Below are 144,179 nucleotides of genomic sequence, written 5' to 3'. Positions count from 1 at the left end.
AAGGGCATTTACAAACAACCTACAGCTAACTTAATGGTAAAGATTGAATGCTTTTCCTTTCAGGTGGGGAATAGGAGAGGATATCACTCATCAGTTCTTTTCAGCTGTTGTACTAGAGGTCCTACCCAGTGCAATAAAGCAAACAAAAATAAATAAATAAATAAATAAATAAATAAATGCATACATATTAGAAAAGAAAAAATAAAACTGTCTTTATTTACAGATGATATCATTGTCTATATACAGATACTAAGAAATTCACATAAAAAATCTCCTACAAGTAATAAATGAATTTAGCAAGGTCTCAGGGAATAATATTAATACACAAAATCAATTGTGTTTCTTTATTCTAGCAATAAACAATTAGGATGTGAAATTCTAAAAAAATTAAACATTTAAAATAACATCTACAACATTTAGGAGTAAATTTTTCAAGAGATATGTGAGATATCTACACTAAAAACTAAATCGTTACTAAGAAAAATTAATAAGGTATAAATAAATGAAGAGATACATCATGCTCAGATAGGAAGACAATATTTTTAAGATGTCAGTTTTCCTCAGATAGATTCAATAAAATCCCAATGAAAATCAGAGCAGGCATTTTGTAGAAATTAACAAACAGATTCTAAAACTCATGAGGTAAGGCAAAGGACCTAAAATAGCCAAAAGCTTATATTGGAAAAGGAAAACAAAGTTTGAAGGTGTACACACATCTTATTTTAAGACTTATTAAAAAGCTACAATAATCGGACTTCCTAGGTGGCGCAGTGGTTGGGAATCTGCCTGCCAATGCAGGGGACATGGGTTTGAGCCCTGCTCTGGGAAGATTCCACATGCCACGGAGCAACTAAGCCCGTGTGCCACAACTATTGAGCCTGTGCTCTAGAGTCCATGAGCCATAACTATTAAACCCATGTGCTGCGACTATTGAAGCCCATGCGCCTAGGTCCCGTGCTCCACAACAAGAGAAGCCACTACAATGAGGAGCCTGTGCACCGCAATGAAGAGTAGCCCCCGCTCGCAGCAACTAGAGAAAGCCTGTGTGCAGCAGCGAAGATCCAACGCAGCCAATAAATAAATAATTAATTTTAAAAAATTAAAAAAAATAAGCTGGTTCTCTTTTAAAAAAAGAAGCTATAATAATCAAGAGAGTTTGTTGTTGGACATACAGATAATGGAAGAGAAGTGACTATGTAAGTATAGTCATACAATTTTGGACAAAGATGCCAAGTAATTCAATGAAGGAAAAGAAGACTTTTCAACAGATGGTACTAGAACTGGGTATCTATATGGGAAAAAATGAGACTTGTACCTTATATCGTGTAAAAAAAAAAGTAACTTGCAATGGACTTTTGGCCTGAATGTGAAATCTAAAAAATGTAAAACCTATACCACTTCTAGGGGAAAATATATGAGAAAGTCTTTGCAACCTCGAAGTAGACAAAGATTTTATAAATGGGACACAAAGAGCATGATAAAAGCAAAATAATAAATTGGCGTTCTTCAAATTTAAAACTTCTCTTTGAAAAAAATGATCGAAAGAAAAGTGATAAGACACGTAAAAACTGGGAGAAAATATTCACAATACATATACCTAAGAAATAATTTACATTGAAAATACATGCCAAAATTATACAATTCAGTAATAAGAAAAAAACCAACTAAAAACTGGTAAGATATTTTAACAAAACCATCACAAAAAAGCATACACATAAGGCCATTAAAGCATAAAACATTATTAGTCACCAGGGAAATGCAAACTGAATCCCGATGAGATACTTTCACTTCACACCTACTCGGATAGTTAAATTAAAAAAAGACCAAGAATGCCAAGTGCTGGAGAAAATGTGGTGCAACTGAAACTTACATACTTTTTTAGGTGGAATGCAACATGACATTGGCATTTTTTTATAAAGTTAAATACACGCTTAACATGTGATTCAGCAATTCTACTGCAGAAGAAATGATGACATATATCCTCACACAGACTTGTACATTAAGTGTTCATGGCAGGTTTATTCGTAGCAGGTAAAATTTGGAAACAGCCAAATGCACAACATCTGGTGAAGGAAAAAAGAAATTGTAATACATTCACACACAGACTACTGCAGAGCAATGAAAAGGAATAAAGTATGGTGTGCACACAACATGGATAATCTCAGAAACATTATGCTGAGAGAAAAAAAGCCAGACAGGAAAGAGTGCATGCGGTAGGATGACATTCATATGAAACTCTAGAAAAGACAAATCCAATCTGTGGTAATAGAAAATAGATCAGTTCACGTGTGCTGGGATTGTGAGGTGAGGGTTGACTGCGAAGAGGCGTAAGGCTACCTTTTGTGATGATAGAAATATTCTTTTCATGTATTCTACACATTTTATATCTTGATTGTAATGGTGGATCCATATATGTATACACTTTTCAAAATGTATCACCTGCACGGTTAAAAAGTGTGCATTTTATTGTATGTAAAATGGACCTCAACGGCATTGATTAAAAGACTAAATTAAAATTAAAAGGGGGAGACAAGCGGAGAGACAGACAACGAAGAGGAAAAAGGAACACGTGAAATAAGAGGAAAAAATATGACTGGCTTAGGAAAAGGAAGAGGAAAAAGTAAACTGAAGAAAACAAAAAAGTAAAATGGAAAGGGTCTCAAATTAACTCTTACAGTGTTCACTACAATGGGCTTGGCCCTTGTCTCTTTTCCCTAATCCTCACAAGACCCTCATTTTATTAATATGGGAACTGAGACTCTGAGAGTTCAAATGTTTTTCCATCTTTTCTCATTGGCTCCCAAACTCTTGCTGCTATACGTTACTAACATCCTTTGGAAGTCAGTTTTCATTAGGTGGGTTCTCCAGATGCCGAGATGGAGTTTGCGTACAGAGTATTTACCAGGGATCAACCTCTGTGGAAGGCAGGAGGAAGAAGTAGGACTGGGCAGAGGGAGAAGTCAAACTTCAGGCCCTGCCAACACCGGGGGAGCCCTGACGAGTATGTGGACCCTCAGAGTGTCCCATGTGGCATTTGCTGTCCTGCAGGTGTGTGGGCGGAGTCTTTTCCTAGAGATCACCCACCCTTCACTGAAGTGATTTCAAGAGAAGAAAGGCAGGTAAAAGGAATTGTATCAATAACTATAATAATAAAAACAGGAGTGAATGTTTTATGTGCCAGGCAGGCATGGTCCAAAGCATGTCTTAACTCATTTAAAACTCACAACCACCTTCCCACGTACACACTGTTTTTAATCACCACTTGATATCTAAAAACTGAGGCCAAGGGAGATTTAGCGTCTAGCCTAAGGCTACGTAGAAGAAAGTGGAGATGCTAGGACAGGGTTCCAGAGTCTGTCTTCAGGCTGTGCATCCAAAAGACACCCAGCCCTTTTCAGCGACATGCTCTAGATATACTTGATCAAGCGCTACCTGAAGTCTCATAGCTCCTCAAAGAAAAGCCACTTATCAATAGCCTCAGGTTGTTCTTTCATTTGAAACAAGAACCTTCTAATTAAATACATCTTTCTCTTCAATCAGTTGGTTCTGACCCACTTGGCCTTGAAGCCAACATCTTTGCACATAGGAGCCTCTACAGAAAGGTTTTCAAAAGTAAGGGGAAAGTTCTAGCTAAAGCAAAGAGCCACCTTGAGGAAAATTGGAGTGAATTTCCTTTTAATTTGAAATGAAGGGGTTTTGGGTGCTGATACCCTGCCTCCACCAGGCCCAGATTGGTCTGTAACACAATCTGACTCTTACATAGTTAAAAATAGAGATAATTGAACACCCCACGCTGTGATGTGGGGCCTTGAAATTCAGCGCTGAATTCAGTGGTGGGAGTGCTGATTTGCATTAACTTAGTCATGCCCACCTCATCAACTTAGGTAACAGATGTTAGGGCCCTAGAGTTCCCAGGAGCACACTAGACCAGAAATCAGACTTAGATTTTATTCCTAGTTTTGCATTTAAGTAGTTCTGTGACCTTAGACAACTCACTCAGTTGTTTGGGTTTCCGTTCCTTCATCCACGGACTTTGGGGCTTGGATTGAACAAGGTCCTTTACTGTTAATTCTGCAGTTCTCAGAGATCAAACGGGGAACTTAAAGAAGGCTTGAGTATAGGAGCTAAAATGCTTTAATTGGAAAACTGTCCTTTTGTAAAATTTTTATCTGGGGCTTGCTTCATAACTACAGGGACACAGTCCCTTCTTTTAGCCCCACAATAAGCCTCTTAAAGAAAAGTGTCCTCAGCATTCTTATGTTGAGATAAAATGAGGTAACAGACAAGCCCTGTAAAGAAGTCAACACATTGTCAAGAAGCAGCATGATTTGTGGAGTCAGCGCTGGTAGAGAATTCCAGCAGAGCTCTGCCATAACTCTGCTTACCTTCGTCATTGTTAGACAGGTGTCCTGAGAACTGTGTCCTCCCAGTAGAAAGGACCAGAGAACAGAAAGAAGAAAAAAAAAAAAACTATTAGGGAATGAATTTTGCCTATGAAATGATTTAAGCTCAAGAACAAAGAAAACAGAGTTTGCTTCAATGAGTGTGTGGGACGTATTTTGAATTCACTAGATTTCATTCACCAGTACAGAAGGCAAGTGTTGAGTATGGCTACCTTCAACCCCAAAGCAAATTAAAGGGATAGAAGGGAAAACTGGATTGGGCCTCCTATAGATCAGTTTCCCTATTTTACTGTTAGGGAAATTGATGGCCAGAGAGAGAAAGTGGTTTGTCCTGACTTACACAGAAAATTAGCTACAGGTCTATTACTAGGACCTAAATTTGTATTCATTTATTTATTCAACAAATATTTATTGGTTCCTGTATGGGAAAGGCTCTATTCCTTCTCTTGTGGGGAAGCAATCAAATAATCTCATAAATAAATGTAGGACTAGTAAGGTGACAAATGACCCAAAATAAGGCACACAATGCTATGAGAACATATAGTAGAATCTGATCTGCCCATAGATCCAAGGGATTCTTCTCTGAGGTTTAAGCAGGCAAAGAGAGAGGAAGGGAAAGTGTATTCCTAATAGGCATAATAGCATGAATAAAAGGTCCTTGGTGCAGAAGGAAACATGGCACGTTTTAGAAGTTTAGAAAAAACAAAGTGCTGAAGCACAGAGAAGGAGGAGAAAAGATGGCCAGAGAGAAGACTGGACGGGGACTTTGAAGGCAGACCGTGAAGCTATGAAGGTCATGTTCATTTATTCATTCATTTACTTTTTCATTCTTACATCACTGATTTATTCATTCAACAATTTTTTGAGCAGCCATCAAGAAACAACTATTGTCCTGAGCACCGAAGTTTGAACAATGAACATACTAAAGTCCTTGCCATTATGGGGATTACACGGGGAGGGAGACAAAGATAATAAATAAATAAATAAATAAATAAATAAATAAATAAATAAATAAATAATGTGTCAGGTGGTGACAGGCCTCATGAGAATTAATGAAGCAGGGAAAGCAGAACAAATGATGGTGATGTGAAGTGCTATTTTACAAAGGGTGGCAAGGAAAGATTTCACTGTTGTTGTTAAGATAAATTTTTAGCAAAAGATAGAAGTAAAGGAGACAACCATTTAGCTAGGAGAAGAGTGTTGTTCCAAGCAGAGGAAACAGCTCAGGAAAAGGTCCTGAGATGAGAATGTACTTAGAATATCTGAAACAGTAAAGTAGCCAGTGTTCTTGGAACATAGACAGCAAAGGGAAGAAAGGCCGAGAGGAGATCTTGGAGCAGGTTATAGGGTCTTGGAGCTGAAGTAAACTCCTTGACTTGGACTCTAACTGGAATGGGAAGTCCTTGGAACATTTTGAGCATAAGAATCATATGACTTATGTTTTAGAAGGATCACCCTGGCAGCTCCGTGGACATAGACCGTAAGAGGGTAAGGGGAAAAAGAGAGAGAACACTTGGGAATCTCGATTGATAATCCAGGTGACAAATGATGGTGGCTTTGTTGGGGGTGGTAGTAGGCGTGGTGAAGAGAGGCCAGATTCTGGAGGAGTTTCAAAGACAGAGACTACATGATATACAAGTAAATTAGATGAAGGGTGTTAGAGAAAGAAAATGAGGCAAGGATAGCTCCAAGGGCTTGGCCTGAACCGCGAGTTGAATGGAGTTGCCATTCACTGAAGAAGGGGAGGCCACCAGGCATTTTAGGTTGGGGAGGGGGACAGCGTGATCACACCTGTGGGTCCAAAAGATCACTCAGGCTGCAATACGGAAAATGGGTTGGAGATGGACAAGGGTGGATCTGACGTGCCTAGTTAGGAGGTTAAATAGGTAGTCCAGAAAAGAAAGTCATTAGTGGACCATCCATGAAATTCTTTTTCCTATTTTAACAGCTTAATTTAGTAGTTATCGATGTATATGAGTGAATACTAGAAAAAATAAAACAAACCAACCCTGTGACTTCAGAAAATTGCTTAGGAACAGGGAAATATGGTACCTTACATTTCATCTAAGAAATAGATTTAGTAAATAATGGCATAGTTAGTACTTGGAAATGGAAAAAAAAAATTGTAAGAGTGGTATTCAGACACTAAAGTTTGAGGCAAATAAAGTATATTACACTGCCTGTTTGATAAGCCTCATTGGTTAAGTGAGGTTTGTTTGGAGTGAGTCATACTTCGGGGTGTACACCCAGCACAGAAGCTAAATTATCCAACACTGTCTTGGGAAATTTCCTTTATTTGAACTGCAGCCATGCTTATTCAGTGTGACTCAGCCACCTGGGTATGGCAAATGGGACCAGGCAAGACCCAATGAGGAACTCTGTTCTGGAATTCAGATTTATGATAATGACAGCAAGCTAGTTCCTGCGGATAGATTGAATAAGAATCTGTAAACCCAGGATGCGGGTTGTCTGTTCTGTGGTCTGGAGAGGCAAAGGAAGCTGGCTGCAAAGAGAAATAGGAAGGAAGCTGATACATAGAAAGATGCTGAGAAGAGGGAGAGAGAGGATTGAAAGATTTTCAGTATCTCCTTCTTGTCCTCTCCTGAGGCTCAGTAGTCTTTCTGCACTGGATGCCTGAGACACTATTCTATAGTGCTGGTAAATACAACTTTTAAATTTAGCTCTTTCAGTAATTTTTCATACTTGCTGCCAAAGGGTTATACCTAATGGCTATTTCCGCAACTAAGAAACAGGATAGCAGCGTTTTCTTTAGAATAAAGAACCACCTAAGGAACTCCTGGAGTTCCTTATCCAAACTCATCACTCCAATAAAAAGAAAGTTCTAAGTTGTCCAATGTGGGGATAGAGGGTTCACATGGCTTTAAACTAGCTTACAGAGGCAGTAAAAAGAATGAGGCTAACAGATGGAAGTAAGCCAACACTGATTAAGAGAAAAATGTAGAGAAGATGCCACAGTAATTTTATTTAGGAAGAAGAAAGAATGAGAGAACCTTAGAGAGAAATCACTGATGAGGGTTCAGAGAAATTATTTTCAATGAGAAATTTTATAAAAATTAGTTTAAAAATTATTTGCAAACATTGGAAAATATCAGAAGACCACATAAAATTACTAGTTGAATTCTTACATTGTATGAGAGCAATGGAAATCATATCAAATTGAGAAGTCTATTCCCAGATGAAGCAACCTTTTGATGTTTTTGCTTAAAAAATGTTATAAAGCATTGGATACGAGATTCCCTCACCTCGCCCCTAATGCCACCTCATCCTCCTCTGCTATGATCACTTTCTCTCTTCTCCCCAAAAATCTCAAAGAAAAAAAATGTGTGGCTGACAGGAATATTATACAGCCCACCAGAACATATGAAACTGCATACAGAGAGGAGATCAATATGACAGAGCAGGAAGATGTGGATCTCACCTCCCTCCTTGTCAAGCACATAAAAATTACATCTGCATATGGAACAATTCTCACCGAAAACTAACTGGAAATTGGCAGAAAGACTCCTGTACAACCTAAGCTGTAAGAAAGATCCACCAGGGATCTGGGAGGAAGGGAAAGGAAGTGATCAGGTCAGGACCTGTGCCGATGGAGATCCTCCCGAGGAGTGAGTGTTTCAAGCTACATATTGGGCACCCGAGTCCTGGGGTCTGGCGCAGGGAAGACAATCCCGCTTGGGTGCTGGGACTAACAGGAGGGCTCTGGGAAGCCTGGGCTAGACCTGAGGAGCACCCTTGCTTGCTCACAAAGCAGGGCAGAGAGGGTGGATTGAAAACTGCCCTGGAGGCTGGCCAGTTTCCCGGGACTGCCCTGGTGTGTGCCCCAGCCTGAGCCGAGCGAATGCTCCAGCCTCACTTGCTTCACCGTGCAGCTCAACACGGGTGTGAAGGCTCAGCTGTGAAGCTCAGACCCAGCTCGGACCCAAAGCAGGGTCTGAGTAGGGCAGAGGCAGCCTATAACTGATGCTTACACAGGCAGCGTGTCAGAAGCAGCCCTGACCTCTGTCTGTGGCCAGACCACTACAGCTTGCACGCCAACTCGCACTGCGAGCCCACACAGGCCTCGCCTGCCCTGTAGTGCAGCTCCAAACCAGGGCAAGGGTGGCAGAGGCTGGAGGGAGGGCTCAGCTGTGAGGGACAAAGGAGGCTTAGAGCCAAAGCAATGTCTGATCAAGGCAGGGGCAGCCTTTACCGGTGCTTACACGGGCAGCACATTAGACCCCGTCCGAGTCTCTGACCCCTGCTGGACCACCCCAGTCTGCACCCCAACCCATGCTGAGTGCCCACACTGGCCCCTCTTGCTCTGGGGTGATGGTGTCAGTGCTGGGAGTGGGGAAAGCACACTACGTAGAGGGAGCTGAGCCAGCTCAGACTTGACGCTCAGGGCTTCTGCCCCAGCAACCTGGGACCCAATCCCACCCTCAATAGGGCAGTGATGGCCACTGAACAAAGGGGAAGCCTCACCTCACACTTGGTTCTGGCCTTAGCCACTCCATTACCAGCCCTACTTCCTACCAAGGTGAGAGCTGCCAGCACACCTTGAGGAAAGATGTGACTTGTGTCTGTGTCAAATCGAGCTCTCCTACCAAAGCTGTTGGGCACACACAGACTGAATAGGGACACACTCACATAAGGACACACGTTCAACACTGCGAATGTACCTGTTTCACCTGATTTCATACAGACAGGGAAATGTAAGCAAAAGGAAAAGAATGAGGAGTTTGTCTCAATTGAAAGAGCAAGAGAAAAATCCTGAAAAAACAAATAATGAAACAGAAATAAACAATTTACCAAATAAAGAATTCAAAGCATTTGTAATAAGAATGCTAACTTAATTAGGGAAAATAATAGATTAATACAGTGAGAATTGTAACTAGAAAATATGAAACTAGAAAATAAGGTACTAGAAAATATGAAAAAGAACCGGTTAGAACTGAAAACACAATAACTGAAATGAAAAACACACTGGAAGGAATTAACAGCAGACTAAGTGATACAGAAAAACGCATAAGTGATCTGGATGATAGATTAATGGAAGTCACCCAATCAGAACAGCTGAAAGAAAAACAAATTTAAAAAACGAAAATAGTTTAAGGGATGTTTGGGACAGCAGCAAGCATACCAATATTCACCCTGAAGCGGTCCCAGAAAGAAGAGAGAGAGAGAAGGCAACTGAAAATGTATTTGATAAAATTATGGCTGAAAACTTCCCAAACCTAAAAAAGGAAAGAGATATCCAGGTACAGGAAGCACAGAGGGCCCCAAACAAGATGAATCCAAACGGACTCACACCAAGACATATTATAATTAAAATGACAAAACTTAGTTAAAGGTAAAGAGAGACGTCTAAAGGCAGCAAGAGAAGAGCAAAGAGGCACATACAAGGAAATCCCCGTAAGGCTATTAGCTGATTTCTCTGCAGAAACTATAGGCCAAAAGAGAGTGACATGATATATCCAAAGTGCTGAAAAGAAAAAACTTGCAACCTAGGATATTCTACCCAGCAAGATTATCATTTAGAATTGAAAGAGAAGAGCTACCACATGACCCACCAATCCCACTCCTGAGAAATGACGAAAACTCTTAATTTGAAAAGATACATGCACCTCAGTGTTCATAGCAGCACTATTTATAGTAGCCAAGACAAGGAAACAACCCGTGCCCATCAACAGACAACTGATTTAAGAAGATGTGATATATATACACAATGGAATATTACTTCAGCCATAAAAAAGAATGAAATATTGCCATTTGCAGCAACATGGATGGACTAGAGAATATCCTACTAAGTTAAGTCAGTCAGACAAACACAAATGTGATATCACTTATATGTGGAATCTAAAAATGATTCAAATGAATCTATATACAAAACAGAAACAGATTCTCAGACATAGAAAACAAACTTATGGTTACCAAAGGGGAAAGTGGGGAAGGAATAATTAGGAATATGGGATTAACAGATACAAAGAACTACACATAAAATAAATAAGCAACAAGGATTTACTGTGTAGCACAGGGAATTATATTCAATATCTTCTAATAACCTATAATGGAAAAGAATCTGAAAAATATATGTATAAAACTGAATCGCTTTGCTGTACACCTAAAACTAACACAATGTTATAAATCAACTATACTTCAATAAAAAAATAAAAAATAGAATTGAAGGAGAGAGAACTTCTCAGATAAGCAAAAACTAAAAAAGAGTTCATCAATACTAAACCTACCCTAAAGGAAATGTTAAACGGTCTTCTCTAAGTGGAAAAGGAAAGACTATGACAAGGAGTAAGAATTTACAAGAAAGGAAAAATCCCACTAATAACAGCAAATACATAGTAAAGGCTGAGAATCAACCCCTTAAATAAGCTAGTATGAAGATTAAAAGAAAACTATAAAATCAGCTATAACTACAATAATTAGTAAAGGGATAAACATGGATATATAAAATATGACATTAAAAACAAAATGTGGGGGAGGGGAGAAAAATGTAGAAATTTTAGAATGTCTTTGAATTTAAAGGACTACCTGTTTAAAACAAATAGATATAGTTATGGTCAACATATATAAACTGGTAACCAGAAATGAAAAACCTACAATAGGTACACAAAAACTAGAGAGAAAGGAATACATGCATACCACTAAAGAAAATCATCAGACCACAAGGGAAGAAACAAAAAGAAGAAAAGAACAGAGAAGAACCAACCCCCCCCCAGAAACCAAATAATAAAGTGACAATAAGTACATCGCTATCAACAATTATTTTAAATGCCAATGGATATATACATATATACACACATACATACATACCATGGAATATTACTCAGCCATAAAAAGAATGAAATTTTGCCTTTTGCAACAATGTAGAAGGACCTAGGGAGTATTATGCTTAGTAAAATAAGTCAGACAGAGAAAGGCAGGTACTGTATATTACCACTTATAGGTAGAATCGAAAAAATAAAACAAAAATGTATATAACAAAACAAAAAGACTCACAGCTATAGAGAAAAAACTAGTAGTTTACTAGTGTGAAGAGGCAAGGGGGGAGGGGCAACATAGTGGTATGGGATTAAGAGAAACAAACTACGTACAAAATAAATAAGCAACGGGATATAGTGTATATAGCACAGGGAAATATAGCCATTATTTTGTAGTAACTTTAAATGGAGTATAATCTATAAAAATATTGAATCACCATGCTGTGAACCTAAAATTAATATAATATTGTAAATCAACTGTACTTCAATTAAAAAAATTGCAGACAGGTTATAAAATGTAAGCCAATGATCTATTTCTCCACTACAGGTAAAACTCACATACTTTTTATTTGTTCATCAAGATGAAAAATAGAAATGAAAGAAAAACAATGAGCTATGCTGCTTAATTGACATAAAGAGACAACAGGTGATGCAGAATTTTGAAAATTTTCTATTAAAAAAATAACCCATTTGAGAAATACCAACCAAAACAATTTTTTAAAAAATATTTGTTTGTGGCGAGATCTATCATGACTGCATCCAGTTCTTGTGCATTGCCTGTGATGGGCCTCAAGGATGGGATGGAAGAAATGGTGGGGTTAAAGCAGTCCAGGGTGGGTTGGGCCTAGGATGGTGAAAGACTGAGGGATGGGGCAGGATGGGCTGTGGAGTACATTACTTGATCATTGTTTAAAAGGTGAAAATTCAATGTTTTGTTTGAAGGACTATAAAATAGGTAGATGTGAACATCCAAATGGCCACATTGTTAAAATGGTTGCATCAAAATGTCTCCAGCTTATTCCACTAGGCAGTAATTAGCAGTAGGACCATGCGGAAGGAGGGTGCAGTCTGGTCCTCAATAAAATATAACTGACTCTCACATATGTTTTATTTTGCCTGCACGGCATTTTTCAAAAAATAGGAACACCATGTTTTAAAAATGGTGGCCATGGAAGTCGGAGTCCACAAAGGAATGTGTAGCAACTCACCTGTCGAATCAACGAGCCTTGAAAATGGATGGCGCCGGAGTCTGGGGCCCACACCTGCTATCGCTGGCAGTCGGAGAGCTCGGGGGAGACTGTCGGGAGCCGCTACGCAGCGTGAGGTATGTGAGTGGAGGGCGTCCTCGTGGGTGCCCATCCCTGCGTGCCCCCCCACCGCTGCCACTGCGCAGCCACAGGAACCCCCCACCCCGCAGACGGTAGGCTGCGACTCGCAGGAGGGCCGCTGCGGTGAGCCTTGAAGCCTAGGGAGTGGGCCCCTGGGTGGAGCCGTTGCGGGTGCAGATCTTGGTGGTAGTAGCAGATAAAAACCAATAAAAATAAAAATGAATAAAATAAAATAAAATAAAAAACGTGAAGATTTCAATATAAAAGTTGGAAATTAAACTTCGCTTGGAAAACAGAGTACTGAAATTCTAGGCCCTCATTCTCAGATTAATTGACTGGCTCTGAATATAGGCTTCCAGGTTCGGGTGGGGCAGTCTCCCTTCAGTCCACTAGGCACCAGGGCTCCATGCTGGCTCACTTCACTCATTTCTGTACCTGCCTGCTTCCTCGAGGAACCCCCGGCCCTGAGCCTAGAGCCCTGTGGTGAAGAGTGTAAATACACCATGAAGTGAGGCAGCGGTTACTTTTCCCCAAACCATGTAACCATGTGATGGTTCAGTGATGCCACGTCTTCTAACTTTTCAGGCAAAGATGGAAATTTGCATTTTTATGTAAAATCTTTCAATTTTTAAATACTAGCTATGAATTCATTTCTAAAATGCTGACAATCAAATAAAACACATCTGTGAACCACCAGCCTACTGTACCTGCTGGGTTGCCATTCTTCCCTGAACTGTAGGACACAAGTCTGCATCACAAAGCCTGTGATATTCTAGCGGCCCTACCTTCACTCCATTTGCAGAAATGCTGGTGTACAAGTCAAACTGTGGTTTTCCAAGGGCAAATCTAGTTCAATTGAATTCAGTAGTCGCTTTTACAAGCATTCGCCGTATACAAAGCTCTAAGCTAAGCACCATGAAAAAGGTAGATGGGACAAGACCACACATCACCTTTAAGGAGCTGTCAGTTGACCACATCTTTGACACCACTGGCAAATAAGTAGAGTTTGTGCTTAGCTACCTTGCTCTCTCATCCCAGTATTGCTTTTCCCTCATGGAGACCCCCAGATCCCAATGTTCTCTGTTACTCGAGTGCTCCTTTCTGACGCTTCACTACTATTTATGTCTCTTCTACTGTTGTTACTACTTCTACTATTACTACCACCACCACTACTACTACTAGTGGCAGTAAGTACTCTAGAGTACACTTCAAGTACCTCTACAACAAGTATTACTACTCCTACAATAGTTATAATCATATATTGTCTTTGTGTTAAACACTTTATATGAACAATTTCTAATGTTCACAAAATCCTAGAAGATAGGTGCTATTATACCCATTTTACAAGCGGCCCAATGAAGTTAATCAACTTTCTCAAGGTCACACACAGTGGTATGCTGTGATTTATAATAAGAAATATATATTTGGTCTTCATCCCCATTCCTGATACAGAGCTCCTAAAATCTTTGGAATTCCCTGTGATGACAGCAATAAAAGTGGCTTTTATTATGTGAATGAGGTGACTTTTGGAAAGTACCTGAGGATGGGGCAGGTTGCCCGCAGAGTTAACCATGTATTTAGAAGTTTGGAAATTTCAGTTCACTTCCCCTCCCCACTCCTGGAAGGAAAGAGGGGCTGGAGATTGAGTTCAATTGCCAATGTACACTGATTTAATCAATCATGCCTATGTAATGAAGCTTCCATAAAAGCCCAAAAGTACAGGTTAGGAGAGCTTCTGAGTTGGGAAAGACGTGGAGATGCAGGCCCAGAAAGAACATGGAATCTCTACACCCTTTCTATGTACCTTGTCTTCCATATGACTGTCCTAATGTATATTATACCCTTTTATAATATGCCAGTAATCTGGTGAGTAAAATGTTTTTCTGAGTTCTGTGAGCCACTCTAGCAAATTAATCAAACCCAAGGAAGGGATCATTGGAATCACCAGTCAACAGCCAGTGGGTCAGAAGCACAGGTGAAAACGTGGATTTAGGATTGGCATTTGAAAGGGGGTGGCAGTTTTGTAGGACTGCACCCTTAACCTGTGGGATCTGATGCTATCTCCAGTAGACAGTGTCAGAATTGAGTTGAATTGTAGGACACCCAGCTGGTGTCTGAGAATTGTTTGGTGATAGGGAAAAAACCCACACATCTGAATGTAATTGGTGAATGCATACCATAGTTAGTAATTAGCAAAAATGGGACTAAAATACAAGTCTGTTGGCAACTGCTGCATCTGAGTGTCAGGACTGATCTTTACAAAGTGATAGCTCTCTCTTAGTCAGGACTGAGATGCTGGAATCTTAGAATATTTTCCTAACCCATGGGTGCATTAAAATTAATCCGATCACTTTCAAAGCCAGGCTCCACTCTCCTTGCTATAATGCAGCCAGAACGATTGTTTTGAGACACAAATCTGGTCATGTCACCGCTTGCCCTAAATATTTAACAGCTTCTCATTACCTTCTGTATACACACCTATCTCCTTCGTATGGGTTATAAGTAGAATGACCATATGGCTCACTTTCCTGGAACAGTCTCAGTTTTTGCTTACTATTTCAGCATAATTATTAACAGTCTCTTTCACTCACAAATGTGTCTTGGTTGGTTGACTGTAAATGCATCCTATTTATAAGACTTTATTTGGGTTTTGCATACATCCTTAGTCTTATCTCTCACCATTTCCTACTTAAATTCTCTGTCTCAGTCTCACTAAATGCCTTTCCATTCTCCTGACACATACACTTTCTTTTGCTTCCAGACTATTGCCCATACTTATCTTCCCCTGGGCCTCTTTTCATCCTCTTTAAACCCTGCTCATTCTTCAGATCTCAGCTTAATTCAGTTACATGTCTGTCTGGCCATCACTCGGAGCGCCAGTATTCTTGCTCTCATGGTTCTTAGCACACTGAAGCCCAATTATGTATATATTTGTCTGAAGCCACCACTATATCTTAAATTCTATGGTGGGGATCATGTCTGTTTTGTTCATGTTTTCCCTAGGAATTACAGCTATCCCAGGTACAAAATAGATCCTCAGTAAACGTTTGATGAGTAAATGAATGAATCTGGGTATATGAGAATGCCCAGCAGAGTATCAACACACCTAGGCTTTCAAGTATGGCATGGAGATGTACAAGAGGTTTAATAGGCAGCAAAACAAAGGGTAGGACCATCTGGGTCACTGTGAGATGAGGTCCAGTGGACCTCACAGGACTCTTCAGGAATATCTTTTCTCTTTCTGGATGCCAAAAAGTTTTTTTTTTTTAATATTTATTTATTTATTTGGCCGCACTGAGTCTTAGTTGCGGCACGTAGGATCTTTGTTACTGCACGTGGGATCCTCATTGCAGCACGTGGGATCTAGTTCCCTGACCAGGGATCAAACCCAGGCCCCCTGCATTGGGAGCTTGGAGTCTTAACCACTGGACCACCAGGGAAGTCCCCCCGACCCCGACATTTTTTTAAGTGTGATTTCACCTGTATCAACAAAAGACTGGTGGTTGAAGCATGAGCTTACAGGATATAGACTTACCTTGTTCCTATCCCACACCTAGGTCCCTTACTCTGCTAGGGAAAACTCCAAATGTGCGCAAGGCAAGTTTTATGTACAATTGTAAAGTGGTAGGTGGCTTGGTGTTCTTGCACATCTGCTTCTCAGCTCCTGTCTGTCTAGGGCACCAGACTAGGCTTCTGAAAGGGACTCTAAATTTTCCATGAGGATATTCCAACCCAGAGATTTGCTACCTGGTTGCTCCCTTCGTTGCATTCTGTACACATTTTTCTTTTCCTTAATGAGGCATGATTAGAGCAGGGGTCTGGAAACCATGGCCAGTAGGCCAAATCTGGCCTGCTGCCTGTTTTTGTAAATAGAGTTTTATTGGAACACAGTCATGCCTGTTCACTTACATTCTGTCCGTGGATACCTTCCTGCTATGATGGCAGACTTGAGTGGTTCCAATGAAGACCCTGTAGCCCACAAAACTTGAAATATTTACAACTTTGCCCTTTACGATAAGAGCTCACTGACCCTTGGTCTTGTGCTCCAGTCGAGGAGACCTTGGGAAGAGTTTGCTACTCCAAGTGTGGTCTGTGAATAAGAGATAATTCCATCAAAAAATGTAACTATGAATGTAGAACTCTTGGGCCCAATCCCAGGCCTATTGAATCAGAAACTGTATTGAATAAGATTTCCAGGAGATTCATGTGTACCTCAAGGTTGGGGAGCACTGATCTAGGTGCCTCTGGAGACTGAGAACCCTCAAAGAACTCACTCTTGAGAAGATGTTGCCTCTAAGATAGGAAGAAAGTTCAGATGGTGGCCTAACGTTTATGGGTTTTAGGAATAGTTTTATGCAAAGGTGCCATACTTCAGAACCTCAAAGAGCAAAACCTCAACAATGGGATCTTAAAGCCATGGAAACAGACAAGGTGAATATTTTGGGGCCAGAGAAACTCCAAGTACTCCTCAAATCACAGTTAGGCAGCCACATACTTTGACTTTGAAGGAGGCCAACCCTGAGCATGTTTTGAATCCAAGAGCAGCTCTGGGGGATTAGTGGTGCTGGTCAAAAGCCGTTGCTGTTTTATTACACTCCTTAGAGCTCCATCTTATTATGACAAAAAGACCCACCTCTCTATGTCCATCTCACTGTTTCTGATTTCTTTTCCCCTGTGTCTGTAGTTGGTACTAATAGCTTTGAGGGTGAGAGGCAGGGTAAAGTTTTTAAAAGGTTATTTGCTATCCATAATGTGTTTTGGTGGCTCTAAAATGGAAAAAAAAGGGTCACATCAAAAAAGGCTATTTCTCTATTGTGCTTGAGACATTGCACTGGGGACGATTCCTGGAACTCTGCAAGAATCATATTGAGTCATAAGACAGTGCAGTAGTGCCTGTTCCAACAAAAGAAATAGGTTGATTGCCATCAAACAATGCTTCTATGTGAATATAGTGAGAGCTGTAGAATATTCTCTAAGTTACTTCGTGGCAAGGCAGTGAATGTCTCCAATAGCACATGGTGTTCCTTTTTAGAGCAGAAGATGTGTTTTCCCTTCTCAAACAATACAAAATAAAATCTGGAGTCACGGACACAGAGTGCTCTTTTGTTGTGGTAAATGAGCGGTTCTAGTGTGTCAGCCTGGGAAATTTAATAAATCTCCTCATCAACTTCATCACTGTAACATTTTGTCACAGTGAGGAACACGCAAGAAGTTGGTTTGGTTTGCCTGTTTTTGTTGCTGTTGCTTTGCCCAAGATTTTTATTTCACTAACCTTGGATTCAGATCCTTTTGTAGAAGAAGAAAGAACACTCTAAATTTATTAGCTTATTAATTTGGATAAAGTACACTTTGTATATTTTGGAATCTGAGAAGAATAGTCCTAATCACTCTCACTTCAGTACTGTAGCAGGGGACAGGGTTGGTTTAGAAACCATGGTTTTGATGTCATCTATTTCTGACCTTACTGCACTCATTTCAATAGCTAGTCATTAATAAATTCAATCGATTTTGATATTGTTTTCTCTATCTCACAGTACCATTTCCCTGATGCAGATTCAAATGAGTCCATTACAATAAAAATTGTGTTTAAAAGAAAAAAAGAGAAATAGAAGAGATTTGGATACTCCGAAATGGCTCTTCAGGCCCTCAAAATAGGAAGCTGATTGTATAGATTCATTGAAGCAGGCTCTCAGCTGGGCAGGGTTGGGGTTGCTTGTCTGTGTGGGTTTATAGACCTAAATGTCAGTTGTGTTCCCAGTACCCTTGAATGACTCCATGCCCCGGAGCCCAGAGAGTATATAAATGGATTCAAGATTCTGAACTATGGCAAGTTTTTCTCTTCAAATCCTCTGCTGTTATAAACACAGTCTCCACATCTAGAGAATGAGGACTACCTATAAATACTCTCCACGGCAGGCGAACGTCCACCGCCTCTTCTTGAGGCAGGCTGTTCTGATCCAAATAAACTCTTTGAATAGTGGAATTCATGTCTTTCCTTGCTTATTCATTGATTTAAAAAGTTTCTAAGATTCTAGGTCAGCAAATGATACCTGCTCTGGACCAGGTCCTTACAATTACCTTGTAGCAGGGGTCCCCAAGCCCTGGGCGGTGGACTGGTACTGGTTGCAGCCTGTTAGGAAACGGGCCACACAGCCAGGGGTAAGCGGTGGATGAGTGAGCGACGCTTCATCTGCCATTCCCCATGCTCTCCATCACTGGCATTGCTGCCTGAATCATCCCGTTACCCCGATCCGTGGAAAAATTGTCTTCCATGAAACCGGTCCCTGGTGCCAAAAGGGTTGGGGACTGCTGCCTTGTAGGATTAAATATATGTACTCCATTTACTGATAAGGAAACAGATTCTCAAAGGGCGAGTATGTATCCTAGCCACTACACCATGCTGCACTGGCTTCTGAGTGGGTAAAATGTCCTCCTTTATTAGTTCATTGTCAACGAGTAATGAGTAAAGTAACTAATAATACAATGTGCTTTAAACTCTTCCTTTATTAATTCATTGCCAATGAGTAATGATTAAGGTAACTGATATACAATGTGCTAGGCACTGCATTTAGTGTCAGCGATACAAAGGTAAATGAGTCACTGTTTTTGCCCTCAAGGGGACTCGTACCAAATGGGAAGATATGGATTTCATTTTTCAACATATTTGAGTTGCTGTTTTTGTTGTTTTGAATCTCTTTTCTTGCTTCTACTTGGCTTTAAGAGTGTACTTGCTATATGGCCTGTGCTGAGTAAGACCTGTGTGAATTGGCTTAGGCAGAGCCTTTGCCCTGAACGTTAACATTTCATGACAGTTACAATAGACATGGAGGTGACTGCACAACTGGAAGGCAATGACAACTTCAATTAGCCACAACAGCTAATTGAAGAATCTCAAATTTAGAAAAAAAAATTTATCCAGTAAGTAAAAATAAAACCTTTGAGTACCCAAAATAGAAGCCACTGAGTCCATTTACTAACACTCACATACTTTATTTGCAGGAAATCAATTCAGGCCCTTTCAACCAATTTATTCTTATCTCACACAGAATTTTAACACAGTTGAATATCTGCTTGCAGCTTACAGTAAATTAAAAAAGAAACTTGTCTTTCCTTGGGCATTGGATGAACAAAAGAAGAGATTAGATTACCCCCCCAAAACTTATTGATAATTTTGTTGAAGACTGACTTTATCCACCGGAACTGGGAGATATTGCAGAAAATGTGTTTAAAAGAGTTTAAAGCAAACACATTTGATGTGGCTTTTCCGTGAAGAGGATGATTGAGTTTGTCTGTTTTCAAAACGACCATGCCTTTTACTGAAAGTAACTGCAGCCTTTACCCTTTTGCCCCACCCCCTCTCATTTCTCATTGGTTGGTGTGCATGGCTCTTGTGTGTTGATAATAGCCCCAGTCAATCATTAACTACAGAGTTTCTGCAAACCCAGTTAGAGTGGCTTTTAATCTTACACCCCCACAGTTTCCCAGGGACATGGACTTGAGGTGGAAAACATCAAGCTAGAGCTTTACCATCTTTTGGCAAAACAGTGCTTCCTGGAGGCTTGGCCAAGTTTTTTCATATTGTCTGTCACTAGACTAGGCTTCTCTAGGGAACAGCTACTCTAATAAGAAAGGAGGCCCTACAAGGCAAAAGGAAATCAATGGGCACGCTACATTCAGGGGCAAAATTGCTAGCCATCTTGGCAATGGGATTATGGATCTTGGCTTAAGAACTTCCATTTCCAGGTGGTACATGGGTTATTTTGTTGACTTGTGAAGAGCCTTTTTTTTTTTTTTTTTGAGTATGTGACTAAATATTTCTGAAAATAGATTTATAAAATAGTATCCAATGGTGGCTCTGTTCTTGAGAGGGAAAAAGAAGTGAAAAAGGGTACCAGGAGGACTTCATTTTGTTACTTTGAAGATTTATAAAATGTTAATTACCGAAGGAAAAGTGGATATCTGAATCCGAAAGTGAGATATCAACTATAAATTCTTGTTTTTCTTTGAATAATGTAATAATGAGATATCAACTATAAATTCTTATTTTTCTTTGAATAATGTAGGATGTGTAGTGTTCTTGTCACTTTTAAGAATTACATAGGTGGACCCAGAGTAATGCAAAATCTTGACCAAGGGTAGCAGGGTAAGACAGAAATGGGGAGAGCTAGAAATACAATGCAGATCTCTTGACTCATGCCAACATGTTCTACAGGCTAGTCTCATGTTTTTATAACTCATGCTGACAAGTTGCCCACTCTTTAAAGGTTAACATTTTATGACCAAATGACTGAGAAACATTTGTCTCTGAGTCAGCATGGTGAGAAAAGCACAGTATGAGGGATACCACTAGATAAGAACAAGACAAGGAATAGTAGACTTGGTATCACTCTCAAAGAATCTCTATATCTTGTGAAAAAACTTATATTTGACTCTTTTTCAGTGCTTCTTCTTGAAATCAGATGTTTAAGTTTAATGTAATTTTGTACTTAAAACAATTAATAGAATTGGGGATTTATTTATCCAATGATTGTGTCTAAGGCACAAGTGGCCTTAAAAATGATAAGCATAGATGAGACTTGCGTTACAAGTTTTCTCAACTAAATCTCTTTGACCACTGTATATAATCACATTTTCTATTTTCTAGAATTTTATACAGTTTGTAGGTGATCCAAATATTTTTACCTTACCTTTTTCTTTCATAATGTTCACTTCATAAAATCCTCCTCCTCACTACCACCACCACCACCACCACCACCATCAGCATCTTCATCACTGCTATCATTATTATTGAGAATATGTTAAGCTCTTAACACATATGAACTCATTGATAACTCCCAGTAATCTATGAAGTAGATATTATTACTGATTTTCCTGATGAGGAAACTAAGGCACTAAAAGTAATTGGCCCGAATGTATACAACTAGTATATATCATTGAGGACAGTCTTTTAAACATTATTCTATATTACTTTAGGCCTGGTGAGACCATGGGGAAATTTTAACTTTAGCCTCTTATTTTGAAAAATGAGAAGCTAAGGACCACTGTGAACTGATTTTCCTTTGGCCAGTTCTTGGAAGAGCTTTGATTAGAACTCATATTTCCTGATTTCTAGTACGGTGATCTTTCTAATATCGTACTTTGCTCTTATCTTCTAGGTAATACAGTCTTTACCAGAATGTTTACTTCATAGGGGGAAAAGTGTAGAAACCTAAGCACTTTGCTCTTCCGTACGTAAAATGTTTGGTAGGGATGGGGACTTAGCTTATTGATTAAAATAGGGTTCTTGGAACATTTTTATATCCATTGCTACCTGTGAGGCCCTGTTAACCTGGGTATTTCATGGAAGGCATAGAATATCAACCATCTTTAGCCTTTTGGGAATCCATTTTATCACCAATGTCCTTAATTATGAAGGGTGGTAAAGCCCAATATTCTTATACTCATTCTCTGAAATATCATTCACAAATGAGTCACATTGAGTTATATTGTAAAAACACATAGTACACATTTCTCGTATCTAAAACAGTGAAGTTAAGTAACCACATCTCTAGAACAAAGTTGAACAGTACTTGAGTAAGTTCGCGTACTTGAGTAAGTTTGAACAGGACTTGATTTGCTTTCTTCAATCCTTGGAGGATTTCATAACTATCCAGGACTAGTTCTTTAAGCATATGAAAGATAAGTGACTTCTTTTGAAAATGCAAAACTCATTTGTTAATATCTGTTAAATACAACTAAAGTTTCAAGTACACTAAAGACCATGTGAAAAACATGCTTCTGCCCATTAATGGCTGGCATTCTAAAAGATCTGAAAGTGGTCTTCTAGTATTTTGAGGTTCTCAGTTGTATTTAATTGTGAAAACTATAGAACATGATTCTTCTTATAAACTCTGTTAATTAAAAACAGAATTTCTGTATGAGATTGAATTAATTTTAATCTTTCTTTGTGATGAGGAGTTTAGATTATGAAGTACCCAAAGGACTTAATTATGAGACAGCTTCACTTATAAGCAGGGCATCCATCAATCTACCTATTTTGCTTTCAAACAAGATTCAAACCTATGGGTAAAATATTCCCTTGGGGTAAAGCAGATGCCTTGAGAAGCTGTATTAATAACTATTTGCAGTAACTGTTTATGATTCATGAGCTAAGTGGGGTTATTTTCCTGTGGCTCACCAGACCATCTGTAAATTGGCCTGACACAGAGCTTCGAAAGAGTAAATACATGGTAAAAAATTCAGAGTTAGAATTGAGGCTGTTTTCTTAACTTAATTTGAAAGCCCAGTTTTTGTTTTTAACCTAATCAAGTACTTTTTCTTTTCACTGAGGTCTAAATGTTAACTGTAGGTTAATTTCAGCATATAAACCTTAACATATGGTAAAGAAGTAAATACTTATTTATTTTACACACATTTCTTGAAGTTTGAGTATATTGTGTATATGGAGTAAAAAATATGCATATATGCATATAGTAAAAAATATCCAATGTAGTTTCTCTCTCTCTCATCACGGCCAAACTAGTAGTTGAGCATGTAACCTCATTATGATTTTGTTTACCTTTTTGTGTTTTTGGTTTTTTGGCCATGCCACGTGGTTTGTGGGATTTTAGTTCCCCGACCAAGCATCAAACTTGGGCCCTTGGCAGTGAAAGCATAGGGTTTTAACCACTGGACTACCGGGGAATTCACTGTTTACTATTTTTGAAAAGTATCATTGAAGCTGAACAATAATTCATATATTCAACAACCATTTGTATTATGTCTTCTATTAATATTTGTCTTCCATATCCCCCAATTTGATTCTTAGATTTTTCTTATTGAGTTATGTGAATTCTTTACATTTAAGGCTGTTGGTCATCTATCAGTGGTATTGGTTGCAAATTCCCAACACCTCTCCCCAAAGTTGTCATTTGAATTTTGGTCATTTTTGCAATGCGGAAAGTTTTTATTTTTAAGAGTAGAATTTATCATCTATTTTTAGTGCTTTCTGAGTTTTGTTTGATAATTAGAAAGTTCATGTCCTCTTCCAAGTTGTTTAAAAAAAATCACTTGATCGTTTTAGCACTTGTATGGATTAATATTTTTTCACATTTAGAGCTTATGTCTATCCAGAAATCCATATCAAGTTTTCAATTTACTCATACTGATTTAATGCCTGACTTACACGACACAAACCCCTACTTGAGTAGATTTGAGGACCTCAGCCACTTTGTTAGTGCCCTTCAATTATTTTTTGGATATTCTCAAAGGGGTTATTTCATGAACCATCTGATATGAAGCACGATAATTTCTTGGCTATAATTACAGCTCTGGAGTCAGACAGATTTTGATTTCAAATCTGGTTCTGCTGTTTACCAGCTGTGGTGTCTTCAGAACATGTGAGTAGCTGCTGAAGGTCACAGCAGTAATAAGGTTACTGGCAATATTAAGTGAGATGAAACATGTCATCCTGATACAGCTAATTGGCAATATCTGGCATGATTATTATTATCATCATTATTAATGTGGTTATTAATAATTAATAATAATGTTATTATTGCTATTATCATTAAAGTCAATTTTTTGGGTAGAGTCCCAATTGAGATAGCTGTTTCTGGTGATCTAGAGAGATTCTAGAGAGAGCCTGAGTGATGCCAAAGGTAAACACAGTGGGAATGTCATCGTTTAAGGTACTGTCTCTAGACATGCCACACTCCCAGAGCCGCATGATTTTAGAGCTGGATTATATGGAAAAGCAGGTCCCTTAATTGTTGAGTGCACATTGCCATGTGGGGCCTAAAGAACCTGGCTTGCCTACCAAGCTTTTCAAGAAGACTCACATTCATCTAATTATGAGATTCAAATCCAGCCCGGTAGGCCTGGTACAGAAAATAGAGAAGAATAGTATGTTTATCACCTTGAAAGAGAGAAAATTTTCCTGGGGATTCATAAAATTCAGAAGTTAAAAGGGAAAGCATTAACTGATTTAAATATTTAAAAGTTCAGAATTTCTGTGCAATGGATGTCAAAAGCAAAGTCAGAAGACAATTGTTAACCTGACAAAAAATTTTTGCAACATATGTGCATAAAATATCAGCCTTAATATCTAAAGATACCATGACAGTTAAGAAGGAAAAAAAAACCTAATAGAAATTCAAGAAATTAAAAATGATTAATAAACTTGTGAAAACTGTTCAAATGCAAATTCAAACAGAGATATATTTTTGCCCTTAGATAGACAAACACTTAAAATATTTATAATAGCCAAGAGCATAGGTACATCGCAGGTAGAATACAGTTTGGGAGTACCTAAAAAATTACGTATTCACTTTGAACTGCCAGATGCCACTTCTAGACATCTTTTGTACATACGTGTGTGCGCTAAGATATATGATTAAGAGAATTAATTGCCACATCATGAAGAAAATATAGAAACAATCTAAATATCCATCAATAGAAGAATGGTTGATATGGAATGCTATATAATGGTTAAAAATCATGTGGTAAATTCTGACAAGGAAAGGTTTCCCAAACACACCGTTATGTGAAAAAATGCAAGCTGCAGAACAAAATGTATAGTGTGATTCCAGAAGTGATAAGAAATCCTCCAGACAAAAGTATATATAGTGTATATAACTATGTAGGAGAATGTCTGGAAAAGTCATACCTAAATGTTACAGTGCTTCTGATGAGGAAAGTGGGATCCTTTGGAGGGACGAAGGTGGGGAGGTCAGAAACAGAGTATGGGAGATTTTTCACTTTTTATTCCCTATATCTCTTTGTTGTTTAAAGGTTTATGACTGGAATGTATTCAAGTACTTGTGTATCTAAAACTTAACAAAAATGACATCATGGGTATCCTTGCACAGTACTGCTTGCCGCAAAGTTTAATGGAATAGTTACTTCAAAATCTCGCCTAAGATAATTTATATTTTCAGCATACTGTTGGAAGAGTAATTATGAGATCACAAATAATCAGGGCATATAACAGGACTGCTCACAAACCACTAAATTTAGGATGGCTTCACCAGCAGCACATGCTTTGAGATAATGCCGGGGTCCTCGTTAGAGCTGGTGCGGGTTATAATGAGGTGATTTTGCTGACAAACTGCACCCGGCCCTGTCATACTAAATTCTGCACTGCAGCAAGTAGTGTCACATTCTGGGATGGGCTTTCTTTCTCTGCTGCAATCCTACTGAACTTGTGCTCTTTAACGTATAAGAAAAACAGTGGCATAATGAAACTTCATTAAAATTGTGAAATGGACTTAGAGTTGTTTGGCAAAGCCATTGCACAAGAACATCATTAATCTTTCTTGAAATTTCATGACAAAGGGCTTGATGCCCTAGTATGCATGAATTTTTTGCCTCTAAGAATGGCCTTTTTGGTCTGTCATTCGTTTTCCCGCTTTTGACAAAGGCAAAGGTACAAAAAATATTTCACTTTCCTCTTGTCTGTACACACTATCTACATAAGCAAAGCAAGAGGGAAAACACAATGGTAAACAGCAGTGATATTTATCTGTGTAGTAGCAGGGAGATATCATGGAATGAAGAGGACTGTGACAAAATAGTAAGTGCACACCCTATCCAAAGAGGTATCCTTGTTCAGTTCCAGCTGGTTGTTACCATGGTAGAATGAAGCTCCAGTGTTGCAGATTTTCTTTTCTTTTCTTTTTTTTAAGCAATATTTTTATTTTTTTATTTTTATTTTATCTTTTAAAATAAATTTACTTATTTATTTATTTTTATTTTTGGCTAGTTTTGGTCTTCATTGCTGTGCGCGAGCTTTCTCTAGTAGCAGAGAGCAGGGGCTACTCTGTTGTGGTGTGCAGGCTTCTCATTGTGGTGGCTTCTCGTTGCAGAGCATGGGCTCTAGGCGCACAGGCTTCAGTAGTTGTGGTACATGGGCTCAGTAGTTGTGGCTCGTGGGCTCTAGAGCACAGGCTCAGTAGTTGTAGCGCATGGGCTTAGTTGCTCGGCAGCATGTGGAATCTTCCTGGGCCAGGGATTGAACCCATGTCCCTTGCATTGGCAGGTGGATTCTTAACCACTGTGCCACCTGGGAAGTCCCAGATTTTCTAATTTTTATGGAGAAGCAAAAACAATAACAACAAAAAAACCCTAACTTTATGTAATTATTAAATATTGGGAAATACAAACACTAAGTACAAAATATAACATGTAAAAATCACTTAGTCGTGTAAAACACATTAAAAAGCCAAATTTAGCTTGGGGGCCACCACTTTGCAACCCTGGATTCAGGTCATCCCTTTTGTCCTGAATGCTCCGCATCGTAGGTTCCCAAACAAGGCTGTGCAAAAGGATTATCTGTGGAAATTATTAAAAATCCAGACCATCAGGCCCCACTCAGTGTACTAACTTTGCAACTATATTTTTAACAAGTTCCTCTATCGACTGTATATAGCTAGCCCAACAAGAGCTTCTGGATAGCTGCCTATCAACTACAATTAGAATGGCAGATGAAATCCATTTTGAATGCAAATTGCAATCTATTAATGGTATTTGCCTGGAGCACTGATTTGAGGAGGACTGTCTGACTGCGACCAGGTTCAGTGGGGAGATTTATGATTTGTTAGTGATATCTACCTTGGGCATAGACAGGGAGGAAGGTGGTACATGTGCAGTTTCTTTGCTGACTGTGACCAATTGGTTAGGATCTATGCTTTTAAAAATAATATTTGAATCGCTCCAAGATGTGGCCCCACCTTCTTCTCTAGTCTCCGCATCCACCATATCCTGCCTCATGTGTGAATCTCTAGTAACAATAAAGTATTTGTTGCTCCCCACGCGTGTCATTCTGTTTCACTGCTCTGTGGGTTTGCTCCTGCACTTTCCATCCCTTACCCCCTTTCTGGCCGACTCTACTCCCTGGTTGGGGCTCAGCTTGGACATCTTCTTCCAGAGGAGGATTTTTCTGACTTCTTTTCCCGCCTGCTTTATTTCACGATGGATTAAGTGCCTTGTGCTTCCTCATATGAGTGTCCTAGGAATATCTCCATCATGGCATTTGTTTCATATTATTAAAATAATCAGCTTACACTTGACATTTCCTCCCCAAACTTGAAGCTTTCTCATCTTGAATATTTTATTCATATATGTATAAACACACAATGTATTATAAATTACATAACTAAATTACATCTGGTACATCTGCAGTGCTGAATTAATTAACATTTATTAAAGTGAACTTTGTCATTTTTACTATGGATAGCCTTGTATTATATATATTTGTATTGGAGATTTATCTTTCTTGCCGAATAACATCTTGCTTAAGGGCAAGGTACCCGAAAACATAGATGTTAAAAAATTGTTGAAGCAGAGAAGCTCCTTTGAAATTATCTTATTAATTTATTTCTCTTGTAATTATATACAAGAGGAAAATGAGATTAGGAGAAGAGAGATGATTGTGATTAAACTTAGTTTCTGCAATCATACTGTCAGGGTTCAAATCCTGGCTTCGCCACTTCCTAGTTATGGGAACTTAGCTGTAAATTCTGAGCTTCAATTTTTTGATGTGAGGATGATGCCAATAACATGAAGTCCCTAAGAGGGATAATAAGTTGCTTCAACAAGAAAACCCCTTTTTTATGCTTGATAAAGTTCCTATACCGTTGCGTGGACTAAACTACATGTTAGTTGTTGCAAGTTAAATATTCAATAGTTTGCTCCTAAAATACATAGTAGTTAGTGGAAGAACCAGAGGAGAACCCAAGTTTTCTGACTTTCATTCCAGTTACTTCAACAGTTTAATTGATCCTCTTCTATGGCAGACTAGATGTTTCCTAGTTTTGGCACTGGCCTTGCTCCTCAAACACCTAATACTTAGGAAGAGGGCTAAGCAATGAGGTCTTTTTGCTGGAGCCTTTAAAAGTAAGTTCAGGGTAAAGGTAAAGTATTCTTAAGCAAAAACAAAACGAAATGAGAACAAAGACAACAATTTGGACTACATGAATAGACAAATTCTTTTTCTCACATGTAATATATTATGTAAAGCATTTCCATAAGCCACTGAATACATTTCAAGTCAAGTTTGCTTCCAGTGGTTTAAAAAACAAATCACCCAAGGTGAATTGAAAAGAAACATGTCTAGCCACGTCCTCTCAATGACAGCATGCTTGTAAAATGGCGAGCATTTGGGAGTCCTTGCTAAAATCATGACAATTATTTGAGCCATAATTATTGTGAAGTGTGAATAAATTATTCTTTTAAACATTGTCTGTAGCATTTCATAATGTTGAAGTTCTTGTTTTTAAATCAATTTTCAGGATTCTCACTAATCTGAAGAAACCAAAGAATATTTTACCATTGCAGTAGGGCAACCAATTGCTCATCAGTTCAACTTTGTATAGAATGTTCTGTTCAATGGATTGTCTGGCACCCATCTCGTTGCCTTGCCTACAATACCCGCTATCAAGCCTTCAAGACATTATTCTATGTTAGCCATGCTCACTGGAAACGAGTTTGATCATATACGTAATCAAATTCATCAGTTTTTAATAGATATTTTTAATAGATATCAGTTTTTAATAGATATTTTTAAAATTAATCTGTTATAATAGATATCAGCAAATATTTTTGGATAATTTAAACTTTGAAGTTGACAGAAATCATTCTGTTTTTATTGAAAACAATAATGCTTAATTATAGACAGAGCAATATATGGCAGGAACCTAAATCCTTTAAAAAAACAAGGTATATGTTACCTGTTCAGAGTCGAGGCTGGTACAGAACCTTGGTTGTTTATGACCATGTGATCTGCCAAACAAATGCCGAGACTGCCCACCTCCAATTTTTTTGTTAATGAGTAAGAACTGTGTCATACACCTACCACTCGACAAAGGGGAGTGACTTAGGCCAATGATAATTTACTCCACAGGGCTGGACACATTGCAACCAACAAATCAGAAGGAAGGGGATAGTGAGCAATAGGGCAGTGAACAATGGTGTGTGCTACATCACCTCTAGACGTCAATCTGAAGAATAAATCATAGTGCTGGGATGATGAGTGCTATCTCACACCAAGATGGCATTCTTAATGATCAGACATTCATGTTCATAAACAGCTTGGAGGATAAAGGTGTGCAAATGAATTTAAATATCATGAATTTTGCTGTGGTAGTAAGATATATACTATTTAAAAACTGCTCTAGTATCCACACAAATATGATGTGTATTTAGGGAAACTTTTATTATTTCAGGCCACCAACTGGTGCTAGTTAATAAAGAGGTTTTAGTTAATAAGTAAGATTAGTGTTATACCAAAAGGGTCAGTAAATAGTAGTTGTTCCCAAAGCTTCATGTGAATCTGAATCACATGGACTTTAAAAATTCCAAAGGGCTCAGGGATAGATGAAGAGGTGTTAGTATCAAAAGGGGAATGGTCCAAGGTACTTGTAATTTGAACAGTGAAAATGCTTTGAGATATTTTGTGACCTACAGAGTTTAGATTAACAATATATAAAATAAACACTCCTTCCCTGAGCACATTGGTATTCTTAAAGAGTGAATAAAGTGTACTCAGGTGTGAATAGAAACCTTCATTAAAAAAATGGAACAAACTCGCTTGTGTTTGTCTCTATCCAGTGGTTCTTAACTTTCTTGGTTCAAGGGCCTCATTGAGAATCTGAACCAGGTTATGGAACACCTCCCAGAGAGATGCACATTTGCATATTCACACAATGCTTTGAATATTAATACCCCCTTCTCTAATGTCCTTGGTCTTATTAGCAAAACCGAAGCAGCATAACTAATAACTAACAATAGATACAATTGATCAAGTCCTTACCAGTTTTCCAAGTTTTACCTAGATCTACTGAATTAGAAGCTTCAGGGGCTCAAAAATATATAATTTCATAAAGTTCTTTTGTTGTTTTTGATGAAATTAATTGGATCCCTCCTGATTAGTCAGAGAAACAAGGGCTTTAGAGTCAGATAAACTTGAGTTAAAAATCAAAACTTTACACTCAATGAGCAAGGGTAAGTCATTAAACTCTGTGAGCCTTAGCCCCTCTCATCTGTAAAATGGGAGGGGTAGCTGGTCTTGCAAGAATGTCGTAAAAATAATATAGGATAATATATGAAAGCATCAGAGCATGCCCTTAGCATATAGTAAGCACTATATACATCTTTTCTTTATTGTAGGTACTCATAAGTGGCCTGATTTCTTTGCAGTGAGGATACTGTCCTCATATTAAATAATTATTGGAGCTAAGAAATTCATAACAATTTAATATTTAAATTAAATTGTTAAAAACAAAAATTGTGATACCAAAACAAAGATAAAATAGCAAAGGCAAGAGCTGGAGATGGCTTTAATTTGAGTCACATAATGTATAAACACATTAGCAAGGCAGAGCTTCAGAAAACAAAGCTCATTGGCCCCCAGATCCACAGGTCTCATCTTTAACCTTAATTTTGCAAGGCTTTTGGAAGGTTTCCAGTTCCTAAAGCTTTTAAATTTTCATGTCAATATAGTGAGTTCGTGGTTGTGTGAAAGGAGCCTCAAATGTTCAGAATTATTCTGAACTGGGAAAAGGATAAAACAAATCATGTTCTATGTCTAGCAACAAACAAATCTTTGCGCATGATGCAATAAACACTGTGGAGAAGGGTTGAGATTGAGAGATGTACCCTGATTGTTTGGTAAACAAAAGAGAATATTCTTATGGCAAATGCTAGCTTTAAAAAGGATAAAAATGGGGGGTCCGGGTTAGGGGAAAAAAAAAAAAAAGAACAGTAGAGGCAGTAGGTGAAATAACTGAGGAAACAGAAAAGGAGGGAGCAGCCCCAAACAGGGAAGCAGTGATAACTGGTGGCATTTTGGGAGATATTTTAAAGGAATTTTGCATAGCTCAGTAACATACTTGGGAGGTTTTCTATCACTTTTATGTTAATGTATCTTTGACCCATCCAAGGATCTAAGAGATGGGTCAGGTGAGTTAAGGTCAGCGATGGAGTGTCCAGAAATAGAATCAGATCACTAAAAGAGCTTAGTGACATTTAGTGAACCAGGAGGCCACTACTGTCTCTTAGAGAATCGACATATAAGATAAACATTTACCCTGAGCTGGTGAGCGTCCTCTCAAAATGCTGAGTGCGGAACCATGACTGTGAGTCAGTACTTGCATAGGGAACAGAGCCAACTCGTGTTTGCCTTTTTGCCGTAGTCTTTCCATTTTTCACCCATGGACCTCACTGAAAATCTGACAAGAGATTATATACACACTTCCTAGAGAAATAGTTTACATTTACATATAAGCATAGTGTTTTGTGGATTGATCACCACTTCTCTAATGTTCTTGGTCATCTAGGGAAATATAAACACAGTAACTAGTAATAATACCTTCAATTATTAATTAAGCTAATAATAACTATTAGCTTAATACTATTAATGAAGTCCTTACTATGGTAAAGACATTGTGCTAAGCCCTTTATATGCATTACCTCATTTAATCCTCACCTTGCCCCTATGAATTAAACAATATTATGGACCCCATTTTACAGATGAGAAAACTGAGGCTTAGAGAACTGAAATAGCTTGCTTAAAGCTCTATGGCTAGCAAGTGGCAGAGCCTAAAATCAAACAGATCTGTTTGATTAGGCCATCACATTAGGCATCAGGTCTGTGATTAGGCCATCACAGAGCCACATATTTGGGCCACACCGACCACCTTCCCTCCATTTCTGTCACCTCACAGAATTGCTGTTATTGAGTTGTTTTTGGAATAATGCCCTAGTCTTGATAGAATACTGCCAAAAATAGGTGTGTAAAATCTACTACTGAATTTATTTTAGGAATATTTTTGAGTATATTTTAAAATATATCTTTCAGTGTCTTCAAAATGAAACCCCAAGCAATAAATTACTTTTAGAAGAGAGAATATACCTTCCTTATGTATGATAAAGAAAGTAATGATGTGTCCCTTTATGCAAAAGCCAAAATTTCAGACTCAAATCTGCAATCCAGTTTTAGTACCTCTGGAGGGGTCTATGGCCTGCATACTTGCATTTTACCTCACCCTTAGTTATAGTCATCTACCTTGATTTGTATTTTCTCTTGGGGGGTGTGTGTGTGTGTAAATAAATAAATGTAAATATACATATATATATATATTTCATTCCATGAATTGTTTTGATGGGAGAAGGAAGGAAGGATTTATTACCTGCAGCAAGTAAGGAGAACATAAAGGATCTTTCCCAAAGCAGTGTCACCATTCCATAAATTCTTGTAAAGTATCTGAAATTCTTTGCAGAACACAAAGGAATAAAAATTAAAAATTTAACTTTTCCTCCTTCTTCCTTTTCTATCCCTTCATGCCTAAAAAGAAGCAGAGCTTTAAGACCTTGCAAATGTTTATTCTTTAATGCCTTAACCGTCAAAGATCATTTCAGGGAAATGATCCCTAGTTAGGGCAATATAGCAGATTAAAATAATACAAATGCCTTCAACTTTTCTTACTGATTAACTTAGCAGAGGACTGTATCTTGCTTCCCTCCTCCCCACAAATATTTTCTCAGGCAAAAATGGATTTCTTTCACTCATAATTGGATTTTCTGAGTAGCAGCTGTATAGTAGCTATTTTGTGTAGTCAATCTAACGAAAGCCATATGGTTTAAACCCAGATTTGAAGGGGCAAAGTTCTCTTCTAGTTGTGTACACTTGAGTACCTGAATGTGAAGTCTAGCCCAGTCAAAAGATCAACACACCAGCTCAGGAGTTAGCTAATATGCTGGTATTTATGCACAGAGTGAACATTTTGCTCAGGAAAGAACTTTGCATTTTCTTAATCAGTTACAACAAGTAATTGGCTAAGAGTCTAAACCTTGGTGTCATAGAGCATGATTCTTGAAAACATTTTAAGTCAGGTTGAACCAGTTATGAGCTCTCCTGGGAGACTGTAAAAAATCAGGAAAAATCTATCTATCTATTCTTTTTCAGATTCTTTTCCCTTTTAGGTTATTACAAATTTTTTTCAGATCTTTATTGGAGTATAATTGCTTTACACTGTTGTGCCAGTTTCCGCTGTACAACAAAGTGAATCAGCTATATTTATACATACATGGCCATATACCCTCCCTCTTGAGTCTTCTTCCCACCCTCCCTATCCCACCCCTCAAGGTCATCACTAATCATCGAGTTGATCTCCCCGTGTTATGCAGCAGCTTCCCACTAGCTATTTTACATATGTCAGTGCTACTCTCTCACTTCTTACCAGCTTCCCCTTCCCCCAAACCCCATGTCCTCAAGTTTGTTCTCTACATCTGTGTTTTTATTCTTGCCCTGCCACTAAGTTCATCAGTACCATTTTTTTAGATTCCATATATATGCGTTAGCATAAGGTATTTGTTTTTCTCTTTCTGACACTTCACTCTGTATGACAGACCTTAGGTCCATCCACCTCACTTCAAATAACTCAATTTTGTTCCTGTTTATGGCTGAGTAATATTCCACTGTATACATCTGCCACATCTTCTTTATCCATTCATCTATTGATGGGCATTTAGATTGCTTCCATGTCCTGGCTATTGTAAATAGTGCTGCAATGAACATTGGGGTACATGTGTCTTTTTGAATTATGGTTTTCTCAGGGTATATGCCCAGGAGTGGGATTGCTGGGTCATAAGGTCATTCTGTTTTTAGTTTTTTAAGGAATATCCACACTGTTTTCCATAGTGGCTGTATCAGTTTGCATTCCAACAAGAGGGCTCCCTTTTCTCCACACCCTCTCCAGCATTTATTGTTCTTAAATTTTTGATGATGGCCATTCTGACTGGTGTGTGGAGATACCTCACTGTGGATTTGATTTGCATTTCTCTAATGATTAGTGATGTTGAGCATCTTTTCATGTCTTTGTTGGCCATCTTATTACAAAGTCTTGAGTATAGTCCCTGTGCTATACAGTTAGTCCTTGTTGGTTATCTGTTTTATTCATAGCAGTGTGTATATGTTACTCTCCACCTGACTCTTCTCAGTGTTCCCTCTCTCAGTGAATAGCCCTCCCAGGGCAGGCATCAGAACCCTGAGGGATACCTTGAGTCATTCCTCTCCTTTCCTGTCTCCCCCTTCTCTTTCAACAAATTGCTCTTTTTACTATTTCCTCTGCCAAAATTGGTTCCTGCCAAGAGTCTTTCTTCAGCCAGATGACTGAATAATCCTTTCGGCTAGTGACCTAGATTTCACTCTTACCTAGGCACAGCCCATTCTCCACATTAGAAGCTGGAGTGATATTTTAACATTTCAATCTTACCATGTCATTCCCTTTATTGAAAAATTCCAGTGACTTCACATTACTTTAAAAAAGAGGATCCAAATCCTTAACGTGGCATAAAAGGCACCCACCTGATCTCAATACTTCTTCAGACTCATCTCTAGCACTCAGATTTCTCTAAAACCAAGTGACTACTTGCCTTGAGTCTTTCACACACACACACACACACACACACACACACACACACACATGCACGCACTCAGCCCCTAACTAATTTCTATTCCACTTTCAAGCTCTGCTCAACACACTTCCTAACAGAAACTTTTCTTGCTACTTCTGACAGATTCAACCCATTGTAATTTTTAGAGTACCCTATATTTGCCCTTTCTAATACTTATCACAATTTAATTAATTCTGTAACTAGTTTTTAAGATCTTTTTCTTTTGTTTGATATAAATTTCAAAAAAGTAGATGACATTTCTTTTTTTTTTTTTTTTTTGCACTATATACCCAGTGTCTGAAATACTGCTTTGCACGAAGTAGGTATTAGGTGAATTGAGTAACAATTGATGAACCACCTGTGTGAGTTAGGTACAAAATGCCACTCCAGTTATATGATTTTTACCTTGTGGCAATTCTTTAACATTAATTTAAGAATATATTAATAGCTACTATTTAACTATTAATTTAATAGCTACTAACTATTCCTATTTCCTTTGGGGAGAAGTCAATTTTAAACACAATTTTTAGTAAGACTAGGATAGAAGAGGATGTGCATTTACACTGACTGAGTGCTTACCATGTAGAAGGGCTTTAGATCATCAAGTGATAACTAATTCTAGTGTAATTCTCACAATTGCCCAGTAAGAATTCATGAGAAAGGAATGGAAACCCAAGGGAAAACTTGACTATGGTCACACAGTTATCAAATGGCAGAGATGGCAATAATTCAAAGGTGTCAACAAAATAAGTCCACTTTTTGGAAATAACAGGACCAAAGTTACCTTCCAGCATATGATAGGACTACAGAATAATACCTTCTCTGCTGTAGGCATTCCATAAATATTTCTGAACAATTATGTCAACTTATTTAGATTTCTGTTAACAAAGGAGATGCTGGGATCTAGGTCTATTTGACTCAGGTGTCAAGAACCCATTTCCATCACATAATGGTCACTTCATTTATGGAATGAACGAAGGAAAGGCTCTTAGCAGTAGTACTTTGATATACGCACTGAAGATGAATTAATTGCCCAGAAAACTTAAAACGAAAGTGAAACTTGGGGCTTTGTGGGAGCCATCTTAATTAAATCAAGATAGAACACAGCAAGTTTTCCATCTGCTTCTATGCCACAAACTATCAGATACCTTGACCTTTGAGATTTATGAAAGAGTATGAAAACATCCTGTTCTCCATTTTGTTTGTCCTAAGGACACCATAGCTTGCTCATATGTCTTCCATATAGAAGAAACAGATGACAACTGGTTGTCCACTTCTCCTCACTCATATAGTCTGGGCTTGGTCTCTTAAGAGACAGCTGTAGCAGGGTAATGGGACAGACCACCCTCTTCAGCAAAACTCATATTTGGTGTTTTTGATTGTAGACTTGATGGTCAGTCATCCACAAAGAGATATGTCTGGTGCTGCAGTGAGTTGGCTCCCTTGCTACTCTGTGTGTGCACGTGTGTGCACCTGAGTGTGTGTCTCTTTTGGTGCTTTGGATCCTGATGTGGTTCTCCTGTGAAGCTGTAAGGCCACACCTTTGTGGATGGGAGGAGAGTAAAGGGTCTCACTTTAAAGAGGTGGATATTCCTGTAGTCAATGATGTGGTGAAGAGGAGGGTTCTCAGAGAAGAATGAACGTTTAGAAGGTGGGCTTTAGAAAGGCAAGAGGGAATGTCTGTTGCTCTCTGGGGTCAGCCTTCTCCTAAATAAGATGGCCTCTGCCAAATAGGCCACAGAGAAATGAGTCTGAAGCTGGGAGGGAATACATCTCTAGGAGACCACAAGGTAAACATGAACAAATGATATTTTATTAACTATGTTGCCTAGTTGTATGTTCCTATCTGGTTTGATTTCCCTTTTTATTATATCTGAGCTTTAAATGGAGTCTGTTTCACTCTAGCCTTGCATCAACTCCAGTACTAGGAATTTAGTGAACAGTTGTGTTCCACATTAAGCTGGAGTATTACAGGTGAACATTTTCTTCTATTTATGTCCCCATGTCCCCACTCTCTGCAGCCATGTGGTGGTGGCAGAGTTGATTATTGAGTTGTTTATCCATCCACCTCTTCCCCACAGGACAGTATTCTCTCCATTGAAACCTTGGAAGGTATTAGACTTGAGTTATTGAGCAAGATTCTGGGCTTTTTAGAGAAATATCTTCAGAGTTTTCTTTCTAGTAAGTTTCTCCACAGCCCTCAGATTTTCCCTTCATCATTGCTGTTTTCTGAAAGTCACGTAAGAAAAAGATTTCTTTCTCCAAAAAAAAAAAAAACCACACAAAAAAAACAAAAAACCTTTACAGGTACAGTATACAAATATCCAGCTATAGTACTAGCCTGATAGAATTTTGTTCATTCTGAGATATAATTTATCAACCAATAATCATACATTTTCAGAATCTTTCTTGTTTGAATGGGAGGAATGGGAGGAATTGTGTAGGAGAGAGGGGGCAAAAAGGCAGGAAATAAGAGAGGTTAGAAATATCAAAGCTGGGCTTACTTTGTCTCTTTTCTTGGAGTGAGGCTAATTTACTTTCAACCGGATGTGAGTCCTTTTGCCCAGAGTAGGAAGTGATAAGCTATGAGTCAACTTGGTTTTCAGTGATGGATCAAGGATTGGGTGACGTTTTCCCTCAACCACAGCAGTTTCTTAAGAATCTGATTCCCAGAGAATTCATAAATAGAAGTATCAATGTATTTTACATCTCTATACAGTAGATAAGGAGAAGGGGCACATCAGGAAAACAATGTACTCCATCTTCCAAAATGTCATGGTTTGCTGTATAGTTGATAATCCTAATGTAGGAGTCACCTTAAAGGAAGTGAGTGGGTTGATAATGACTTACTATGAGCCTCTAAGAGCAGGACACATGCGGGGGCCCTATCACAAGTACCCTATTTGGCATCATGATAGTAAAAGCTATTGGATTACATAGACAACTGAACAGGAAGTAATTGAGTTTGGAATTTTTGAGATCTTTCGCATCACTCTCAAATTTCTCCTCCGGAGCTTTGGGCAGTACTGCTTTCTATCATTGTTATTTTTGGTTTCTTGTCCTGTTAGGTTGTAGAAGAAGCTCTGACTTCTGAGTTTAGGAACAAGAGTCTTACTTTTAGGGGACAGAAAGTGAGTACTTTTGATAACTCTTTTCAGGGCTTTTGTCATTTGCAAACAGGCAAATAGAAAGGAACAAACACAACCACATGGTCCCTTTCATTTGGAAACAGGCCACTCATGGCAACCAATATTTGTACATAAACCATATATATTATCATAACAGAAAAAGGAAAACAAACATCGAGTATCTTCCAAAGAATTTCACCAACAATACTAAATCCTTGTAAATTTTAATTATATTTAAATATTCTTTTCCTTCTCACACATATGATTAAAATTCTATTCCTTGTATTTGTCCAACTTTTTTTAAAACTCAAAAAGACTTCCGCATAATTTTTATCTCATTATCAAAGGTTTTGTGCATGGGAAAATATTATTATTCCCAATCTGTGATAATAACAGTATCAAATAAAAGAAACCTACCTTAATAAGTTTAAGTAGGAATTACATTTATTAGAGAATATTAAGTAGCTCGTAGCTTCTCCAGAAAACCCCATGAACTAGGCTTGAAAGTTCACAGGCAGGGACAATATGCCAATCCTGCTACACTACTGGCCTTTGAGGTGCTCTGCCCTGTCCCCCACTGGGCACAGACAGTGCATCTGGCACCATCAACACCCTGAGGCTGGACAGTAAATGATTCTGCTAGGACCTCTCCTGCTGCTGCATCTGGACATATCTGCATAATAATCTAAAAGTGTGCTATTCATAAAATAAACCTTGCCGGTATATTTCTCCATTTTATATATGAAGAAAATAAAATGTGGTAAAGTTGTGGCCAAATAAGGCTTACAGAAAGTCTGAAACCTTAATTTCTGATTCTAACTTTGTAAAGATTAACTAACTTGCCTAAATTCTGGAAAAGTGAGATCAGAATCCTGGGCTCCTGGATCCCAGCTTGCCATTTCTTTTGGACCACCAGCACTTTTGAATATTCATCCTTTTTGGGAGGGGATTCCCTACGTTATGCATCCTTATCTCTCTCTATAAAAAACGGATGCTCAGTTCCCAAGCCTTTCTTGAAGCTACGGTTAGGGTGAAGAAAGCCACAGCTAGTGTCCAGATGCAGCAGCAGGAGTGGTCCTAGCAGAATCATTTACTGTCCAGCCTCAGGGTGTTGATGGTGCCAGATGCACTGTCTATGCCCATTGGGGGACAGGGCAGAGCACCTCAAAGGCCAGTAGTGTAGCAGGATTCGCGTATTGTCCCTGCCTGTGAACTTTCAAGCCTAGTTCATGGGGTTTTCTGGAGAAGCTATGAGCTACTTAATATTCTCTAATAAATGTAATTCCTACTTAAACTTATTAAGGTAGGTTTCTTTTATTTGCAACCCAAAACCTTGACTGATATAGAGTTCAAATTTCTTTTACTGGGATGACTTAGCCTCCAAGCCAGAGAATTCCTTAATGAATATTCTTTGGTCCCCTTTAAGGTTTACTCACTCAGTTTTAGCATTCACTCTCATTATTGGTACTTACCCAAACTACAGTCTCTGGTTTTGCAATGTGAATACAAAGGGGGACAAATCTTTAGATATAAAAATGTTGCTGTAGTTGAGCTAACTCATTTATTCAACAAATATAGTACTAATGTGTGGAGGAGCTGAGGGAAAGGTGAACATACACTTGGAAAAGTAGGTTTGGGGCAGTATGGTTGAGAGTCTTAAATGTTATTTACTTATTCATTCACTAAGTATTTACTGAGTGCTTATTATGTGCCAAGCTAATTCCAGTTGCCAATGTCAGAACTGTCAGTGGTAGAACTAGCAATATGTCTTAGGTAGCATTCAGTTACATGATCACATTTGTGCTATAAAAAGATCCCTCTGACTGAAGAGTCCGTGAGAATAGACTGGAGAGGAGTGAACCTCAAGGAAGGGAGACCAGTTAGGAGGCATTTTTGACATTTCAAGTAAAAGATGATGATTTGAGGTAGGATAGTTGCAGTGAGCTAGATAGAAGTGAAAAAATTTGAGAGATTTTTTAAAAATAAAAGAATCTATAGAAACTGCTGATTAATTGAATGTAAAAGATGAGACAGAGGGAAGTGATAACAGGGAAAAACCCAATGTATTTATCTGGGGTTAAAAATAACTGTCCTTTTTGAGTGATTTACTCAGGAAGATATGGATTTGTACTGAGTCATCTAACTCTCTTACCTCCTAGTGACCTCACTCCAGTAGAGTATAATTATAGGCCCATTCTAAGGAAATGGTCCAAGTGGTGGTGGCTTGCTTACTTGAAACTGAATCTCTGACCTACCTTTTACAGATAGAATAGAGCCTGTACTGAATGCAGCTAATCAGCTCAGCACACTGACATTAGTCAGCGGAAGAGAAAAGAGACAAAGTTTGAGTTTGTGGGAAGACCATGTTAATAGTATTAAAAGCATATGAAAATCAGTGAAGGGGGGCAGCCATTTTGGAAGGAGGTGAAAACACATAATGTGAATACTTTACAGAGACTTTAAGCTTTTAGCAGTGACAGTTGAGCCAAGAAACTGTTTGATATCCGCCCCGCCCCCATTATCCATGTCCGCAGAGGGGGGGCATTATTTTTCATTTTTATGAGACCTAAGTTGTCTCATGAGGTAGACACTTTGAAGCTACATATTGCAGAATCTCAACAAAGGTCCTAAAACACGTGACTATTTTCATGGCATAGAACAAATAACAGACAAAAGAGAAGAAGAACCGAAGTGAAACCAAAATTCCCCAACGCAAAGCTTTCTGGGATTAAGAGATGAGATGAGTGGAGATGAGTGTGTCATGCACTTCTTTAGAGAGAATGTGAGTTTAGGGAAGGAAAAATGCAGTAAAATGAGAAAAGATTAGACCCTGACAGTATATAGCAAATTATCATAGTATGCCTCCTCACCATATGCTTGTTCCATGACAAGTTCATGTTCCAAGATGAAACGAGAAATTAAGATGCATGGCATTCATGATTCTGGAAAGGATAATAATAAAAGAAACCTGTATGATAAAAAAAATCCTAAACAACCACTCTCAACCAATGGTCATTTTCAAGTTCAGTTATTACACATTTATTTGCCTTATTAATTTGGAATGTTATTCTGCAAATATATCAAATCTTTACAATTTATACCTGTTTCCCTTGGTTACGTAAGATTTACTCACCCAAAGTCTGTTTTGCTGATGGGTTATAAACTCCTCAATTATTTGTTGATTTTGTTTTCCTTTAATGATGAGAATCCAGGAGTCAGGATGTAATGTTGCTATGGTAATGAATATGTACAAATAGATGATTAAGGGTGGGGGAAAGTCTTGAGAAACATATCTGCATGTAAATTTCTTTCCAGTGAAATTAAAAAAAAATTTACACGTAGATTTTTTTCTGTTATGTACAAAAACATGAAAGATATATTATATCACATCTTGAACAACGGATTTGTGCTTTTTATATTAAATAACAAGAGTCACTCAATATGATCCAAAGAGTATTTTCTTAATAATATTTGATTTTAAAAGATATTGGATTAAAACTGGATTCACTTCCATAGGTGTGTTTATGTGTGTGTGTACAAATAAAGTATACACTTTTAAGTAAAAATTGGGACACGTTATAAGGATGAAGTTCTTTTCTTCAAGCCTATCAGAAATATTTATACTTGCCTAAGAATATACTTTGCTGGCCATTGGAATTCAATACATGGAGAGTGGTTAACTCCTTACTTCAAAGCTGCCATAGAACTGATGTTGGAAGAACATGCACTTAGGACAGAGGGAAGTGGTATTTGAAGATGCAGTTTAAAATAATCCTACAAGTTAAATATTTAGATTTTGACATATTAACCTTTTTTTGTTGTATCATAGAACTTTGCACCAAGAATTCAAGAGTTCCTGCTCCCTTCATTGGCTGGCCACATGTTGACTGGCAAGGTACCTAACATCTCTTGGCTTTTTTATACTGTACTTAAGACAAAGTTAATGATCTTTTGCCATTTGAGGAGGATTCATTAGACCGGCACTGTCCAACAGAACTAGAATGTGCGCCACATATGCAATTTAAAATTTTCTAACAGCTATATTAAAAAGTAAAAAGAAATAGGTGAAATTAATTTTAGTAATATATTTTATTTAACCCAGTGTATCCAAAATGTAATCATTTCAACATGTAAGCAATATAAAATTATTAATGATATATTTTACATTCTTATTTTGTAGTAAGTCTTTGAAATCCAGCATGCATTTTATACTTACAGCTCATGTCAATTTGGACTAGACACAAAGGTTCACTATTCACATGGGGCTGGTGGTTACTATAGTGGACGATATACCATTAGACTAAGAGGAAAGTGTTGAATTTGTTTAGAACATTGAAGTTATTCAATATCACACTTCTTGGGATAATAGCCTTGCTTTCTTAGAAGATCAGAGCTTTCCAACTTGCAGAGAAATTGCTTACTGTATTCAAGAGACAAAACACATATGTGGAGGGAAAATACCTGACATTAGCATAATGCCTTATAGTTTGATAGTATGTTCATATTCACTACCCTTTTTAATCCTGTCATGGTCCTGAGAAACAGGGAGGAATGAAGTTCCACTTACTTTTGAGGGAACAGGTCCCGATCTTTAGACTCCAAGTCTCATGATCCAATGGTAGATCACAATCTAGGGTATAGTTACCAAATAATCTGCAAGCCAAGTCAGCCAAAATATAATGTCCTAGCATTTTCTGTTTTTTTTTTTTTTTTTTTTTAAGGAAAGCATCTGTTTTGTGGGTGTCTGTAAGAGCTCAGGCTTGTCCCACATTTCCATTTTTTTTTTTTTTTTGTTTTTGGTTTATTTGTTTGCTAGGGTCCAGAATGAAATGAGAACAAAGTCTTTTTATGCTTAGGAATGTTCTGATTCATACAAGGTGGTGGGGTTAGGGGGGTGGGGGTGAGATCCTCAAGACTGTCACTATCAGGCATCAAAGTCCAACAAACATCCCACCCCAATAGTGTGAATCTTCGATTAGGTCAATTGTATACATCATTTCACCATAGATCTTCTATAGATGGGTTATTTAGAGCTAAACTAGGTGAGGAAGCAAGTAATATCTTTTACTCTAAAGCAATTAATTTATATGACAATCAATTTTCAAAGAGCCTCCTAACAATAGCTATAACACCAGTACTGGATTCTTGGCTTTTTATGTTGCTCAGTTTAAAATAATCCCATTCAGATTAACATACACACACTACTATAAGGACCTACTGTATAGCACAGGGAAATCTATTCAGTACTCTGTAATGGCTTATATGGGAAAAGAATCTGATAAAGATTGGATATATGTATATGTATAACTGATTCATTTTGCTGTAAATCTGAAACTAACACAACATTGTAAATCAACTACAGTCCAGGCTACACACCTGGATTGAATTCAGACTAATTTTTATTAATTGGTAACGCTGACCTTATATTTTCAAACACAATCCACAGTGGGAAGGACACTCATTTGATAATAAGCCCCAGGAATTTAAACAATACTCAAGCAAGTGTCTAATATATTACTTTAAATCATTCTTCACCTCCCATTAAAGCTTGTATATGATTCCCACACGCCCCTCACTTTTTCAATTGCTGAAATTGTAGTTGCTAAGGTATCTTCCATAGGACGGGTCTTCTACTGCTTCCTTCTATACCTGGATTACACATTGCAGACGGCCCCATCACCTGGCACAGGGAGTCCAGCTTCCGTCGCCATTCACAGAGGGCAGGGTCGCTTGAAGGCATCAGTTTTGTTAAGCCAAAACTGTAGGTAGCCTAGGCAGTGGGGCAATTGGTCATTTCCAGGTCTGGACGGAGAGGGCGCGCTTCCACAGACGCGCGCACAGCCAGGACGTGGCGGGGCGAGGAGCGGGCTAGGAATACCCAGGGTGTTTCAGGGCTCAGTCTATTTAAAGAACCTTTAGAGCGCTGGACGACAGACGAGTGTCACGAGACCTGGACGCGTGGATCTTCTGTGGGAGACTATAGAGCGGACCCCCAGGAAGCAATTCCTGCAGGGTTTAAGTTGTCCTAAAGTCCCCGTAGGGCTTCCCCTCCCGCCCCGTCCCCAGGATCAGCGTATCCAGGCCTGGGGGACTCCGCACCACCGCACCTGCTTTCTTAGCCTCCCCAGCCCCGCGCCCCGCGCCCCGCGCCCCGCGCCCCGCGCCCCTGCCGCGTCTCTCGGCCATCGCACCGCCGTTCCAGCCGGCCGCCTCTGCGCGCCGGCCCGACAGCGCCAGGCCCGGGGCGGCTACCGGAGAGCCCAAGGGGCGGAGGCGCGGCGGGGGCGGGCTCTTTCGCCGCCCCCCCGCCCCCGCCCGCCCGGCAGCCCGGGGCCCGTGGCAGGAGCGCCGCGCGCCGCCAGCCGCGGGGGGCGGGGGATGGGGGAGGCGGGGGCGGGGGGCGCCCGCGCGGATTAGCGCCAGCCGCGCGCCTCACGAGGGTGTCGGGCTGTGCTGCCCCGCCGCGCCCAGGGAACTTCAAAGCGGCCCGCGCCGCCCCGGCCGCCCCGCTCCGCTCGGCTCCGGGGCCTCGCAGCCCGGGCGCGGCGCCTGGTTGGCCATGACCCGAGCGCTCCGCGCCGCGCTCCGCCGGGCGCTCCTGCTGCTCGCCGCGGCCGCCTCGCTCTCGGCAGGTAACGACAGGCGGCCCTCTTTCCGCGCCCGCGAGGGTGGGAGTCGGGGGCGGTCTGCGGGTGTGGGCGGGGGGTGGGGGAAGAAGCGGCCTCGATGGGACTGACCTTCCTCCGGGCGGAGTGCGGAGCGCCAGTTAGACCGAGGGGGCGCGGGATAGGGCGCAGCGTGGGCACCTGACGGCTGTCCGCGGGGTGGACAGGTGTGTTGGGGATGAAGCCATCAGGAGGAGGGAAGAAAGCTGCAGGGACGCTGGGGTGTGGAATGAGGGGTGAGGCGGGTGACACATCTGGGGACAGTTTGTAGCGGAGGGAGTAGGAGAGCGTTTGTGGGTGTGTGCAGGGCTGGGAGTTGGGTGGCACCTTGAGTTCACTCCGCAGGGGCTTGGGGGACGCTCGGGACTGAGCTCCGGAGAGCTGAGCATGGAGGATGACACGGTGGTGGTGGGAGGGTGGGGAGTGGTAGCGGCGATTCAGTCTGCGTTTTAGGCGATGAGGGATACCTCAAAAGCCGCGGGTGCCAAGCTCTGTAGGCGGGAGTGGGAGCTTCAATCTGCGTGGTTTGCAAGGCACAGTGCTTTCGAGGTATGATCTTTACTAAGAGTTGCAGGAAAAAATTTTTCTGGCAAGAGTCCCAGCGTTTATAACAGGTCTGTGCTTTGGTAGGCTAAATAGAGCCCTCGGCCCAAGCTAGAAATTAAACATTTCTTTATAATGGTTACTAGAAACTGGGGCAAATGCATCTTTAGTAAAATTATAGTGCGCTATGATGAAAAACCCTTTAAAACTCTTTTCATTATAACATTATTCTGGGTTATGGAGAGAGACCCGGAGCAGATTCCTTGCTAACTCATACTTTAAACATTTCAATCAGACATTTAAGACATTTGCACATAAAAACCTGGTATTTTCCCATCGGGCTGTACTTTGTCCGATGCATTTTTGTTTTCTCAGATGACAGTCTGTTCGACATTAATAGCTGTACTCCAGGGTGGGTAGTTTTCCTTTTAGTGACATGTGCGGGAGAATGTTTTGAATAGTACGATTGCTGTCACGTGCAGATTCAGTGATTCAGATGGTCTGAGAGACTCACCAAATACAATTTTCAGATGAAAATTTGATTGTTGGAAATGATCAGTTGATACAATAGGAGGATTAAAACATTTCAGTTATCTTTAAAAGGCATAGCCTTTCAGGAAGGAATTACCCAGAGACTTGTCAGAAAGATGAGGGGATAAAGGGAAATATTTGCGTTCAGAGTTAGTAAATTCATCAATGGGAAAAAAAAATGACTATAGGAAAGTCTTGAGAAATGGGCAGAAACTCCACTAAATTGGCATACTCAAAGTGCTCTTGATGACAATAGAATTTATACACACAAAGTCTTCTGGAGATCAGTTTCGACTGGACACTTGTGAAGTTGCCTCTGAAGGCTATCTGTACAACCCTTCTTATTTCAGGGAGCTAATAGCTTTGTTGCAGACATTTTAAAAAATAGATTCAATTATTTTTTATCTAGCTTGAAAGGTATATTTTGTTATATGACAGAACCTTTAGACAATTTCAGAGACCCAGGGCACAGCAACATAGGAAACACATGCCCTGCTATGTTCAAAAGGCATGGAATCTTTTGGCATTGAAATGTGTAAAAAGGTAAAAAAAAATAGATCATCCATTCAAATTTGATTGTTTCCTTAAAATTTGAAGAATAAGAAAAATGCCTGATATGGAGATAATGTGGCAGTATAGTAGAGAATTACTTATCAAAATTGAATTTTAACAATGAGCTTTTCTGTGTAGAATGCAATCATTTTGAAATATCTTAAGAAATTTTACTCATCTTTGTGTTCCACAGGAAATAAAAAGTATATGGCAATCTACATTTTTGATTCTTATTTTTTATACAGATCTTTGATTATTTGATAGAGGGATTCAAGGTCATTTATTTATTTATTTCATCTTTTAAATTGTTTTTCTCATGTGGTTACCTTCATTATTTTTGACCTGGTCACTTTAACAAATTGCACTGTTAATCATATTTACCATTTTTTGGGAAATGTACATGCCATTGTTGACATGCTATATGAGAAGTTGCTGTTGACACAGTGACATAGCAAAACCGCATGACAGAAAACACTACTTTCCAGTTTGGCTTTGCTGAGCACCAGGCCTAGGACCCTAAATATCGGAAGATATTGATGAACCAATGAACCCTTTTTGCTTTGGCTGTTTTCCCTCAGCATCTGTAGTACCTTAGGTGTGTCAAGCCTTGACAGCAGAGTAGAAATCATTTCTCCTTGGTGAGAATCTCAGAGGGTAATTGCTGGTCTGGTGGAAACTTAGAGAAAATATTTATTGGTCTGGACTGGCTAAAAAAATTAGGCTGCTCTGTGTTGCTCTGATTATCTAGTTCTTGGATACCTTGATGTTTTGTAAGAAAGACCTGACATGACCTCACATTTATCATGTGTACTAAACAAAGTATTGCCAGAAAATGTCTTGGAGTTCTCAACTGTCCTGGACTTAGGCATTATAGAGCTTTACATACCGTATACTCTCTACGAATTTCATGAAACTCCTTTGTCTTCTGGTTGGAAAGGATTATTAAGAGTCTAGAAAGCTAGAGGCTGTTACTCTAAAAGTGAAAAGGTAACTGTTTCATTTAATAACCAGAGTGGGGGTGAGGGTTTCAGGTAATGAGTTGTTTGTTTGTTTGTTCTTTTGTTTTCCCCAATTTAACGGCAGCTAGCAGTTCCTACTATACATTTTAAGCTGTGCTGGAAGTAAAAGTGAAAGCTTTGGACTGACTGAGTTTATAATGCAAAAGATTGTGCCTTTGCCCTTCTTTAAGCATAGTCATTTATTGGTTTATTGACACAAATGTAGTAAGAGGCTCCCTGGTTCCAAAAAAGAGACTTCTTTGGACTAGGAGAAACTCTGTGCAGAAGTCCTTGGGAGCATATTTCTTCGTTGACTGTACCGCCTGAACCTGCTTTAGCCTCAAACTTAAAGAAGTATAAAATATAGTTCCTCCGATTTTCTACAATGATGCAAAAATAAAGGATTTGAGGTGTGAGAGTAAGAGAGGAGCAAATGATAACACCAAATTTTGACCCAAGCAGTAGAAGAACAGACCATTGAGTGGGGTGAGGCTGACTGCAGGAGGAGCAGGTCTGGGGAGAGGTGGGGCACAGTGACAGAGAGCTGGAGCTTAGTTTTAGGTATGTTGAGAGTTAAATGTCTACTAGGTACTGGAGTGGAGATGTCAAGTAAGCAATTGGTTTTATGAGTCTGGAGTTCAAGGAATAAGTCTGACCTAAAGATTAAAAATCTAGAGCCAAGGGCATTTACAGACAATTTTAAAAGACACATTAAATAGAGTCACAGGTTTAGTGAATCACAGCATGCCCAGTTAAACTGAATTTCAGATAAACAACAGATAATTTTTAGTCTCAGTATGTGACAAATATGACATGGGACATACATATATTAAAAATTAATTGCTGTTTAATTCTAGTTTAACTGAGCATTCTGTACTTTTATCTGGCAACCCAACATTACATAAATATTGTGGTGAGGTGAACTGCTTCTGATATATGTATTCCCAGCTCTTGCATTAGAAAATACACCTATTTTCTAGTCCTGGTCTCTCAAAACTTCTGTTCTAGCTCTGCTGCCACCTCCATGTGTATCTCTGAATTGGTCACTTCCAAGTCTTTGCAATGAATGTCTCCACTGCTTCTGAGTCAACAGGGAGGGATACCCAGCCTTTCCTAACCTTACATGAGTACCTTACCTTGAAGGATGTGTGCAAAAAGAAGGAATACTCTCTAGATTCCCTGCAAATGATTTATTGTTATGTGAAAGCAGTTGATTTTGCCCAAAGTTATGGTCTTTTGAATGTGATTGTTACTTCCAAATGCATTTTTAGAGTACAGGAGGACTGGTTCCAGGACTGAAATTTGAGGATGCTCAAGTCCCTTATGTAAAACGGTGTAGTATTTGTATATAATCCTTGTATATCCTCCCATACGTGGTACTTTAAATCATCTCTAGATTAATTATAATACCTAACACAATGTAAACAGTATATAAATAGTTGTTAATACAATGTAAAAATCTATGTAAAGAGTTGCCAGTGCATGGCAGATTCAACTTTTGCCTTTTTGGAACTTTCTGGAGTTAGTTGGTTGTATCTGCAGATGCGGAACCTGTGGCTACAGAAGGCCAACTGTATTTTCCTTTTGAATGAATGTTCATGTGTTTCTCTTTAAAAAACCTTCTGGGCAGCAGCTGAGATTCAGTTTGTTGTATTTTTCTTGGGAGAACTTGCATCTCTTATTGTAAATAAGAAAAGGTTAAAAAGAGAGGAGAATGAGTGGAGTCACACAGGACCTGGTAATGTGACACAGTTTGCAGTTCCATAGCGGGTTCCTAAGAGAATGATCTTGAGTCCTGCAGGAGAGAGGCAGGGATACACAATGTCAGCAGAGGCTGTTTAGGTCCTGCTCTAGTCAAGTCTTGACCTGCCACCAAATAATTAGCATTAGCTCCATTTTGAGATTTGTAGGGGAAAATTGTCGTATAAATGAACAACTGCAGGCATGGATCATTAAATAAAGCTCAAACAGATGTGTTCACGTGTATATAAAGAGTTTATTTTAATAAACAGTCAAACAATAGGATTAATTTTCAAGTATAAATAGAAAACAGAACTAAACAGGAAAAAAAGGAAAAGTTCTAAGTACAGAGTGTGTATGAACTATCGCTCCTTATCATTTATATCTGTGAGGTATCTGGGAGGCTTGTTCTGGATTTTTCATTGATTAGGATTTCATGTTTAAAATTTTTCACAGCTAACAGTAAAAATCTCAAGGTTTATCTGTACGTTAAGAAATTAGGATGATATTGGGATATGTTCATAAATGATGTAGAAATTCCAGGTGGATGCACAACTATATGAATGTACCAAAGCCACCAAATTATATACTTTAAATTCGCAAATTGTATGGTATATTATTTTATCTCAATAAAGCTGCTAAAAAGTAAATATAATAATAATAATAATAATAATAAAGAAATTACACTTTTGCTAAGGGACCTAGGAATAACTAAATACTGTCTTGGTTCAGCTGTGCATCTCCTCCAGTCTAAGAGGGGTTGCTAAGGGGGCATCTAGAAAAGGGAGGGAAAATAAGGCAAAGTTATCTTTTTTGTTGCCTGGTACTTTGGCCACAAATTGCATGGCAGAACTCCAATATACTCCCTTTTTCTAAACTTTTAACAATTAAACAGCCTAGGATAAAGAAAGGGGGGTTGTGATAAGTCAGAATCCTGGATCCTGACACTGTGATCCCATCAAGAGGTCTTGTAATGCCTGGACGAAGCCAGAGTGGCGGAGCAGGGGACCTCCATCTCCAGTAGCTCATGGTAGCTCAGCCTTCATGGCAGCTGTGACAGGAGTTACAGGCCGTAATCTCAGGGGTGACTGCTAAGTTGAGAAAGGCAGAGAGTCTGTGGAGAAAGGTGGCTGGTTCTTTTCTGTGAGGAAGCAGGTCCTGCCCTTCCCACGCTTGCTATAAAACGAAGCAGGAGACAGGGCCGTGACCATGAACATGAAAGCCCTGTGCCTTTCTTGTTCTTTGAAAGCTGGATCCGTGAAGCATGTGGGCCTCTTGGTTCCCTGGAACCTGGACAATACAAATCATACTCCTCTCACTTAAGGATCCAGTGAAAAGTAAAAGAGAGGGAGGAGGTGAGTAGGAGTGTGAAAGAGACAAGGTAGACTTTATTTCCAAAGGAGCCAGTACTCCATCATTTTTCACTCTTTTGCTGGATCACGTGACTCTTGAATTCATCTGCTCTGATTGGCCAACCAGGCTAACAGGATTCTGTTCAGTCCTGGTGCTTCCCTTTTGCTCCTCTAGAATAACTTCCCTCTTCTGTTGTTCTCATCTGTTTTTTTAGAGTAGGTATGTGAAGATGGTGTTTCTTTGGAACTGTTTTAAATTAATCCCCTCAAGAATTCATGGGTGAATCATTCAGTATGACTCAAGAGCTTGGCTTATTATTTTTTTTAAAACAATTTAAATTTGCCGGTGACTTAAGCATCCCAAATTAGATCAATCTACTTTTTCATTAAACTTTTCACATCAAGAAAATGCTTAGGATGCTCTGATTTTGAAAGTGAAACATTTATTTTCTTCTAATCTGTTTCATCATTCCTGTCTCATGCTAAGGTAAAATGACAGAGATAGATGCCACATCTCTGTATGTTGATTAAGTTCCTTATAAATTTTTCATTCACTGCCATGACTGAATTAATGCTCTGGTCAAAAACCAGATTAGAAAAAAAATCTAATCCATCAGGATCTGAACAATGATGATTTTGATGCAGAATGTTTAGTTTCATAAATGCTTGCTTATCTTAGAGAGGTCAGCATCAGAGGGTGGTAGTCCAGATTAACACAGCTCTCAGGAACCAGATTGTTTCAAAACAGAGCCAAAGTATATTAAAGAATATTAACTCATCACATCTCATAACTTTATATGATGACATTTCCCTGGCCTTATCCCCTAGTAATGTGTTTTTTTCTTCTTTCTATTCCCTTTATTGCTCTTCAAGAGTAAAGATCTACACTGTGAACCTTTGCCTCTCTAAAATCATAGTAAGAGGGCATTCTCACTCACATTCCACTTGGAATCAAGTGTGTGTTTCCAGGAAATAGCACACTAAATTCGAAACACTGAATAAAGGATAATTATATGATTAGCAGACGATTCCTTACAGAATCATAAATGCATAGTTCAATGAATCTCTCTCCCTTCTAAAATCTTTCTCTCCTATAGCTGTGCTCTAGATATATTAGCTGCATTATATTAAAAGGCATTGCTTTTTGGCACATAGGAGAAAGTTGACTTTGTTAAAACAGCTGGACCTCTTTAAAAGGATTGACACTTACTGTGACAAATCAAGATAAGATGCTCCTTTAGAATTACTTCTACTGAACTCTCCTTTGGATATTGTCATTATCATAAAAATTTTCATAATTGTTCCTTATTATCTTTTTAATACCTATAGTATTTATAGTGCTGTCTCCTCTTATATTCTTGACATTGAGAATTTGAATTTTCTTTCATTTCTTTCCTCTACTTACTTTGAATTCAATTTATCCTTTTTTATTCTATCATCTTAAGTTAGTACCTTAGATCAAAAGAGTTGTCAAACTTTTTCTTAAAGGGTCAGATAGTACGTGTTTTAGTCTTATGGGCCCTACTGTCTCTGCTGCAGCTACTTAATTCTGGCACTGTAGCATAAAAGCAGGCATAGACAATACATAAATAGGTGTTGCTGTGTTTCAATAAACTTCACTTACAAGTGGGACAGCCAGTGGACCATAGTTTGCTGACTCTTTCTTAAGTCATTCACTTAAGACCTTCCTTCTTTTCTGCTATAAGCATTTAATGCTCTAAGTTTCCTTCTCAGCAACTGCTTCAGCTCATCCATAAATTGTGCTACATTGTGTTTTTGTTTTCATTGAGTTCAAAATATTTTCTAATTTTTATGATTTTTCTGCGACCTGTGGGTTACTTAGATATCTGATGGTTAATTTCCAAATATTTTGGTAATTTCCAGATTGTTTTGTTATTGACTTATAATTTAATTCCTTTGGGGATGAAAAGACATCATCTGAATGATTTCAGTTTTTTAAATTTCATTTTTATTTGTTTCAGAGCCTAGCATGTGTCTGACATGGTCAGTGTACCATGTGCACTTGAAAATAATGTGTATTCTGTTTCTGTAGGGTGGAGTGTTCTATAAATGTTATTCAGGTTAAGTTGCTTAACAGTATTATTCAAGTCGTCTATATCTTTTTTTAAATTAATTAATTAATTTTATTTATTTATTGGCTGCATTGGATCTTCGTTGCTGCACACGGGCTTTCTCTAGTTGCTGCGAGTGGGGGCTACTCTTCATTGTGGTGTACAGGCTCCTCATTGTAGTGGCGTCTCATGTTGTGGAGCACGGGCCCTAGGCACATGGACTTTAATAGTTGCGGCACGTGGGCTCAATAGTTGTAGCACACGGGCTTAGTTGCTCCGTGGCATGTGGAATCTTCCCAGGGCAGGGCTCAAACCTGTGTCCCCTGCATTGGCAGGCAGATTCTTTACCACTGCACCACCTAGGAAGTCCCAAGTCATCTATATCTTTACTGATTTTCTGTCTTCTGGTTTTATCAATCACTGAGAGAAGATTGTTGACATCTTCAACTTACATATGAATTTGGCTATTTTTAGTTTTTCCAATTTTTGCTTCATGTTTATCGGAAAAGTTTGTTAATGGGTATGTATGCATTAAGATTATTATTATCTTTTAATGTATATATATCATTAGGGAACCTCCTGCTTTATCCCTGGTAATATTTATTATTATGACATGTCTTTCTTTATCACTGGCAATATTCTTTGCTTTAAAGTCTACTTTGTCAAAATTAATATACACATCCCAGCTATGCTTAATATTTGTATATCTCTCTTATTTTTACTATTAATATAGCTACTCCAGCTTTCTTGTGCTGCAAATGTCTGCATATTATAAATTTCCCATCCTCATATTCTTAACTTTATGTGTACATATGTACACATGCATACATACATACACATACATATGTATATATGTATGTGTGTGTGTGTGTGTGTGTATAAATGGTTTCTTGAAGAGACCATATGGTTGGGTATTGTTTTTCATTCAGTCTTCCATACTTGTCTTTTAACTGGAGTGTTTAGACCATATACATTTAATGTATTTATCAATTTGGTATGTTTAAATCTGTCATCTTGATATTTTTATATCTCTCCTTCTATTTCTTCCTCTTTTTTTGCCTTGATTTTGTTTAATTGACTAAATGTTAGTATTCTATATTGTTTCTAATATTATTTTATAAGCTACATCTCTTTCTTTTTAGTGGTTACTGCAAGATTTATAATATCTATCTTTAAATTATCACCGTTTAATCTAAGAAGCTTATTATCATATTCTTCCATTCCTCTCTTCTTGTCCTTTGTGCTATTAATCTCATATGTTTTATTTCTAAATATTTTATAAACCTTGGGACAAGTTATTATTTTGGCTTTATATATTTAATTAAATTAATTAATTAATTAATTTATTGTTTCATTGTTTTTTATTGACATGTAGTTGATGTAATTACCTTTAAGTGAATTATAAAATGAATGTAGTGTTTTGCATTTACCCACCTATTTATCATTTCCATTCATTGCCCTTCATTATTTGGTGTGGATCTGATTTACATCTGGTGTCACGTTATTTCAGCCTGAAAAACTTCTTTTAACATTTCTTATTGTTCAGTTTTGATGACAGTAATTTTTAAAAATTTTTATTGGAGCATAGTTGATAACAATGTTGTGTTAGTTTCTGCTGTATAGCAAAGTGAATCAGTTACACATAGCGTATCCATTCTTTTTAGATTCTTTTCCCATATAAGTCATTACACAGTATTGACTAGAGTTCCCTGTGCTATACAGTAGGTCCTTATTAGTTATCTATTTATATATAGTAGTGTGTATATGTCAATCCCAATCCACAGGTTTATTCCTCCCTCCCCTTTCCCTCCTAGTAACCATAACATTGTTTTCTACATCTATGACTGTATTTCTGTTTTGTAAATAAGTTCATTTGTACCATTTTTTTAGATTCTGCATATGTGATATCATATGATATTTGTCTTCCTTTGTCTGACTTACTTCGCTTAGTATGACAAGCTCTAGGTCCATCCATGTTGCTGCAAATGGCATTATTTTGGTTCTTTTTTATGGCAGAGTAATATTCCATCATATATATATATATACACACCACATCTTCTTTATCCATTTGGAATCTATTTTTGTTTTCTGGAAAAGTTTTTATTTTCATTTTTTTCTCAAAATTTTCTTCTTAAGCTTTTGATACACGGGAATCAAAAGAATTTTATAGTTACAACTGATACATTCACCAAGTAGATTATACTTGCTTTGTCCACAAATATCCATTTATCGCTCTCTCTATTCATTAATACATATTATTTTTGATGCATTTTAAATAAATTGCAAATAGCAGTACACTATTCTCTAAATACTTTAGCATGCATATTATTACACAAATTCAACATTTGCAAACACTTGCAAGCACAACACTTTTCTCTTTTGATGAAACATTTACATATAATGACATTCACAAGACTTATGTGTACATTCTTGGTATTGAGAAATGCAGTCACTTAATCCTCTTCAAGATGTTAATGTTAAACATCACCACAATGAGTTTCCTCATGTCCTTACCCAGTCATTTCTCAATGCCATACTTCCAAAGGATCTGCCATTCTTATTTTTTTTCACTGTAGCTTAGTTTGGGCTATTGACTGTGTTGCTTTGTAAATGCCAATTAGGTAAAATTTGTTGGTAGTGTTGTTCATATCATCTATATTTTTACTGAGAGGGGTGTGTTAAAAATCTCCAGCTGTACTTGTGGATTTGTCTACCTCTCTCCCTTTAATTCTGTGAGTTTTTATTTCATGTATTTTGAAACTCTCTTATTAGGCACATACACATTTAGAGTTGTTATGTCTTCCTGATGCAATGACTATTTAATTATTATAAAATCTCTCACTTCATCTCAGTAATACCCTTTGTCTTGAAGTCTATTCTGTCTGATATTAATATAACCATGCTTCATATTTGCACATATTTTCTCCATCCTTTTACTAATAACCTATCTGTATCTTTAGATTGGAAGTGTACCCTTTGTATATAATGTATGTTGGCTTTGGGTTTTTATCCTTTAACTATATGAGAATAGCTGCCTGTAATTTGAGTGGTTAGCCCATTAACATTTAGTGTAATTATTGATGTGGACTTAAGTCTACCATCTTGCTATTTGTCTCTCTCTTGTTATTCTGTTTCTAAATCTTTTCCTTTTTTTTGTTTGATCATTTCTTGGGGATATTCCATTTATTTCCTTTATGGATAGATTGTAAGAAAATGTCAAATGGAATGCTAGGTATGAAAACATGAGATGAAGAATGCACTTGATGTGCTAATAAGTAGACTTTACACAGCCAAAGAAAGAATCATGAGCTTGATGATGGAACAATAGAAATTGCCTTATAATTATGTAATTACACTATTACAAAGTCATTACACAAGAGTGGAAGCTGTCAGGAGGTAAAAGAGAAGAATGAAAAGAACGAAAACAGCATCTAAGAGGTGTAATACAATATCAGGTGGCATGATGTGTAAGTGGAATCCTAGATGGAAAAGAGAATGGGGTAGAAGAAATATTTGAAGAGATTGATTAATAATTTTCCAAATATAATTAAAGACATCAAGTCACCAATCACAGAGGCTCAAAGAAGTCCAAGCAGAATAAATAGCCCTCCTCCCACACCTCACACTGTTAGACATATGATATACAAATTGCTGAGATTCAAAGAGAGTAAATCTTGAAGGCAGCCCATATAAAATAGACCTATAACATACAAAGGAACAAATTTAAGAATTGAAGCAAACTTCTCATTAGAAACTATGTAAACCAGAAAACAAGAAAGTGACAACATTAAAGTGCAGTGAATATAAAACTGTCAACTCTGTATTCCATATCATATAAAGTTATCTTTTTAAATGAAGGAGAAACAAAGATATTTTCAAACCAAGTAAAACTGAGAGAATTTATTACCACTAGACCTGCACTGTAAGAAATGTTAAAGCAACTTTTTCAGACAGAATGAATATGATATCACAGATCTGGATCTACACAGAGAAGTAAAGATCTCTGAAAATAGCTAAAATGAAGATAAATGTAAAATATATTTTTCCTTAACTTTAATCACTCTAAAAGATGATTGACTCTCTAAAACAAAAATAGTAACAATTCTCTGTGAGTTTATCTGACAAATGGATAAAATGTATGACAGCCTTAGCACAAAGGATGGGAAGGAGGAAATGGGAATATATATTTGTTAAGTTTTTTATATGTCAAGGGATTATAGTATTATTTAAAGTTATACTGTGATTAATTAAAGATGTATATTTTACAACTGAGGGCAATGCCTAAAATATTAAAGTTAAATTAAAATGTTAAGGTTAAATAAGAAGCCAATAATGTACATAAAATAAAATAAAAATATTTAAATCCCAAAACATGATGACAAAATGGCAAAGATACTGAACATAGATGCAACAAATAGAAGGAAACTAGCAAGATGGTAGATTTTAATTCAGTGATTTCAGTAATTACATTAACTATAAGTGGTTTAAATACAGCAATTAAAAAACTGAGATTATCAAATTGAAAAAAATAAACAAGAACCAACTATATGCTGGCTATAAAAAACTCACTTTCCATATAAGAAATGCACTTTAACTATAAAGACACAACTAGGTTAAACATAAAAGAATGAGGAAACTTATACCATGCAAGCAATAATCATAAGAAAACTGGAGTGGCTATTTTAATAACAAAGTTGACTTCAGAAAATGGAATGTTGAAAGGGATATTCCATAATAATAAAGGAGATAAATGATCAAGAAGATATGGTAATCCTAAATGCATATGCACCTAAATACAGAACTTCAAAATTTATGTAATGATAATTGATAGAACTGAAAGGAGAAAAAGACAAATCCGTAATTATATTTTGAGTCTTCAGCACTCCTCTCTCATAATTGGTAAAATAAGCAGACCAAAAATTAGTAAGGTATATAAGATCTGAAAAATACTTTTAATCAACTTGACTTAATTGACATTTGTGTAACATTCCTATCAACAACAGAATATACATCATTTTAAAGTGCACATAGAATGTTAATCCACATCAATCATATAGTGGACCACAGAACAAATCTAATAAATTAAATAATTTAAAATATACAAAGTATTTTCTTTGAATATAATGGAAATAAACTAGAAATCAACAGCAGGAACTTATCTGGAAAATCTCCAAATATTTGGAAATTAAGCAATAAACTTCTAAATATTCATGAATTGAAGTAGAAGTCAAAGGAAAAATTAGATACTATTTTTAATGGAAGGGATTAAAAATACAACATATCAAAAATTGTGGGCTATACTTACCTGGCAGGGGAGATACCATGATCACGAAGGTGGTTTTCCCAGGGCGAGGCTTATCCATTGCACTCCGGATGTGCTGACCCCTGCGATTTCCCCAAATGTGGGAAACTCGACTGCATAATTTGTGGTAGTGGGGGACTGCGTTCGCGCTCTCCCCTGAAAAAAAAAAAAAAAAAAAAAATTGTGGGCTATACCTAAAGTAATGATTAGTGTGAAATTTATAGGAACAGCAAATAAAGCAAACAGAAGGAAGGAAATAAAGGCAAGTAGAGAAATCAAGGAAGTTGAAAATAGAAAAAAACATTAAGGAAAATCAAGGAAAGCAAAAACTGGTTTTTTTTTTTAGATCAATAAAATTGGTTTACCTCTATCTAGATTTACCAAGGAAAAGGGAATACACAAATTACCAATGTCAGAAGTGAAAGAGGACATCATTACAGACTCTACATACATAAAAATACGGGAATATTTCAAACATCTTTTTAGGACATTTAGATAAAATGAACAGATTTCTTAAAAAGTACAAACTACCAAGGTTAATCAATAAGTAACTGAATAGTCAAAGAAATTTATTTCATAGCTCAAAGCTTAAAAACTTTTAACAAAGAAGATTCCAGTCCCAGATGGCTTTACTGGTGAATTCTATAAAACATTTTAAGAAGAAGAATGTCTATTTCCACACAAATTCTTTCAGAATATGGAAGTAAAGTGACCACTTTTGAGCTCATTTTATAAGACCAGCATTACACTGAGACCAAAACTAGGTTTAAAGACTTCTCAGTGATAAATGCCTACAGATCAATATGTCTCATAGAGATGTAAAAATCTTCAACAAAATATCAAATTGAATCCAACAATATAATAACAGGATAATACATCATGATCAAGTGGGGTTTATCCTGGGTATGCAAGACTTTACAACATTCAGAAATCTAATATTACAATTCACTGTTTCAGTAGACTAAAGAAGAAAAAACATATGACAATATCAATAGATACACAAAAACCAAATGACAACACTCAACATCTATAATAAAAACGCTCACCAAACTAAGAATAGACGTGAACTTCCTTAACATAAGAAAGAGCTTTTTCAGAAAACTTGCAGCTAACATTGTACATATCTGTGAAAAACTAGATGCTTCTCACTAAGAGTGGCAACATGACAAAGATGTTTGTTCTTACTACTTCTAATCAATACCAAATCAGTGCATTAAGATAAGAAAAATGTGTAAAAGGCATATGGATTAGACAGGAATAAACAAAAATTTCTCTATTCACAGATGATTTGATTTTACATATAGAAAATACTAAAGAATCTCCAAAAAAAAAAGTATTAGAACCAAGAGTTCTTGCTCAAGGTTGCATGAGACACAGCTAACATAAAAAAAAAATCAATTGTATTTTTATATAGTAGCAATAAAAAATCAGAAATTGGAAAAAAGAAACCATTTACAGTAGCATCTAAAAATACACATAATACTTAGGTATCAGTCTAACTAAAGATGTGGAAAATCTGTATTTTGAAAACTATGAAACACAGTTGAAAGAGTTTAAAGACCTAAATAAATGGAATGATATACTGTATTCTCAGAACTGAAGGATCAGTGTTGTTAATATGTCAGCAATCTCCAAATAGGTCAAGAGATTCCATATAATCACAATCAACGTCCCAATCAAAATTCCAGCAGGGATTTTTGCAGAATTCACCAAGCTTTTTAAAAAAATTATATGGAAAGGCAAATGAGCTAAAAGAACCAAATCAGTTTGGAAAAAGAAGAACAAAGTTGGAACCTCACAGTGCCTGATTCAAGGCTTATAAGTCTACAGTAATTAAGACAGTAAGTTATTGGCAAAAGGAGAGATGAATATTGATTAATGGAATAGAATAGAGAAACCAGAAATAGATCCACACATTTATGATGAACTGATTTTTTACAAAGGTATAAAGGCAATTCAATAGAGAAAGGACAATTTTTTCAACAAATGATGCTGGAAAAATAGGCAAAAAAAGAGAAAAAGAACCTCAAACGTGCCTGGCATGGTTATAATTGTTAAGCCAGAATGGGTCATAGACATAAAAATAAACTCTAAAACTATAAAAACTTCTAATAGAACACAGACGAAAATCTTCTGATCTTGGGTTAGGCAACATTTCTTACATGAGAGCACCAAAAGCATGATCCATAAAAGAAAATATTGATAAATTGGATTTTATCAAAATTTAAAACTTCTGTTCCTCGAAAGGTGCTGTTAAGAGAATGAAAAGACAGACTGACAGCTGGGAGATAATATTTGCAAGACATGTGTTTGGTAAAGCACTTGAATCAGAATATATGAAGAATTCTCAGGACTCAAAGAAACAAGGAACTCAATAAGAAATGAGCAAAAGACCTGAAGAGATGTAAAGCAGATATCTGAATGGAAATAAGCACACTAAAAATGAGGACATGCTTATTAAAACCACAATGACATGCCACCGCACACCTGTTCCAATGGCTAAAATAACAAAACAAAACAAAAAAGATGACAATACCAAGTGCTGGCAGGATTGCTAAGTACCTGGAGCTCTCATACATCACTGGTGGGAATATAAAATGGTACAGCCACTTCAAAAAACACTGGTAACTTTCTGCAGTATAAAGTTAAACATACACTTTCTATAAAACATAGTAATCCCACTCCTAGATATTTAGAGAAGAGAAATGAAACTTATTTCATATAAAAATCTGTGTTAATGTTTATTACAGACTTGTTCCTAATCAGCAAAAACTGGGGAAATATGTCCCTTAATTGGTGAACGGGTCAGCAAGCTCTTGAACATTCATTCAATGAACTTTAAAAAAATTTTTTTTTAAATTTTTATTGGCATATAGTTGATTTACAATGTTGTGTTAGTTTCTGCCGTACAGCACAGTGAATCAGTTACACATATGCACATATCCATTATTTTTTAGATTCTTTTCCCATAAGAGCCTTTACAGAGTATCGAGTAGCGTTCCCTGTGCTATAGAGGAGGTCCTTATTAGTTATCTATTATATAGATAGTAGTGTGTATATGTCAATCCCAGTCTCCCAATTTGTCCCTCCTCCCCCTTTTCCCCCTGGTAAGCATGAATTTGTTTTCTACATCTGTGACTCTATTTCTGTTTTGTAAATAAGTTCATTTGTATCATTTTTTTTTGATTCCACATATAAGCAGCATCATATGTTTTTCTCTGTCTGACTTAGTTCACTTAGTATGACAGTCTCTAAGTCCCTCCTCATTCAGTGAACTTTTGATTTATGCAACAACATGAATGAATCTCAAATGCCTTAAGGCAAATGGCAGAAGCCAGAATCAAAAGGCTACATTCATTTGGCATTCTAGAGAAGACAAATGTATAAGAACAGAAAACACCATTGTTTGCCATGGGCTGGGGTGGCAGGAGGAGTTGTCTAACAAGGTGTATGAGGAAATTTGAGGGGAGGGGTGATTGAACTGCAGTTGTCAAGACTCATAAAACTATATACTAAAAAGGATGAAAATTACTGTATGTAAATTATATCTCAGTAAACTTGACCCTGCTTCCCAAATTGGAGGGCATGTATATGAACTAACAAGTCTTTTATAAATCAGGAAGTCAGCAGATAGTTGTGTGAATTGGGTAATCAAGTGCCCTAAGATAATACCTTAAAAACATGAACAAAAATTGTTAAAAGTGGGTGCCTCTGGGAAGTGAGACTGGACAGATCCTTTTCATGTTAATTCTTCCTATAGTATTTTTTTTTACCATGTGCATTTATAGCATTGATTAAACAAACAAAAAAATTAATTACAAATAATTGATTTACTTTTGTTATATAAATTCCACATAAGTAAGGGATTTCTGTACATATTAAAATGTTTTTTGTGTGTATCATCTTTGGCTGTAAAATGGCATAAAGTATATAGAAATGAAATCAAATTAGGATAAATAAGGCTGTGTTTCATTCATTAGCGTGGAGTAGTGGTTTTTTTCTTCTCTTAGCAAAGAAAATTGCAACTGGGGGACATTATCCATACATAGATAAAGCCCATTGTAAATGTGGTATTGCTTACCTGCTCTTTTAGGTTAAAGTATTTGGTTCAACTTGAAAGGTCATTTATCACTTACGAGAGAGCACTTATGGGCTGCTTCGGCTCTTTTTGTTGGTTTACTATAGCATTAAGCTTGCTTATGGGGAATTTTGCTTACATCTGCAGTCTATACACAGACCCATTAATGCATTAACAAACCTTATTTTGCTGAATCAGGTTAGAGGTACCCCTTGTTTAATACAGTATCATGCACACCGTCGGCAGTCAGCATTTTCTTGATTGCCTTCTACACAGTCAGGGAAAGTCACCATGCTGGTTTTGACCCTCTTCTAAGACAAATTAAAAGATGAGAGGAAATGTTATAGAAAGATCATCAGGCTAGGCTAGTCTGTTGGTTTATGTCCTGGAGATCAGGTAAGCTTCCAGTGTAGAACGGGAGTCATTGTGGATATTCATGTATCTGAATTTTCAGAGATAGCCCTGCTTTCAAATATGCTAGCCTATTTTCAGAGCACAAACTGCAGTTTTTGGACTTAAAAACAGAGTTTCTGTAAGCAGTGGGATAACATGGCAGAACACATGTGGGTGAATACCAGACTCCACCATCAGTGTTATTTTAAAGGCATATGCGGAAGAGCTGACTAAAGATACCCCTGTGATATCCTCAATGACTCCCCATGAACTAAACATTTTAACAGAGCAAGAAGTGATGTTAACAAAATCTTGTTGTTAGTTTCTGAGTATAGCAGTAATGTATGTTCATTATAGGAAATTAGGGAAAAGTGTTGAAAAATGTAAAATCATCTTTAGTTTGATACCTTAGAGATAACCACTGCTAATATTTTGATGTATTTCCTTCTAAACTTGATTTCTATACATATATGTAAATTAAGATCATATCCTATATGTTTTATGATTCTACTTTTCTGTTTGGATTATTAATGAGATCAAACCTTTTCATGTTTATTGACAGTTTGTTCATCTGCTTTGTTCATTTCTTTATTGACATATTTGTCTTTTTCAAATTTATTTGTCAAACTGAAGAAATCATTGATTGATATGTAGGAAAATAATTAGTGTAGCAACCAATATGAGAGTTAACGTTCTACATACTTCTACTCTTTGATCATGCTCAGATGCCAAAGTTTTGGGGTTTTTTTAAGACAAAAAAGAGTCTATTTGTAGTTGGAGTTGCTGATTTTATCACCTTAGTGCTGCAGTTTCACTACCAAAGAAAAAATTACTCAAAGCCAGAAAGCTTATAACTTATAATCGCAGGAACTTAAATTTTAGGTTTTTGTTTTAACATGTGCTGTGTGTCAAATATTTTATATACAGTATCTCTTTTGATCACAAAAACCTTGTGAGATTGGAATTATTATCCCAGCTTCCCCAGTGCATAGTCACATTTAGAGAGGTGGAGAAACTTCCCAGGCCATGCAGCTGGTCTAGTAGTGGCTCAGGATTTCAACTGCAGATGTGGAATCTTCTGAAGCACAGGATGCTTTCCCTATACCTCACTGAATTCTCACAGTGTTAAACTCAAATGAACAGAGCTACAAGGATAACAGTTGTTTTTATTATTTTGCTGTAGTTTTTTGTCTTATATTGTTTTATACTGGCTTATCATGACAGTAGCAGCAAAACTCAGGATGACCTGCCTTAGACTTTTCTTTTCTTTTGGCTTAATATAAATTCTCTGGGACTTCCAAGGTCCTCTAATTTCTTATATTTCTTCATTTTTACGTATTGAAATATATTTGCGTAGTTGAAAAAAGCAAGCAGTTATTTTGTTTAATAATGTTTTGATAAACAAAGGACAGTATAATTCCAGGGAAAGCCATGTGACCCACCTTCTACAGCAGCTATGACAATCCCTAGAAGTCTGAGAATTACATATATTTTTAAAATTATGGATTTAAAAATTTCATCTCCCACTCATCAGCTCCCACTCCTACTCAACTTCTTTGAATAGAGGAGCAGGTAATGCTGCCCATTTTATACTTGTACAGTGTAAGTTCTTCATCGTATTCAAGCTAAACCTTTGAGTTTTGGGGTCAGTGTTGGAAAGAGGCCCAGTTGGGATCAGCCTTAGAGAAAGCTTTCCTTTTAAATCACTTGCCCTCCTCTTCCCCTTTCAACTCTTCACTTGCCATTCTATTTTTAGAGCTGCTTCTTACTTTGTATAGTTTCCTTTTATTTCTAGATTGAGAATTATCTATTCCTTACCATATCTGATCATAGAAATGAGGAACTGTGGATTGTGATAAAAATTTCTGACAAGTGAACCCTTGAGAACTCTGAAGACTTTAACTTTTCAATTTTATTTGCTACTTTCATTCTAAACCTGAGACCGTTTTGTCTCTTTTTCTATCTGTATATTCTTTTAGTTCTATAGTTTGACCGTAAATTATTACTTTTTCTTTATTGATTATTTTTAATTGCCTCCTTTAAATAAGTCAGAATTTCCTTAGCTTTCAACTTTCTGTATTTTATCCCATCTTCAATAAATAAATATGTCACATGTTCCTGTTCTTTCATCACCAAATTCTCCATGGTCCTCTCCCACTTAATTTCTGTCTTTTCTATTTCATAGAGATTGAAAACATAAAACTAGGCTTCTATGACTCAGTGGACTTCCAGAGTATGAACTCTGATTATACACTTTGATCTTTATGAGAAGGATATAACTGGTGGAAGCATTTACAAAGTGGATCTCTGGCGGGTGAGCATTTGCCTAGAGTGAGCTCATTGAGTTGAGCCCTGAAGGCCCAGCAGTCTGTTTTCTGAGCGAAGAAGTCCCTTGTTAAGGGAACAGCTTGGGATGCATGGCTTTTATTATTCAGCTTTCTCAGTTTTTTTGAACATTCCATATTGAATAAAAATAGCACTATGGACATTGCCTCTTCCATTTCAGAGAACATTCCTGTGTGGATTGTGGCCATTGATCATGAATGATCATGAACAAAACAAAGCACAGGTTGAACACTCAAGCTCCTCTTTCTGATGCACAGTTCTACCCCCAGATGAACCATTTATACCAGAAAAAGACAAAACAAATATGATAAAATACAGTTGCTTTTCAGCATTTGAAAATTTTAAAAGATATCCTTGATCTTGGGAAGGTCCATGCCTTAAATCTGGGACTTATTTCCTTCCTTACTTGGTTGGTATTATAATTCCTTTCCTTTTTGGAAATGATGGTAATAGAGGGTGCTTTTCTCCCCAGTATTCTTCCTTGGGAAAGAAAAAATTTAGTTCAGCCTTTGATTGAGTCCCAAACTTATTTTTGAAATTTTATGGGTGTGTAATATTCCCAAATCTGGTAACCACTACTATCAAGTATGATTTTATATAAACACCAACATAACTGCTCTATGGTCAATGGGATCTAAATGAATATGCAAATAATAATAAATATTAAGAGCTTAATTATCAATTTTTCTTTTCTTACCATTTGGAAAGACTTCACTAGCAGTATTTGGGTGGCTGGAATCTTGTGGTGCAAACAAGAGATTCCTTTTAATAAATTCTGATCTAGCAAGCAGTGGCTTTCAAAGGCCTTCCCCTGGGCTAGAGCCGTGATATTCAAGGGGGTTGGAAGGTAGAAAGCCACTTTTCCAATGGAGAAGCACATTCAAGTCACCACTGCGTAGATTTGTTTCTAGACAAGCTATACATTTTATTTCAAATGTCAAGTAACAGAAAACTAAGGGTGTCAGATTTTCATGTTTAGTTAAAAGAGACACAGGTTTTAAAAATGCTTGAGAAACGCTCTTCCGGGGTGGAGGTCTCTGTAAAAAGTAGCCGGCGTCCTCTCTCTGCTGCCGCTAGATGGTACCCGGGATCACCGGGAAGGCATCTCTGGAGTGAGGCTCTCTCTGGGCAGGCAGGGGGCGAAGCCAGCCGGAGCTGGCGGGGTCCGGAAGTCACTCACGCCAAGGCTCGGCTGACATCCAGGGGGTCCCAGAGACGGTGGGGGAGGACCTGCAAACCGATCAGATGAAGAGGAGGTGGAAGCCTCCGGGCCCTGCACTGGGGGAGGGCTCCGAACCCCAACCTGCAACTGTAGGGAAGGTGTCGAAACTTCCCAGCCAGCGTCAGAGTCCAGGGTGGCCTTGGGAGAGTGGTGTTCGGGACGCCGAGGTGGTTGGACTGGGAACGGAGTTCCATTTGGGGAATGGGTGTGACAAGAATATATTGGCAAAGTGGGGACAAGTTAATGCCCATGTATTTCAGCCCTGTAACAGGAGCAGTTTCCCCACTATCCAGTAGGTGAGGACTGACATGTTTTCCCCCGGCTGATGGGGCTGGCTGGAGGGTCTTTGAGGACTGCTGAGAGGGTGGGGTGGGACTGGTACTCTGAATGGGGGAGGGGAGGAGACTGGGGATGGTGAAGAATAATTGTGCTTCTCAAGACTCACCTCAAAGAAGCCTTCCCTATCCACCCCGTCCCCACCCCAGCTGGGTTAAGCAGTTGCTCAGCCTGTGTGTCCTAATACACTGTGTACACATCTCTGGCTCCTTTTACCACACTATAGTAATGTCCATTAACACTGCAGTTTCTTTATGGAACTGCCTTTTTGCTTTCCTCCCTACCTCCCTTCCTTAGCTCTTACCATAGTGTTTGACACATAATTAATACTTGTGATGGTTAATTTTATGAGTCAACTAGACTAGGCCATGGTACCCAGATTTTAGATCAAATACCACTCCGGATGTTGCTGTGAAGTTATTTTTGAGATAACATTAACATTTATGTCTGGGAGTAAAGCAGATTACCTTCCATAATTGGGTGGGCCTCATCATATCAGTTAAAAACCTTTTGAGGAAAACAAACTAATATCCCCAGAAGAAGGAATTCTGCCTCCAAACCATTTTCAGACTTGAGTTGCAACATCAACTCTTCCCTAGGTCTCTGTCCTCCTGGACTATCCTGCAGATTTGGAATCGTCAGCCTCCACAATCCAGTGAGCCAATTCCTTAGAATAAATCTCTCTTTCTCTCTGTAGATATAGGTATAGATGTATAGCTAGATATATATATGTGTGTGTGTGTGCATGCATGCGCACATGCTGCTAGTTCTGTATCTCTGGAAAACCCTAACTTATACAATATCCTTCTTTTTAAAGTCTAGTTTGTATTTATCACCATATATTATTGCAAAATTTTTATTTTCAGATTCCACATATAAGTGAAATCATATGATGTTTGTCTTTGTCTGACTTATTTCACTTGGCATAATACCCTCAAGGTCCATCCATGTTGTCACAAATGGCAAGACTTCATTCCTTTTTATGGCTGAATAATATTCCTCTGTGTGTGTGTGTGTGTGTGTGTGTGTGTGTGTGTGTGTGTGTGTGTGTGTATACCATATTTTATTTATCCATTCATCTGTTGATGGACACTTAGGTTCTTTCCATATCTTGGCAATTGTAAATAATGTTACAGTAAACATGGGGGTGCATATATCTTTTCAAGTTTGTGTTTTTGTTTTCTTTGAATAAATATCCCAAAGTGGAATTGCTAGATTATATGATGGTTCTATTTTAAATTTTTTGAGGGGCCTCCTTACTGTTTTCCATAATAGCTGCACCAATTTACATCCCCATGAACAGTGTACAAGGCTTCCCTTTTCTGCACATCCTCACCACCTCATTTGTTTCTTTTCTTTTTTTTTGGTAATAGCCATTCTAACAGGTATAAGTTGATAAACTTCTTGTGGTTTTGATCGTATTTCCCTGATGCAAATTAAGTTCTTTAAAATTGCAACATTCTTTGAATAATGATTTTAAAAACATTTTTATCTGGGAACTTACCATAAAGTAATTCACTTATCACCTATCAAAAAGATTTATGCACTTTTTTCATAGAACAATCAAATTCCACATGAATTTAATGGTTAAGTGTATAAAAAATAATTAGGTGGAATAAAGTATTGAACATTTAGAAAGCATTTGGATGGGAGATTTTTCAAGCTTGAAGGCAAAGGAAGAAAGTGCTAAGTAAAAGACTGGTAATCCAGAGGAAATATATTTTTTTAAGTATTATTTTTTCCAAAACAGTGAAGATGATACATTAGGAAAAAAGCAAATAAACATGAAAGTGGGAAAGGTTATATGTGACACATATGACAAAAGATTTCTATATTTATAAACAGCTCTTTAAAATTTAGAAGAAATTTTAAGATTTATCCAAGAGAAAAATGGCATGGACCAAAAATTCACCCAAGAGGAAATCCAGGGGACATATTAAAAAAAATGTCAACCCCATTAGGAAGGAAAAGCAGATTAAAATGAGATGCAACTTCCATTTGTCATATTATGAAGTTGTTAGTGAGGCTATCTAATGCTGACAAATGTACTGTGAAATGAGTACTTTCATAAAGGGCCAATGGAAATCTTAATTAGTACAACTTTTCTGGAAGGCTGTTTGACAATTCTATCAATAATGTCAGATATTGTAATTCTTGGGGCTCTAGATTAGGAAATTAAATTTGGTTAAAAATTAATCCACAAAGATATTCAACAGTGTTATTTAGTTGCAAAGATTAGAAACAACTGAAATGCCTAAAAGTAAGGAAATACTATATGCCATCCATTTACATTAATAATAGGTCTATCAATGCCATTGAATGACCATAAAAATATTATAAAGCTCATGATATAATGCTGACAGAATTAAAAAGCAGTACTTAAAATTGTGTTTATAGGTAGAATTCAACTCTGAAAAACTCTTACAGAAAAAAAGACTAGAAGAAAATATAACACAATGAGAATATTATAGGGTTTTGAATTGTGTTATGAATTTAGCTATCTTATATTCTTCTGTACTTTGCAGCTTTCTACAATTTTTAATTTAATACTTGTTTATTGGGTTTTTATCACATGCTATATCCTCTTCTAGTTGTTGGGGATATGGCGGTAGATAAGGCAGGAAGAAATCCCTGTCTTCATGGAGTCTTCATTCTAGTGAGGCTGATATAATAAATAAGCTAATTACAGCTTGCAGTTAAGTACCAGAAAGGAAGGAGAGCAGATCATTTGGCAAGAGGAGTCTGTGAAGATTTCTCTGAGGTGGTGATGTTCGAGCTGAGATCTGAAGAATTAGAAGGAAAGGAAGAGCGTGATAGTCAAAGGGACCAGCCTGAGCAAAGACCACGATGTGGGAAAGAATTTGTTATTTAAAGCTATAACAAGGAGACCAGTGTGTCCAGGAGGCTTGCTTATAAGAAATGAGGTTCAAGGATGGGGAAGAATCCAGACCTACTAGCCTCTTAGGTCATAATAATGATTGTGGATTTTGTTTTATCCTAAATGTAATTGGAAACTATTGAGAGTCACTCTTCTCCTAGGCAGAAGACAATACAAAAATCTCAGGACTTAAAGGAACAGTTTGATAAGGAACCACTTAGGCTGCCAATGTAAGAGAACAACTTCTCAAATTCAGTAAGAAATATATGGGAAGGTAGCAGAAGAAATGTGTCCCGTGATTAGGAACAGCCTTTTCTTTGACGTGATGCTCTGAGATGGGAGACCCCAAATAGAGTCAGTCCTTTTCTTCCTTACATGACTACTGTCAAGGTCTAAAGTTGTAATCGTGTATATACTGTGATTTAGGGATTAGTCAAGAGTCTGGATGTCAAGATCAACTCAGAGAGGCTTTGAACTTTCCTCTACTTCCCCAAAATATCATGCTGACATTGGAAAGAAAGATTCTCATATGATAAATACAGAGCAAGATAAATCATCTTTAATATTGACTGGAGAAGTTTTGTTGGATTATAAACCAGTAGGATCCGCTCACCCTCTGAAATATCAGTGTGTGAATTTGGAGGTGCAAACCTGTCCTTTACTGGGTGCTCATATTTCTAACCCCACCTCTCTATCTATCATAGATAAGGTAACCTGAAAATTACTTATATTGAGAATTGTGACCTGAACTCAGAGCAGCAGAGGGCTATAAAACTGGGGCGGTCTTTAGAAATCTTCTAATCTACTTCCTGACCTTATGATATTTCAGATGAGGCATCTGAGATGTGGAGAAGTTGACAAATTTGTCTGAAGTCTTAGGTGGTCTTTGGTAGAGGTGGGCTGAAACCTTAGGTTTCATTTAGTGCTACTTTTGGATTGAGGACGTTCAGAATGGCTAGTATTAGAATTCAAGATGTGCTGGACTCTTCCTAAATTGAACCCTGCAACTGGAGGTGAAAGCAGTTTTCACTGGTAGAATCCCTCCTGTCAGGGGGTTTCCATTCCTTCTCAGCCAGGAGGATGAGGCCTTCTGGAACAGGGAACATAATTGCCACTTACACAAAGGAATGATTTTCCTTTGTGCTGGGTGTACATTCCTGTATTTCAGGAGTTCTGAATTTCTTTAGATACAGTTGGGCAAATACAATTTCTAGAAGTTGAATTTCTATTGAAAGCTCATTTGGCCAAAAAGTTTGCATTTATATTGCCCATATTTTATTAAAGCTACTTTCTTTCTCTAGTCTGTTTTTCCTTACCACTAAGAAAGGCAGGGACTTTCCTGGTGGTACAGTGGTTAAGAATTTGCCTGCCAGTGCAGGAGACATGGGTTCAATCCCTGGTTTGGGAGGACCCCACGATTAAGCCCGTGCGCCACAACTACTGAGCCTGCGCTCTAGAGCCCGCGACCCACAAGTACTGAGCCCCCGTGCTGCAGCTGTTGACATCGGAGCGCCTAGAACCTGTGCTCCGCAACAAGAGAAGCCACCACGAGAAGCCTGTGCACTGCAACAAAGAGTAGAGCCTAGAGCCCTGCTCGCCGCAACTAGAGAAAAGACCCCCTGCAGCAATGGAGACCCAACACAGCTAAATAAATAAATAAATAAATAAATAAATAAATAAATAAATAAATAAAGTAGAGAGAGAGAGAGAGGCAAATGCTCAGCAATCACCACATGACAAGAAAATAAAATTTGAAAAGGAATAGAAAGGGAATAGCTTTACTTCACAGGCAGTAGTGCCCGTCCTGGCTGCTTTCCTGTTGCTATCCTTTTCATATTCAGCGCACTGATGAGCTTGAATTGTTCTTTAACTCAAAAGTCTGCTAATGATGAAAGACAGTAGGTCAAAGTTGAGACAGTTTTCTGAATTAAAAAAAATTATTTTGTGTTTTATATCCTGCTTCCAAATTAGGGAAATTGAATCAACTAATTTCTGGAAAAGAGGAAAGGGTATGTGTCAGAAATTTATGTAAGGCACTGGCCAATAGATGTTTTACCATATAGCCCCCAAATGTGGGAAACCAGTTTATTGAAAATAGCATCTAATTTAAAACAACTAATATTTCTCAAGCAAATACTAGTACGAGTAGCAGACAAACACAAGTGATGCATTTGGTTCTTTTTTGTAGTCTGATGGGCTTTACATTTCTAGACACCAGGGTGTGTTTGCCACCACATGTAAATATGGGTGAACATTTATTTTCTGATTGATTAGGAATGTGCACATCCTTTGGTTTCATGTGGGTAACAGATGTCTTGTGGGTAACAGATGTCTTGGCTTTTATAGACTAATTGGCAAAAAGGAGAAAGAAGAGGATAATTAAAAGGGTGGGAGGAGACACAAGAAAAGTGCAATCTTCCTGGTGGGGAAAAATCTAATAGACCTCCTTATTACGGGTAATTACCTCCTTCTTCAACTTCATTTGCTATCCCTTTCCATATGACTCAAGTACAGTATAATGGGAAAGTATGAAATAAAGAAACGTAAGTCTGACCTGTTGTCTGCTAGCAACCAGATTTATCCTGTCATAGAATATGCTACTGTAATTGACTCAATTTAACATCAGTTGTTTAAAAAGCAAAATATGAACACATGTCTCATCACTGATGGCACCCTATGTTTCAGTTGGTAACACTAGAGATCTGTGTTTAGTCTTGCATTTTTCATTTGCCACCAATCTACTATGCGCAAGATTAAATATGTTTGTAGATTGTGTATTAGATACACATCTTAGCTTCTTTTTAGTTTGCTGTTTGTTCTCTGTCAGTGGTACAGCCAATTGATTTGGAATAAATGAAGATATTTAACAATTGTTTGAAGCCATTATCATCAACACATTCTCAATTTTGTCAGTGTTTTCCATCATGCAAGATTTAAAGTAAATGTGCCATTTACTATGCCTTAACTGTATCACCTTGGTCTGTATTATTCTTCTGATTGGTACCTTTTACTTTAAACTGAAGGAGGTTTTTGTAGCCTGTTAAACATTCAGTGAGTATCCACATTATTCCTTGATAAGAACTATTATGTAATCATTTTTGTAAGGAGCTAGTAATGCTTCCAAGAGAGTAACAGATTATGTACTTAGAAACTTACACTTAATACAAAAGTTAAACAAACTGAAAGGTAAGGTTATTTATACTAGATGTAAGACAAAGGATATTGACTTTTATTTGACCACCTGTCTTGTCAGAAAATAGGTAGAATTTGTTTAAAAAGATAATTAGGACATTAAAGATCAAAATATCAATTGTTCATTGTTTAAGTAATTATTAATTTCTTTTTGCTGTATTGGAATTAAATTTTATTCTAAAAACAAAATATTTTCTTGTATATAAAAATATAAATTTTATAATAAGCTATATTTTATTCACCATTGCTAGAAACTGGTGAGGTTGGAGAATGGTTTTTGTACCCATCTTTTTTTTTTTTTTTTTTTTTAATTATCAGCTTTGGTAGGATAGAAACAATATTGTTTGAGTAGTCTAATGCCTACCACATAAATTCAGTCACTTGATCTTTTTGAGCCTCATTTCATTGTCTGTGAAATGGAAAGAGTGACAACTAACTCCCATGGTTGCACTGGGAGTTACACTTAGCCATAAACACACATGAAACTGACATATGTTTCCTCATTGAGTACTTTAGGGTTGTCTCCACTGGGTGGATCCATATCCCTTAGTTACTTGCCTTCATTTCCAGGGGAGGCTTCTCTTGGAAACAGGAAGCTCAAGGAGACTGATGAGGAGTCTAGTAACAAATGGTTTGAGACTATGTGTCAGGAGAGTTTTTGTCCCAGCTTCAGTCCCTGAAAATATGAGATTGAAGAATAACCACAGTGGGGTAGGTTTTTTAAATTGTAAGAGTGTTTTCCATATTTTGTAATTGTAAATTTCCATAAGTTGTAAATTCATAGGATCATAAAATGTTGGCAGTCTATGAGACTTCAGGATTTCCAGACCCACCCCTGGTTAATTTTCCATTTTCAGAGGAAGGCACTGAAGCCCTGTAAGGTTAAATATCTTCAAAGTCAATCGGCAAATGAGTGACAGAGCTAGGACTGGAACCTTCATCTTTTCCTGAATTCTTTATCTGTACTGCCACAAGATCACCCTGCTGTGTGGCCGTCTCTCATCTAACCCAGACCATTAAAAGAATGAGAGCATTCCGCTCACTCGGCCATGCAAAAAGAGATGCATTTCTTTGTTATGCTTTTTAAATGGTCTGTGCACATTAGTTCATTCAGTCTTCCTTTATGGATTACAAATGTATTTTGAATGTTTCATAGGACAACTAGCTTTAACTCCTCTAGTAAAAGAAGACATAGTCACTAATATTTCCAATAGTGCTTCCTATGTACTAGACCTTATTCTGAGGACTTTACATAGATCAGCTATTTTATTCTCCAAAGCAGCACTATGAGGAGGTATATCTTACCTTTCATATAAGAAAGTGGAGGCACAGAGGAGCCAAGTAATAGCCAAGATTATTACCAGAATTTGAAGGCTTTTGTAAGATTTAAATTAGAAGATGTTAGAGAGAGAGAGATTCCACTGTCAGAAGACGCCTGGGTGGATGGATCTTTATTATATGAACTGTCTCTTATGCAAGGAGAGTGACTTAAAGACATTTTCAAATCATCTAGATTTTATATATCGTTTTACTGAGTCCCAATCAGTCTACATTATAAGGTTCTACCATTGCACATAAATACCAATGAAAGATTATATTCATTTATATTGATAACCACTGGAATAAATGGAAGAGTAAGCTATTATGCTTAGTCCAGTGTTGATAACAAAATGGTATTTTATTTCATGATCGTAAGTCCCTTAGCATGTAGTAATAAAAATGTTTATAGGGACGGTGTTTTACTGATCAAGAAAAATTATTAAAAGAAGAGATAATTTCTATTGATCAATATGTGGTTTGTTCTTTCTTACACATGCAGTTACATAGCAATGTTATCCATATTGCTTACATTGGTATTTGAAGTTGAGTATAAAAATGGCCATTTATGTGTCAAATATTTTACAGGTATAAAATCAGCTCCAATTTGAGTAATTAGCAATTTAAAGACTTTAATTTGAGAAAAAATGATTGTATGGAAAAACCTTGGACATTCAGAAATTGCAGGGGGCTTTACAGTTTAACAAAACCTTCATTAAAGTAATGACACAAAAGGCTTATTCAGTATTGTTCTTTTTAAAAATAATTTAAATAAAATTTGAATAAATTACAACCACTGGACTGTTCACGATGACAGATATTTTATGTCAGAACTCTACCACTTTGAACATGTGAGTTAATGTGTGGGGGGTGTGTGTATGTGTGTGTATATGTGTTTATTAAGTGGGGAATGTTGAGAAAACTTGAGAAGGGAACAGATTAATTTAGCAAAATCTAATTGTTGAAAGTTTTATTGGTGTAGATATATTAAATTCTATGATTGATGTGTTTTGCCCTATTGAATAGGTGTATTCATTAAAGAAAATTGCCTGAAGGTTATGGTCTATGTTCAAATGACTCTCATTCTAAGATATATTCTTTAGTGAAGAGGGGGAAGTATAATGGCTCATCAATGCCTTAAAGGTACTTCGACAATACAGTAGTGTTAAAATATCACAGAATATAAATGTAAAGAGTCACACTATTTTTTAAAGCTGTAAATATCTTTAGTTAGATTTGTGTTTAGCATGTTTACTTAACAGTTTAAAGGAGAAATTGTAAATGAACAGAATACACTGGATTGTTCAGTGACTCAGCTCCTGTTACAACACTTAAATGTTCTACAAGTAATGCTGGACAGCGCCCCTAGGTAGCTGTGTTACTGTATCCTACCGTTTCACAGGAGCTATTGATTTAGCAATGAGCTGGTTGAACTTAAACAGGAGGGACTTACACCATGGATGAGAACATTGTTTTAAAATATAGTAGCAACTGAAAAACTTGCTTGTGAAAATATAAGCAATAGTAAATGATGATTGGGCAACCCTTCTGATAAAACACATTACAGAGAGGGAGTAACAGCTTTAGCATGTGTGTTTATCCAGTGCTATTTAAACCCTCTCTCAATTTTCCTTAGGATTGAATTTCTCCATTCAAGTATTATGAAATAAATTTGCATGATAGCTTCTGTATCTTAAAGCTTTTTGCCTTACCTTTTCCAGGTTTGAAGTGTGTTTGTCTTTTGTGTGACTCTTCAAACTTTACCTGCCAAACAGAAGGAGCATGTTGGGCTTCTGTTATGTTAACCAACGGAAAGGAACAGGTGATCAAGTCCTGTGTCTCTCTCCCAGAATTAAATGCACAAGTCTTCTGTCATAGTTCCAACAATGTTACTAAAACGGAATGCTGCTTCACAGATTTTTGCAACAACATAACACTGCACCTTCCAACAGGTAAAGGGTTTATCTTTGTTCATTCCAAATTTAACTTTACTCTTGGGAAATTATATACGCATGATGGAAATCAAACTGTTTTATGTTTCTTTAAATAAGAAAATCTGTTTTACAGTTCCTGCTCTCTCTCTCTTTGGTAAAATTCTCTAGAGCTTAGTTGAGGTTGATTTTTTAAAAACTGTGCAAGACTGTCAAAACATTGACAACAGCATAACAACTTTGAAGAAATCTGTCCGCGTGAGTTGTATTTTTTGAAGTGATTAATGAACCTAAAATAAAATATAAATTTTTATGGATTCTTTTAAAAGAAATTAAAATGTGTACCAAGGAAAAAAAGAGAAAAAGGAGCAAAACTAAAAATAGTAGATTGCCACCTTTTATGGAGACAGAATATTTTTTTCATGGGTACCTTCTCCATATCTTTTTTGCCCACACTCAAGTGAGAGCACTCATCACCAGAAAGACAGATAGAAAGGAATTTGACCCTTCATTATTGTGTAAATATATTCTTTCCTTTTCCCCAATTTCATGGAGTTTTATCCTAATTTACAAGGTACAAAAAATCTTAATGTGGCCTTTTATCAGTAATCTGGAATCTGAAATTTCAGGAGCTATTAAGAGACAAGTAATTCAAATTAAAAACTAATATATGGCATGAAAATGTCCTGCTAGTAAATTTTCTTTAGCATGTTAATATCTATACACAGATACATATTCTTCCTCACAAATGAACATTTAAAGGCACTGTTATCCAATCTCAGTGTTCATTTATCACCACATTCTACTATAGTAAACTTCTTATTATTTTTAATAAATTAACTGCTCCTCCCCTTCCCCCCTTTTCTTTTACTGGAGAACATTTACTTTATGCAAAAACTTGGCATTACTGCCACAAATGAAAAACCAGTTTACTTGCCATAAATAGAAGATAATTAAGTAAATAAACAAACAAATGTACTGACTGCATAAAAGTTAGGTATTTTGTATTTTCTTTTTGTTTGAAAGAGAAGACAGTGGTGTTAAAGACATACTAACATGAAATGAGGCCTTTTGATACATAATCAGAAAAACTGGGAGAACTAAAGAAGAAATTCTGTGTGATTCAATGTTATTTAGTATCGTGTTGGTTTACCACTCCAATTAATCTCAAGAACCCTGAAAATTATTTCATGTACCACCTGTAATACTTGTCCCGTTCATTGGGAAACACTATTCTAAAGCATTATCCTGTGTGTTACAACCTCAGAGGTCATACCTAGCATATTTCATCTCCCAAAGCTACTAGGAGTCTTAGATTTTAGACCACATTTATTCTGTCTCAGATTCCATAGACTTCCTTGGTTTGGTAGTGATCTGGTATGATACCAGAATTTTTCTTTTCTTATATTTTCTCCCCTGGTTTTGGTGGACCAGAGACACCCTAAAATGAAAGTCCCATGTATTTAATGCTGGTCTTCCCATGACCAAGATCCACAAGATTAAGGGGGGGAAGGAAAGTCTCCATATTAGTCTGTGGCAGTGACCTCTTTAATGTGTCTTCTCAATAAAGAAGTATCCATAAGAATGTGTTCTGCCAGTCAGTAGGGATACAGGACAGTACTTTGATTGCAACGAAAGGTCTTGGAGGACACGTGCAGTTGGGCAAATTAAAGGTACTTAGTGCTGCTAGGATGTGGGTTCTTCCAAGCCCAACTCTAAACTCTGCCTAACTACTGAGATGCCTATGTTCTACCTTCAAATCCATTTGGGAACCAGACTTTCTCTTTAAAGAATCAATTTTATTGAGGTATAATTTAGATATAATGAAATGCACACATTGTAAGTGTACAGTTTGATGTGTTTTCGCACATACATTTAAGTAACTGCCACAACGTTTCCGTTACCTCAAATTGTTCTCAGTCAGTCCCTACTTTCACCAGGGCCAGGAAACTGATCTATTTTCTAATTGCTATAGATTAGATTTATTTTTCCTGGAGTTTCACATAAAAGGAGTCCTATGGAAGATATTATTTTGCACTTGGCTTCTTTCACTCAGCATGTTTTTGAAATTTATTCATGAAGTTGGGTGTATCAGCAGCTTGTTTCCTTTTTACTGCTGGGTAATATCCCATTATATGTTTTCTTTTGTTCTTTTTATGCATTCATCCACAATGGGTATTCATGCTGTTTCCATTTTGAGGCTGTTATTAGCAAAGCCGCTATGAGCAATTGAGTACAGGTCTTTGGATATATGTCATCTTTCTCTTGAGAAAACACCTAAGAGTGGAATTGAAGGGTCACATAATAACTGTATGTTTTATTTATAAATTTAATCTCCCAAATAGTCTTCAAACTGCTTGTACTATTTTATATCCCCAACAGAAATGTATGATAGTTCCAGTTGGTCCATATTTTTGCCAGCACTTGGTATAATCGGTCTTTTTAATTTTGGCCATTGAAGTGATTGTGTAGTGGTATTTCATTGTGGTTTTAAGTTCATATCTTCCTAATGACTAATGATGTTAAATTATTTTTTTCTTGTGCACATTGCACATTTGTGTTTCTTTATAGGGGTCAGATCTTTTGCATATTAAAAAAATTGGGTTATCTTATTATGGTTGAATTTAAGAGTTCTTAAATATATATTCTGAATACAAGTGCTTTGTTGGATATGTATATTATGACTATTTTCTCTCATTTCGTGGATTGACATTTTATTTCCTTGAAGGTGTCTTTTGCAGAATAGAGGATCAAAATTTGATGAAGTATATTTTATCTTTTTAAAAGTTATTAACGGTTCACATATTTTATGTCCTGAGAAGTCTTTATCCAAAAGTTATAAATATTTTCTTTCATGTTTTCTTCTAGAAATTTTAACATTTCAGCTTTTACATTTAGGTCTATGTTCAGTTTAAATTTAATGTTTGTTATTATGAGAGGTTAGGTGGAGTTTTATTTTTTTCATGTGTATATGAAGTTGTTCCCAGCATCATTTGTTGAAAAATCTATCCTTTCAATTACTTTGACCCTTTCATTGAAAATAATGTGACCATATATATGTGGGTATATTTCTGGCCTCTGTGTCTGTACTTATACCACTATCAAACTTTCTTGATTATTGTAGCTTTATAGTAAGTATTAAAATCAGATAGTATGACCCCACCAATTTTGTTCTTTTTCAGAATTGATTTGGCTATTCTGAGTCCTTTGAATTTCCATTTAAATTTTAGAATTGGTTTGACAATTTTCATGAAAAAATGATGCTGAAATTTTTATTAGATTGAGTTGAATATGGATTATTTGGGGAAAATAGTCATGTTAACAGTATTAATTCTTTTGATCCATGAACATAGTATGTTTTTCCATTTATTTAGTTTTTCCTCAGTTACTCTTAGTATATTGTAGTTATCAGAAAACAGGTCTTATACATTCTTATACATATTTCCTTGGATTTATCTCTAAGTATTGCATGTTTTAGGATGCTACTGTAAATGTTATTTTTAATATCTCAATTTCTAAATGTTAACTGCCAGTATATGAAGGTAAAATTAATTTTGTATATTGACCTTATATCCTGTAAGCTTGCAAAAATAACCTATTAGTTCTAGCAGCTTTTAAAAAAATTCTTTGGCATTTTCTGTATACAGAATAATCTTATCTGTAAGTTGAGACAGTTTTACATCTTCCATTCTGATCTCTATGCATTCTATTTCTTTTTCTTGCTTTTTTTTGCACTGGCTAGGATCACCAATATGATGATGAGTAGGAGTGGTTACAGTAAAGATCCTTGCCTTTTTCCTGGTTCTAGAAGGAATGAACTCTTTTACCATTAAGTGTGACTTTTTTTGTAGATCCCTGTTATCAGCTGAGGAAATTTGCTTTTATTCCTAGTTTGGGAAAGTCTTTTTTTTCATCATGAATGTATATTAACATTTTTCATGTGTTTCCATGGATTTATAGAGATAACACAACTTTTCTTCTTTAGTTTACTGATATGATAGATTATCTTAATTGGTTTTAAAAAATTACTTATAAGAGGGAAGGTATGTATTATCTAGGCAGTAATTAATGTCTACCAAAAATGCTGTATGACATTTAATTGATATCAAATTTCTTTACATAAACTAAGAATTTGTTTCTTTTAGTGACATGAGTATGGTAAATTGACATTGGATTGAAAAGGATTGCATGTGCAGTCATCTTGTATTGGGTTGTTCTCTCTGTGAGGCAGCACTGAATTGTTATTAGCTGTGTTTAGAACAGCAGCTGTTGGAGAGGAGTTGGGAATCTCGAGGCTGAGTGGTGACACAGCCAGTGCCAAGAACTCTGCTGTTATTGTGTCATCAATAAGTGTGATTGATCCCCTGCTCTGCCTAGTAGGAATTTATCCATTTCAAATGTGATCACATATGTATGAAATATATAAAAGCACTCTGAAAATTAGACAGTGTGACATTTCTACAGTACTTAATATTCTGCATCACATTCATGGGTAAAACAGTAGAAGAAAAGGTTGGGAGGTGACCAGCGAGGTTGGAGAAAATCTAGGACTTCCCTTTTCAGTTCCAGCTGAAAGCCAAGTGGATCCTGGCCTCTTGGCTCTTTCATCCATCACCCCAGACCATGGGGTCGTTTCTGGATAGCTGACTTGATGTAGGTACAATAACCCACTCTCGTCATGTTTCAGCTGGCTCTTTTCTGTCCTTAGGTCTTGTTTGTGATGATTGGGCTCTTGCTTTGTTTCTTTGTGACAAAATTCCTGCCTTGAATACATCTCGTGACTTTTTTCTCTCCCCTTCCTCTCCCTGATGGTGTCCTAGTAATTCAGCAACTAGAGATCTGTAGGCACAGACTCTAAAAATCCTTCTAAAAATCCTTTTAAGTGCTTGATTCTAATTCTTAAAACCTTAGACTAGTGGCTTTCGTATAGCTTTCCATTGTGACACACAGAAAGAAATACATTTTACAATATATAATTTCCCCTACCCACATGCACACACATATGAAATAAGAATTTTACAAAATATTTTTACCCATAAAATGTGTGAGGTACTCTATACTCTTTCATTAAGTGAAAATGCTGATCAGACCCTACAGTTGTTTACATATTTACAGTTTAAGAAACACTGCTTTAGTTGATATTTAAAATATGGTAATTTTAAATGCAGCAAGAACATTTATTATTTTAATTTACTAGTTCAACAATCTATTGAGTCTAGTTACTATTTTAATTTACAGTGTTTTTCATTTCTTTTTTTAGAATTTATTTATTTATTTATTTATTTATTTATTTATTTATGGCTGTGTTGGGTCTTCCTTGGTATGCGTGGGCTTTCTCTAGTTGCTGTGAGGGGGGCTACTCTTTGTTTTGATGTGCGGACTTCTCATTGCAATGGCTTCTTTTGTTGTAGAGCATGGGCTCTAGGTGCATGGGCTTCAGTAGTTGTGGCTCGTGGGCTCAGTAGTTGTGGTGCATTGGCTTAGTTGCTCTGCAGCATGTGGGATCTTCCCGGACAAGGGCTCAAACCCATGTTCCCTGCATTGGCAGGCAGATTCTTAACCACTGTGCCACCAGGGAAGTCCTAACAATGTTTTTCTTTTAAATGGCCTTTTAAAACCTTCTTACCCGTTTATTTTTAGGGTTTGTCAAAAAGTTCGTTCGGGTTTTTCCGTAAGATGTTATGGGAAAACCCGAATGAACTTTTTGGCCAGCCCAATACTAAATTGGATTAAAGTCAAATTAATTCAGATCATGGTGAGCAAGATTTGATTTAGATCACATTAAATTCAATCACTTGCCCTTAAAAAAGTACTTCCTTGTTTGACATTGCATGTGGCTTTAATTTTTAGGAGTTAATTTTTTTGAGAGAAGTAATTTTATATTTTGGTAGACATATAACATTTAGAAAAATTGCTTGTTTCCCTGAAGCTTATTGTAGTAGATATCTTTGATGTCACTGGAGTGGCCTTTCAAGTTCAACTATTATCACAAATATTTAGAGGTTTTTTTCCTATGTAAACTTGAAGGGCAACAACCATTTCCAAAAACAGGAATGTATTTGACTAGTGCTTGGAGTTCATGTCTCTGCTAATAGGAAATATGTTATTATTTTCATTAAACAAGCATACTGAATATTTAAAAATTACAATTAAATATAGGTTATGCAAATCAGTTAAGTAAGACAAACATATACTTTATGTAGTATAACCTAATTTCTTATTACTGTTTATTTTTAGACTAGGTAGAAATAGCTCTTTTAAACTCCAAAAATATCTGCCTACCTTTCTGGATGCTATTTGTCTTGCCCTGACTGCAGTGACTTTAAATCTAGTACTCCCAGACTTTATTAAATTGCCTGCGTAGTAACTGATGCAGCTTGTCCACACACAGCTTTCTCTGAAATTAGGAGAGAAGCCATTTTGGTGGGATAAATTCCCCTTCAAAAGTAAATGATGTTGGGGACTTCCCTGGTGGTGCAGTGGTTAAGAATCCACCTGCCAATGAAGGGTTCAAGCCCTGGTCCAGGAAGATCCCACACGCCACGGAACAACTAAGCCCACATGCCACACAACTACTGAGCCCATGTGCCACAGCTACTGAAGCCAGTATGCCTAGAGCTTGTGCTTCAAAATAAGAGAAGCCACCACAATGAGAAGCCCATGCACCACAACAAAGAGTAGCACCTACTCTCCACAACTAGAGAAAGCCCGCATGCAGCAACGAAGACCCAACGCAGCCAAAAATTAAAAAAAAAAAAGTAAATGATGTATTTTTAACTCTTCATTTTTCCATTTCAATAAGAAAAGGACTTATTTATCCAAATTAGTGTGTACTTTTGGGGTAGAGGATGGGGAAGGGGATTGTTTATAGGGTAAACAAATGAATAAGCTAACAAGTTCCATTCTTTTGGAAAAAGTTCCAAAAGATATTTGGGGTGTGTGCCCCTATAATGGGTTCTGTCTGTGAGCCCTCTAATAAGTTCTCACAGTTTCTCCACTGATTTTGTGTAAGCTGGGCCTTCTGTGTCTATTCTCCAAGTTTCTTAAACTCTTTTCCTTATATTTGCTAATATTTGAGTCTCTGATAATTTTAATATCTACAGCTTCTATGAGTTTGAATCTGCTGACTCATACATGTTCTGGGTGACTACTTCCCTTGTGTGTTTTGTAATTTTTGATTGTGAGCTCATGGTTTGAGAATCATATCTGGAGGAAACTTTTGAAGCTTGTATTTAAAATATGTTTCTCCAGAGGGGATTTATATTAGTTTCTGCTAGGTATCTGGAAGTGCTACCAACTGAAACCCATTCAGTGTTTTGATTAGGTTTTTTTGGCCAACATCTAGCATGAATTCTGGCTCTAAGTCTGCCTATATGGATGTACACTTATGGTGAGGACCTCTTAGAGATTTTTTTTTTTTCTGCTCTACCCAAAGTCAAGGTTGAGACAGACAAATAGATAAATATACACCCTGTCTCTCTCTGCAGAACATTTTCTCTTTTGTTTTATTTTCAATGTAATGTCATTCATATTTGACTGATTTATACCAGGATCTCTGATCTGACCTTTCACAATTTCAGGAACCATGTTTTATCTCCTGTTCTTGTGATACAGTCTGATAAACTAAGCACTCAACTACCAAGAACTGGCAGATGCCTCCAGGGCAAATAGCAGTCCCAGTGCTCAGATACCTCTTTGGATTTGCATTTTATTTTTGGCTGCTGAGCAATTCATTAATTTTCTTACCAGGTTAATCATGTACAAAAAAAAAAAAGAGTTTTTCATTTATATTTTATTCAGCATTTTTGTGTGTGCTGTACTAAGAAGGGCTTCCGTGGACATCTAAAGTATAACTTGGCAGAAGTGGAAATTCCAGGGTGGTTTATTTTTGAAATGATGCTGGCATAATTATCTATCCATCTGGAAGAAAACAGGGCTGTACCACAGTGTCATACCATATACAAAAATAAATTGCAGCTTGATTAAATATCTAATTGTGAAACATAAAACAATTTAAATGTCAGAGGAAAATTTAGGGAAAAAAAAGATTTTTATGACTTTACACTATGGAAGCTGTTTTGAAATAAGACAGGAAATCCAACTGCTATAAAAGGAAAAGACAGATCTAGTTGACTACATACAAACTAAAATAAAAACGAATAATAAAAGATATCATAAATAAAACCAAAGATAAATGAAATATGGGATAGAAATATTTTGTAGCATGTGTGACTAGAAAAAAGGTAACCATTTAAAAGACAAAGAGCATCTCTCTGTGTGTGTCTGTGTTTGTGTGTGTGTGTGTGTGTGCACTCATGCACAGCAAGAGAGAGAGTGGGAAGAGAGAGAAGGAAAGGGTGCTAAATGAAAAAATGGGCAAAAAACGCACATGGAAATTTTACAGAAGAGCATATTCAAAGCAGTGGAGTATTGAAAAGAGGCTCAACAAAACTAATAGCTGGGAAGATGCAAATTAAAACTACATACCGTTTTTCCCACCCATTGGATTGGTAAAAGTTAAAGGAAGATGTTTTCAACTAAAAGTATCAGCAACTTAGATAATATCTTAACCAATGAGGGAGTTCACAGCCTCAACCTCACAAGAAATCTGGAAGTAGGTTCTTTCTATGATTTGTTAACAAAAGAAACTCAACAATGTCAACAGCCAACTTCCAGTTTTCTTTTTATGTGAATTGGTGAACACCATTACTGTTTAAGGCATTATTATCTAACTTTCTGATGATACTCTTATCTGATATACTTTTTTCCCTCATGTGTATCTGTTTTTTCTAACAAGGGAAATGTTGGGTTTTGCTGTTAGCAATCTCAAGATTCAGGGAAGACAGAAGTAAAAAAAACATAATTTGTTCAGATTGGGTCATCTAACAGAAACCACTGTGTTTAGCAGAAATATCAAGGGTCTCCTTCCTTATTGCAAGTTTAAACCAGACGTGAATCCATCTCCTTCTAACCCAAGGGAGGAGGCTTGGGTTTAGTACTAAGCAGAGCAGGGGAAAAAAAGAAATAAAGAAAATCAACAAGTTTAAAACAAACCAAAAACCTTATTCTTGAGAAGCTGTGGACATAGCCTAGCCTCACATGGATTTTACACCTGAGTTTCCATTGCCTGAATGGTACTCTCCAGAAGAAACACTTCTTTTTAAAGTAGACCCAAACTAATAGTGTCCCCAGTTGCCTGCCAGAAGAAAGTTCAAACTCTCTGGAGAAAGGCATTTTAGTATTAGGTCTCAAAGAGACACAGCAAACCCTTTTGCAAAGATAGTATTGATATATAATGAAGACCAAGCACTCCAAGCTCACAGGGGTTCAAAACAGCATGAGCGTGAGCCAACAGAAGAGAGCACAAGGTTTCATATATTGGGATTATCAGCCAATAATTACAGAACAGCTATTCTTCTAAGTTTAAAGAAATAAAAGGCAAATTTGAAAACATTTTTTAGAGAATAGAAAATTATAAAAAAAAAATGACCTGGCAGAGTTGAACAATAACAGAGGAAAACTTTTTAAAATTAAAAATATAATAACAAAAATTAGAAATTTAATGCATAGATTTAACAACATTGGTATAATATAAACTGAAGAGAGAATTAGGGAACTGAAACACGGGTCAGAAGAAACTATTTTGGATGCAGTAATATAGAAAATAGATAATGGAAAACATGGAAGAGAGGATGACAAATAGAGGAAAGTATAGGAGAGTTTGATATGTGCTTTTACATATGCTATGCATATATTAAACAAATAAAATGCCGCCATTTATATTACTAGTAGGCAAAATTACCTTCAATGTAAAAAAAATTATTAGAATTAAAAAGGTCACTTTTTAATGATTAAAGTTTCAATTTACCAGGGATTCTTAATAAATTTAAATTTCTGTGTACTTAAGAATATGGTCTCAAAAATAAAGAAAATATTTACAGATCTATAAGGAGAAATAGATGAACTCAGGAGATTTTAATACACCACTGTCTTGGTAATTGATAGAATAAATAGATTTAAAAAAAATAGTGAGACTACCTAAGGTTGAAACAACATGATTTATGAACAACCTAATTTTTAGAAAATTATAGTGTAAATTATTATAGTCTTAGGACATATCTGTAAGGAAAATTTTAAAGCCCAAGAGGTTCTACCACAAAATTCTGCTAAATTTCCAGGAACAGATAATTGCGTAAATATTACACAAATTCTTCCAAAACACGAACAAAGAGGAAACACTCCTTAACCTATTTTATGCATAACCTTGATATCAAAACCCAACAAAGAGAGTATAAAAAGGAAATTACAAGCCATTCTCATTTATGAGCATATATGTAAATATCCCAACTTTAACCTGTAATAATACAGGAAAAGGGATTCTGGGAAACAAAGTACAAAGACAAAGAAATGATTATTCCCCAAATCAGGATAATGATTACCCTGGAGGCTGGGAAAGGGTCTGATCATGTCAGGTATCTCTGAGTGGGGGAACAGGTTGGGAGTAAGGGGACTGGTGATACTTGGGGGTTTATAATTATTTTTATACTCAATGTATAGTGTGCACTTTTCTGTATATTTATTACATTTCACAACAAAACAAGAACAAAACATCAAGTTTCAAAGTAACTTTTTTTTTTGGCTGCACCTCTCAGCATGTGGGATCTTAGTTCCCTGACCAGGGATTGAACCCGCGCCCCCTGCATTGGAAGTGGCATCTTAACCACTGGACCACCAGGAAAGTCCCAAAGTAACTTTTGAGTGTGGGTAAATTTGTGAAAATTACACATTCTCCTAACATCCGGAGTTGATATTGGACAGCTAACAGGCTAAGGACATTATTTAATTCTTTCTTTATAAAATTTTTATACTGTTTGCTTTGTTGCACATATGTTCTTTTTCTAATGAAAAAATCTAGTGGATCAAAGTTTATTAAGACTATAAATAAGTGTCTCAAAGACATCTAGTTTCCTCCAATACCCATATAGTAGCAGAACCTAGACTTAGCTAAGTATATGGCTGTCCACCTAACTGACGGTATTTTCAGCTACTCTTACTGTTAAATGTGGCCATGTGACTAAGTTCTGGCTAATGAGATGACTGGCAGTGTTTTGGAGAACTTCTGAGAAGACTCATTTGGAACAGAACTAGCAGGTTATTCTGCCATCCTCCATCATGCTGACTGGATGTAAAGGAGGAGTTTAGCAGCTGCCTTGGACCATGAGGATAATGATTACATGACAGGGATGGAAACAAGGGAGATGAAAGGAGCCTGACCAAAAACTGCATGGAGCCAACCTGCTAACACTGGATACCCATCTTCAAATTTCTTTTACGCGAAAGAGAAAAGGAAACTTCTGTATAGTTTCCTCAGTCATTAGTAGCTAAGCCTAATTCTAATGAACATAGAAATGGTAGAACAAGTCATCCAGAGTGCTACCTGCTTATGGGTTGTATCTGACCCACAGACAGGTTCCATTTGATCTACATAGTTTCTGGGGAAAAAAGTGAGTTTCTTTATAATGTTAAGCATTGTCTTAATATAAAAATCCAGATATCTGGCTTATCTTGAAAAAATCAGAAGATTTGGCATTCTTGAAGTCTCCCTCTTGTTATCAGTTGGCTGAGCAGAAGTGACTGACTTCCTTTTTGGATATGAGCTTTCCTTACTCGTTCATTCATTCATCCAATACCTATTGAGCTTATATCCACTGGCCTAGAGTTCCTAGCATCAGTAGTTTAGTATATTTTCTATTTTAATATAGTTGAATTATTCTGTTTAATACAATTTTATGTGTGACTTGCCTTTCTTATTATTAAAACATCTTTGCTGTGTGAAGGAGTCACATTTTGTTGCTTCTTTCTTTTATAGATGAGTTGCATTGTGATTCGTTACAGGAATGATTTCTGGTGACTCTAGGGGACATCAGAGACATGCTCTGAGAAATACTGGTGATGTCAAATAGCATCAAGAGCGTTCTAAACTTGTCTGAAAATTCATCCAGGATAAGGTCAGGAAACCTGAGCTAGAGAAGCCTGTTATGTAAAGGGTTGATTTTTATAGGAATTGCAATTTAGTTTACGTGTGCACTGATTATCACCCTTCATATGGAAATAGACTATTCAACAAAACCATTCAAGTTCTACTTATCTTTGTTCCCATTTTGCTAACAGAACATACAGTGCTTGAAAGGGTAAGTGTAATAATAATTTCTGATTTTTCCTTTTGGAGTTCAATACACTATTTTAATACTCTTGTACTTTTGACTAATTCAAGTAATTAGTTTCGATAAAGAAAATACATGCACAACATTAAGATGCGGGTACTTTCTTAACCTCAGTACAGTTTTCACCTTCGTGTTCTCAGTTGTATAAAGAAAAAAAGAAGAATTTATTATTTATATCAGCTAGGGTAGGTGAACAATGCATATTGATTAGGCGCATGTCTAAATTAGTCTTTAAACCAGACTAAAGGATTACATTTGGAGGAAGATAAAATGTGAAAACATTAGAATTGAATTTATCAAAATTAATAATTTTAAAGCATGCTATAATTATAAAAATTTGCAGACTCAGTGAGTGTTATTCTCTGGGGAGCTGAAAGTCTTGTTATCTTAATTCCTTTAAAAAAATCCCTTGTTGTCTCAACTTTTATGGTTTTCTATTTGAAACGTAAATTCATTGCTCTAGGCGGTGTAAGCTGACATCAACATGCTGAGAAATACTCATGGGACCCCTTGTGGAATTGTTCTGCCATCACATGAACAAATCCACTTGTAGTTCATTCTCTGAGGATTCACTGCACACCTGACAGGTGTGCCAGACAGGGATTTTTTTCCCCATGAACTGAAAGATGCTATGATTTTTACATTTTAGAAAGTCTGAAATATAAGCATACAAAAAAGTCAAGCTTGTGCTTTGAACGTTTAATATAGGAAGCGTTTCTTGTCTCAAGGAACAAGTACACTGATTTTAATTATGAAATTTTGCTTATAGGGATGTAATAGCAAATTGAAAGTAAAATTTATAACCAGTTCTAAATCGAAAGAGGATTTTACACTATGTAAGCCCTACTCTTCTCAGTTACGTAAATACTATTACCTGTTTACTTAAATATTTTTCAGGTGATTATTGCATACAGGATGTTGAACTGGGTCAAAATGTCAGTATCTCATGTCAGTCTTTTCCAAGTGGACAAGCTGCTTTGTGCAAATGTGTTAGCTGGGGGAGAAATTATATTAGCAGGAACTTTAGGACAGAGAAGTGTAACTTTTTCTTTGTCATCAATATTTTTAAGTGCCTTCTTTGAACAACGCTCTCTGCTATGAGATAGGGTGCTGCTTCCAAAGAACTTTCATTTTTCATATGTAAAAGTTTGGCTTAAAAAAGCTAAAATATTCCTTGAGTAATTACTACCTAATTTCTTTATAGATATGTGTCATTCAAGAATACACACTACTTTAGTGGCTGTACCAATTTACATTCCCACCAACAGTGCAGGAGGGTTCCCTTTTCTCTGCGCCCTCTCCAGCATTTACTGTTTCTAGATTTCTTTTTGGGGGGGGGTACACCAGGTTCAATCATTTGTTTTTATACTGTTTCTAGATTTTTTGATGATGGCCTTTCTGACTGGTGTGAGGTGATACCTCATTGTGGCTTTGACTTGCGTTTCTCTAATGATTAGTGATGTTGAGCATCTTTTCAGGTGTTTGTTAGCCATCTGCATGTCTTCTTTGGAGAACTGTCTATTTAGGTCTTCCTCCCATTTGTGGATTGGGTTATTTGCTTTTTTGGTATTAAGCTGCATGTGCTGCTTGTATATTTTGGAGATGAATCCTTTGTCTGTTGCTTCACTGGCAAATATTTTCTCCCATTCTGAGGGTTGTCTTCTTATCTTGTTTATGGTTTCCAATAAAGAGCTTAAAAAAATACACACTACTATATATAAAAGAGACAATCAACAAGGAGCTACTGTATAGCACAGGGAAGTATACTTAGTACTCTGTAATAACCTGTATGGGAAAAGAATGAAAAAGAATAGATATATGAGTATGTATAACTAAATCACTTTGCTGTACACCTGAAACTAACAGAACATGGTAAATCAACTCTACTCCAATATAAAATAAAAAAATAAATTAAAAAAAGAATATGTGTTTTGATGACAGATTAAGAAACTGATCTCTGGTGCATGCCCTGAAATTAAGAAAAACTGTGAAGCCGGTTTGAATTCTTCCTACTTTATATTAATCTCATCTCTGCTTGAGTCAAAGTTCTTCCTACCCCTTATGCCAAAGATTATATTCTTCAATCTAACATTCCTGTGTCCTTAAAATATAAAACCATTATTATTCTTAAATTCAGATGCTGGTGGACAAAAGAAGATCTGCATCTTCTCAGTGTTCCTCCCAGAAAACTGGCAGCACAAGGAGAACTAGCCAGGAAATAATTTAATGTGTGACACTTTCTGCCTGTTACACACTCATGAAATCTGGCCAGATGCAGACCATGTATGCTAATAGCCATTTATAGATTGAGCACTGAATGGCGGAATGACCCATCAATATCTCACCTGATATGGTTAAAAGGCAGAAATAATTCTGTTATTTCTGTCACTGTCATGGTTCAGCTGAATCTCTAGATTAGAAAATATTCTGCCATTGTTCAGTACTTGAGGTTCCTGTTGATCAGAAACAACCTGTTTGACATGTGTATTCTCACTCTGTGAAAAATGGGGACCATTTGCTGCCCCCGATAGTGGAGCATATTGGAGGGATCTAACTTGAATTAACTTCTAACTGCGTTTTTTCCTGGTGACATTTATAAATATAAGGGGCACTGTGAAGAAGTATGAGGCTAGGACAAGTTCCAGTGGGTAGTGGTGGTGGGGGCACTCCCTGTTATCAGTGAGTAAAGAATTACATGGACGTGTTAGACAAATAAAACCAGTGTTTGTGACTTAACTTCTTAGACCCATCCTACTTCCCATGTGTGTATGTCACACATGTAAGTTTTCACTTACATATCCTTTACACCAGACTGATTCATCATGAATGGAACTCTTCATCATGATCTTTTTCTTCTCTCCCATATCCCTTACTTCTACATAAAGTTTTCTCCATATTTTTACCCGCAAAATTGCTTTGGTATTGTACCCTAGATGGGTCATGTGTTCCTTAGCAGATGTTAAATTCTACAAAGATGTGTGCCCTACTCTCTGCCCCGTTGCCTCCCAGAGAGCTGTTCTCAGTGCACTATTATACACGTTGATCCATTTGGTTCCAGATTTTGAACCAATTTAGTAAAGCAACAAGAAATCAGTTAGAAATGTATTTTCATTACCATCAGGCAAATGTTGGAGATGATGGTACCCATATTTAAGGGTGCTTTGAAATCGCAGGTAAAGGAGAAGATTTGGGAGATTTATCATTGCTTAACATGTCACTCTGTTCTTGACAAAAGAACTTATTCCTGGTGAACTAATTAACGAGGTAGCTTTGAATATCTTAGAGGTAATGTATTTCTTTTTTTTCTGTTTCAGCTACACTTATTATTTCCATACTTTCCCCCCTGAAACCTGTGAACTAAACAAAAACTCTTTAATTGAAGTCAGAGGTCATAGAAGTTTATAGGGTAGGTAGATGCACAGTACCTTACCATGTCATTCAGTTGTTCCTGGTGGTATTTCTTTTTGGTGCCGGGACAGAAGCAGACCCATCAGAAAGCATCTTGAGTAACACTGTCTTTTTGGTTGGTTTATTCTGAGAATATTTTGAAGCCACAAGCTGGAGAAAGAAATGCTTCCCTTTTCCTGGGGTGGGTGGTGGTAGGGAGGCAGTTGAAGACTTGATATTTATACATTCATGGATTCAACCTTGCAATAATAACATCTTTTCACTTGGGAAAACTTTTAATAAAAGGAAGAGGAGTGGTTTTAATACTAAATTAGGCTGTGGTTTCTTTAGGGGTGTTTTGGACCCTTTTAAATTTATGTAGCTACTTGCCATAGCAACTTTAGGGAAGGAAGCACTAATCTTGAAATGGTTCATAAAAATTCACTTTGTCTGGATGGAGACCTCTGTTTTCTTTGCTCAAATTCGTTTTTAAACAGCTGTCCAGACAGTACATATCTTTTCAGACATTATATCCTCATTTTCTATACATTGCTCCATTGTAATATCTTAGTTGCTAGTCAGTTAAATGCCATTCAAATACAGTGAAGAAATATACCTTTAAGTTGAACATAAATATACTACAGGATGTTTGTGCCAAAGGTCAATATGAGTTATTTGAAGCCATTGATCAAGTCCACATCTCTACTCAGTTCTAAGGCATCTCCTCCTAGTAGCATATACTAAGGAAATGCAAATTAATTAATATGAAGGTCATATAAATCTCATGAACATCAATAATTTTTCATACTTTTAATAGCAAAAGAGAAAAGGTCAGCAGGGCAGGAAACGTGGGGATCATGCCCACATTTTCTTTCTTTCTTTTTTTAAAATAAATTTATTTATTTATTATTTTATTGGCTGTGTTGGGTGTTTTTTTGCTGTGCGTGGGCTTTCTTTTCTTTAGTTGCGGTGAGTGGGGGCTACTCTTCGTGGTGGTGCACGGGCTCCTCATTGCCGTGGCTTCTCTTGTTGCAGAGCATGGGCTCTGGGCGTGTGGGCCTCAGTAGTTGCAGCACATGGTCTCAACAGTTGGCGGCTCATGGGCTCTAAAGCGCAGGCTCAATAGTTGTGGCACACGGGCTTAGTTGCTCTGTGGTATGTGGGATCTTCCTGGAACAGGGATCGAACCCGTATCCCCTGCATTGGCAGGCAGATTCTCAACCACTGTGCCACCTAGGAAGCCCCATGCCCACATTTTCTCATCTTTTTCTTTTCATCTTGAGGAGTTTGCCTCCCTAAAGCCAGAAATAGGAGGTGGCGAGGAGGTAACTGGAACTGTCCTGGGAGAAGCTGAGGCATCTAAACTGGTTCTCATCTTTATCTGGGCAGTGGTGGCCTCCACTGCTTTCACCAACACAGTTCCACTCCAGTCTCTAAGGAAAGTTGCAAATTCACAAAAATAGATTTAAAAATTTCTCCTTTCTTTCCTTTTTTCTTCCTCCCTCCCTCCTTCCTTCCTCCTTTTTTTCTCTCCTTTTTATTTTGTCTTCCTTACCTTCTTACAATCTTTCGCTTTTTGCATGATTCTTTCCAGCTCATACATTCTCTTCTTCCTGCCTTGTTAGCACTTCCTTTCTCTGCATTGTTGTTGTTTAATGTACTGCAGAACTTATATAGGGGAGATTTTTGTAAGCTATGCTGTCATCCATCTGGGCTGGTGCTTGTGTCTTTTTCCCCATCTTCTTCTGTTTAATTTACTAGTGAGTGAAATAACTGGAATTAGCAATGCAGCACTCCCAGATCTCACTTTTGGGGTTAACGTATTCCACCATGGAGCTGCTTATTCCATGGAGAAATCATCTCAGTTGACATGGTCGCAAAAATTGGAAATTATCAAATAATGAGTTCTCCTATGATCAAGAATGTAAAATCTGTTAGAAAATTAATATTTTCATTTGAGGTAACTTATTAAAATGTATTTGTAACTGCACTACTGTCTTTTTCTACCATGACTCATTGGGTGCAGGTTACAGCTTTCTTCATTTGTCTCCTGTAGAGATTACAATCAACATTTGGTTTAGAAGATAGTTTTACAAATGTTTGCCTTAAAAATTGCTCAGTGCTTAAGGAGCTCTTTCTGGATGGCGTTGCTAGCCTTTTTTTAGCCGAGTCATCTTTTTTTCTTACTAACTCGTGTCAGTAAATCTGTTCACAAAAGTAGAAACATTGCCCATCTGTAATAAACATCCCTGAGTGCAGTAGCCATCACCAGAGTAGTGCACTTTTATAGATATTATTCCTATTTTCAGGCTTGCTGACCTTTCGCCTCTATATTGGTTGCCATAGTGATGATCTGAGCTCTGCTTAATAGAACTTTACTAAAATGAAGACAGTCAATACGCTTTTCAGCTGTAATGTTTGTATTGATAGTTCCTAATAACATGTATCAAAATAAAATTTAGCCATATAAATGTATCCAATAGTGGAATTTTATTTTTTAAAACATGTTTAGTACATGTTTATGTAAGTTGCAAATGATTAAATACGTTCTGTGGCTTTCTTAGAATTCCTGCAATACCTTTGTAAAGATATAAAAATATGGATGCAACTTGAAATGTAGATTTAAAAGGTTATTGTGAGACTGAACCAAGAAGAAATAGAAAATATGAACAGACCAATCACAAGCACTGAAATTGAGACTGTGATTAAAAATCTTCCAACAAACAAAAGCCCAAGGCTAGATGGATTCACAGGCAAATTCTATCAAACATTTAGAGAAGAGCTAACACCTAATCTTCTCAAACTCTTCCAAAATATAGCAGAAGGAGGAGCACTCCCAAACTCATTCTACGAGGCCACCATCACCCTGTTACCAAAACCAGACAAAGATGTCACAAAAAAAGAAAATTACAGACCGATATCACTGATGAATATAGATGCAAAAATCCTCAACAAAATACTAGCTAACAGAATCCAACAGCACATTACAAAGATCATACACCATGATCAAGTGGGGTTTATCCCTGGAATGCAAGGATTCTTCAGTATACACAAATCAGTCAATGTGATACACCATGTTAATAAATTGAAGGATAAAAACCGCATGATCATCTCAATAGATGCAGAAAAAGCTTTTGAGAAAATTCAACACCCATTTATGATAAAAACTCTCCAGAAAGTGGGAATAGGAGGAAACTATGTCAACATAATAAAAGCCATATATGAGAAACCAACAGCCAACATTGTTCTGAATGGTGACAAACTGAAAGCATTCTCTCCAAGAACAGGAACAAGACAAGGGTGTCCACTCTCACCACTATCATTCAACATAGTTTTGGAAGTGTTAGCCACAGCACTCAGAGAAGAAAATGAAATAAAAGGAATCCAAAATGGAAACAAAGTAAAATTGTGACTCTTTGCAGATGACCTGATGTTATACATAGAAAATCCTAAAGAGGCTACCAGAAAACTACTAGAGCTAATTGATGAATTTAGTAAAGAAGCAGGATACAAAATTAATGCACAGAAATCTCTTGATTTCCTATAAACTAACAATAAAAAAATCAGAAAGATAAATTAAGGAAACTCTCCCATTTACCATTGCAACAAAAAGAATAAAATACCTAGGAATAAACCTACCTAAGGAGGCAAAAGACCTGTATGCAGAAAACTATAAGACATTGATAAAAGAAATCAAAGACAATACAAACAGATGGAGAGATATACTGTGTTCTTGGATTGGAAGAATCCACATTGTGAAAATGACTATACTACCCAAAGCAATCTACAGATTCAATGCAATCCCTATCAAACTACCAATGGCATTTTTCACAGAACTAGAACAAGAAATTTTTCAATTTGTATGAAAATACAAAAGACCCCGAAAAGACAAAGCAATCTTGAGAAGGAAAAACAGAGCTGGAGGAATCAGGCTCCTTGACTTCAGACTATACTACAAGGCTACAGTGATCAAGACAGTGTGGTGCTGGCACAAAAACAGAAATATAGATCTATGGAACAAGATAGAGAGGCTGGAGATAAACCCATGCCCATATGGGCACCTTATCTTTGACAAAGGAGGCAAGAATATACAGTGGAGAAAAGACAGCCTCTTCAATAAGTGGTGCTTGGAGGATTGAACAGCTACATGTAAAAGAATGAAGTTAAAACATTCCCAACACCATACACAAAAATAAACTCAAAATGGATTAAAGATCTAAATGTAAGGCCAGACACTATCAAACTCTTAGAGGAAAACATAGGCAGAGTACTGTATGACATAAATCAAAGAAAGATCCTTTTTGACCTACCTCCTAGAATAATGGAAATAAAAATAAAAATAAAAAAATGGAATCTAATGAAACTTAAAAGCTTTTGCACAGCAAAAGAAACCATAAACAAGACAAAAAGACAACCCTCAGAATGGGAGAAAATCTTTGCCAATGAAGCAATGGACAAAGGATTAATCTCCAAAGTATACAAGCAGGTCATGCAACTCAATATCAAAAAAACAAACAACCCAATCCACAAATGGGTGGAAAACCTAAATAGACATTTCTCCAAAGAAGACATACAGGTGGCTAACAGACATCTGAAAAGATGCTCAGCGTCACTAATCATTGGAGAAATGCAAATCAGAGCCACAATGAGGTATCACCTCACGTTGGTTAGGATGGGCATCATCAAAAAATCTAGAAACAATAAATGTTGGAGAGGGTGTGGAGAAAAGGGAACTCTCCTGCACTGTTGATGGGAATGTAAATTGATACAGCCACTATGAAGAACAGTATGGAGGTTCCTTAAAAAACTAAAAATAGAACTACCATATGACCCAGCAATCCCACTCCTGGGCATAGACCCTGAGAAAACCATAATTCAAAAAGATACATGTGCCACAATGTTCACTGCAGCGCTATTTACAATAGCCAGGACATGGAAGCAACCTAAGTGTCCATCAACAGATGAATGGATAAAGAAGATGTGGCACATATATACAATGGAATATTTCTCAGCCATAAAAAGGAATGAAGTTGAGTTATTTGTAGTGAGGTAGATGGACCTGGAGTCTGTCACACAGAGTTCAGTAAGCCAGAAAGAGAAAAAATATACTGTATGCTAATGTATACATATGGAATCTAAAAGAAAAACAACAACAACAATAAAAAAAAAAAGTACTGATGAACCTAGGGGCAGGACAAGAATAAAGATGCAGATATAGAGAATGTTCTTGAGGACACAGGCAGTGGAGGGGAAGCTGGGACGAAGGGAGGGTAGCATAGACATATATGCACTACCAAATGTACAATAGATAGCTAGTGGGAAGCAGCTACATAATATAGGGAGATCAGCTCGATGTTTGGTGATGACCTAGAGGGCTGGGATAGGGAGGAGTGGAGGGAGACTCAAGAGGGAGGGGATACGGGGATATATGTGTAAATACCACTGATTCACTTTGTTGTACAGCAGAAACTGTGCAACATTGTAAAACAATTATACTCCAATAAAGCTCTGAGGAAAAGATTATTGTGAAGTAATAATAAAACTTAAAAATTTTTTTTTCTTTTCATTTATTTATTTGTTTTGGCCGCATCAAGCCTTAGTTGCGGCCTGCAGGATCTCTGTTGCAGCACAGGGGCTTCTCTCTAGTTGTGGAGTGTGTTTTCAGCCTTTAGTTGTTGTGCACATGGGCTCTGTAGTTTGTGGCGCGCGGGGTCTGTAGTTTGTGGCACACAGGCTCTCTAGTTGAGGCACGCGGGCTCAGTAGTTGTGGCATGTGGGCTTAGTTGCCCCTCGGCATGTGGGGTCTTAGGTCCCCAACCAGGGATTGAACCTGTGTTTCCTCCATTGAAAGGTGGATTCTTTACCACTGGACCGTTAGCGAAGTCCCAAATAAAACTTTTTTTTTATAACAGCAAACTTTAGAAGTTGCAATTTGCATGGTTAATGATTTCTTAATCAAAGTCAAATCTGAGAACTCTTTTAGCACCTTGTCCTAAGAACACTCAAGGCCAAGCTGTCCTCACATGCACCTGTACAACTCCTAATGATTTCAGCGGAATCCTGCAACACTCAAGAGAAGGAAAGTTGGTGATCTGCCAAAATTCACCTGGCAAAGTAGAAGAGCACAAAATACCTTTGTTCCCAAAGTTCACTTAACAGTTTTAAATCTTTTAGTCATTGGTTGTAGATAGACTATTATTTTTAGGATTATAGTGAAACTTATGAACACTTTTTTGAGGAATTTGATTCCCTTTCCTTTAGAATTATGTTTTCAAATTATGTGCACATGTTCTGGTTAACATGTAAGTAAAATTCAAAGTACATTTAATATAATTAGCTCTCTTGTATTGTCAATGCAAAGAAGGAAGTCTGAGGGATGACTTAATTCTTCCTCTCATTAAGAACTAGCATATGTTCTTTGGAAGAAATTAGATAATAAATAAATGAATATATGATGTGTCAGGTGGTGATAAGATCCAGGAAGCTAAATAAAACAGAAAAAGGGTATAGAGAGAAAATGGGGAATGAGAAGGAAGTACTATTTTAGATCAGCCAAAACCATCATCTCCTCCCTGGATTATTGCATCAGGTTTCTGATTGGGTTTTAGGTATTTTCCAGGTAAGCATCTTCGCTGAAAACATTTTTGCTGCAAACTGTTTTTGTCATATAATTAATTGGCCATAAAAGATGAAATAACTGGTTGATAGTTTGCTTTGATAGTTTGGTTTCATTTCTGCATTGATGGAGTACTCCCATTTTTATATTATGTAAATCTTAGCCCTCATAATGGTCTATACAGTGATGAGTAGATGTGGAGATCTTAAAATAACTAGATGATAACAATTATGTATATCAACTTGATAGAAAAGACGGTAGTCAATTACTGGAACTATAAAATAAGGGAATGTAAAGCCAGATTGCATACAATACTAGAAAATAACATGTTGGTTTGCAAATCCTTCAGTGATTTGAAGGTGCAGAGTTGAACCCCCATTTCCCATGCAACTTTGGAATGTCTGTCAATAGACATGTGACAGTTTGCCAAGAACGAACAACAGTTGTAGAGGCTTTCACAAAGCAATACAAAGCTCAGTTACAAATACGCATCCTAGTATTTGGAAACTGGTATCTCTCTTAGTGAAGGAATAAATTATAGTGAAAAAATGTGATGCTGAATGAGGAGACGAATCAACAAGCAAAACACGAAAGTATAAAATATTATGAATCAAAGACTTGGAAGACAAGTGCTTAGGTACAACTCACTGAATAAAATTAGTTATTTTGTAGTTTACTATAAAGTCTTTTAAATTTTGTTATTCATTTTTCACATTTAATTGTTTCCTTTTTAATGTCACTGTTTTATTTTTTGTTGTTTATCTTTTACAGCAAAATTGCCTTATGGCTGAATAAGTAATTATTCAGCAAAAATGTTTGCAGTAGTGTGTACAGTGAAAATACCAGGCACATTGTAATTGGTTTCTTTTTTTTTTAAGAACTTTTATTGAGATACAGTTAACATACAATAAACTGCATATATTTACAGTGTACAGTTTGGTATCCCAATCTCCCAATTCATGCCCCCCCAACCCTCCCCGCTTTCCCCACTTGGTGTCCATATGTTTGTTCTCTACATCTGGGTCTCTATTTCTGCCTTGCAAGCCAGTTGATTTGTACCATTTTTCTATATTCCGCATATATGTGATAATATATGATATTTGTTTTTCTCTTTCTGACTCACTTCACTCTGTATGACAGTCTCTAGGTCCATCCATGTCTCTACAAATGTCCCAGTTTCATTGCTTTTTACAGCTGAGTAATATTCCATTGTATGTATGTACCACATCTTCTTTATCCATTCATCTGTTGATGGACACTTAGGTTGCTTCCATGTCCTGGCTATTGTAAATAGTGCTGCAATGAACATTGGAGTGCATGTGTCTTTTTGAATTATAGTGTTCTCTGGGTATATGCCCAGCAGGGGGATTGCTGGGTCATATGGTATTTCTATTTTTAGTTTTGCAAGGCACCTCCATACTGCTCTCCATAGTGGCTGTATCAGTTTACATTCCCACCAACAGTGCAAGAGCGTTCCCTTTTCTCCACACCCTCTCCAGCATTTACTGTTTGTAGATTTTCTGATGATACCCATTCTACCAGTGTGAGGGGATACCTCATTGTAGTTTTGACTTGCATTTCTCTAATAATTGGTGATGTTGAGCAGCTTTTCATGTGCTTCTTGGCTATCCGTATGTCTTCTTTGGAGAAATGCCTATTTAAGTATTCTGCCCATTTTTTGATTGGGTTGTTTGTTTTTCTGATATTGAACTGTTTATATATTTTGGAGATTAGTCCTTTGTCTGTTGATTCGTTTGCAAATATTTTCTCCCATTCTGAGGGTTGTCTTTTTGTCTTGCTTATAGTTTCCTTTGCATGTAGAAGCTTTGAAGTTTCATTAGGTCCCACTTATTTATTTTTGTTTTTATTTCCATTACTCTAGGGGGTGGATCAAAAAAGATCTTGCTGTTATTTACATCAAAGAGTGTTCTTCCTATGTTTTCCTCTAGGAGTTTGATAGTGTCTGGCCTTACATTTAGATCTTTAATCCATTTGGAGTTTATTTTTGTGTATGGTGTTAGGGAGTGTTCTAATTTCATTCTTTTACATGTAGCTGACCAATTTTCCCAGCACCACTTACTGAAGAGGCTGCCTTTTCTCCATTGTATATCCTTGCCTCCTTTGTCATAGATTAGTTGACTGTAGTTTATCTCTGGGCTTTCTATCCTGTTCCATTAATCTATATTTCTCTTTTGGTGCCAGTACCATACTGTCTTGATCACTGTAGCCTTGTAGTATAGCCTGAAGTCAGGAAGCCTGATTCCACCAACTCGGTCTTTCCTTCTCAAGATTGCTTTGGCTATTTGGGGTCTTTTGCATTTCCATACAAATCATAAGATTTCTTGTTCTACTTCTGTGAAAAATGCCATTGGTAATTGATCAGGATTGCATTGAATCTGTAAATGGCTTTCAGTAGTATAGTCATTTTCACAATGTTGATTCTTCCAATCCAAGAACATGGTATGTCCCTCCATCTATTTGTGTCATCTTTGATTTCTTTCATGAGTGTCTTATAGTTTTCTGAGTACAGGTCTTTTACCTCCTTGCTTAGGTTTATTCCTAGACATTTTATTCTTTTTGTTGCAATGGTGAATGGGATTGTTTCCTTAATTTCTCTTTCTGACCTTTCATTGGTAGTGTATAGAAATGCAAGAGATTTCTGTGTGTTAATTTTGTATCCTGCAACTTTACCAAATTCATGGATTAGCTCAAGTAGTTTTCTGGTGGCATCTTTAGGATTTTCTATGTATAGTATCATGTCATCTGTGAACAGTGACTGTTTGACTTCTTTTCCAATTTGGATTCCTAATATTTCTTTTTCTTCTCTGATTGCTGTGGCAAGGACTTCCAAAACTATGTTGAATAATAGTGTTGAGAGTGGACATCCTTGTCTTGTTCCTGATCTTAGAGGGAATGCTTTCAGTTTTTCCCCATTGAGAATGATGTTTGCTGTGGGTTTGTCATATATGGCCTTTATTATGTTGAGGTAGGTTCCCTCTGTGCCCACCTTTTGGAGAGTTTTTACCATAAATGGGTGTTGAATTTTCTCAAAAGCTTTTCCTGCATCTATTGAGATGATCATGCAGTTTTTATCCTTCAGTTTGTTAATATGATGTATCACATTGATTGATTTGGGTATATTGAAGAATCCTAGCATTCCAGGGATAAACCCCACTTGATCATGGTGTATGATCCTTTTGATGTGTTGTTGGATTCTGCTGGCTTGTATTTTGTTGAGGATTTTTGCATCTAAATTCATCAGTGACATTGGTCTGTAATTTTCTTTTTTTGTAGTATCTTTGTCTGCTTTTGGTATCAGGGTGACGGTGGCCTCATAAAATGAGTTTGGGAGTGTTCCTTTCTCTGCAATCTTTTGGAAGAGCCTGAGAAGGATGAAAGTTAGCTCTTCTCTAAATGTTTGATAGAATTTGCCTGTGAATCCATCTGGTCCTGGACTTTTGTTTGTTGGGAGATTTTTAATCACAGTTTCAATTTCATTACTTGTGATTGGTCTGTTCATATTTTCTATGTCTTCCTGATTCAGTCTTAGAAGCTTATACCTTTCTAAGAATCTGTCCATTTCATCCAGGTTGTCCATTTTATTGGCATAGAGTTGCTTGTAGTAGTCTCTTACGGTGCTTTTTATTTCTGTGGTGTCTGTTATAAATTCCATTTCCTTTCTAATTTTATTGGTTTGAGTCCTCTCCCTCTTTTTCTTGATGAGTCTTGCTAGAGGTTTATTGATTTTATTTATCTTCTCAAAGAACCAGCTTTTAGTTTTATTGATTTTTGCTATTGTTTTCTTTGTCTCTATTTCATTTATTTCTGCTCTGATCTTTATGATTTCTCTCTGTCTACTAACTGTGGGTTTTGTTTGCTCTTCTTTCTCTAGTTTCTTTAGGTGTAAGGTTAGATTGTTTATTTGGGATTTTTCTTGTTTCTTGAGGTAGGATTGTATTGCTATAAACTTCCCTCTTAGAACTGCTTTTGCTGCATCCCATAGATTTTGGATTGTTGTGTTTTCATTGTCATTTGTCTCTAGACATTGTAATTGGTTTCTTAGCTTTTACTTTTGTGCCCCTAGTGTCTGCTCACGCAGTGGCCACTCAGAATATGTTAGGTCTTATCTTTTGTCTGTTCAAAACCCTGTGACAGCTTCCACTTGGAATAAAATCCACAGTCCTTTTAGCTTATAAGACCCCACATGATCCTTCTCTTTTTGACCTCTCACACGATTTCCTTCTACCTTTCCCCTCATTTACTGCGCTCCAGGCAAAGGTGGTTCCTGAACACACCAAGTAGGTCTCCACCTCAGGGCCCCTTTTACTTGCTTTCCTTCTGCTGGGTACATGCTTCCCTGAGCTACTTTCCTTATTGTTCCCTGACCCCTCCCCAGAGTGGGCTTCCATGATCAGTCTCTCTAAAGTAGCATCCTACCATCACTCTGTCTCTTTGCTCTGCTTTATCTTTCTTCACAGCACTTATGATCTCTTGCTTTCGTATTACATATCTGTCTGTGGGTGTATGAGAACATAAGCACCACAGAGGAAAGGATTTGGGCTATCTCACTCACTGCTATGTCTCCAGCACCTGAAACAGTGGCAACATATTGCAAGAGCTCAGTAATTATCTGTGGCAAAAAGGAATGAATATGCCTTAAGGATGGATTGCTGAAAAATGGGGAGAAAACATTAATAAAATATCGAATGGTTTGGAGGCTTTAAAAAGGATCCCAGGTGCTAGTGCTTTCCATGATCCTAATTCCATCTCCCATTGTCACCTGGCAGAACCTAACCTCAACTGCATCCTAACCTCAACTCCCTTTCCTCGTCTTTGCTTTTATCACAGTCTCTCCCAACTAACGTGAGTGCATACCGTGCAGCTGCACATTATAGATGTGAAATTTCGGTGATTGCATCTCCAGTTTCTAAAATACTTAACGTGGGTTGACTTGTGGTCACGTTCTTTCTTTTTTTTAATTACAGCATCACCAGATGCCCCAAAACTCAGACCCATGGAGCTGACCATTATTATCACTGTGCCAGTTTGCCTCCTGTCCATAGCTTCAGTGCTGACAGTATGGGCATGCCAAGGTCGACAGTGCACCTACAGAAAGAAAAAGAGACCGAATGTGGAAGAGCCCCTCTCTGAGTGCAATCTGGTTAATGCTGGGAAAACTCTAAAAGATCTGATTTACGACGTGACCGCCTCTGGATCTGGCTCTGGTATGTGCCTATCGTTTATTTTACAGTAAGAAAAACCTTAAAAAATAATACCCATTTTAACAAAAAGTGGCCTAAGTATTATTAATTCCATTGTTTAAATGCTGAATATGGTACATGGTAAGCGCTGGCATAGAAACTTCTTTCAGGATTTGATGAAAAGTAAAAACTGTCTTGGCCTAAAGAATGAAATATTCTCAGTTGCTTTTTGTGCTTTTAGGTATTCAGATGCTCGTTTTCACATGCCTTCAGAATTTATTTCTGAAGGCAGAGTTTCTTTTCTCTGCCCTCTCCCACATTATGGTTAGTGATAATCGTTGCTGCTGTCCTGGTCATGTTTCATGGGCACAACAGAGTTATAGGGCTTAAGCAGTTGAGTTCTGGGGAGAAGATATTAGTTATGTAAAGTAGTGTTTTTTTGTTTGTGATCATGAAGATCTTCGGAATCTGTATGTGTTTGTGTGTGAAGTCAGTAGGGAGCTGACTTGAAATTAAAATCCAGAATATGGTCTTAAAGCATAGAAGCGAAAGATGAAAGGGAGCAGCACAGCATTCCCGTGCTGGCTTGTGCTGCTAAGGTTCTATGATAACTCTTTCCCTCTTTCATGGAACTTCAGAGCCCCTGATGAAGCAGTTCAAAATATCAGGCCGTATTATGGCTTAAGTGAGCCTTTCTCTAGCACAAAGCATCTGAGGGCTTTTCGGGTTTCCAGTGACAGAGCAGCATTTCCCCTCTCCCACCCCAAAATAACACACTCCCTAAAATGGCAGAGAACTCCCAGCTTTCATGTATATTTCCAGAAATCCTGTCAGCACGTGGTGTTGCAGAAACATGAACTAGGGTAAGCCTGAGTGAGCCATTTCAGTCACCCCTGCCTCCCCTCTTACTTTGGAAAGATCATTACCCCAAACAGATTTTGAGGAACTCCCTTGCCCGTGGCCTTTGGGAGCATCCCGGCAGGTGCAATTAACAAGGGCAAATGACAGAGGGCTGATAGCTTCTATATGGGCATCCACATTCAACAAGAAGCAGTTTGGGACTCAGAAGTTTTTATCAGAAAAGAGAGCCCTAATTATGTCATCCAGAAAGCCCAGATGGTCTGCTGCTTCTGGAGGCAAGGTCGCTTGCCCACTGACCAAAGCCTCAGTGTTTACACCATCATTGCACAAATCCAGTGGCACGTTTTCAAAGGAGGACTATTGGAAAGAATATCTCCAAACTGAGACGTTTATAAAACTGAAATTCAAATTAAATTATTGGATAGAAAGTTGGCCTTTTTTTTCTTTAAAAGTGAAACTTACTAGGATTTAATACTCTTTCCTTCCGTGAGTATTTTATTTTGGGGGCCACTGTGCCCTAATTTCCTGAGCCCTGGCAATGTTCTAGGCTCAGAATATGGGCAGGGAAATCTCTAATTTGTGCCAAGTTCCTTGAAACCTTATACAATTTATTAAAAGGTTCAAGTGATTATATAACCATCTATTTAATCCCCACCAAAACATTTCACTTCATATGAGGAAGTAAGGCAGAAATATGTGTTTTGGAGCTACTTCTTGAATACATTTAAGATGACCAAGGATTTCTCTTTCAAATAAAGTAATGGACACTTTGTAACTGGAGACTGGATGTTTAGTTTAAGACAGTGGTCATGAGCCAGAGCATAAAATAGAAAATTAGTGTTAAATTTTTTGGTATTTTTGTGCATCTTAAAACCTAAATCTGGACTTATTGACTGCTGGACCCTCTCCTCTTTAAATTATTCTAAGTTCTCTCTTAAAAGAAAGCTGTAAATATACCCAAGCATGGATGATTTCTTTAATGATCAACTTAAAAGAGTTCTAGGCACTATCCCCAAAGCCAGCTGCATATGTTTGCCTTTGATCATCAAGGGGAATGGGTCCCTGGGTAGCAAGGCTGCTGTCACAAAAGCTAACCCACAGGAAGGAAATCAGGCGTTCTGCTCCCCCTCTGCTTCTCTTCCCTGGCTGGCGACCGTAAGCAAGAAGCAGCTTTGTCAGGTGTTGAGAGACAAATATTGCGAAGCATATCCCGAGCTGGTCAGGGACAAATTTCAAAGAAATATAATGCCTGCAAGAGAGGAAAATGGACTGACATTCGACTGGACTATCTTTGAGAGACGAAGGTGTCTCAGGTGGCTTCTAAGAGGTTGGGTAGGTTGCTGCTTTCCTGTCGTGATATAACACTGCTGATGGATGGGGACATTTCCATCAGTCAAACATCAGCTTCTGCAGCCCCCGGTAAAAAAGAGCTACATGGACGTGTAGGGAGAGCTAAAATCCATGTGTCTGCAAAGGAAATCTCTTAAGTGTGTAACACAAAAATTACTTGGATTATGTTTGGTGGTTGCTGAAGCAGTTTTCATTGTTTTACTGTCTCAACTTAATTGCTGTGCTGAGTACCTTAAATGAAATCCTTCTTTATCCCTGGTCTGTGGCATTAATTATGTGCCTAATTAATTTGCAGTTTGAAAACATTGGCTTATCTAGTTCTCTAGCCAATTGCCATTGTGGTGATGTTGGTGGTAGTGATTGGTTGTGGTGATGCTTTGGTGAGTTTGTGTGTGCAAGATGAGGGAAGGGATGAGACAAAGATTGAAATTGTACTTTGGCTTAATAATTGTTAGTACAACTTTTATTGTGTGGCAAGTAGTAAAACTGACCATAACTTACAAAAATATTCCAGATTGTTTGCCGCTAGAAGTCTTTCCGGCTGGGGAGGACTGTAGTCGTAGCCATTGAATGGTGAGAGAGCAAGAATTTGGATTGAAAAACAGTGTTTTAGCTGTAGGTCTGCCTTCCACTTATTCCTGGGCAAAGTTTTGATTACCACGCAGCCCCAGTTTTCTCATCTCTAAAATGATAAAGTTGAACCAGATGATCTCAGAAAAACTTTCTGGCTGTGGGGCTTTGTGACTAATTGTTGAGACCCGTCATAGCAAACGTGTGGTCTGTGCTCATTTATCATAGTGGGTGGTTCTCATGAAGATGAGAACATCTGAATAAACTGTGGCTCATTTCAGGAGCAGAGGTGAAGCCTGTAGGAGCTTACGGGGTTGTTGCTATAAGGGTTCCCCAGCCATCTGAGTATAACGACAACTAAACATGACTTTCCCCAGTAAATTATACTGTGACCTCGTTAACTATCTTCCTTCTAATTATAAGAGTAATAAATATTTATGGAACTTTGAGGAAATTAAAGAAAATGTATAAAATTAGAAAGGAGAATATCACAATTTACCTCACTCCGATTCCACTACATAGAAATGCCCATCATAGCATTTGGCATATATTTTTTTCAGTCTTTTCCCTATGCATATTTTGAATAGCTAGATACACTTATTTAGGTGGATAGAATTTGCTATGCTGTTTTTCTTTATCAAAAGTATTTTTTTCATTTAACAAAGTATTATTTTTATTATAGTGAAAAGTATATTCCTATGTCATTCAAAAATAACTCTTCATAAGTAGCATCGTTATTTTTGACTCTAAGTAATCCATCCTTAGACATAATGTTCCGGGCACACCATTATTGAGCATGTAATATGCCAGGTACCGTGCTAGGTGCTTACTATGCTTATTATTTCTCACTGTATCCCTGTGAGATAGGTAATATTATTGCCCTCAGGTTCTTAGGCAAGGAAGCTGAAGCTCAGAGAACTTCAAAACTTGCCCATGATTACCATGTGGCACAGCTGAAATCTGAACTCAAGTCTTTCTCATCTGTGGTCTCAATCTCTGCACTGTATCTAACAATTTTTCTATCATCAGACACTTTTCCTTACTTTTTCTATAAATAATGATATATTAAATATTTTGACATAAATTTTCTGCATTTTGCGTTAAATCTTGAGAATAGAATTCTAGAGATAAAGCTATTGGTTCAAAAGAACCTAAACATTATACATGTACTCAGAATATATTTTCTTTGACTTTCTTTTATTCCACAGAAAATATCCATTCGATATTTTCTATGACTGTACCTTGCTTTTAGTGTAGCATGATTGCCTCTCTTCATTGTTGAATTTGATTTTTCACTCTCCAATTTTAACTTGGTTTTCACAAAAATTCGTAAAGAATTCTCTGCATTCTCAGTTGTACTAGGAGCCATATATTTTATTTTAGAGGCAAACAACATATATTTTTAAACCTTTGTGTATTTAGTAAACTGACTGGCTTTGGTGTACAGATCAGAGAGATTTGCAACAATTTTGGAAAATTAGGTATCTGCAGTGGCAGGCTATGTTCAAGAAATTTTTATTTGTGACTATGAGAAGAGAAATTCATAGTAAGAATTTGGAGTATTTTTTGAACATGCTTTGACATTAAAGTTTGGTGCTTTATGTAATGATGCTTATTTCTTCAGATCAGTAAAATTATTAAAGTGCTTAAATGTTTGCTTTTTCATGTGAAAATTCTGGTCATCATGACAGTTATTTTCTGGCAATTACTTGTTTTTAATCACCAATTTTATCTTTTATTAGGTCTGCCTCTATTGGTGCAAAGAACAATTGCAAGGACAATTGTACTTCAGGAAATAGTAGGAAAAGGTAGATTTGGTGAGGTCTGGCATGGAAGATGGTGTGGGGAAGATGTGGCTGTGAAAATATTCTCCTCCAGAGATGAAAGATCTTGGTTTCGAGAGGCAGAAATTTATCAGACTGTTATGCTGAGACATGAAAACATCCTTGGTTTCATTGCTGCTGACAACAAAGGTATTTTCAATCTAATTGGGGTCAGCAAATAAAATGTATGCCTATTATCAGCTGAGAATAAATAATCTCTTTGTTTAATAAAATTTACATAAAAGTCTGATTTATTTTTGAGGAAAGAAAATGCTCTCCTCTTCTCCACGGATAAATGTGCCGTAAATGTACAATAAAGTTGGGCAGATGAGTGATATGACGTCATGATGACACTATAGCCAGCTTGATATTTAAAATATTTGATGACTGGTATGGTACAGGAACTAACCAATCAGAACAGAAGCTTCAATCAGAACAGTCCTGGGAGAACCCTGCCATGCTAGGTTTTATCCCTTTAGTTGCTGGGTGATAAAAAGATCTGGAGGCATCTTGGGGGTTCAGGAGTTGCTTTGGGTGTCTAGGGCAAAGGAATACCATTGGGAGTTTTGAATAGCAGCTGTTAATTAAACAGGACAGAAATATTTCAATATTTTGGTAATTGGTACAAAGATACCAGTGAATGATAGCTGAATATTCATCTTTGTTAGGACTATACTTTCATCTGTACGACAGACTTCAACTCCAGGACTCATTTTCTATGAATGTTATTATCAATAAAATGGTGCAAGTAAGATAATTTTAGTGAAATTAATGTACTTTGAGTATGGTTTATGTCTTGAGGTTTTTAACATTAACAACCCCAAAGAACACTACTTTCTGAGATTTATGGATTGACAGGCCATCAACTTTTTGGTATTTAAATCAATAGTCATAAAATATTATATACATGCCTGGTAATCAGGGGCTGGATATAGGACTGGTAATCCTATGCTCTCTGTCACCTTTTTGCATATAGCTTTTACTCATTTAACTGTGTAATAGTTCCCTGAAAGGGAAACAGGGAACAAAGGTGACCAAAACTTGATCCAGTCAATTATTTTCTTATTCGAATCCGCAATACTCATGAAGAACTTTGGAGAGGTAAAGATTGTAACCTCTATCTAAGAAACAAATTATCTGTGGCTATCAGAAACCTACCATTACCTATGAAAATTTAAAAGCTATGGTTATTTCTATTTAGTATAAGCTTGATCATGAAAGTCTTTCTGATTAATTACATGGCCAAAGAGAAGCTACTAGTGTTATTATACATTTTGGCCATAGTCACATTTGCTGATGTTTTGTCTCTTCTGATTTGCCAGGGAGAAACTAAGTAAAGCCAAGTAAAGCCAGGGAGAAACAGCTTAAAAAAAAAAAAGTTTCTTTCCAAATTGTTAACTATACTGGTGGAAATGAAACATTTGTTCTTAAGCTGTTAAGAACTGTTACCTTTTCTTCCTAACCTTGAGCTAAACTATGGACTGTTAGCTTAATTCTTAATGTTAGGAAAGCAGTAATGCCTGTAGTTACATGGATGGATCATCCTGCTGGAGCTAATTTAATCGTGACATTTATTGGATTATCAAACAATGTGCACAAGAAAGATCACCCTTGGTTGTCTCTTCTTCAGTTTGACTGGTCTACCTGGGTCAGTGGCTTACTCGTCAGTGGCTTTGATTCCAAATGGTCTCTAACATCACTTTCATCTTCATGCATTTCTATATCTTCTGCAACATTTACGCTTTCATTTTTCAGTCAACTGTCTGACAGACGCATTGATACGAGAGGGCAAAGATAGCTACTGGTGTTAAGCAGGGAGAGAGGTGTGAGTAAGGGTTAATTTTATATGTAGTCAGTTTCTTAGTGAGCTTTATCATGTTGTGTTGATTTTTGCATTCCTAGGAAATTTTTATCACTACCTGGATTTGGAAATTAAATATTTGGATAACCAGGAGCTCTTGTACATAAAGCACTAGGTAGAATTCCCTAGCAAATGTTCATTAATTATAGTTTCCTTTCGTTGAGGATCAAAACTGGTCAGGACTTCCCAGGGCTATTGTAGACATTTGATTCTGAAAGCTAAAGCTAAGTCTAGGGATTCTAATACCTAGAGAAATTTTAGGCTAATTTCTCTTCTGCTAAAAATCTTTTATAAGTTGGATTAGCTTTTGGTTAAATAAGGTAAATTATTTGAAAAGGTCTAGTAATTGTGTTTGGCACTGAATATAAGCTTTGAGGGAAATCATAAACTTCATATTTTGAAAGGTGAGTAATACGAACATCCTTGGAACATTAAAGCTTTTATAATAGTAATAATACTGTGTGTAAATTTGTTATATTTCTGTTTTTTATTGGTACAATCTTTCTTAAAAGCTCAAGAATAATTTATAACACAATGCTGAGCCTAAATGCATCTCTCAGTAGTTTCTCCTATAATGTGATTGCTGTTACCAGCAGGTATTGATTATAGAGGGAACAAGAAAGGAGTAGTTCAGTTGGTAGAATCACTGCCTTACAGCTTCCTATAGCAATGGTGGGTATATATAACGGGTTCTAATACAGCAATAGGAATTCATTGAGAATTTTCACTCCACTAACTTGGACTGTGAGTATTATCACCAAAGGAATTAACTTTGCTTTCTAACAATGCAGATTTACTTTAAACACTGACATTTGTTAAAAGCTTTTGGCTTTGTTCTCAGCATATACTTATAGCAACAAAATAATTTTTTCCTGTTAGATAATGGGACTTGGACTCAACTTTGGCTTGTCTCTGAGTATCATGAACAGGGCTCCTTATATGACTATTTGAATAGAAACATAGTGACAGTGGCTGGAATGATCAAACTGGCGCTTTCAATAGCTAGTGGTCTGGCCCACCTTCATATGGAGATTGTTGGTACACAAGGTATGTATTTTCTTTCTAATTTTTTTTCTCCTTGAATATGAGGATAGGAACACTAAGTTGTATTTTAGTGTTCAGTTGTGTTTTAGTTTATTACAAATAATGATCAAATGTAAAGAAACACCAAAGATACTTTATAAAGCTGAAGGCTTTGTCATGGTATAGCCAACTCTGATCTATATACTCATCATTTTGTGTAGTATCCATAATAATACTTTTATTCCTAGTGGCTCTCTCTCTTTGCCATTTAGCATATATACTTGCTTTGGTGGCAAATGCTCTGTTTTCAGAGAATACAAATAATTTAACTGTTTACCTTTGGTAGTTAAAATAATTGGAAAGGGTAATGTGATCTTAAAAAATTACTTATATATCATGTACTTGAACGCCAAATAATTTGTGCTGTCTTGTCTGTTTATTGAGTTAATAGAGAATTGGCTCTAGAAAGTCAGTCTGGTCAATGCAGTGCTTCTCAGATTTGGATTCATGATCCCTTTAAATTCTTAAGAATTATTGGAGGACCCCAAAAGTTTTGTGTATGTGGGTTATATCTATTAATATTTTGTGTATTAGCAACTAAAATTGAGAAATTTAAAAATATTTATTAATTTACTTAAAGTACAATAATTAACAAATTAAATATTAAAATAAATACCATAATTTTTAAAAGTTACACAAGTTTTGTAATACAAAAACCAATCTAGCTAAAAAATAATGGTTTTCTTTTACACTTTTGCAAATCTTCTTAATGTCTGGATTTTCACACCTGTTCTTCATTCAGTCTGTCCCAGTATGTTGTTTTTCGGTTGAAGTATGTGAAGAAACAGTGACATTACACAGATATGTAGTTGGAAAAGAGCCTCAAGGACCCCCAGGGATCTTTGGGCCACATTTGAGAACTGCTGGTCTAGGGTGGTAGAAGTTTGAAACTTGTTTTGTAAGAGAATATTTGCTATGTTCTTTTGTAAGAGAATATTTGCAATGCGAATACTTTCCTTATTTATTAAACATATTTATTAGTGGTTACCAACTGTCACCTAGTGTTCTAAGTATTGGAGACATGGTGATGAGTAAGACATAGCCACTGCCCTTATGTAGCCTACAGTCTAGTTGGAAGGGACAGAAAATGCATTTGAATAAATAAGAGAATTTAGATGGTGATAAGGGCTATGAAGAAGGCAAAATGAGATACTCTGATGGAGAATGACTTGGGATGTAGAATGGGGGTCAGGGAAGATCTTTCTTAGTAGGTAAAATTTGAGCCAAGTCTTCAAAATGACTCCTTTTGGAGAGGTCCAGTCTTCAGTAATGAAAAAAGTGACCATGTTTACCTTATGCTTCATAGGTAAACCTGCTATTGCTCATCGAGATATAAAATCAAAGAATATCTTAGTGAAAAAATGTGAAACTTGTGCCATAGCAGACTTAGGGCTGGCTGTGAAGCATGATTCAATACGGAACACTATTGACATACCTCAGAATCCTAAAGTCGGAACCAAAAGGTAAGATAACTGCCTTTGGTAGCATGCTAAGACTTATGAGTGCCCCATAAATGTGAATGCCTGGCATATGTATATAGAGAAGGGGGGCGGCAGATCCCAAGTGGGAAATCATCAGGCCCAAGAAAGCAAGAAGTCTTCTCTGGGTCACTGAGAAATCAGTGGCACAATGGTTATAAAGCAAGGAAAGTTGGCATTTGCTCATATATAAAGCAGCTATTTGGGTGGGGAGTCCAGTGGAGAGGAATGGTGGAAGTGATGGTGATATATTATTTTGTGTGCCACATGTGAGAATAGTTTTCCTATAGAGAGGAGGAAAAAAATGTTAGCAGTGTATAGCTCCTCCAAAGCCTTTATACTTTGTAAATGAACTGAAACTCGGGGCTAGTTCTATACATTCAGGTTCTAAACAGCAGATACAGAATCAAGACACAGAACTAGATAGGTGAGGGACTCTCTATATAATGAATATCTGTGTGTGCTATTGTAGTCTCTTGATATTTAAAAATATTATTTTTTACATATTTACCTATAGTTGTACTTATCCTTAAGTCTCCCAAGTTGATGTGTATTAAGGTAACATGAGTTTGGACACAGTTCCCTCTTTCAAGGAACAGAATCTCTGAAAGTTAAGAACAAGCATGATATAAATAGAGCATACCACACATATGTCAGGACAGGCCCATTAGTAATGGGATTTCTAGTGTTTTCTTATTATAGCCAGACTGTGGCCATATGGCTAGTATACTTCCGTTTCCTTTCATTTGAATTTCAGGATCTGTGCTACTTTGGCATAATTCCAGGTTTCTTGACCTTGAAATCAGAAACAACCAAAACACTTTTCTGGAGTTGTTAAAGACCCTTGAGAGTTGAGAATTTCTAAACTGGTATAGTTAGCCTTCAAGCCATATTTGAGATTCCAGATCAGTCCCTCTGAGTCCTTCACTTGGTTCCCTAGGAGGCTTTAATGGGGCCCCAGAAGCACTTCAGGACAGTTTATTCAGCCTGGGCAGCCCTAAGGGACCTCTTCTCTTTTTGCTTTAAAAAGCAAACTTTAAGTTGTCCAGCAGGGAAGCCTTGGATGCTGGATTCCTTCAGAGATTCTAAAGCTCTTAAAAGATTGGGAGAGTGTTGCATCCTTACCTCAATATTCTGAGAAATTCTCAAAATCTCCCTAGGACAGCTAGGCTCAGTCAGGTCCCATGGACTGTAGAAGTTTTGATTTAGTCCTCTTCAAACAGGGCTGTAGTTTTCTTGGAGCCAGTATATAATATGAATATATGTCTTGGAGCCAGTGTATAATGAAGTTGTTCACTCAGAGCAGGTATCTGTGGAATGATGCCCAGCACTGTGTAAGCGTCCTGGACCCACCATGATGAATAATACATATTCCTTGCCCTCAAGGGGCTTTCTTGGCTACAAAATACTGGTGAAAATTGTGTTCCGTCTTTCCTATTGAGTGCTTTCCAAATATTTAGCTCCTAGCCCATATGCTTTAACACTAGGCTGACCTCTAGTTCTATTTAAAATGTTTTTAAAATTATCATGCAATAACTGTATTGTTTAATCTTACTCTGTTATAGTGGCTCAGGTCAACGTGTAGATTTGATGCAAACTACCTTAACTTATATATCAGGATTTATTAAGATTATGTTTTACTGGACTGCTATAAAATCATACACAGAATCTGAAATGTGCATGTTTTTTGCAGGTACATGGCCCCTGAAATGCTTGACGATACAATGAATGTGACTATCTTCGAGTCCTTCAAACGAGCTGACATCTATTCTGTTGGTCTGGTTTACTGGGAAATAGCCCGGAGGTGTTCAGTTGGAGGTAAGATTTTAGAAATATCCTTTGTGTCTGCCTTTCCTTGATGCTTTAATTCAATGCCCTATATCAGGAGTCCCCAACCCTGGGGCCTGTCCATGGGCTGTTAGGAACTGGGCCAGTACCAGTCCATGGGCTGTTAGGAACCGGGCCGCACAGCAGGAGGTGAGCGGCGGGTGAGTGAGCGAAGCTTCATCTGTGTTTACAGCTGCTCCTCATCGCTCTCGTTACCGCCTGAGCTCTGCCTCCTCTCAGCGTTATGGTGAGTTGTATAATTATTTCACTATTTATTGCAATGTAATAATAATAGAAATAAAGTGCACAGTAAATATAATGTTCTAGAATCGTCCCAAAACCATCCCCCAACCCTGGTGCATGGAAAAATTGTCTTCCATGAAACCAGTCCCTTGTGCCAAAAAGGTTGGGCACCACTGCACTATCTTGAATTATTTCTAAATATTTCAGAGATTACCTTTTGGCGATATCTTTCCAGTGGCAAAAGTGGAGTATCTTGAACAGAATGGATATTTTAGGTTGTGAAACTGTATAGAACTAAACAGTTTTAGTTCTCCTTATAATTCTGATTTCCATGATAATACTTTGCAAAGCACTTGAAAATTTTCTTCTTGGAGCTGTATTTCTACTTTATATCAGAAATGAAACCCAAGGAAATTAAATGACTTGCCAAGGCCCCAGGACTTAAATTGAGGGCTTCTGGTTCTCAGGCTTTTCTTTTTTTCTTTCCGGTGACGATGAATGTGTGGCCATTAAAGTGGAGGCAGAGGTTAAGCAAAGACTAACTTCTGACTCTACTGCTCCCAGCAGTTTGGATATTAATAATGAGAGGAAGAATTTGGGAAGATGAAAGCCTGTTAAGTGCAGTCTGATGAAATTGTTGCATCAGTGGAGAAAAGTTAAATCCTGGTAGAAAATGATTTAGATTTTTCAGTTTCAAGTGAGACAAACTTAGGCCTAAGCCTTGGTTTAGCAGCTTCCTCAGTTTAGGTGAGTTATGTGGTCTCACTTCCCTCATCTGTAAAATGAAGATAATAGAACTCACCTCTTGGGTTTTAAGGATTTAATGGACTAATTCAATTAATTCATGTGACGCTTTTAGTCTAGAGCCTGCTCATAGTAAACATTCAATGCAAGAACTGTCATTATTAAACCACTGTGAGTTTTTGCATTTTGTATTGAAGTCATTTTGCTCTACATCAACCTCATTTTTTAAAAAATGAAAAACTTAAAAGCTTAAAATTATATTAGAATGAGAAAACATGCTTTTCCCCTTTTATTCCTAGGTTAGATAATAAAACATTCAGGAGGACGAAACTATTCATAGACGAAATAGACTGATAGTGGTGCAGAAACAGAACGTGGACACGGGAATCCCCAAGACCAGGACTGAGTTCCACATCTGCCACTTACTAGCTGTGTGACCTTGAGCAAATTCACGACACTCTTTGTACCTAAGTTTCCTGATTCTATAAAAATGGGATAATATGATACTTTCTTTTTTTTAATTTTTATTTTTATTTATTTATTGTTTCCAGTATCAATTTCTTTTTCTTTTTTTTTAACTTTTTATTTTTTTATTTTTTACAATAAACTGCATATGTTTAGAGTGTACAATTTGGTATCCCAATCTCCCAATTCATTCCCCCCCCAACCCTCCCCAGTTTCCCCACTTGGTGTCCATATGATACTTTCTTTAGTCAGGGATTTTGAGGAATAATTAGTTAAAACATGTAAAAGGCTTAGGAAGGTGCTTGGTAAATAGCAAGATTCAAACATGTTTGTTATTATTTTTTTAAATTTCATACTGATATTTGTCTAGATTTGCTTTTAGATTTTTGTCCTTAAATTTTCTTCAGCAGTTGAATTAGTAATTTAGTTAACATGATTTGAATTTCATTTTCTAAAGTATGGCACATCTTAAATATCTAAATTAAAAGAACTATAGTTAATTCAACTGATGCTGTAAGGAAATTCTTGAAGTCAAGTAATATTCTGAGAATTAAGATCAAATCTCTATTATTTGAGGCTTTTTAAATATTAACCTTCATGTTGGACTGTCCATTTTCAAATACCTTTGTCCATTTCTCTGCAATATTTTCAGATTAATAGTTGTAAAATCCAAATGTAGAAAACTCAGCTCTTAAAAGATTGCCTAACAGTTTTCAAAAAGGAAAGCTATTTTGTTTTGAAAAGGAGAAATATACTCCATTCATGTAGAAATATATGTCATTCACAGATAAATGAGGTTTGCTATAAATTTTGCAATTAGGTATTACCTTTGAATTGCACAATGGCATTTTATGTAAGTCAAATTTTACATAATTTTCATAATATAAAATTATGTTTTTATAATTATTAAAATACGGGGATATGTGTATAAATACAGATGATTGACCTTGGTGTACCTCAAAAACTGGTACAAGAGTGTAAAGCAATTATATTCCAATAAAAAAAGTTACATAAATGTAACAATATTTTATATAAAATTATATGTGTATAATTATATACAATTATATATATTTATACAATAATTATATATACTTTGTTTTATATTATATAAATTATTTGCTTATCAAAACTATATAAATTTTCATAATATAAAACTTCATAAACATAACTATTCAACTGAATGCTTTAAACTTACATCTTTGGTTTTACAGTGATACCTAATTTTAATAAACCCAGTTTTCCAGGATGCCACTTGTGCCTAGAAAACTTAATTGATATCATTTTGTCCTAAACATCTTTGTTTATTACTTACACTGGGAAATTTATTATGCAAATTTTTTATAGGAATTGTTGAGGAGTACCAGTTGCCTTATTATGACATGGTGCCTTCAGATCCCTCAATAGAGGAAATGAGGAAGGTTGTTTGTGACCAGAAGTTCCGACCAAGTATCCCAAACCAGTGGCAAAGCTGTGAAGTAAGGCTATGTTCTTTTGTATATTTTTCCCATTATAATTTTGAGGTAAGTATCAGGGAGGATTTTCAGAGACCATATAGTTCTTCTCCCTTAATCTCGGCATCCAATTCATTTCGTGTATGTAGGTATATGTCTTTGTATAAGCTTCAGAAGGATTTTATTCCCTTTAGTTGTCACCATCCTAATGCTAAGTTATGTGGCAGGAACAACCTTGACATCCCAGTGACTTTACACAAGACTTTATTTCTTGCTATGCCAAATCCCCTACAGGTTAGGCAGCTTTCATTGGCATCTGTGCTCCCTGTGGTGATCCAGGTGACTTTGATCTTGGGATGCTGCCATCTCAACACATAATTTCCAGAGGTCTAGGTCAGGAGAAGAAAGGAGCTGGAGGGTCACACTGTCTCCCTAATGCTTTGGCTCAAGTTGCACATATCACTTCCACTCATGGTTCATAGACCAGAACCAGTAATAACTGGAAGGAGGCTGTGTCGGGAACACAGGCATGTTCGGTGGGTAGTCAATGTGTGTGCTACACAGAGTGTTACAGTTTCAGTCATCCTTATAGTCAATAAATTATTCCTAATCCCTAACTTGCTGAAGTTGGAGTTTATTCTCTTCCATCAGAAAAACTTCCCCATGGCAGGGACCATCGTTGTTTATCTCCTCATCCTGAACCGCACATGTAGTAACCATGATGTAGCAGACATATTGCAATGCTTGTTCTGTGTATGTGAAGAGAGAGAATTTTCTAGCTCCCACAGGAAGTAGAAGGGAATGTGGGGGAAAGACTATAAATCATCTAACTAGTTCCAGAACTATTTTAATGCTTTAATCTGCCCCATCCCGATTATGACTGTTTATCTTCTGCCATATTTAAATGTAATGCTTGAGATCTTTTCTTTAAGGTGACCTCTTTTAGTTTTGGCTTTGTCATATGTCATATGTCATACCTTATATGGTTACTTTTTTCCTCATTGTTCCTCTCCTTCATGTTTCACTCAACTTGTTTGCTACTTAAGGCAAGATTTATGTTCTGATATTTCTATTTTGTATAGATAGCTTACCTATATACTTATTTAGAAGCAGAATTTGAGGCATTTATAACCAAATTGAAATTAAATTAAAATTTTTTTCTAATATTAACCATTTCATGCATATGAAAGAATATTAACATATATGTAAAGTCTAAAGGATAATATTAGGATTCATGACTAAGCTTAAAAAATAGAACACTTCCAGTATCTTTGAAGATTCCTCACCCCTCTGAGAGGCTACTGTTATAACTAATCATTTTATTATTGCTTTGCTTTTCTTTAGAATTTAGCCATATATATATAAGAAAAGCATATATATATGGCTAACTTTTGTTTATGAAATATATTATTGACACTTACTATAGATATTCTTCTTAATTTTTTTTATTTTCCCTATATATGTATAGCTATGCTCTGTTATTTTCATATCTGTGTAGTATTCTATTATATGGATAGAGCACCATTTCTGTTTTTCATTCTACTGTTGATTGTCACATGTGATTCTTAGTTTCTTTTAAAACAATACTGCTGTGTGTGTGTGTGTAGAAATTATTTCTTTAGGGTATAAAATTATAGATTCTTTTGGAGTCTATACATAGATGATCATATCCCCAAATAATGAGAGTTCTGGAACCAATCCTCATACGTTTCTTATTACAGTTTCTAGGACCTCCAGTATAATGTTGCGTGAAAGTGATGATAGTTTTGCTCCTTAAAGCTTTGCATGTCTCAACTTTGAGACATTTTTTGATGTTAGTTTTGGTTTTTATTATTTATTTGTTTATTTATTTATTTTTGGTTTGTTTTCTTGTTTTTTTGGTTTTCTTTGTTCTAATTCTGTGAAAAATGCCATTTGTTTTCTTTTTTCTTTCTTTAAATATACTTTTGTTTTTTACTTATGTTTAGACTTTTCTCTTTGCTTTTTAAAATGCACTTTACTTTTTAATATTTTATGTCATTTAATTCTAGCATCTAATATTTTGATGGGTTTGATTATCATGTTTGTTATTTTGACTGACTCGTGCTTATGATATTACTACTTTATTTCTTCATTTAGTTGTGAATTTTCATTATGAGCTCAGGCTTACTGCAGCAATTTAAGGCTAAAGGTTTGATTTTTTTCTTTACCAAGATCAAAGATTTAGATAATTTTCTTTACAAAGTTCCCTCTAAGACCAATTCATTCAGACACTTTCTGTGTGCTTTGGGCTGTGTTTCCTGTCTTTCACATGTGGGCCATCAATTCTGAAATTCTAGACTGTGAGATCAGCAGAGCAACCCCTTGCTTCACCGATTTCTTATACTTCTCTGGATTCATGCAGTCTCACTGTTTTCTCTTCTGATATTTATCTTATTTATTTACCAGTTCACTTTTACTGATTTTTTTCATTCAAAATTTTTGATATTAGTACTTAGATCATTATTTTATTGTGGCATAATTTACATATGGTAAACTGCATAAATCTTGGTTTGATGACTTTTTAAAAAATGTATATGTGTGCACTTACCATCCAGAGCGACACAGGAAATTTCCAGCCCATCCCATATCCATTTTTATCTTTCAAGTCCCTTATTAGAATATTTTAAAAGATAGTCATTCTACCATAGTCCCAGAATTTTCAATTAAAAGAGGATTAGTAGCCTCTGTAGCATTAATATCTGTGTTTTGACAGGATTTTTAAAGATATTTTAATTCTACTGCAAAGATTTTAGAGAAAGTTTATATATTCTGAAAGCCCAAGGGCATAAATTGTTCCTTTTTTTAATGCATAACATATATAATTTCTTAATTGAAAGCATAGTATTTTCATGCAGCTTGAAGGAAGAGGAAAAATTTCATAAAATATATACATAAAATGCATAAAAGATCTAATTATATTTAAAGGTTATTATCTCAAGAAGATAAAGCTATTCAGTTGATTTCACTTACTCTCAAAGGATGTAGTATAAGGTGGCCATATTCTCATTCCTAAAATTATATTCCACATAGTAGGTGGAAGACAAATAAACAACTGATCACTAAACAGAAAAGACTAAAACAAATGAAACTGGTCCATCATTTCACATTATGCTAATCAAACATGCCCTTAAAAATAATAGTGTAATTCTATAAACCAAAATGCCACTGAGCAAGGCTCCCTATTGTCTCCTATAGCTACCTTCAAGGTCCCCAAATGATGGCTTCAAACCATCTAGCAGAGCAGTGGGCCATGTGCCTCTGCCTGAAGTCAGAGGAGACTTCCTGGCCCCTTTCTGAGAAGAGACACCCGGGTGTCTGTCTTAGAGGAGACACCCCGGTCTCCTTAGGTGGGGAGGTGCTCTGGTCTCCCTCTGAGGGGAAACAGCCTGGGCTCTGTCTGAGGGGAGACTCCCTGGTCTTTTTCTGAGAGAAGTCACCCTGTTCACTGTCACAAGGGAGACACCCTGGACACTGTGTGAGGGGAGATGACAGGTCCCTATCTGGGGGGAGTCGCCTGATCTCTGTCTGGGGGGAGACACCCTGGTCCATTTGTGAGGGGAGATGCCCTGGTCTCTATCATAGGAGAGACACCCAAGTCTCTGTCCAGAAAGAGGCTACCAGGACCTTGTCTAGGGGAGAGCCCTGTTTTGTTTTTTTGGTTTTTTTGACTTATTTATTATTTATTTATTTAATTTATTTTTGGCCGCATTGGGTCTTAGTAGCAGCACGCAGGATCTTCACTGAGGCATGCAGGATCTTTTGTTGCAGTGCGTGGGCTTCTCTTTCGTTGAGGCGCACGAGGTCAGTAGCTGTGGCCCATGGGCTTAGTTGCCCCACAGCATGTGGGATCTTAGTTCCTTGGCAAGGGATCAAACCTGTGTCCCCTGCATTGGAAGGTAGGTTCTTTACCACTGGACCACCAGGGAAGTCCCAGAGCCCTGGTCTTTATATGATAGAAGTCACCCTGGTCCCTTTCTGAGAGGAGACGTCCTGGTTGTCATGGTCCGAGAGCGGGTTGGAAAAGAATTTCCAGACATAAGGCAGAACATTAAGAAGATAGGATTTATTAAAGAAGAGGTACGCTGCCAGAACAGCGGGCTGACTTCCTGATAGCCAGAGAGAATCAACCACAAGCATGGATTGCTTGTCTGTTTTTATAGCCAGGGAACCTGCGATTCATCTGCTGACTAGGCAGAGTATGTACACTTTCAGTGTGCTGATCAGGAGAAGAACGGGGCAGATATCTTTCCCTGTATGCTGCCTGGGAGGGCTCTGGGGCTTGGCAATGGTTGCATTGTGACAGAGTGATAGGAGTCCTGTAACTCTGTTCTGGCAATATTGGCCCTTTGAGTTTATCTTGTTCTTTGTCCTTGGAGCACACCACACTGGTCTCTGTCACAGGGGAGACACCCTGGACACTAGCTGAGGGGGGGCTCGGGTGTCTGTCTGAGAGGAGACACCCTGAACTTTTTCTGAGAGAAGTTGCCCTGGTTGTAGTCTGAGGGGAGATGCTCTCGCCTCTGTCTGAAAGGAGAGCCCTAGTCTGTTTTTGAGAGAAGTTGACCTGGTCCCTTTCTGACGGGAGACAGTCTGGGTTACTTTCTGAGAGGGGATGCACTGGTTTCTGTCTGAGAGGAGACACACTGGTTCTTGTCTGAGGGGAAACTCCCTGGTCTCTGTCTGCACAGGGACACCCTAGTCTCTGAGAGGAGATACTCTGTTCCCTCTGAGGGGAGACCCCCTGGTCCCTTCCTTGTCCTTGTCTGAGACCAGACACCCTGGTTCTTGTCTGAGGGCAGACGCCTGGTGTTTTTCTTGGAGAAGTCGCTCTAATCCCTGACTGAAGGGAGATGCCCCGGTCCCTGTCTAGGAGAGAAGCCATGGTCTTTTTCTGCAAAAAGTCGCCCTGGTCTCTATCTGAGGGGAGAAACTTTTTTCTCTGTTTGCGGGGAGAGAGTCTTTTTCTGAGAGAAATCACCTTGGTCTCTGTCCATGGGGAGATACTCTGTCCCTCTCAGGGGAGATGCCTTGGTCCTTGTCTGAGAGGAGACAGTCTGGTCCCTTTCTGAGAGGAGACACTCTAGTCTTTTTCTGAGAGAAGTCACCTTGGTCTCTTTCTGTGGGGAGATGCTCTGGACCCTCTGAGGGGAGATGCCCTTGTCTGTGTCAGAGGGGAGATGCCGTGGTCCCTTTCTGAGAGAAGTTACCCTGGTCTCTGTGTGTGGGGAAATGCTCTGGTTCCTTTCTGAAGGGAGACACCCCTGGTGCCTTTATAAGGGGAGATGCCCTGGTCTTTTTCTAAGAGAAGTTGCCCTGGTCTGTGTCTGAGAGGAGAAACCACAGTCCTCGTCTGAGGGCACATGCCCTGGTCCTTGTTAGAGAGGAGATGCCCTGGTCTCTGTCTGAGGGGAGCCACCGTTGTTCTTGTCTGAGAGGAGACTTCCTGGCTCTGTATGAATGATAGCCCTGGTCTGTGTCTGAGGGGAGATGCCCTGGTGTCTGTCTGGAGGAAGACACCCTTGACAGGATTTTTGAAGTGATTTGGCCTTGATCTCCTTCTCATATTGATTTAAGTTTACTATTTCTACATCAGAGCTTAGCATCAATTCCTGTGTTTGTGTTTTTCTTCTCTTGTACTGTGTTTTGTGCTAAAGACTTTGATATTTTCTCTCTTAAAGGCACTCCGAGTCATGGGGAGAATAATGCGCGAATGTTGGTATGCCAATGGGGCGGCCCGCCTGACTGCCCTTCGGATTAAGAAGACTATTTCTCAACTTTGCATCAAAGAGGACTGCAAAGCCTGATGATTAGAATTGTGTTAAGGAGAAATCTGTCACAGCTTTCTTTCTCATTTTTCCTTTTTATGTGAATTTTTTGGCCTTTGTTTTGTCATTGTTGTTGTTGTTCTACCTCAAAGATAATGCAGTGCAGTATTTAAGTGCCCAAAGGCACCATGAAAAAATAACTAAAGTCAAGTATGGGCTGGAGTTGACTTCATCCACTCCCCATGTTGTCTTTAATTTTATTTCGAAAAGCAACACATCAACTCATCTTTTTATTTAAGGAACATATTACAAAAGTATAAAATAAGCTATATGAAATAATAAAAGTTATTAAGGTTGTATTTTACTTGAATCAGGAGCACATGAATGAATAGAAAAGAAAATGTAAAAGTCCATTTTTTTTTCCTGAGATGAAAACATGTTCATTAAAAATATAAACTGGAGCATGTTATATCTAAACCAAACTTTAGATCATATAATCTGTGGTTTTCTCTAGTTTTGTAAAAAATTAAACAGGATCTTTTAAAACTTAAATATTGCTCTGAATTTTAGGATATAAAACATGTAAAAGGAGTGCTGCTCAGTTGGAAGATGGAAGTGAGATCAGATCACTTACTTGGTTTCTCCTTCCCTGTTCTCCTACTCTTTATAATCCACCAGCACAGCAGCCCCTGAGGCAAACAGTTTGAAAGTCACTAAGATTGTTACTTTCCCTTATTTTCAGATGAGACAACTGACATCTTGAGACATTGACAAATGTCCCAAAATCACACAGCTAGTGATAGAGCTGGCACTGGGTCCAAATCTTGTGATAATCCACATGGTAGTTAGCTAGCTTCCTACTTTCCCTTTAATTCCTATAGTGTTTTTTCTCTTTATGGAGAAACAACATCTTCCATGATGATATTTGGGCTTTAGCCAAACGGAAGACAAACTAAGTTATTCTGCAGAATCATAATGGACCTGTATGAACTCTCTGGAGACTATCCACCGACATTTTCCTCATAGAAATTCCATAGTCACCCTATTTGTTAGATAAGTTTTAATGTTTTCTGAATACTTCCCTTACAATTAATCAGTCATAAGGTCATAAATTGTCAGAGATGTCTTTAAGATATATTTCAGAGGCCCCTGCTACTTTTGTACATACACATTTAGAAAGAGAAGAACAGAAAAGGAAGAGGCTACTAGGAGATAGTTTGAGGAAAAATTAAGAAAACTCTTAAGTGAAATCTAATAACCAAACCCAACAAGGGTTATCAGGAACTGTAAAGAGATATTCCCTTACCCTTGCGAAATGAGCAATGGGTACAGAAGAAGGCTCATGATAATTTTGATTTTATTCTACTTCCTGTGGAGACAGAAGTGGTGCATTCTGAATAGTACATGGAACATTAAATATTTCCTTCAAGTCTGTAATTCTGCTTTGGTGAAGGAAGATTTAACATAGCCTCTTTTATTGTTCTAAAACATTGTTTCCTAAGCTCTGTTCTTTAGAATGCTCTTCTGAGATGATCAAAGACCAAAAGTGTTCTTTGAGAGATTCTTAGAAAGTAATACCACATATTAGCATATTATGTGCTTTGAGGAGTCTAGCAGTAACAGAACATTACTTGAATTTCTTTAAACTGGATTTCTCAAATTATTTGACCAATGGAACTCTTTTATGAAAAACAGGGGAGACCTTTTACTAGCCCACATTTTCATATCTACAAAGCGTGACTTGGGTAACAGTGTTCTAAAGGATATACCTATGTATTATCACATACAGCACAATCTAGTGATTACACTTCATTCCACTATGGAAATATGTTACTGAACCCATCTTCATTTGACTAGGATGAGATATCAAAGGCAAAAATCTGACAGCTGTGATTTGCATGTACTGTCACTCTCGTTCGTGCAATTATCCATTCATTAAAAAATAGGGGGCACTCCCTATCTTCCTTGCCACAATTTTGGGTCCAATAGGGAAATTAGAAGATGAATAGCTTCTGCCCTCAGGGATTTTAAAGTCTAATTTGGGAATGGGAACAGGAATGTGGGTGTGTGGGGGAAGTAAATTGACAGATATAATACAAATTAGGATGTCTTGAATTGTATATGATGGTGGGTTTCAAAAACTACTTTCAATCTGCAACACATTCAGAAAGTATCTTTACTTGGTTATTCCAGACAATCTGAATTATATAATCAATTTTTTAAAGTGCAGTGGGAAGGGATTCTAAAAAGAGCTTTGTGAAGGGGTAATCTTGCTTGTGCTTGTTACCTTGGTTTCTCATAAATTGTTTCTGCATATATGAGGATGAAATTATTTATTTACTATGATTGTACTATAGTTTCAAACAAACAAGAGTAACATTTCCTTTTTTATTCACGTGTGTTGGGTGAATATACTTATTTAATTTGTAAGCGAGGATGTGTTAAGATCTCCATTTTCCTTGACGTTATGTTTTATAATCTGTTTGAAAGTGTCCAAATATAATTCCATGTTTTTATTGATTCAACTTTCACTCTAGAGAAATCTGTACATTTTGAGATATTTTTCTTGTTTCTGTGTTGGTTAAGTATAACTCCTAAATGAATAGTCTTTTATTTCGATTTCCAAATGTATTTTTAAAGAAAGGGGGTAGGTTAACAAAAATTATAAGGAAAAGCTAAAAGTTCTAATTTTTTCTTAACTTTCAGAATCATTATAAATAGAATATGCTCACTTTCAAAAAAAGGATACAGTTTAGAGCATTAGGCAAATTTACTGTATATCACCTATGCTGTTAAACTTTCTTTTTGGAGTATTATTGTGTAATATTTATTTCTTTTGAATTATGTTACAAGCAAAAAAATATTCTTCTTAGGCTCAAAGTGTCAGTGTTCTTTGCTCCTTTCAAATATTTTGGCTTTGGGTATAACGTGAAGCTTAGGAAAATGCTATTTATGAAATTTCAGTACTGTATAAAGTGGTGATGGGATTTATATGCAGCATCACTTCCTTAAACTAAGGGAAACATCATTCGTTGTCAATATTTCAGCATGAACTTGTTGCCTTATAAGCTAAGCATTTAAATGTGTAATTGGTACAGATTCTGTTGTGTGCTTTCTTCTGTCTAAAATATTTGGCATGTCACATCTAGAATTCTTAATTTATGTTCTGACTTGAAAGTTAAGTGAAACATGACTGTGTCGTGCACTATTTTAGGTATAGCACTTGCTTCTCATCTTTATACTTTCAATTAACTTTGCATTTTAAATTTCCATAATTATATGAAAATAGTAACCTGATTGCAGTGTCTGAAGACTTCAAAATCAGCTTTTATTTTAAAATGAAAATCTACAATAGATTCACTAGGTTAGACGTTCCATAAAAATTTATTATTTGTAATACTTCAATCTTAGTAGAACTATTAAATAAAACAAAACAAAACTACTTCTACTATGCTGGAATTTTGCCACCATGTGACTTATTTGGGCAGAGAAAACTCAGGGCTATCTTAGAATTAACGCAAAAGTACCAGGGAAACTACTTAGCAAATTATCTGAAGGCATGGAGCCCACATTTGCCATTATATGAGTACAAAGTTCAACTTAAAATTACTTAGCAGGGAATAATTTCTGATTAATTATTTAAAATAAATATGGAAATGTAATTCATTTAATAAAGTATGGACATTTTATTTCCCATCAGGAAATTAAGAAAGTAACAATAGCAAATGAGTGAAGTGGATGGCAGTTGATGTCTTCAATAATTGTTCCTTTAAATAAATTTACAAGTACAACATTTTAAGTTATTTGGAAATGTTTCAGAATTAGTATCTTAAAATGGTGTCATTGTGGTTTTCAAAGAGATTCTAAGTATTTTTTATTTTGCGAAACACACTACTTCGATGTTTGATAATGTTTTATATTAGCTCCCTCCGCAAGCTGATACCTACATGGACTTGATGCATTATTTAGTGAAGACCGTAATCCCTTTGCTCCTGAGGGCTTCTTCTAAACAGAAAAAACATCTGATGGAATAGAAAAATTTCATTAAAATGTTAATATTAAATAGAATTTCTATAGTATAGACAGTTTTCAAAATGGTTTCATGTGAATTTTCAGATATTTGGCTTTCTTTTCTTCCTCTAGCTTTTCTTTTATGTTTCATTATTTTTCGCACCTCCTTTTAAAATATTCCCTCACTGTCTCCTAAAATTATCTTTAGTCTCTAATTAAGAAGAAATAACTAGCTACCATTTAACTTAATAATTCTACTTGCCTTTTAATGAAGGGAGAATCACTTGGTGGTCTAAATTATTTTAGAGGTGTGACAGACAAAAATCAAAACCAGTATATGGGAATTGTAAGGGATGTAAGAGATTTTATAATTCAATTCCCATATTTTGTAGATGAAGAAACCGAAGATCAGAGATTAAATGACCAGTAGACGAGCAGAACGAATGTGAGAACCCAGTGGTGACACCTACCAGAGTGCCCTACCATATCCTACATTTACTAATTTAAAAAAATAGCATCTATCTACACCTACCTTGAATGTAAACTAAATGCCATTTAATGGTGATGATCAAATCCCACTTCTCTTTTTATTTCTGCTAAAATAATTTGCTTACTCATGTTGAGATCAGTGAAAAAAACTAAAATAGGCTAAAGAAGAGTTGTAAAATAGTTGTCAAGCTAGGTAGAGTGGAGTGCTGAATAAACTTTAGAAATTGGAAATTGTGAGAATATAGAATTTCTTAGTGCAAGTAATGATAAGAGATGCTTCATGACTCTTCTCTCCTTTCTGTAAGGATTGTTCTTTCTCTATATGCATTGGAGTGGGAGTGAAAGATCATTTGGTAGTTAAATGTGGGACCATGTATAATAGCACATTATCTTGCTTCTTTCTTTTCTTAGTTTCTCATTAGTTCATCCTCTGCATTCACATTCTTTTAGTGCATTGAAAAGTATCTTTGCTGGATTTCATCAATTCCAATCACTGTTCTTTTAGTATTCTAGTTCCTGTCCAGATTGTTACACATTGAACCTCTTAACAAGATTTTGATTTCCCATATCTGCATATGAGAGCTTTCATCTCATGCCTTCTCTGGTCATTTTTCATTTGGCCTTATGAAGAGTATATTTGTTAATGGCAGAGAAGACTTTCTTTTAAATTTTAAAAAGACTAGCAGTCTAGTTATATTCTAGCTTTTAGCTAACATACAATGAATGTTTGCTTTTGCCTTAATGATAATTTCCACCTAAGACATGGTGGATTGCATAGAGAATGTGAAATATATGTCCCATAATGTGATTGCTAAATTTCTTTCTGCTATATTTCATACTGTTGCTTTGTTTTGCTTTGACTGTCTTTTAAAATTAAGCCATTATGCCATATGGTTTGGAATATAATATTATATTGAAATTAGGTAATAATCCCCATTTAAAAAGTCTCTCTATTAATATTACTTCCAGGATACTTCTTAATTCAGTTGTAGATTAACATTTGGGAGAATATGAGTTCTATCTCATCCTAGATTTTAATATTTTCAGTTATGACTATATATATATTTTTTAATCATTGGTCAGTGGTATCCTACGAGAAGTTTTTCTCTCCATATCTAACAGTTTTAATAGCAAGGTTTTTACCCTGGGCACATGAACCTGAATGTCAGCATAGCCACTAAGAATCGAACTGCATTAGGGAAAGTAGCCTTACACTGACTGTCACCAGATCCAGCTGGGCATGTGCTTTGCATAAATCCTCTTAGCTGAGTAGTAGGTAGGGGCTGAACTCCAACCTGCAATTGGCTCTTCAACTCAGAAATACTTTTATAGTTTGCAGAAAAGCACCATATTAGCTTATATATCTTCAGAAACGGGCTTGCTTACACATCGTCAGAAAATGAGAACAAAAATTTCAAAATGGTTCCTGACATTTACAAATTGAATAAAGAACTAGGAAAAAAAATACTTTAGATTTTCCTTGCACATTCCCAAGAGAGCAAAAGAGATTGCATGTTTATCTTGTTGATTTAATTTTTCAACCCAGACAATAGGTAGCAAGGCACATGGACCCTAATTTTTGTCTCCATTGAGTTTTTAATCCTATGCCCAAACCTATTCACTGACTTTGCCTTTAAAAAGGCAATTACATGCCTAAATTCTAACTAATGCAGGATTAGAGTGAGATTTATCAATATCTCCATTTCTTCCAGTAGGCTAAATACAAGTAGTTAAATATTTTTAAAAATCCAACTCTTTTTTTCTCTTTATATAAAGTAAGATTATTTTAGCCAAAATATCAAATTCTAGTTCATTTCCACAACGACTAATGTTAAGCTCTTGTACTCTTCTTATCCTAGACTGGAGAAAATGATTCAAACTTAACCTGTGTTTCAGGTTTTAAAATGTCCTAAAAACAGAATATTAGATTCAGATCTCAAAAAAGGAATTTTGGATTGACTTTCAAAGTACTAATGCTAATTATACTTTTCTTTTGGTAGTGTGACTTTTCTTATACCTAAGAACATATTACAGATGTCAAAACCATTGCATTTTGACATTGCAAAACATGCCTTGAACTCTTGAACTACTGTGAAAAGAATCACTGTTGTAAAGATTTATTGTAAGCTAGCTGAAATTCTTAAGAATGTAAAAAGATATTACCTTTCAACAGACAGGCACAAATGAATGTATATAAGAAATATGAAAAAATAAATTAGATTTTAAAATGAGAATTAGGCAATAAATTATAATAAAAATATGCAGATGGAAATTTTAGTAGTTTCAATTTAATCATTGAAGCTGAAGAGAATTCCAAATTCCAAAGAGAAATGAATGATATTCAGAGGTTTCATTAATTTCTAGCCTGTGGAAATATGCATTTTATAGTAATATATGTATACTTATTTTGTTTAAAAATAGTATTTTAGAATTTAGTAAGAACTCAGTGATAGCCTTCATACCAAAATGTTTAACTTTACCAACAGGAAGTCATAAAAGTATTTATTTTAAAGCTTTTTAAAATATTATTGCATAACTTTCAGCTGCCTCCAGATGTAAATAGGTATCTGCCTAAATGTTATATTTTTATGTATACATTTTCCAAAAATGTATTGTTTTGTAAAGTGGCAAAGATAATAAATTAAGCACTCCTTGCACTTGTTTCTGTGAAGCATATAAAGCTCTATTTTAAATAAAAAGAAAATGTGTCATATTCTAGTTTCTATACAATTATGTTCTATTATTTTAAAATCGTATTTATATTTGCATGCAGTATATGGAGGGGGTTTTGGAAATTTAAATACTGGCTCCATGGGCACTGGAATTTTCCTTCCTTCCTTTCTTCTGGAAGAGACACTTGCTTCTTCAACAACTATTTCTCTACATGAGACTTAGGACACAGTCTTTGATTTATTTTTCCTGTAGAGTAACAGGAAACATATTTGAGCATTTATTGAATGACTACCAGGATGGCCTGCTCTCAAGCCTGAGATAGCGTCCTTCATACTTAAAATAAAAGTCTGAACACTCACAAGGTCTGTAAGTGCCCTGGGGATATGGACCCTGACAATCTCTCTGCCTTTATTTCCAGTATCGCCTTACCTCCAGCCCCAGCTGTCCTCCAGACTCCTGCTTCTTCCTATTTCTCGAAATTGCCCTACACATTCCTGTGCAAGGGGTTTGCTCTATTTCCTCTGCCTGGAATATTCCTCCTCTAGATTTTGTATGGCTTAGGTTTCTGTTCAAAAACCATCACACCAAACAGGACTTTCTTGCCACCCTTTCCAGAGAAGCACCCTTTGTCATTCACTATCCACTCAGTCTGTTTTATTTTTCTTTATGGCATTTTGCATTAGCTGGCATTATATCATGTACCTTGTAATATATAGAATCATGGTAACTAAAGCCTTGAACACTAGAATTAGGGGTAATTCCAGTTAAGTTTGAAGATATAGTTTTCTGTGTGTGTGTATGTGTTATTTATTTAAGCTCTTTATTGGAATATAATTGCTTTACACTGTTTATACATATATCCCCATATCCCCTCCCTCCCGCGACTCTCTCCCACCCTCCCTATTCTAGCCCTCTAAGTCATCACCCACCATGGAGTTTATCTCCCTATGTTATGCAGTGAAGATGTAGTTTTAAAAGATTGACTAATATATTATTTTGCACAGTGAGAAATACTGTATAGAATTCATTAACCCCTCCCCCCCCAAATGTCTGTAATAAAACCCAATCAAGAATAGTTTAGCCAAATTCATAGTGGCTGTTCCAGACTGACATTATGAGAAAATTAGGCTTTTTGTAGGTATCTCCAACCCTACAAAGATTTTTCTAGGACTTAGCATAAGAGATGCAGAATCCTACATTGGTTTTATTTTTGGTGTGAATCTGAAGTGCCTTTGCTTCTTCATTTTTTTTTCCACTTGGGGGCAGTTTTGTTGATGTGTCCTCATTATCTTGCATTAAATGGGTACTAATCAGATTCACAAACGAAATATTCTTGCTCAATAATCATTAAACCAGGTTCTTATCTGGCTCCATCATTAGCTTCTTGGAGTTGAGGAGAAAGGTAAAATATATTTATTTTACATCAATTTAGACTGTGAAACCTATGCAATAAATAAAAGAGGTGGTTTAGTCTTAGCAGCACTAGTGTTAGTGATTTAGCTTCGGTTCTAACTTTGTAATAACTTTTTAGCACTTAATTTTTTAACACTAATGTGTGCAAAAGCCAAACATTCACACTGATGAACTGATTTACGTGAGTGAACTTAAAACTGAAAATTTACCTTTTTTCCCTTAGTATGGATTCCTGGAGATAAGGGAATTACTAAATCCAGGCTGTTTTATGGGCTGTTCTAGGAGTGAGATTTTAAAGAAATGCTTTATGACTTTTAGAGGAAATGAATGTTTAGTTAAGGAGAGTTATTAACACTTTAATTTGAATAGTTTCTTTAAAATTATTTAATGAGAAACATTTTTCTATAGGGTTTTTTGTTGAGGTTATAGCCAATAAAGTTGTAATTACAATCACTTCTATAATTAAAATAAGTTAAAATTATTTTTTTCTCATATGTTAGTCAACAAATCTTTATTAAATATTGCTGCTAAGTGCATAGTATCATAACAGTCATTGAGGTGGTGCTAAGAAAACAGTAAGCACCTGCATTTAAGAAGGTGATCTGTTTAGGAATACAAAGCATGTACGTAAATTACTATCTAACCTTCAAAGCTAGTAATACAGAGATGTCATAAGGAAGAAAATTATTAAGGCTGACTGTGGGAACCGATATTAAATGATAACAAAGACATAGAAATGAAGTATGAGTTAAGTTGGAAGAGTCAAGAAAACTAATGAGTTGATGCTGTAAATGGGAAAGATTTGTTTAAGTGGAATAGACAGAGAAGCCCTTGGTAGGAAAAATATCCAAAACAAAGTCAGAAATGCTCACACAGCAAGTAACCAAGGAACTAGAATGGAGGATCTGCAAGATCCTTTTTGACCCACCTCCTAGAATCATGGAAATAAAATCAAGAATAAACAAATGGGACCTAATGAAACTTAAAAGCTTTTGCACAGTGAAAGAAACCATAAACAAGACAAGAAGGCAACCCTCAGAATGAGAGAAAATACTTGCCAACAAAGCAACGGACAAAGGATTCATCTCCAAAATATACAAGCAGCTCATGCAGCTTAATACCAAAAAGGCAAATAACCCAATCCACAAATGGGCGGAAGACTTAAATAGACACTTCTCCAAGGAAGACATACAGATGGCTAACAAACATATGAAAAGATGCTCAACATCACTAATCATTAGAGAAATGCAAGTCAAAACCACAATGAGGTATCACCTCACACCAGTCAGAATGGCCATCATCACAAAATCCGAAAACAACAAATGGTGGAGACGGTGTGGAGAAAAGGGAATGCTCCTGCACTGTTGGTGGGAATGTAAGTTGGTACAGCCACTATGGAAAACAGTATGGAGGTTCCTTAAAAAACTAAAAATAGAACTACCATATGATCCAGTAATCCCACTCCTGGGCATATACCCAGAGAAAACCATAATCCAAAAAGAAACATGTACCATAATGTTCATTGCAGCACTATTTACAATAGCCAGGACATGGAAACAACCTAAATGCCCATCAACAGATGAATGGATAAAGAAGATGTGGCATATATATATATATATATATATATATATATATATACAATGGAATATTATTCAGCCATAAAAAGGAATGAGATGGAGCTATATGTAATGAGGTGGATAGACCTAGAGTCTGTCATACAGAGTGAAGTAAGCCAGAAAGAGAAAAACAAATACTGTATGCTAACTCATATATATGAAATCCAAAAAAAAAAAAATGGTACTGATGAACCCAATGACAGGGCAAGAATAAGGATGCAGATGCAGAGAATGGACTGGAGGACACAGGGTTGGGGAGGCAGGGGGCGAAGGGGAATTTGGGACGAAGTGAGAGAGTAGCATAGACATAGATACACTACCAACTGTAAAATAGATAGCTAGTGGGAAGTTGCTGTATAACAAAGGGAGATCAACTCGATGATGGGTGATGCCTTAAAGGGCCAGGACAGGGAGGGTGGGAGGGAGTCGCGGGAGGGAGGGGATATGGGATATGTGTATAAATGCAGCTGATTCACTTTGGTGTACCTCAAAAGCTGGTACAAGAGTGTAAAGCAATTATATTCCAATACAGAGCTTAAAAAAAACCAAAACAGATTAAAGCATTTAAACTTGATTCTGCCTTTGAGGGAGACTGAAGGGTTTAAAGCAGCAATGATGATGTGAAGTTGGTATTTAATGAAGGCAGTAAGAGAGTTATCTTCTTAGGAGATTTATCAGAGAAACCTGAAAATCCTACCGTTACCTTTTTCCCCTAATTGGTGAATATTTAGAGATATGAGACAGGTGAAGAATTTCAAAATAAGCTGTACGGTTGGTGTCATGTGGGTGTCTTTATATGGTACTTTTTCCCCACTTTTTAATGTGTCTTAAAAAAGCAAATTTTATTCACAAGGAAGAGAAAAATTAAATGAAAAATTATTAAAAATTATTAAAGTTTTATCACAAATATGACCCCGGGTATTTTAAAATACACACACACACACACACACACACACACACAAACACACAGAAGCAATCATTTTAAAAACATGTCTTGTAATTTTATCTCAGCATGAAGAAATTTTCAGGTGCCACTGAACTGTGTGCAGTAAATTTCAAATATAATCAAATTCAGTTTTGAAATACTAATGGTGATTTCATAGAAGAACCCTTGCTTCAGCAACTTAGGAAATTACTCTTGATTTTCTTTTGAGTGTTACTCAATTGTGCTTGAAATTGTTCATTTGAACTCTTCTAAACAAGAAGCAGGTGGTTAAATGTGGGAGCTGTTTAACATTTACACAAAACATTCCAAACACAATGCACTTTTGCCATTTGAATGTCAACCAGCTTTCTCTTCTCTCTCATAGCCTGTCCTTCCTAGGCCATTTCATTTGACCTCATTACATCCCTGAAAGGAGAATTGGTTCAAAAGTAGTTACCTGCTAGGAAGCATTAGACTATTTTTATAATCTTCCAGCTAAAGCTTTTAATGTGGCAACTGCTGGTTACTGAAGCAGTTTAGGAAAAAAGGAACTGCTGAGTTTGCCTTTTATTTTCAAATGGAGAAACACAAGGTGACACAATCGCGTGATATACAAGTGAACCAGAACGAGGAAATACAGCTTAGTTTTCTGCACAGAGCAAAAACAAGACTTTCATTTCAATTCTATACTGCAATCTGGATCTTTGCTTTTATATAATATGTGAACTAGTTCATAAAATGTGCTTTTCTCTAAGTCAGCTTTTCCTTTATCAGAAATACATGGTTGATATCAAGAACCTCTCCCTGAGAATCCATTTGCTGAGAAGTACTTATTAAATAGCCCAAATTTACAATCAGGTAGGAAGATTATGTTTATAGAAATTCATAGACTTGGCTATTTATTTTTTCTTTCTTTCCTGAAACAAACTTTTGTAGAAGTAGGATATATTCTCTGTCCCCATCTCCCCTCTCATCCACTCCTCAATCCACTGTAAGAGACCTTTTGTTCTCATTGCTCCTCTAAAATTGCCTTCTCTATGCTCAGGAATGACCATATATAGCCTCCTGCAAAGAACAATTTACCCTTTTCTTTCTTAGTCCTTCTAGGATCTAGAATGTCCTCTCCGAAAATTATTTTTCCTTATTTTCTGAAATATCACTTTCTTCCTGTTCTCCTCCTCCTATCTCTCTCTCTTTTTCAGTGTTCTTCACATAGTTGCCTTTCTGTGTGTATCCCTAAAATGCTAATATTTACCCAGGCTTCTGGCTTTGGCTCTTTTCGTCCTAAAAATTCCCTTTTGGTGATCTCATCATTCTTTTGTCTTTAACAAACCTACATGTTTGTTCCAGACTTCTCTTCTAAGATCCAGTCCTAATTTTTAGTTGCTTCTGAATGTATCCACTCTGATGTGCTACAGTTACTTAAGACTCAAATGTCAAAATGTCCTTTTTTGTATCTGACTTCCTTTGCTTAGCATAATGTATTGTTCATGTTGTTAGATGTCTCTGCAGCTTGTTCTTTTGTATTTGCTGGGTACAATTCCATTGTGTTAACATATCACAATTTGTTTATCCAGTCACCTTTGGGCATTTGGATTTTCTAGTTTGGAGCTATTATGAATAAATCTGCTATGGACACTCATGCAAAAGTTTTATTGTGGATGTATATTTTCATCTCTCTTGGGGTAAATACCTAGGAGTGTAATTTCTGGATCGAATAATAAGTGAAAACCATTGTCCAAAGTATTTGTACCATTTTATACTCTCACTGTCAATGTATGAGGTAATAGTTGTTCCCAACTTTTTCATTTTAGCCTTTCTAGTGACAATGCAGTAGTATCTCCTTGTTATCCTAAATTGCACTTTTGTGATGGCTAATGATATTTAGCTTCATTTCCTGTGAATATTGAGAGGTATGCTAAAATATTCTGCCCATTTTAAAGTTGGTTGTTTGTTTTCTTATTATTGAGTTGTGACTGTTCTTTATATAGAATAGATACAGAGAGTTTGTCAAATTGAACTCTTTTTCTTCCTGGCAAACCTGTGCTTTTGCCTATGATCCCTCTTGTCCCACCCAGTTACCAAGTCCTACTGTTTCTACTTCCTTTGTATGACTATTCCTCCTCTCCATCTTTATGCCACTACTGTTTTAGTAGATGTCCACTCTTTTTGTTTCCTCCCTTTCAGATAACATTACCAATTGTTCTAAAAAATAAGTATGATGGTTCTAAATCATAAAAAAACAGGAGGCAAAATCCCATTCTCCTTCTTCCTACTTATCAAATAGGAATAAGCAAGTTCTATATACTTTGACCAACAGATCCTTGGGAAAAAGAACATGTTTCCAGAAGCTGGAAGGATTCCCCCTTTGCAGATGACATATTGTCCTGGCTAGTGGAATCAGTCTTCTGAGCCCAAATCTAGTTCTGTTTACTGATAGTTTTGTGCTGAGTTGTCCATACTCCAAATGGTTTCTATCCTTTTAAATTTATTATTCAGTGTGTTGTTTTATGGTCTGGAATATGGTTTATCTTGGTGAGTATTCTGTAGTTGACAACAATATGTATTCTGTAGTTTTGTGTATAGTGTTCTATAAGTGTAAATAAGGACATGTTGTTTGATAGAGTTTTCAAATCTTTTAAAACTATCTGATTTCTCTTTTCTATCAGTTACTGAAAGAAAGATGTTGAAAACTCCAAATGATATAATTGTGGATTTGTTGGTTTCTCCTTTCACTCAGGCAGTTTTTATTTATGTATTTTGAAGCTGTTTTTAGGTGTATTTACATTTCGATTTTATGTCTTCTTGTTAATGGATCCCTTTATTATTATGAAATCTCTTTTGATGTCTCATAATATTCTTACTCTGAAATATGCTTTGTATGATATTAATATAGCCAATGCAGCTTTCTTGTAGCTTGTATTTAAAGTGGATTTCTTGTAGACAGCATATAGTTGGGTCTTACACTTTTAGCCAGTCAGATAACCTGTGACTTTAAGAAACTGGAGTGTGTAGACCAATTATATTTAATATAATTATCAACATGTTTAATATTAATTTATTACCTTGTTATTTTTTGTATTTGTCTTATCTTTTCTTTGATTTTACTTTTTTTCCTTCTTGTTCTGTTTTGAATTAGTTCACTACTTTTACTGTCCTAATTTATTTCTTCTATAACTTATTAGAGACATCTCTCTTTTTTTTTTAAGGGATCACTCTAGGTTTTACAATATGCAACTTTAATGTATTATAATCTGCATTTAAATACTGTCATATAAGTTTTCATATAATATAAGAATTTTACAAAATATAATTCCATTTTCTCCCTTCTTTGTGATTTTTTTTGTCAATTTACTGCTATGTATGTTATTTCACAATATATTGACTTAATTTTCACTTTAAACTGTCAGCTATGATTTAAATAAATAAAAAATCCTTTCAAATAAATAAATTTTTTATAATATTTACTATATCTGATGCTCTTGATTTCTTTGCGTATATTTGAGTTTTAATCTGGTGTTGTTTTCATTAGTCAAAAGATTTTCTTTAACATTCCTTACAGCACAAAATTCTCTCAGCTTTTGTTGATCTGAAAATACCTTTCATTTTTGAAGAATATTTTCACTAGACATAGAAATCTAAATTAACAAGTTTTTCATTTTGCTTTGTTTTGTTTGTCAGCACTTCAGAGATGTTGTTTTGTTCTCTTCTAGTTTGCATTATTTCTGATAAAAAGGTGAGTGGTAATTCTTGTCTTCCTCTGTATTATGCTCTTTTTTTGCTTTTTTCTTCAAATGGGGGGCTTCAGATACATGTCTATTAGACAACCTGATATTGTTCCATTGGTAACTGAGGTTCTAATCATTTTTTTTTCCTGCTGCTTCTTTTCTGTGTTTCAGTTTGATTATTTTCTATTGCTTATGACATAGAGTTTGTTGTCTCTTTTGTTTGCATTTTCCAATCTGCTTATATACCATTCTAGTGAAATTTTCATTTCAAATATTACGTTTTTTCAGCTCTAGAAGTATTGTTTGGATCTTTTATACACCATTTCTTTTCTCATTATTTTCATGTGTACTTTCATGTGTCCTTGAACATATTTATAATAGCTGTTTTAAAATCTTTGTCTTCCTCTGGGTCTGTTTCTTTTAACTGCTTTTTCTCTTGTTTATAGATTATATTTTTCTTTCTCTGCATGTCTAGTAATTTTTTATTAGAAGCTGAACATTATAAAGGTTACATTTAGTGAGTATCTAGATTTTATTGTCATCCTTTTTGGAGAGTTGAAGTTTGATTTAGAAGGCACTTAAGGGGCTTGAAGAATACCTTTATCTTTTCAAATCTTGTTTTTAAAGTTTTGTTAAGAAAGTAGGTTAACTCTAGGGTTAGTTTAACCCTATTACAAAGGTGTGACCCTCCTGGGGTTTCAACTGAATGCCACAGGTTTCAATAAGCTTTCTACATACTGCTTGGTCAGTACTCAAACATTTCCCAGTCCTGTGTGCGCTCACTTTACAACTTCTCAATAATTGTTCTTTGCCTTTTCTCATAAAGTATGCACTATACTATATTTGGCAAAATTCTCAAGGGTACCTCAATGCAGACGTTTGAAACTATTTCTCTGTGAAGCTCCCTCCTGTTCTGCAAATACGAGTTATCTTAGACTTCTCAAACTCCAAAGTCCATCTCCTCAATTTAATGAGCTTGTTTCTTCCTCTCTCCTCACAATCCTCCAGGAAGTGCCTCTAGAAAAGATCCTGGGTAATGGTGGGGCTGGCTGTTTCATGTGTTTCCCTCATTTTAGTGATTACAATTCTGTGCTTCTATTGTTGAATGTCTGAAGATATATATGTAAATATATTATATATAATATAAAATATGTAATACTCCATGTAGAGTTGGCCCTTGAACAAAATTGAGGTTGGGGTGCCAACCTTCCATGCAGTTGAAAATCCAGATACAACTTATAATCAGTCCTTCATACATACAGTTGTTCCTCTCTGTCTGTGGTTTGGCATTCAGGGATTCAAACAGCCACAGATGGTACAGCATTTACTCGTGAAAAAAATTCTCATATAAATGAAGCCACACAGTTCAAACCAGTGTTGTTCAAGGGTCAAGTGCATATTACACAAGTGTATTTTACATATCTATTTCACATGTATATTGGGCATATGTTTCATTCACTTCAGATTTTTGACTATTTACGGCAGGGAGGCAATTATAGCACGAGATAGTCTGTAATGGATGGAAGCAGCAGTATCTATTTTTATTTCTTGTTTTTAATGTATTAAATGTGAATTTCTAATTATTTATCAATAAGCTTGTCTATTCTATGGACTAGGTCTTTTGAAATTGAATCAAGCAGAGTAACTACAATAAAATTTTCAACAGGTCCAATTCATTAAAATGTGTTTATACTGTAAAAGGGGCAGAAACAGGGAATGAGAGAGAGAAAGAGAAGATCACAAGAGTTTCACGATCATTTGTTCCTATTGAGGAGTTAGTATAGACAGATGGTGGGAGGCAAGCATTTTCAAAATTGTATCTGCAATGTTCAATTTCATTGTGGAAATAGCTTGAAATTAATATTTTGTAGCGTACTTGTTACTTGGATCTTTAGTTTTAGATCTATGAAATTTGCAATTTTTATAGAACACTAGAACAAAACCATTGATTATTACTCTAAATGAACGTAGGTAATTATATATACTTTTGACGCTTCCATCTTATTTCTGACAGTTACAAGTTTTTCTTCTTTGGAATTGGGAGTTGGAGTGGCAAGTGCCTGACATCCTTCCTAATGTGACACTTATATTCCTCTTTCTTACTACTGCTGTTTCTTCTTCTCCTTTCTGATCATGTGTGTTCTTCCAATTCCTACTCTAGTTGCTCAAGAAGCAGTAGATAATGGGAATTGTAGTGGTGAGGATTGGTTAGAAGGGGAACAGAATTTTGCTTCATTACTTCCTCCTTCACATAGCTTGGTCACCTTTGACATCGCAACCCATGTGAATCTAACATCTTTTGAGGCTAGATTCATGAAACCAGAGCTTATCATCAAAATCTGAGAACAAATAACTCTAGGGGCAGGTTGACACAGTCCCCAGTGGCTTTCAGTACTATCATAATGTACTTGCTTTGATGCCCACTCTAAAGAAATAGGAATGCTGAATTACAGCAAATTGATTCTGGTCTCAGTTGAGAGAGCTTATTTAAGGGCAGAATGGAGCGAAGAGACAATATGTGTTTGATTAAGACTATATAATACATATCAATTAGATTATAAAAATGATAGGAAATTTAACTTTTTTGTACTGAGATGCTCCTTTTTCCTTCTGTTAATTTCTCTGTAAACATCTGTAAAACTGACTTTCAGCATTACAAGAAATGTCTCTTTTCCAAAAATACATTTTTAAAATATTGTACTCTATAATATGGATCATAGCAATAGTTCCTAACTGTATTTGTTTCTGGTCAATGATATTTTAAGAATGTGATGTGTTCTCCCCACGTAAAAAAAAATTATACACATATATACACTCACAAGATTATACATTCAATCCAAGGTGTCTTTAAAGACCATGAATATACCACATGTTATGGCAGTATTTTTGATGAAGAGAAAAGAGAAACATTCTTTGCTTGAGACAGAGAACTGACATGTGTTGAACATTTACTTTTTTAATGTAAACTATTTCATTTATCTCCTTTGAGACCAAAAATGGCAATAATATTTTTTGGTGTCACATACCCTTCCAAAACCTTGCCACTGTTCCTTCTGTGGAAGCTATTTCTCTTCCACTTGGAACATATGGGGCCTCTGTGACTGTCTCAATGAAAAGAATGCAGCAGTAGTGACATTCATGACTTCTAAAAGTAAGTCATACAAGGTAATACATCTCCTTATTGGCTCACTATTTCTCTCAAAATGTTCACTCTTGCAATCCAACCACCATGTTATAAGGAAGCTCAGGACACATGTAAAGATTCTATAGGTATTCTGGCCAACAGCCCCAGTAAAGATTTAAGCCAACAGTCAATATCAACCATAAGGCATGTGAGTTAACAAGTCTTCAGGTGATTCCAGGCTCCAGCCTACAAATCATTTGCAAGCTTTTAGTCTACCATCTGATACCCCAAACATCATGGAGCAAAGTGTGAATTCTGTCACCGGCCTTTAAGCTGCCCTGCTAAGGCTGAGTTGAGCAGAGATGAGCAATTACCACAGAGTTTTTCTCTAACTGCAGATTTCTGAGCAAAATATATGTCATTTTTTTAGTTCATTGAGTTTTCGGGTGATTTTATAGGCAGGAGTAAACAGTTGGAATACACTTTGGTTTCAGGAAGTAACATACAGCCAAAACTAAACCAAATATATATGGAAATAGCTTTAGGATTAGGAGACGGGCAGAAATGGGAAGCATCTATAGGACAGTGTTAGTGAAATCTTAAAGGGGTCAAGGAAATGAGTAGAGAAAGCCTTATGGATCTTAAAAAGGCTTTCAGTGGAGATTTAAAGGAAAGAGGAAAATGTTGGAAGCTGGAGGAAAGGGCACTCTTGTTATGTAGTGAAAGAAAGTTTAGCAACAATGTCTCCTGCAATAAGGTGGAAAATAAGAGATATACCTTTTTTCTAGCTAAGAAGAATTGCTGAAAGAGGGCTAAATGTGCTTTGCCTGTTGTTTGCTTCTAGCTGCCTGTAGTAAAATGCAAGGAAGAAAGATGAGCTAAAGAAAGAACTGTTATATATAAAGTCTCTAGGACTTGCTGGGTTGGAAAAGAAAACTGTTTCTCATTCCCAGCCTCTCCAGATGGCAAATGATGCTAAAATTAAGATGTGGCTTCTGAGCAGAGATCAAATCCAGGGTGCTGTCAGGAAAACGTGGACTAAATATAAAAGCCTTTGTTAAAGCCTCATAAAGTTTTTAGATAGTGCCTTTAGACCATTTCAAACAGACAAAAGGCCCTCTAGGGATCTTAGTTGGTGCTTCACAGATTCATTCTATAAAAACAATAAGCTTTCTAAGAATTTCAAAGGAGGTGGCCTTAAAGAGAGCTCAAGTCAGAAAAAAGCTTATCCCAGTGAGATTTCGACATATTTCTATTGTCTAATGGGGGTGGATCATAAATTGATTCATAAGAAACCCACACAGTGTTTAAAGGAATTTTATCTCCTTGTACTGAAAATGATAGAGATAGTACACCATTAAAGGATATATTTGAACCCCTCAAAATCTATGGATAGGAAAGATTAAAAAACCACTCAGCTACAAAGGTAACCTATATTTTATGGAATAGGAAAGATAAGTCAGTGGTTGGAAAGAGTCCAAAAAGCAGAACAAAGAGTCATGGAGAATTCCTGGTAGTAGGACTGAGCACTATTCAGGGAACTAGTAAATACATTTACGTATTTCAGTAACATGTATCTGGCTGTATTTCAGAATTGTTATGAACTATTGACTGCTGTGTTTCATCTGTTTTACTTTTTATGACTATAAATACATTGAATGGTTTTCCTGCATCTAGCACATCATTGTATCTCAGGTATCTGTGGAATAGGTGAATCATCTCTTTAGTCTACAGATCTGCAGATCAAGAGGAATGGCACTAAAAGTGCTTAACCCAAGGAACCACACCCAAAGAACTTCATCAGATTTGGAGGACAAGATCCTAAACCTCAAGTCTAAGCCTGATGAGCTTGGGATAGAGGTCTTGGAGAAGAAAGTGAGTGTATTTTGTTTGTGGAAGAGATGTGAATTGGTGTGGCCTAAAAGTTAATCATAGCAGATTTTAGTTTCCAAGAGCAGCCTCTACACTACTTTTGGCCCCCAATGATCTTGAAGAACATTGCCACTCCCCTGTTAATGGAATATATGTCCCATTCCCTAAAACCTGGCAGACATTAGTGGCTACCTCAAAGAATAGAATGCTATAAAATGTGATGCTGTGTGGCTTTTAAGGCTAGAACATAGAAAGAAATAGAGCATCCACCTAACAGCTCTTTCTCTTGGAATGCTTATCTTTGGAACCCCATGTTGTGAGGAAGTTCAGGCTACAGGGAGATGTAGATGTTCTGGCTGAGAGCACCAGCTAAGGGATCAGGCCACAGCCAGAATCAATTGTCAGACTTGTGAGTAACTAAGCCTTGACATAATTCTAGCCCTAGCCTTCAAGCTGCCCCAGCTGATACTAGGTAGAGCTGAGATGAGCTACCCCTACCAAACTCTGATCGGATCACAGAATTATTAGCAGAATAAATATCATTTTTTAAGCCACTGAATTGTGAGGTGGTTTGTTATGCAGCAATAAATAACTCAAGTAACCACTAAGAAAACTGTAAGCTAGGTATGCTCGTTGGTGTTACAGACAAGGAGATATGTTGACAGCCACATAGCACATAAATGGCAGAGCTGAGTTGTGGATCCCAGGGTGTCTGAACCCACAGTTAGAGTGTTTTCCACTCTTTGACACCCTCTATAAAAGGGGATAGGTTGACCAGAAAGACATTGAGTTGAACTAGACTGAGCTCTAAACTGAGAAGATTGAACCCAGTAGACGGAAGATAAGCTTTGTAGTCTGCCAAATGTAGAGGCCTTCCCTGAAAACAAGGTATATTTTGCAGTCAAAAAACTTTATAGTCAAATTCTGAATTATATTTATGAGTTTTGGTATGACCTCAAGCATGTTATATAATTTCTTTGTGTGCAAGTTTTCTCAATCAGGAAATGATGATATAATATATCATGAAATTATTGAAAGAATTCTAATTATTTGTATGAAAATAAGAGAAACTATTATTATTAGCCTGACTATCTTACTTGAGTCATCTAAAAGTCTTGCTGGAATATGAGTAGCACACATCCATTGCTCTTTGACCTTTGATCTAAATGTCGACACTGAACTTGGCCATTGCCCCTTTCTCTTTGGAAACCCTACCATCTGTTCCCCCAGTTTCAGATACGCACTGCCCTCTGGGTCTCTAGCTATCACAAGTCTGCCACTTCCCCTAATCCTCAGAAAGTTTCTTCATATCTCCTTCCCCTACCATAAAATATTCTGCCTTGAAATTTAGCTAAAATAGATTTTTTGTTTAATGACATTCAGGTGCAAGTGAGGCTTAACCCTATAAGACCTTTGCACTTTAAAAGAACAGCTCAGTAACTACTATGAATCTCTAATTGGTAGAATTAGTGGGAGAGACAATTTTGTTCCCAGAGTTCTTTGCCTACTCTCTCTTTCCTCCCACAATAAGCAAAAAATATTCCTGGAAGTTACTTTGTAACCTCTCTGCACTCCTTTTGTAAAACACTCTATATCCCAGCAGGGCCCAATAGAAATGAATTTGTTGCCTGAGGAGAGAACTGAGGTTGTCAGCAAGAACACAAATGAACTTTATGTTAAAATTACAACAATGTCTTTTCTACCTTTCACCCTCCTCACTTAGTGGATGGAGCTGGTTGGGGGTGAAGCCTACCAATTATTGACCAGCTTGAAGTGCTTGATGTAGCTCTTATTTTACTCCATCGTTTGCTTGTGTATTTACTGTCTGGATTAGCCAAACTTTATTT

The 144,179-nt window shown here is 36.8% G+C and overlaps 1 protein-coding gene and 1 non-coding gene across 4 annotated transcripts; both read left to right on the top strand.

Annotated features, from left to right (window-relative positions):
- Positions 1-44,382: 44,382 nt before the first annotated feature.
- On the top strand, positions 44,383-122,520 carry ACVR1C (activin A receptor type 1C). 3 transcript variants are annotated; one of them, XM_057745013.1, is made up of 9 exons: positions 44,383-44,695; positions 75,302-75,532; positions 102,724-102,963; positions 107,463-107,693; positions 110,284-110,451; positions 111,794-111,950; positions 113,659-113,783; positions 116,589-116,719; positions 122,395-122,520. In XM_057745013.1, exons 1-9 carry the CDS (start codon positions 44,623-44,625, stop codon positions 122,518-122,520), a joined length of 1,482 nt encoding a protein of 493 aa, XP_057600996.1. In that variant the 5' UTR covers positions 44,383-44,622. The 3 variants fall into 3 exon arrangements, with proteins under 3 accessions (XP_057600996.1, XP_057600997.1, XP_057600998.1); XM_057745014.1 differs by lacking the exons at positions 44,383-44,695; positions 102,724-102,963 and having other exon boundaries at positions 75,364-75,532; XM_057745015.1 differs by lacking the exons at positions 44,383-44,695; positions 102,724-102,963; positions 107,463-107,693 and having other exon boundaries at positions 75,364-75,532.
- On the top strand, positions 57,814-57,977 carry LOC130859711 (U1 spliceosomal RNA). Its single transcript, XR_009055269.1, has one exon. It is a non-coding gene; the product is annotated as a U1 spliceosomal RNA (small nuclear RNA).
- Positions 122,521-144,179: the final 21,659 nt, after the last annotated feature.

The sequence above is a fragment of the Hippopotamus amphibius genome, chromosome 8, assembly GCF_030028045.1.
Source record: "Hippopotamus amphibius kiboko isolate mHipAmp2 chromosome 8, mHipAmp2.hap2, whole genome shotgun sequence".
Lineage (NCBI taxonomy): Eukaryota > Metazoa > Chordata > Mammalia > Artiodactyla > Hippopotamidae > Hippopotamus > Hippopotamus amphibius.
Note: the sequence above shows the minus strand (reverse complement) of the source record. Positions and strands in the feature narration are given on the sequence as shown.

What these genes read in the sequence shown, in the direction of transcription:
- ACVR1C (XM_057745013.1), top strand. Translation starts at nt 44,623, where the DNA reads ATGACCCGAGCGCTCCGCGCCGCGCTCCGCCGGGCGCTCCTGCTGCTC. An exon ending in GGCCGCCTCGCTCTCGGCAG is followed by an intron (nt 44,696 to 75,301) that starts GTAACGACAGGC and finishes TACCTTTTCCAG; the next exon opens with GTTTGAAGTGTGTTTGTCTT. An exon ending in GGAGATTGTTGGTACACAAG is followed by an intron (nt 110,452 to 111,793) that starts GTATGTATTTTC and finishes TATGCTTCATAG; the next exon opens with GTAAACCTGCTATTGCTCAT.